The following is a 123,484-nucleotide window of genomic DNA, read 5'->3' as shown; positions in this document are numbered from 1 at the left end:
AACTGATTCAAGTTCAAACAGAAACTGTTAACAGGAAATGCACCTATGTTACTACATGTTACTCTCTCTCTCTCTCTCTCTCTCTCTCTCTCTCTATATATATATATGAATATATAATTTTACATTATAGAATAAACTGAGCAATAGCACCCTCTACATATGATTCAAGAGCAGTGGCGTGCACAGGGGGGGGGCCGGGGGGGCTCAAGCCCCTGCCCCTTTTGTCTCAAAATGTATTGTGCCCCTCTCTGATAAATGTAAATAATAATAATTATTAAAATACATATTATAATAAATAACAATACACTTATACACCATTGCCACGAACAATAATAATACAAACAAATATCAAATATTATGTTTTTGGCGGAAGCATTTGGCGGAGGTGAAGTGGCAGTAGGCGGAGTTCTTTTTTTCAGCGCTATGTACGCAGCAGTTCGCCGCGAGTCTTCAAACTGCACGGCAGCAGGTAACATTAAGCTAATACGGAAAAGTTACATTTATCCTACCATGCTACTGTAAAAGTTGCGGCAGCATGTGAGTTATGCTTAACAATCATAAAAGTATAACTCAATTTCAGCCGCATTCTGAGTCTGACAATGTCATTCGTTTTTGTCCAGGCCATAGCAAGTGTAATTAGCTTGGGGAAATACATCTAGTGAAAGGAAATTTCATGTCCAAGGAAAAGTCCATGTCCAGCTCTAAATTGTAAGGAATTTATATCTTTGATTTCATAGTACACTTTACAATAAGGTTCATTTGTTTATTATTCATATTAACTAACATTAACTAATCATGCAAAACAACTAAAAACATTACAGATCATGTACAAAGTAAAAAATCATCAATTGCCAGAAAGTATCCAAGGGTTGTTCACAGAAAGAGAATGCCAACTTGTACAATTCAAAAAGAACCAAGTAAGGACCAATGCAAAATACCATTGCATTTCAGTTAAAGGTGTAAATCTATGGAATAGCTGTCATGAGGAACTAAAAATATGTGGGGCACTTAATAAGTTAAAGAAACTATTTAAAAAATAATGCACTGAAACTATATGAAACCATTTAAAGAATGATAAATGAACAAGCTGCTTTTGTTGTATTTGGATTGTGCAATGGTATTGCATAGGAAATACTAATGTTTTTGTATTCTGTTTATATTTGTTTGTCAACATTATAATGATGTAAGACAATAATTATTTTTATTTTTTATTAAAGATGAGATGTTTTAAAAAAGGTAGGCATTATAAGCAAGAGCTTCAGCCTACACCTGTTTCAGACTGTGCTGTTGTTTGTTAGCTCAACTGTGTCTGAAACTAAACTAAACATTTGTTAGGCTACTGTAGGCCTATTTGTTAATCTTAGTTAATAATAATACAACTTTTAATTGTTTGTTCATGTTATGTCACAGTCAGTGCATTAACTAATGTTAACAAATACAACTTTTGATTTTAATAATGTTTTAGTAAATGCTGAAATTAATATTAACTAAGATTAATAGATTGTGTAGAAGTGTAGTTCATTATTAGTTCATGTTAATAAATTTAACTAATGAAACCTTATTGTAAAGTGTTACTGATTTCATGATAGCTAACACTTTATTGAATACATAGGCCTACAATTTATAACATCAACATAACTAAACATGAATTCCTCATAATTACCGACTTGATTCTCTTTTGTTTGGTAATGTAAATAATATTTAGTTATATTATCATCATTTCCGAGAGAGGCTCTCTGACCTACTGCTGCTCTCCATCGAGTGAGATATTCCAAATAATTGTGAGGAAGTCATTAAAATATATAAAACACAACAGACAGACGGATACTGCTTTAAATACAGGTGATTTATTTTAAAAATAAATGTTTTTTAAAAAAAGTGCCCTTTTTGGTCCTTCCGCCCCTGCCCCGGAGGAGGTCTGTGCACGCCACTGTTCAAGAGTGATGCCTGAAAATGTGAATGAAAGCCACATCTTGTTCAAACATTAAGCTTGAAAAGCCATTTGAATTTATTATACACTTTAGCTGAAAAGCACAATCCTGACACAGGTTTAGCCAACTGTTTTGTTGAGCAAGTGGTGTGTTCGCACCATAGCGCAGCATATTGAAAGACTGTTCCTCTGGTGAACAGAAGGGGGAGGCAGAGCTGAGCCGGTCAGCTCAGAGAGTTTTCATGCCAGTGTTTGGGTGTTTTTAAAGCTCTGATTAAAGTAAATATTCTTTTTTTTTTAAGAACAATGAGACATAAACAAATATATTTAATGTATGTGTTTTTACTAAATGCAGTACTTAACGTAAATTCAGTAGTCACTTGTTCATTTAATCTTGTCAAATACAACTCATGTATTAAATGGACGCTTACCTCAGTTACACCACCTTTATTACTATTGTTTTATTTATTAACAATATATTATCATTAAGCCTAGTCCAGATTGGATTTAGAGATATATATATAATATAAATGAGCCACGATTTGATCAAGCAATCACCTACTCTTTGGAGACGAGTTCTTATCACTGACAGTCTGAGCTGTTCTGTCAAAGTCCTCTGGCTCACTGCATAGCATGGACTTAATTCATAATGTAAACAATAAGAATCATGTAAACTTTATATTATTTCTTATGCAGTCTCAGTTGTCATTGCTAACTAGCGTTATCGCTAGCTATTAGTCTGAATTTGGTGGCCAACATAGCTGTCAACATAATGTTATAATAACCAAATACAAACAACTGTAATTCCCTGAGATCTAGTTTGGATTATACAAAGGTTTGTAAAACATCTAAATAGTCAGGGATCTTTTCTTTAGTCCACAGCAAGTTGCCTGGACCAATATGGCGGCGCCATTGACATACGATTCATCGGCCAATAAATCGTCTATGGCTGCATCTGAAATCGCATACTTCCCTACTATTTAGTAGGCGGGAAACAGTATGTGACAAAAGAAGTATGTCCGAATTCACAGTAGGCTACTTATAAAAGAGTAGGCAAGAGTAGGAAAGGAAGCGAGGGTGCACAAATAAGAAATGAGTAGTCAAGGGAGAGCAGGGCACAAGCTAACACTTTTTTACTTTCTCAGTTTGTGTAAATCCACTTGGGGTGCAGAGAATTAATTTTATTCCCACATTAATTTCCCACATGTCTAGTACAGTTATGTGGTTTTGTTTCATTTATATAGTGTAGGTTAAACGTACCTATTAAGCTCAAGTTACTATTAAGCACACTACCACCTTGGAGCTCAGATTATAAAAAGAAACAGCAATGTATTATCCTATTTGATTTATTAACTAATTGATGTGTTTGTTACTACATACCTCCTGTAATTTTAAACCAATCAGACCATTGCACACTGAGATATGTGTATCCATGTGTTCACACTGTCTGGTGGCCATTTTGAAAGCTGTCTGAAAACTTTCACCCAGAAGAGGAGCCCTTCAAATGTGCATTTTTTGTATGTTTAAGGCTTTATTTTGGCTAAGTACATCTACTTATTACAAAATTAAGAGATTAATGTTTAGACTTTTGCATATTATAATCTGGAACCTGGATGTGGGAAATAATTACAGTTAGATCTAAAAGATAGTTTTAGCAACATAGCCCAGATGCTACGAACATAGCCAACTTACTAGCTGTATAAGATTGTGTGCTACACTAATATATTACTTCACAGGCATTAATGGCTTGTACTTTTAAATCCATAATATTATACTTTTACATTTTATTGATAGTCTGTGGTTTTAAACTGCTGTAATTTTTAAAGAATTCATATTATTGTTAGGTGAGCTTAAAGGGTGCACTACTGACAATCGCAGCTTTGCTGTGACATCAATTAGAAAAAGCATTTCATAGATATTGTCAATAATAGTTGTTCAGATTAAAATTGGTATAAACTTAATACATTACCTAGATTATTAATTTAGCTAAATATTTTCCTTTAAATTTCATTTAATATTTATTAATTAAAAATTGTTTTTGCTCCAATTAAGCACAGTGTGCTCCCTTTAAGCTCATCCACATTGAACGTCTATGTAAATACTTCATAATCAGACTTTAAATATTAACTGATGGTTACCACTATGTTAATCTTCAAAAAAAATGATTACAGTTTTTTACAATCAATTTGTTACTATTTTCAGAACCTTGATGTCATTTTTCACAACTCTAGACACAAAACTCACAACCAATGATCAAAATGCACATTTTTCAAAACTCTAACCCTTTTCTCAATTGCTTGGATACAATACACATAAAACTTAGATCATTTGTTCATTCAACAAAAATCACCTGTTCAATATGACACAACTTAACATCAAAGTACTACTATTTCAAAAGATAATTCACACATTACATTTCAAATGAGTGTCTATTCATTTCCTTACAATGATCTAACTATCAATTGATACAACTGCTCAAAATGATAAGAAACTGTTGCATTACTCTTAATGCATAGTTGTATGGAAACAGACAAACAATCTTCCATGTTTACTGTAAATCATGAAAGTTTCAAGATAACGAGATTCATTGTCACCAATTAGCGTGGAGCATGAACCAATTAGACTACAATATCCATGGATGTAGCCTAATATTTGATCATAATGCTTCATCAGACACTGTGTCTACACTCTCAGAAAATAAAGTACATAATTGTACATTTAGGGGTACAATGGCTTGTCACTGGGGCTGTACCCTCAAGGGTACAATATTGTACCTTAACCTTTAAAAGAAACGGTACATATATGTACCTTTTAATGCTTTTTGACACTCAAAAAGCTACATATATGTACCTTGAGGTCCAATAAATAAGCCCTATAGGGTACGTTAGTGTAGATTGTACCTTGGGGAACAGAAATGGACTCCTACTGTACCCCTATTTCTGACAGTGTATGGTCCCAAATACTGTACCACCTTTTCAGACTATTTACAGTATTGACAGTACTGCACTGTATAGATAATCACTCCTGTTTTGTTTCTTACAGTACAAGCAAACAAGTTGAGGAACACTGCATTTGATGTTTTACAGTACTGTCTTTTCTTTTCTATTTCATAGCTAATTATTTTTGCTTTGATTCAAATAAACCTATGTTGTGATTGTACTGTAGTGTTTTGCATCAATATATTACAAACATTGTTCAATGATTCCACTGTAGTATTCTCTCTACTACTGCAGTGCTTTTACAGAGATGTACAGTAGTACTATAATGAAACCTGTATCACTTATTTTGTTCTACAATATTTAATGATTGTACGAACAATGACACAGTGAAACTATCGGTTGGTTGTGTGTGGGTGATCTATAGTTATGTTTCAATGGTATTTCACAGTAAATTTGTTTTTTGAACCAATGATTGTGCAAGTGCAAGATTTCTTTAAAGATGTGAATGCACAATGCAATGTTTTGAACATTAGATAGCCTGTGTTACAAGTGATAACCGTTTTGAGTTTTGTGTCTAGAGTTTTGAAAAATGACATCAAGGTTCTGAAAATAGTAGCAAAGTGATTGTAAAAAACTGTAATAAACTTATTTTCACAGTCTTAAGATGACAAAAGCTAGACGAAATGTTGCAATGAGTTTGAATGACACGTCTCTATGAATAGGATAGGCTACCTGATCAAATTGAATGCCTTGTTGCTTGATTTTAGTGTTCTGTTTTTTTGTGATTGACTCTGTACCTTCAAATAAAACTTTTTTCAATTATTCCTTAAAAAGGTTGTTTAAAATAAACAAGAATTTTTAATAAAACTTCTTGTGAGCTTATTGGGAACAGGGGTGTGCTTAAAGGGTACAAAACGTACCCATTAAGCACAGCCAGACTTTTTATATTTAATGATGTACATCTTAATTGAAATACTTTTGTCATTTAAAATAAAATGAAATATTATAGTGTGAGAGATTAATATTTTATTTTAAAATAACTTCTTGTACTAAAACCAATATCTTGTGCACTAAAAATGTCTCAATGTAGATTTTGGTGAGCTTAATAGGTACGTTTACCCTATACTTTTTTGAGTAGCTTACTTGATATACCCCGAAAGAATGGAAGTAATGTGACAACATGCCCCTACATGTAAGGGGCACATTGTGACCATATGATATGACCAATTAAAATGTTATCTGATCTAATCAAAAAAATATACAAGACAAACTAAAATATTTTGTCAATAAAATACAATTATTAACTTTTTCATATAAAATAATGGCATTTTTTAATAATTAAAAAAATAGGCTATATATTTTGAGTTTGACAACAAATTTACACCGCAAAACACAGCTATACAGCATAGTTAAAAACATAATAATTAATCATTTCTGAACATTGACTCTCAGTCTTTATTCACCTTTTTCTAGAATAGAATTACCTGTTTGCAAGTTTTTTAAAGCTGATAGCGAGTCTGTATGGCTATTTTTCCTGTATCTGGCTGCTTAGACCCATCTGTGAAAATTTGAATATATCCATAATAGCTATCCACATACATCATAGCTAATTGCCCACTAGCTCCCTTGTTACTTTTAATTTTTCACAGAGTGTATATCTATCTCTGGGGCTGGTAACATCCAAGGAGGATGAGGTGGATAGACCACTGATGGACTCTCCATGTTTGCAGTTTGCTATACCAATTTTCCCTGCTTTTTCTTGCACATTCCCACCAAAACAATCTCTTTTACTTTTTGCCTGTTCCCTTCTTTTTGCTGGGTGTCACTTTTTTTTAAATCCCTAATGGAAAAAATACTTCCGGAACCAACACCGCTAAAAAAAGTGGGCAGGAGCTGTTGCACTCCATAGAAGAGGACACAGTAAGCTAGGCTGATTTTAGGCTGAGTTGACTTTTTTCCCGATGAGGGAAGAGGGTGAATGGACCAAGGTTCACTGATGAATATGATAATGAATGTTTGAATATTTGTTGAAAATACGTTTTAAAATTGAAGTTAATCACACCATGTCAAATGTCAGACCACTTACCAAGACTAAAGTCAAACTCCAAGAAACTGAAACAGTTGATCACAGTGAAAACCAATTTTTACATTCAAGCACTTACTGTAGAACAGTTTTCAAGAGGAATGAAAAATGTTTAACATGCATTTATGACAGTGATTGAAATACAATTGGGTGAAGATTACAATTGCTGATGTTGTTTAGTTTTTGAATTCTCAGAAATATTATCTGTCCCTATAAATTGCACACAGCCTACACCTTATTTTGTGCATATGGCTCATTTAAAAACTTGGTGACTTAAACGGCAACATGTGCACAGATTAACATGCCTGAGACACATATCTGTACTAACTAAAATAAAAGTATAATTCCTGGTCATTAGAAAATGAAAGTGAAAGCAAAGTGACGTAAAGCCAAAGTATGGAAACCCATACTTAGGAATATGTCCTCTGCATTTAACCCATCCAAGTTAGTGAACATGTAAGCATGCATGACATCAGATCTAATATTATAAACTTCAAAATTCATTGCAACAACCAATCATTTTATGCAATTTATGTGCTGTCTTTCTATCACATTTACAAAAACTAAACATCATCAGAACAATTGTAAGTGTAGTGAAGAAATACAGGCAAACAGATGCACAATTGAGAACCTCATAGCATGAGCCAACAGAACCGTTCCAGGAAAATTCATATTAAACTCATCTATCGTCTCTTCTCTCTTTACTTCTCCCTCTAAATCTCAGCTTTTCTCTTTTACAACATTTGGTATCACCTCAATTGCCCATAAAAGAGATTTATTGATGTTCCACCCATGGATATGACATTACACAGATACAGAACAGTAAACATTTATAATGTTTCACAAAACCTGAAAATATATAACACTAGAACAAGACACAGTCACATTCAATTCAATCATTAAAATCTGTCTAGAGAAGTTTGAGCAGTTACAATCTTGCTGCTGAATGCATTCAAATATGAGTCCTGCTTGGTGAACGTGATTTCACCTAATAAAACATCCTCGTTGATCCTGGAACAACGTTCCAATCAACCAATCAGATTTAAGGGATAGGTTTACAGTTAATGTAGCCTCAATCAAGTTTAGGCTTACAACCAGGGTTAGGTGCTTCTACATCAGTGTTATTCATCATTTCCCTCTGATTTTAGGATAAGTATGGGTAGGGATAGGGTTAGACCTATGTTTTTGGACAGGATCAAAAAATGTTGATCCAGGAACATGTCTTACTTGGCAAAATCACTGCGACCGAGCATGCTTACACATGGTTATATATTTTAGATTTTATAATGGAATTCTGTCAATCAGAACAGTATGGTACATAAAGTATGGGGGTATAAGGGAATAAGGGATCTGTTGTGTTTGATTCCCACTATTACAGATAAGGCAAACCTTTTCCCAGGGACTGACAAAGATGTTCTGCCTGGCAAGGATACAAGCACTCAGTCCTAGATGATTACACTATAACCTCATTACTAAATCATGAAATGGGTGTAATCTTGAAATGTGGATGCTTTTTCTATTGGGAATGCACTTTAAAATTAATTGATGTATTGTACCAGAGCCCCTTTATCATACAAAATTATTAATCTCATCAATCATGTCTTTATGTGACAGACAGATGAGTTATCGGGCCTGACACCGGATCAACAATCTGAACAGATATTCATTTAGTGTATTTCACAAGCACACATATGAAGGTGACATTTATGTCTCTTTCGCAATTTTATTTAATGCTCTTTTTGAGTTTAAACATTGTATAATATTAATAGTTTCTGAAAACGACATATTTGATAGAACATTTCAGACAATGTATATTTCTGCTGGTTGTGTGTGTGTGTGTGTGTGCACTCGTTTGAAAGGATGAGTCACAAAAATAAGCCCCAGAAAAATTAAAAACTCCTGCACAGTTTTGTTTGTCCAGTGGATATTACCGGTTTTCCCCTTTTAGGCTGCAGCCTGACAATATAAGCTGACAGGTATATTCAGATTTATTGTGGGTTTTAGCTTGTATCATGCTAGACATTAGGGCTAGCATTAGGGCTTAGCTAGCTGCAATTTCCAGGCATTTGTACACTGGCAGTACCTCCAATCTTAGCTCTGTGCCTCAAGGAAGAAGAGATAATGTTTTAAATGCAAGTGTTGCCTTCGCCTAATTCATTCCTTATAGCTTTCATTGTGTTTGAGTGAAAAAAAGCTACATAGCTCACAAACCTTCTGCTGCCTTTTCCTTATATAGTCAACCAGGTTTAGCAGAGTTTTGCAAATTTAAAACATAATCAGTGTGCATAACATACCTCAATGTTACAACAAGGATTAGAAGGATTCAGTCCGGATAAATCAAATGGGTTAGTCACAACTTCCTTCCTTGGACCAATCAGAATCCACACCATTCAATCGTAGAACAAGTTAACATAAATACATTTTCAATACATTTATGTACTTTTATTTCCACATTTCCACCATATATATATCATCTGTCACTGGAGTGGAAGTCAACGTTGATCTAAGCTAAACACTGGTTTTGATGTCCAGATTAATTAAGCAATAAGTCCAATTACACAGAATTGTTTCTGAGCCTAAAAGATGTCCGTGACACATCAGTGTTCATGGTGGACATTGGAAAGTGTTCATAGCTGTCTTCGATTGGCTGAAAATGACAGTGTAGCACCACGGAGGACACATCCTTGCGGAAGTTGCTGTTGAGGAAGCCATAGATGATGGGGTTGATGCAGGTGGAACTCATGGCCAGCAGATGACAGAGTGAAAACAGCAGATTGTGGTAACACACAGGCAGCGCCTCCTGGTGCCAGTCCGCCACCACATTAAAGGCATTTAATGGCAGCCAGCACACAGCAAATGCAACCACCAAAGTGGCAAGCATAACATTTATGCGTTTGCTGTGCATCACACGCCTGTTTTCGTCTTCTCGATTGCGGCTGCACTGGCGCTCCAGCATGCGTTGTCTGCGTCGCAGCCGCAGGAAAATGCGAAGGTAGCAGAGAAGCATGAGGAGCACCGGGAAGCAGTACTGGAATAGTAACAGGCTGGTGGTGTAGACTAGTTTGTGCTGCTGAGAAGGCCAGACTTCCAGACACGCCTGTAGCTGGCTAAGCGGCGCTGGAAGCAGACTGTATGGCTCGCTGCTGAGCATGTGGAATGCCAGGAAAGGTAATGATGTTACGCAGGCCAACAGCCACACAATCAAGACGGCTATGTACGCCTGTGGGACGCTCGGCTTCCAGCCAGATGGATGCAGTATGAGCTGGTGCCTTTCAAGTGCAATCAAAACCAGAGACAGAACTGAAACTGTCACCGACACACACTGCACAAATGGCATTAGGCGACATAGCAGCCCACCGAAGATCCAGTGATCCATAAGAGTGTAAACCACAGTGAAGGGAAGGCAGAACACACTCACCAGGATGTCAGAAACCGAAAGGTTGGCAATGAGGATGCTAGTGACGTTAGGAGGGTCCCGCTGGTGCATAATAATGCAAATGAGGAGGATGTTACCAAGCAAGCCCAAAATAAGCACCAGGCAGTAGCATAACACGAGTGTAAGTGTCATGGCACTTGATTGCCAGCAGGGGACGTCAAGCAGGAACAAACTACTGTTGCTTTGATTGAGGGTGAGGGTGGAGTTTAAGAGCGCCTGCCACCACGGCATGTCAAAGAGAGCCGACGGCATTGGCCACCTCAGGATAGCGCCATCTTGGGAGTCTGAAAATAACAAAAAGGAGCATCTAAATTAGATGTGCACTCCCCTAGGGCACTCCACATGCATTTCAGCTGCTGTGATACTATAGAGACTATAGTGGTTATTTTAGAAATAATGAGGACATAAAGTGAAAGAATGTTAAAGGTGATTTTAAGACAAGAGTTTTACTTAATCCCAAACAGTGACTCTTACAGAGCGCTATTATCAGTTCTTCTGAGACCTTTATATCTATGGGTTAAGAGAGAGAGCTGGGTTGACACCTTAGATAAAAAAAAAGGACAAACTCTTTGTTATTTGACTTTTTCTGTAGTTGGACATAATGGGAAAGAGATAAAGGAGAAGTGTGTGGGAGGAGTGATACTGTGACCCTGCTGAGGGATTTGCAGTGCATCCAATTATAGATGTTCCTTTGGGGGTGGCCATTGATCCGGGACCTGCAATTGCTCATAATATAAGAACACAATCAGACCATTTCAGCAAAGTATCCACAGAGTGTCTTGGAGACTGTAGTGTTTTATTTGTGTGTTTCTTGGGTTGCCAGGCTTGCAGACGGGTCTCATAGTGTCATAGTGTTCTATGGAGAATCTATAGATGCTCTGAATACACACACACTAACACACATTTATCTCACTGAAGCCACTGTTCTTGATTTACTCTTAGCAGTGTCTGAAAAGCGCCTCACATTCCATCGATCAACAATCTAAATTCTTAAAGGGATAGTTCACCTAAAAATGAAAAATCTATCATTAACTCACTTCAGTGGAATCAGTTTGTCGCGCCAACTTAGTGCTTTGCTGTCAGAGAGAAAAGGAATCACAGGGGACAGAAGGTTTGCTCTTGCCTATTTCTATGGGAAATCTTATATAAATTATATAGAATATATTTAGTCAATATTAAATCCAGCAGATATTGAATAAAATGTAGTGTCCCATTCGTTGGCAACTGTATAAACATTGCCCACATGGCACAAAGTGCTGACGATTCCGGAATTTTGGTCAAATAAATGATATTTTTGCTGTGTAAATACAATATCCATCAAATGGTTATATATATATATATATGTAAATATACATGACTGTAACGGCAAGAGAAAGCAATAATAATAATAATTACATTTATATAGCGCTTTATGGAAGGGGGAATCTCCTCAACCACCACCAATGTGCAGCATCCATCCGATGATGCGACGGCAGCCATATTGCGCCAGAATGAACACCACACACACGCTTATTGGTGGAGTGGACGGAGACAGCCAATCATTATATATTAGGAGGCCATGAAGATGGACAGAGACCAATGGCCAATGGGCAAATTTGGCATTAAATCCCTAATTTTTTTCCTCAAAAGACATCCTGGTATTTTTAATGACCACAGAGAGTCAGCTGAAAGACGGTGCTTTTTGACAGTATAGTGTCCACATCACTATACTGGGGCGTAAGGACACACACAGACCACTGGGTGAGTGAGCACCCCCTGCTGGCCTCACTAACACCTCTTCCAGCAGTAACCTAGTTTTCCCCAGGAGGTCTCCCATCCAGATACTAACCAGGCTCAACCCTGCTTAGATTCAGTGGGCAACCAATCTTGGGCTACAGGGTGATATGGCTGCTGGCTTGTTGTGGGAAAAACAGTTAAAACATATCGATCACTGTAATGGTAAAGTTACGGCCAATCCCAACTTGGAAAATCATCTATCAAAGCGATCTTTTTTATGATAATTCATAATTACGGTAATTTCAGCAGCATGTTGAGGCAGCATTAGGCAGGATGTTTACACTGCTCTTTTCCATACAATAAAAAGGAATGATAACCATGTCAAGCTCCAAATCAGGAAAAAATCACCATAATTTTTTTTTTTAATAAAACTAAAGAATGAAATTGAAGTCATTATTCATTATACTGAAAAGAGCAGCATCAGCATTCTTCTTTAGTATTCCACCACATATGGGTGAGTAACTGATGAAAGCAGTTGATCACTACAATTTGCGTGAAATCATTATGTGGAGAGACTGATTGTGTTGCCCTGTTGTAAATCATGTAAAAGAGCCATTAGCTTTGCTCACTATATGCCAGCTGAACTCAGAATAGGTTAGTCTAAGGTAGAGAGGCATTCTTAGCTTTTGACTATGAAACAATGAGCATAACCATCCTTTATTTGCGCAACAAATTACATTTTCATGCTTGGCTGTAGTTGTGGCTCTGTCTTTATCTCTCTTTGTTGGTCTCTCTCTATCTCGCTCTCTCAATCAGAGGATAGACATAATGAGATAATTTTGGACTTCCTGTTGTAATTGTGCTTCATTTAATTATATTATAATATTAGAATTCTCTCATCGTCAAACATATCTGCAACTTGGCAAACAAAGAAACAAGATGAGATGAAAATCAGTTTGTTATGGTTAAATGTGTGGTTGTTTCCAGACAAACAGTTAAATAATAATTTCACACTTTTAGCATAATTTGGTTAAATTACAGATTGGAAATAATGCTCTAAAAATATTATGCAATGTTGGTTGATAATCATTTCATGCAGTAAACAGTGAAGTGCTTTGATTATTGAGTGAATATTTCACTCTTTGGTTAGATTATCAGTTTTTGAAATGAAATATGTTATAATGGATTTTTAAAAAATAATTTTTTAATATTTTTTTTTCAAAAATAAACTACGAAGGCCTAAAACAGTTTTCAGGTCATTTTAATGTGTTTAAAAAAAAGTTGAAATCTGTTAATCTGATAAAAGTGCCTGTAACACGTGCACAAGTGGTCGCTACCCTGACTTACAGCTGATATCCTTTTCTTTTATATCATCAAATGTTATTATTCTTCACCTGTGATAGGACTCGGAGGGTGAGAAAGTCACATTATCCTCCAGCACTTTCTCTCTGTCAGTCTCATTATTTTCTCTCCCTTTCATAATCATCCCAATCTCACATCATCTCTATTCTTATCCTACAGGTGTGGATTTTCCCTTAGGCAGTTTTACATGTCACACTGACCAAACTGTAACATATTCACATCTGCACTCACACTCATATACTGACCATAATACAAAACCTGAGCTGTAGATTATGTAGATGATATTGAAGCCTGGTGCCTGATGTGGTTAGTTATTTACTTAAATACTTAGTACATGATTTTCATTTTCAAAACAATCACAGATGCTGTTGTGCTGACCTCTGAACTCCTTTTCAAGGACCTTTGGTCAAGGGCAATTGTAAATTTCCGTCAGAAAATCCTCTCACACGTAACACATAGCATTATGGTCATATATCCCATTTGTGTGAAGTGACTTATCAGAAGCAGAACATCCATATAAAGGTAAAACATTTGACCCTGAGATATAGCTTTTCAGTCTGAATCAGATATGATCCAAATAAAGCTTTTTTCGAATTCTGCCCGCCTGCACAAACATACTGATCTGAGGAGGTGTGTGTGCATTTATGTGTGCAAGGGAGAAAATTGCCTGTGTGTCCTCACTTCATGGCAACACCAAAGAGCTGCAGTCTATGTCAACATGTCCAATAGAGGACTGTGGGTTACTTCAAGCTTTTCACAACCTATTCCGAACAACTATGTTTGCATGTGCATGTATGGCTGATGTGGGCTGCAATATCAATGTCTCCAATATGGAAGTGAAACTGATCAGATATAATATACTAAATAGAACACAACCTTTCCAACTTAAAGAGACAAAAGAATCCACAGAGGCTTAAAATCATCGTGTCCTCTTCACAGACAATCAAACTTAAAACACACGAAGATGCTCTACAGATTAATTAAACTGTGAGCCTGATACATTCATAAATTCAGTCTGTTTCTCATCTTTGAAACAAGGATTTATAAAATAAACAGTTACACGTTTAAATTATTGTATTCAAATGATCATTTATTATTACTGAATAGCTATATAATGTAGAAACATGCATTTTTCTGTGTATATAGCAGAACTCACCTGTCTTCTACAGCAGATTGCTGTCAGGCAGTCGGGGGAATAAACACTCTGATTCAGTCAACTCCAGGTGTTCTACCTCAATGTTCATCTCTCTCTCTTTCTCTCTCTCTCTCTCTCTCTCTCTCTCTCTCTCTCTGGGCTTCTTCTGAGCCCACATCCTTGCAATGTGCCGTCTCTGTAGTAACTATTCTGCTGGGCTTCACACTGTAAGCATAACCCCATGCGAATGCACTGTGTTTACTGCCCACGTGTGACATGAACCATGTACTGCATCAGGTTCTTTTGGATACACTCTATAAAACACATTCAGGTCCCTTTAACACGTATTTTCCTCAAAAATACACTAGCACAAATGTATGCTCATTGGCCCACGGTACATTTAAAGGTAGGGAAGGCTATGTTTTTCAAAAACACTCTTGGTTATACTGGTTGAAACTCTCTTCACATCCTGATAGCAATCAATAATGAAATGTCGTAACCGTAATTAAGACAAGATGGCAACCCCGTTTTAGAACTATTCATGTCCTCAGACTCGAATTTATGCGTTTCAATGGCAACACTATCAACGCTGAAATGAATCCGCAGCAGTCATGTGTAACATGGAACATTATTATTGTAATGTTATGTGCTTTGAGGCATTTAACAGTCTCTCATGACGCTTTGCAGACCCTGCTCATGTGTTTTTGAGGAGGTGCTTTGGGGAGCGCTGTGAAGGGACGGTTGGATCTACCTTTAAGGTCCTGTTTACACTTGGTATTAAGACTGCAATCTTGCATTATTACCCCACCCTGTTTTGATGTAAAGTAAATGGAGTCGAGGAGTCAAGACAGTAAAGTTGGAGTCGGAATCGAATCGAACACCTCTAGGCTCGGGTATGCACTACGTCTACACTACGATTTGGTCGATTGGATCACAAGTGGACGACGCTAAAAACAAGTGTAAACGGGGTCTAAAACGTTTTGAGCTTGTCAACTTTCGACCACTTCCAGAGGTAGTCGAAAACACATTTGACTGGATTGCTTTCGTAGTGTAGATGCTCTGCATAATTTGTAAGTTGCGAATGTTCTGCATACCCGATAAGTTGGGAATAAGTTGGCGAATGCTCTGCATACCCGAGCCTAGAGGTGTTCGATTCCAGGTTTTTTGGAGTCGAATCCGACTCCCGACTCCAACCAAATTCACTCTCCTGTTCGAGTTTACTGTCTTGACTCCTCAACTCCATTTACTTTACATCAAAACAGGGTGGGTAATAATGCAAGTTTGCAGTTTTTATGACACATGTACTTGCATTTGTTTTCCGACATGAAGCTTTAAATTCCTCTTATTAAAACAACACACTTTTTGGCTGAACTTTCAAATTAGTCCAATTTAGCAATGACATTACCTTGAAATGATGAGTAGCTATCGATGTCATTACCTGTTGCCAATGCCTAATTTTAGAGAGGGAAAAGTCACGAGAAATAGCCGTGATCGAATATTATGCCAGAAATAAACGAGAAAGAAGGTATTCTTTAATCAATTAATCTAATTATAGCCTACTGGTCGGGTGTTGGCACTAAATGCACATGATCATTGTCTTACAATTTCCTGAGACTGGCAAGCGCAGCTTCCAAATCCTCAGTAGCCTACTCACCTTGCTGGATCTGTCTGCTGGTTGTTTACACCTGGCCACTTCATGCGTTTTCTGTGATTGGATAGCTCAGACCAGGTGTAAATACCCTCCAAAACGCATTTGAGACGGATTTAAATCCGATCGCTCAAACCACTTCAGGAGGTTGTCTGGGCTGCATTCCAGATGAAACTGTAAAGTGTAAATGCATCTACAATGCTAAAAAATAAATGTGTGAGAGCGTGTTATAGGCTACATGTCATGTTATAGCCAGATGTGACGGCGCTACTGCAGCACGCATCACCGCAGATGGGCATCTATTCGTCAAGTCAGCCAGCGCGTGCAAACTATCACAAATTAAAGTGAAAGTAAGTCGCAGACACTAAACACACAATCATCTTCATTAAAAGTAAAGAAACGAAATGATCTTACCAGTACTGTTGCCGTTCTCTCCTATTGCACTGATGATCAATAAAATGCAGCTCATATCTGTTGCTTTCGGTGACGTGAACTCCATTAAATCTGCATATAGTGCGGGAACTGAACATTGGATTTATATCCGTTTTGCAAAAACACATTTAAGTGACCAGGTGTAAATGGAATCGTTTTTATAAATCAGATAGCTATTTGATCAGTAAATATACATGAAGTGACCAGGTTTAAACAGGCCCTTCGACATAGTTAACCACCAGATTAACCAGTTAACCTCCTGTCCTGTCAATCCTCAAGACGAAGGGCATCTCAGGAACAGCACTCCAATGGTTCAAGTCTTACTTCTCAGGTAGATGTCATGGAGGGGTGAGGTGTCTAAGTGGGGTCCCTCAGGGCTCAGTGCTTTGACCACTTCTCTTCTCCATCTACATGTCAAGTCAAGTCAAGTCAAGTATATTTGTATAGCGCTTTTCACAATACAGATTGTATCAAAGCAGCTTCACAGTATTAAATTAAAATAATACAACAAGGTTTGTTTCTAGTGGAATTTATTGATTGATAAAATTTAATTAAATATCCCCAAAATATCCCCAACTGAGCAAGCCAAAGGCAACACTAGGATGTCATGTCATCACTAGGATCTGTCATTCAGAAACATGGTTTTTCCTATCACTGCTATGCTGATGACACACAACTCTAACTCTCCTTCCAACCAGGTAGATGCTCGCATCTCAGTAACAGAAATTTCTTGCTGGATGAAGGACCACCTCCTTCAACTAAACCTTGCGAAGACAGAATTGTTTGTGGTCTCGGCCAGCCCAACACTTCCTCACAACTTCTCCATTCAGCTATAGGTTCGTCAACTATAACTCCATCCAGGGCATCCAGAAACCTTGGAGTTGTGATTGATGATCATTTGAACTTCACAGACCACAATACTAGAACTGCCCGGTCCTGCAGATTTGCCTTATACAACATTAGGAAGATCAGGCCCTTCCTATCGGAGCATGCTACACAACTCCTTGTCCAGCCCGGTCTCACCCCAAAACGTCACATACTGACGCGTCTTGACCAAACGGCAATATACGACGAAAAGGGTACCCCTAAAACGTCCATATGAGACGAAGACATAAGCGCACCAGCAGCGCCTCTTAGCGGTACCCTAACGCATACCTAAACCTACCCATAACCCGAATAGTCACATACGGACGTTTTAGGGGTACCCTTTTCGTCGTATATTGCCGTTTGGTCAAGACGCGTCAGTATGTGACGTTTGGGGGTGAGACTGTGTTGCCTTGTCCAAGCTCTTGTTCTATCCAGACTGGACTATTGTAAGGCTCTCTTGGCAGGCCTTCCAGCATGGCCTTCTCTGCAACTTATCCAGAATGCTGCAGCAAGAGTGGTCTTTAAAGGGATAGTTCACCCAAAAATGAAAATTCTGTCAGTAATTACTTGTTCCAACCCCGTAAGACTTTCGTTCATCTTCGGAAGACAAATTAAGATATTTTTGATGAAATCTGAGAGCTGGATCACTCTTCCATAGGCTACTAAGGGATCGAAACTTGCCGGTCCAGAAAAGTTAGAAAAGACATTGTTAAAATAGTCCAAGTGACTACAGTGGTTCAACCTTAAGTTTATCAAGCGACGAGAATACTTTTTGTGTGCGAAAACAAAACAAAAATAAGACTTTTATTCAACTATTCATTTTCATTTGTGTGGGACAGCGTTTGTGTGTAACAGCGCAGCGCTTCTGTGTTGTACGTCACATGCATCACATACATGACCAGCGTCGGCCAATAGTGAGCCTACGTGGTGACGTACAACCCAGACACGCTGCGCTGTTACTCTATGTGAATTCATTCAGTAACACTGCGTTACAATCCTATGGTTACAATGTACCCTATTAGAAATATGCTATTATATTCTATACTTTTATTAATTTTATTGAGAAAACGTGAGAAAAAGGTGAATAAAGACTGAGAGTCAATGTTCAGAAATTACTAATTATTTATTTGTTTTGAATTATGTTGTATAGCTGCTGTGTTCGTAGTCAAAACTCAAAAATGAGTTTATATTTAATTTAAAAATTGCCATTATTTTATATGAAAGAGTTTTTTAATTGTATTTTATTTAGAAAATATTTTAGTTTGTCTTGTATATTTTTTTATTAGATCAGATAACATTTTAAGCTGTCATATGTCATGTTACAATGTGCCCCTCACATGTTACAATGTACCCCACCTATGGGGCATGTTGTCACATTTCACTTCCATTCTTTCGGGGTATATCCAGAAAAAAGTATATATGATGTTTTATTAACAAGGTTCGGGAGGAGCAGGTGCAAATAATTAACCCAATTAGCACAAGTGGAGATCAATCAGTAATCAACTCAGGACAATATAAATAACAGCAGAACCCACCTCTGTTCCTTGACAGTTTATTCAGCATCCCACCTCCACCCCATCTCCTCACTTTTAGTTCCATCTCTTCACTTCTAGTTCCATCTATACCAACGAGGGGAGTACTCTGGGTTCGGGCAGAAATTCCGAGCTCGGAGCCCTCCACCCGGACAGCACGCCAAATACGCATAACCTTTACCGTAATAATTATATGTAGATGTTAACTCGTGAAACTGTATTAATAAAACAAAACCACATAATTGTACTAGACATGTGGGAAATTAATGTGGGGAAAAATAAATACTCTGAACCATAAGTAGATTTACACAAACTGAGAAAGTCAAAAAGCGTTACTTTGTGCCCCGCTCTCCCCTATTTCAAGTTTCTGTAGGCTACGCGAATCAATGTTTCTGATTTACATGCAGTTCATTTTGCTTCATAAACAGTTTCAGTTTGAATGTCTTGCCGTTTCTGACCACTAAGTGGCGGTGTCGCATAATAATTTTGTTGCTCATTGATTCCTTTATTTTATTCTAAAATTTAACTTGAGAATTTCTTTACTTGAGAGATTTGTAGCTGTTTATGGAAATAATGTTTGTAATACCCAAGACACATTTGTTAATGTATATCGGTATTCCTTTCCCTTTATAGACCACACACATCTACACACACTTATAAAACCTCGTAAAGCCTGTGTACTGCTGTGTTGTGTGCAGCCAAAGATTGACAACAAATACACCTCCTTTGCATGGAACGGATCAAATCCAGTGTGTTCTGACGACACCCCATTGAGGAAGGCTATCTATAAACCATCAACTTATACAGTCCAACCTATTCAGTCCTACTATCGAACACTGCGGGGATTGAGAATCAAACCTGCGACCTCTCTGAACATTAGGCCACTACTTCTGTATCTTTGCAGTATACTGCTATACTGTTCTGGTCTAACACTGTTTTCATAAATGCTCAAACAACCACAAATGCATGCTCAGGTATGTTTATTTTATTAAGCCTCATTTATATATCACCTCATTCAACAGGTTAAAGCTTTGCATTAAATTTATTAAATACATTTAAGTATTTTTGCTGTTCAGGATGTTTGGATTATTCACTGTCGTCAGCTGACTCTTTAAAGTCATCCGAAATGACTTAAGTTGAGTCATAAATGACTTCAGGTGAGTCAGAAACGACTTCAGAGGAATGATGCTCACTGGGATGTCCATCACTGCTGAAACACACACATAGACCCGGTCATCTATAAGTTATATGTCTGCATATTGCCATTTCTCAAACCATTGCACAAAGCACTAGTGCTTCTTGAAAACGGCACATGCAATACACAGATGCATACATTTCATTGATTTTCAAAATGGCATAATAAGACTTTACTGCCGGATTTTGATTTTGATTTTGCAAGAGACATATTTTCTGTAAAGGTTGTTACATGGATGGTTCTTCTTCAGGCTCTCTGTGGTCATTCCAAGTGAATGCTCCAAAGTTATCATGATATATTTTAGCGATGGATTCAGTGGTGGTGGTGGAATCAGCAATGGATTCAGCGGTGATGAAATAAGACCTGCCCAGACAGCCCGGTCTCACCCCAAAACGTCATGTACTGACGGGTCTTGACCATACGGCAACATACGACGAAAAGGGTACCCCTAAAACGTCCATATGAGACGAAGACATAAGCGCACCAGCAGCGCCTCCTAGCGGTACCCTAACGCATACCTAAACCTACCCATAACCCGAATCGTCACATATGGACGTTTTAGGGGTACCCTTTTCGTCGTATGTTGCCGTATGGTCAAGACCCGTCAGTATGTGACGTTTTTGTGTTAGCCCAGACATTTGCACAAAAAAAGTATAAAGAAAGAATAGAGTGTCATAATTTTGGTCATATTCAGTAGAACAAATTTCCTGATTTCTGCGAGAAAGTTGGAAATACATTTTCTCTATAAATGTGAAAGTGATGTGGGCTATATTTAAATAATAATAATTTAATATAGTGCCTTTCGTGCACTAAAGCCATTTTATGCAAACAGAAAAAACAAATAAGAAAAAGATAATTGAAGAACACAGTCATGCATCACAGCAAAATTTCCACAACCATCACAATATAATTATTTTATAATAAACAAAAATTGAACAGGGAAATGAGATGTGTGCAAATGTACCGTTCACAACAGATGATTCCATAGTCCACACAGACACACATTTCAACTTCGTTCCCCCATTCAGAGTAAAATTCGTGGAGATTTCCATCAGAGTCAGTACAACCTGAATCAATTATAGAAATGCACCTCAAATATTACTTATCTATCCAGGATTATAAATACACACAAACACAGAAATACTATTTCATTTGATCTCATGAGAAAACTTGTACTTTCAGTGCATACATTTGTGGATTCATTTATACGGGCCTGCTGCTACTAAATCAGTGTCCAGATGAAATGTGCCAAAAACAAGTTTTTCAAACATTAGTGAACGTAATGCTTAAAGGGATAAAAAGCCACACAAATCTTCAAACCACTGGAATAGCCGTTGATGGGTCTCTGAACCCAATGGGCATTTAAGCCCTCCTACCACAGCAGCATCTCTCTGGCTTTAATAGGACGTGCTGACAATTTCTGAATCAATCAATCGATCGATAAATTAATCAATCAGTCAATCGTAGAGTTTGTCTCTGCAATCATATATTTAACGGTTTGCAAAAATGTGAGCATAGTTACATTTTTCCCAATAGACAAGGTAGTAACATCACCTGGGCTGTCAGTGGTATCTGTAGGGTTCACTGTTTCTAATCTGCAGGCATTACCGCAGACCACTGCTGTAAGCAACACAATCAGTCTCAACTGAAAGAGAGGACAAATAGAGATTAACATGGATTTATTTGACATGACATTTGATGTAAATATAGTATATGCTGCAAAGTATATACAAAAATCAACATAATAAAGGCAATCTAAAAATATATATTTGCATTTTAAATAACAAATGCATAACTGGAGACATATGAACTCTACCAAATACATCTACAACATACAGCACATAAGACCCATGAATGAAATACTGTTTCTCCCCCATATAGGTTCCTTGAAAATCACATTGTATCATATTAAAGAAGAAAACACAGAATATTCAGTACCAGAAGAGACCCCAAAACAGCATATTGTTAAAGCGACCCCATAAACCTGCTGTTTAGGATAAAAATTGTACAGTACCATTATGGCGAGATGTGGTGAGCAATACGAGAAGACTGGTCAATCAAACACCAACAGGCACTTTAGGAAAACTCTTGAAATGCTACAATAAATACTATCTCTAAATTCACGTACGTGACGTATAGTCTTTTCCTCCAACCAGTGAACAGCAGCTTTATGCTGGCATGAATGGGTAAACCCCACCCCCATTTTCTACTTCAATTGGTCTACTTAGTTACTTTGCACCTGCAATTGTTACAAAACAGCACTTATCCAAAACCAAATTATTTGCATTGGTGGGGTCAGTTTAGATATTATACAAATTGATCTTGGATAAATATTTCTAAGAACTGGTTGAGGGTGTGAATGCAAAGTGCTTGATTAAAATTTTTGGTGGCTTTACAAACAAATGACTTGATAAAAACCTAAAATATCCACTGCACGAATCAAACTTCCATCAACAAATTAGAAGAAAATTCATTGTAACTATACTGTAAAAATATTTTCATGATTTGTTATCACAATTTTTTTTATTTTGTCAAATCAGCTTAGATAATTCATTTGGTTCAGATAACATAATATTTTTAGATTCTGTTGATTAAACTAATCTCCATTGTATTAACTCAAATTTTTAATTTCACTGAACTCAAAATTTTAAGGCAACCTGGTTACTTACTTTTTTTTAAAGCTGCAGTCCGTAACTTTTTTGGGTTAAAAATTATTCAAAATAACATTTTGAGTAAGTATAACCAGCCAGTGTTCAAAACTATCTGCTTGCTTTAGCTCGATTCAAAACGGTAAGCTTGTAATAATGTTTTTAATTCCAGTGGTACTGGTGGATTTCCGCGGGAAATTCGAGCATGTCTTTGAGTCATTACGTCACATCTGTACATGTGTCTCGGCTAGTATAGGCTATATTGCGTGTGAGGATGTTGGAGGTGGAGATTTATAGCCTTTTCTCACAGCACTTGATATAATTATAATTTAACTTATCAGTTTGATGGTGTATTCAGAAAGGTTCAAACGACAATCAGCAGTGACAACTGGAGATTCACCCGTCGTAAAATGCAAAAACATGCAAAAAAAGAGACTGCAACCGGGCCCATGTGAAAACAAGGAAAAATATCGGAAGGGCATTATATGTAGTCACGCAATGCTGATGTTGTTAACATTAACAATTTGAGAACAAAGTATAATTTGCACAGTTTGATGTGATATGATAAGCGATCATTCGATTTAATCAGTGTTATTACTGCAATGCTTTTTTTCCCTTAGTTGGTCAGAGCAAAAGTGGATGTTACTTGTAAGTTGTACAGATGACATTTTCCAGTGAAAATTCTTATTTTGGTCATACTTCCAAAAAGTAGAATCTGTGATTCTGAATGACAGTATCCACACCGGCGCGGAGACTGACAGCCGCACATTCTCCTCAAAACATTGGATTCATGAGCCGAGGCACAACCCACGTAAAGTTGATTATTCCGTGAACAACTGCAATTGCAGATTTTGAACAAAGATGGCTACAAAGAGGAAAAACTACGGACTGCAGCTTTTTAGTTTAATCAACAATCATTTTTTACAGTGTAGAATTATTTTGCTTTGTACAGGTCAAAACCTCTGTCTGAACTCAAATCTTCTTCACGCTTCTGTACAGTATGTTCAGCCCAGTTTCTTCTTTGAATGGTGTAGAGTTGAGGTGGCCTGGGCACACAAGACCTCACCCATGCACTGCTTGCACACAAATGGCTATAGGCTAAGGTTTATATAAAAAAAAGTTGTTTAATTTAACAGAAATAAAAGCAATAATGATTAGCAATTAGAATTTAGCCATTAGCATCATTGTTGGAGTTTTACATTTCCATTCATTTCATTCAAAGGTAAAATTATCCAGTTCTCTGCAATGAAACAATTAGGCCTAAATTCGATTCAGTGAAAAACCAACACACACTTCTCTTAAGGACTATATGCGCTGACTTCAAAAGTCTTTTCTCTGCAGTCTTTTCCTGCAATAATTGAACAGCAATTTATATTGTATGGTGGAATAAACAGGTGAAACCATTGTGTATTGATTCTAGCTTTCAAATCTCATTCACACTAATTAATATTCAACAATATTATTGATTTGCCTGCATTGACACCAACTGAACTGAGCTGGACGATGACATCACTGTTTTCTCCAGAGCGGTTGTATAGATAAATTAACTAAATTAATAATATTTTTTACAACAGAAATGAACCATCACTGAACAAACTTAAGCTGGACCATGACACTATTTTCTTCTAGAGCTGCTGCGCCGAAACAAACTTTGCCCATTTCCCTGTTGAAAATGTGGGTTGAACATCCAATCACTTTACTGCTTTTTTTTTTTTTGGTGGTAAAATGGAGAAAAATTAATCTCCCCCTCTTCCCACCAAAGGTCTGTTGACATCCAATGTTTTTTTTTTTTTTGCATCAATGCTGGTGTGGGTGTGTTTGTCTGATTAAAGAGAACCACAAATAAATGTGCACAGTTCTGTGTTCATATCAGTTATAAAAAAGTATTTCTTCTGCAAACAGGTAACATATGACTATAGTCAAATGTTACCTGTTTGCAGAAGAAATACTTTTTTATAACTGATATGAATATTCAAATAAAGTAAACTGGAAGAACTGTGCAAATTTATTTGTGGTTCTCTTTAATCAGATTAGGGATTCTGAGAATGTAACTAACACATAATGAATCTAACACACGTTTCAGTCACATGGTAATTAAAACCATTAAATTGCTGAAGAAAGAATAAGAACTTTATACGCACGCACGCACGCACACGCACGCACGCACACACACACACACACACACACACAGACACATATATATAAATGACTTATAACAAAATCTATGAATACAGTTTTATCTAACACATTTATAAGGCCATCCAGATTTTTTGCATACGTAATGTTTTCAGTTGCTTTTTCATTATTTGTAAATTAAAATGTATTTATTTTTTTTGTATGAAAGGTACTGATGAATCATGATTTGTTCATGAAAGCATTTTATGTATTTTTTACACATAAATTTGAGACGGACAAACTTAAATCCAAATACATCATTTTATTGTATAATCATTTCATTCAGTTTTTCAACAAGACAGTGCTAACAGGTATAAAGCAGACAGTCTACTAATACCCTAAAACTCTAATGAGAGTTAGTTGACATGTAGGTGCAGCGTTAGTCAACATAATGTCTAAAGGAGACCAGAAAAATAATGTTAACAAACTTAATAAAAACCATACAGATATATTTTAAAAATAAGACAAAAAATTAAAAAAAAATTAAAAATAATAATAAAAATGAAAAAACACACACACTCAAAAAAATGATTCTTGCCACTAATTGAATTTAAGCAAACAATTTAAATGAAATATATTTAAAAATGTATAAAATAACTATTATTGTTGCGAATTACTCTTACACAACATGAATGTAATGGATTCAAGTCAAAACTGATCAAATTACATAAACTATACTTGATTTGTTGCCATAAGGGGCAAATGTAGATGTGGCGCATGCGCACTAGAGTAAAAAAAAAAAAAAAAACTCTGAACTTGGCGCAGGCGGCAACAGTCGTTGGAGGTGCGATACAAGACTCAGCGTCAGCAGATGTGGAATATTCGACAAGGTAAGATATTTTCTATATTTTAAATGATTTCGACTTAATCTATTATTTTTTTTATAAATGTAACAGTTAATCGATCTAATTTAATTAATATCTTAGTTTCGCCGTGACTGCACTTCAGACGAATGAACTTTTTCGGCCTTTCCAGTTAACCTATAACGTTAAAGAGTAAATTAATGTTAATTGATATTTTTGAAGATTTATTGTCGACTGACTAACTTATGTGCATCATGTTTGCATTTAGGCAGATTACTCGTATGATTTTTGACTTGCATTTTACTTTGTATTATGCCAAAACATTGCACTAACACAGTCAATCGAACGTAGGCCTAACGTACGTTATATGAAGGTTTATACAATTGTATAGGATTTCTCATTAAAACAAATATCTTAAAAATATTTGTAACTTTGATCATAAAGCCTACGGTCGACGTCGACTGACTAACGTGTATGTGCGTCATTTTTAATAACAACTTGTCATCTCGACGTGAGTTAGGCCTACATTTTACTTTGCTTGAAAAATCATTTGAATATGCCAAAACGTTGCACAAACATACTTAATCTAACGTTACCGTTTATGAAAGTTATATGCAAAGGTTTATAGGATTCCATTAAGTGGAGCATGCTTTCTTTTTTTTCATGCTGAGTTTTAATTTCATTACAAACAAATAAAACTATTTGTCTTTGCTATTTTAGAGTTCTCATCGCTGTGACACTATTCCAACATTTCTGGCTCCGGTTTGGCACAATCACTCAATTACGGTAGGCCTATGTGTATTTTTTTGCTTTGTAATAAAATTAAACTTGACCTATTTAATTTCTTTACAAAGGTGTGATGTCTGTTGTTTTCTCTCTCTTTTTGAATTTCAGATGTGAGTTTTGGGAATGTGGCAATGTAAAGTTTGAATTATCCAGTAGGTATGAGTTATTGAAACATTCTAAGCTTAAACATGGATATTTTGGGCTGAGTTTCAGGCATCGTTGTGTATACAGTAATTGTCCTTGCACTTTTAGGACAATTGGTGTCTGATTTACCTACCAGGTGGCCTGCACTGTTCACAGTAAATGAAGTAAGTGTTATTGATATTTACACAGCAATAAATTGTAAATTACAATGAATTCCTCCACAGTAGGCCTATATTTCATGCCCATCTTTTATTCCCCCCTTTTTTTTTTGCAGAATTCATAAACTGTGCCACTTCTGTCAAAGTTCTTGGCGCAGTTGGACAGATACACTGTTAATCTACACAAGCTTTGCAGCAACAAAGGTGGTGCTTCTGGACAGAAGATATCACGCATTATGGCAATTACAGACAAGGTGTGGTCAACTGCGTTTTATTTTTTATATATCGTTTATATCTAATTACAAATATTGTGTATATATATATATATATATATATATATATGTGTGTATATATATATATGTGTGTATATATATATGTGTGTATGTATATATATATATATATATATATATATATATATATATATATATATATATATATATATATTAGGGCTGTCAATCGATTAATTTTTTTAATCGCGATTAATCGCATATTGTCATGAGTTAACTCGCGATTAATCGCATTTAATCGCACATTTTTTTAATTGTTCTAAATGTACCTTAAATTAATACTTTTCAAGTTTGTAATACTCTAATCAACGTGGGCATGGATAAATATAGATGCTTTATGCAAATGTATGTTTATTATTGAAACCATAGTCAATATAGAGCATAAGGATGAGATGTTTCAAAGGTCACAGATGTTTTTCAAAGAACTTGTTCATGTCTATTAGACACGTAGAAAGAACAAAAAAATGGCAGGTTCCCATTACTTCTCTTTCTTTGCACTGAGCAATTTACTAATACAAACATGTTTAGATTTTTGCATGACAGGGCAGCTCTTCTGAAAATGCTAAATGTACATTTATTATTTATTAGCCTATTACATTGTAGTTTGTCTCTCTCTGTGCCCATTTTGATGAAGCTAAATTCTCAATAAAACTGTTTTCATTGGTATATTTTACTGTTTCTGTTGTCAAACAACGGAATGAATTTGAAATGGTGACTGAAACGCGACCCATTAAGACATAACCAGCTCTCCCTTCCAAGATGTTAAGTTAATCTGCACAAAAATTCTGATAATCGAGCCGTCGTCTGGTGAAATCAAATTCACATAAGATAAAGACAATATCTGTGCTCTGATTTCGGCTATAGCCTACTTGTAAAAATAGAGAAGCAACATAATATCTGTGCTTAACTGAGTTAAAGCGCTGCTCCTCCGCGCGAGACGCAGAGAGAGAGAGAGAGAGAGCGAGCGAGAGAGAGAGAGAGGTGCGCGCGCGCGCGTGCTGAGAGAGCAGTACCGGCGGTACCGGTAGATTCTCAGAAACTAAATAAGGTTTGGGCGCTTTGTTGAAGGGAAAAAATCGCTAAAGGGGTCTGCAATGTCGCTAAGTTAGCAACACTGTGTATCTCCATTTCTCCAACTAGGGGTTGGGCCACGGGTCAAACAGAAAATACGCGCTGCGTTAATCGCACGTTAAAAAAATTAGTGCCGTTAATATGATTTTGCGTTAACGCGTTATTAACGCGCTAACTTTGACAGCCCTAATATATATATATATATGTATGTGTATATATAAAAGAAATACTATAATAAGTGTTTTTTATATTGTCATAATTTTCAGTGTGATGACATACACATCAAACGAGACTGTGTCATAAAAAGTCTGTGTGTACTTCAATGAGGACATTACAACACTCGTCAAAGAAATTGAGGTTTGTATATGTACTTTTTGTAATGACCTAATCCTATTGCCAGCCTGTATGTTACCAATATTTCAGTGAAACTGAACAAGGTGTTAATTATTATTTGATTGTTTGTCTTTTGTTTTGGCTTAGGACTGCAATCCTGAAGAAGCTGAGAGAGGAATTTCTGAGACCACTCTGGGGCTTTTTGTGATCCGTAAAGAATGTGCTGGTGCTGAGGACAAGCCAGAGGATGTTGGAGTAGTGATATAGGGTCTGCAGCGGCTTCAGCCCTTAATGAGTGTTTCCTTTGGATTGGTAATGCTGTTCGGACTGATCTACGCTCTCAACTTAAGCTACCCTCAGAGTCTCAAATTCATGTTTGAATTCTTTCAAAAGGTACTGATGAATTTGGATGGCAGCAAACTTTCCCCAAAGGTTCAGGCACAATGCAGTGAATAGGACATTCACTTCTTGCCTAGATGTTTCCAACAACTGAAGGGAGATTAAGAACTTTAAAAACGTAAACTTTTAAGACAGGGATGCCCTGAAAGGAATTTTTCGACGGACTGATGACACTAACTCCAGCATGCAAGAAACTGCACCTAATGCACCATTTGTGCTATTGACTCAGTCCAGGAACTTATCTGATGACTTGTTTTGCAGCAGAGCCGAGACTGTTATAGTCAAGATAGAACAGTTCTTGGCTTCAGGTTTTTTTGTTCCTGTGTTCTGCTGAAATTCAGCTTCAGAGAGCTTACACAGAGTTCAGCAACAGTGTAATGATACTTAATCCAGCACCAAAACTTAAGATTGGACATTCTTGGTGGAGATCTTCTTTAGCTATGCAGCATACTCCACGGATAGCTTGATCAGGCAGTGAGTAGGACACTTAATTCTTGCCTAAATGTTGAAATGTGAAACATGTTAAATGTAAAAGATTGTTTTAGGAAGATGGGTACCAATTACATTCAAGTTTACATTTATTATTATTTTTTTATCCAAGTGTCCTGATTGTTTATTTGTTCTACAAATATTTAGGAAGATGGGTACCAATTGGATTCGTGTTTTAAAATCCTGATCAGAAGAAAGCACAAACTAATTACTATGCAGTGATATCAAAATGTTTACCTTGAAAATGTTAAAAAAGAATGTCTGATATTGAAATTTGGATCCCTGTTACTTGGTTTAAAACTAAAAAGTGTAACATGAGTAATAACCATAGAAAGTACAGTTTGGAGGGATGCATAAAACTGTTGCATTAATTTGTAAAGTGCTGTATTATGTCCTGCTTGGATTTTATTGTTTCTTTTGTCAGACTGGGTGTTTCTTTTGACATAGGGAGCAATTGCACACAATAAATCTTTGAAAATTGAACATGTTTTTGACCGTTTTTCAATAGAATTAAGGAAATGTAAGATAGTTATATAAAGCAAGTAACAACAATTTATTTAAAATGAGTAAAGTGTATTTAATACACAATCTTAAATCACAGTTCATCATTTTACATAACAATTATTTAATTCATTCACGTCAACTGAACATGATGTTGAAGCTTAAATAAAATTGTAACTTTTACGTTGGATTTATGTGATTAAATTGGATGGAAAATTGACATGTAATTGAAATACATAAGTTTTAACTTTTGGGGTTAAATATTTTTTTGAGTGCAACATACAAAAACTTAAACTAAAATTAAAATGAAAACAGAAAATATTATACATTTTTGAAATATTAACAAAAAATGTAATAATATATCAATGATGCTAATATATATATATTTTTTATATGTTACATGTTGTATATTGTTTTTTTATAGTTAGATTTAGGGTCGGATGAGTTTAAACATCAACATAATAATGTTTGTAACATGCTCTTCAAATTGAAAATCTTATTCGAGCATGCCATTATGACAGAATTATACCCCAACTCATTTCATGACGATAATTATACCCCAACTAATTTCATGACGATAAAATTCCCATTCCTTGTTTAGTTGTGTATTAAAGACTTAAATTCCTGTAAAAAAAAAAACTCTTTGAATGAACATAAAAAAATCATGGAAAGGATTTCCACATGATTAACTTGCTTTATTTCAGCATTATGCAATTCTGTTATTCCAATTTAATGTACTTACGTTGGGTCAACTTAATTTATTGAGGTTGATTCAACTTATTTACTATGGTTGGGCACAGCTTAATTTAATAGTGTCAGCCCAACTAATTTGTAATGTTTTGGACCAACTAATTTACTTAATTTGCATTCAACTTAATTAAATATAGTTGAATCCAACTTATTTTACAGTAGTACAATTACACTAGTTAATAAAGTTGATCCAATCTATGCAATTTAAGTTAGCCTAACAAAAGTGATTAATGCTGAAAGAGAGCCATTTAATCATGTAGAAATCCTTTCCATGATTTAATTACATTAATTCAAAGAATAGCTTGTGAGTGTTCAAAATAAATAAATAAATAAATAAATAAATTTTGTTCACTTAAATTAAAACCACTTTGCGAAGTTTAATGCATGTATAGTGTATACTGAGTGCCCACAGCCCTAATCTAAACACAGTTGCCACTCTTCTGCATAATGATAACCACAAAATTCAAAAACATTACAGAAAGTCCTCTAAGTTTCTATAACTGAATTTTAAACACTAACATTAACTAACAACATCTTTCCATTTACAGAAAAACACATAAAATAACACTTTAATCCCTAAATTTACCCTCTGCAGTCACTTGCAAAGCATGCTGGGAACTACAGATCCACTGCCCAGTTAGTTGTCAACAAAAATGATTCATGTAGTTTTCACACAAATTAATTAAGTAAACTTCAGTTTTAAATATATTAGGTTGATTGAACACAATTAAATTAAGTTGTGACAAAATATTAAACAATCGTGTTACTTTAGCTTATTTTAATTCATTAACGAACAAGAGGCAAACATTTTTTTTTGAGTGTTTTCATTTACATTAACTAAGTCAAATAAAAGTTTTAAAAAACAATTAAGTAAGGCTATAAATTATTGTGCTTAGCGTGCACATCATATGTTCTCTATGTCGTAAATACAGGTCTAAATATTTATGTAAAGCATGAAAAATACATTGTAGTGAATGGAGCACAAACAACCTAAAACCAGTGGAAAAAGTCAGTTATGTTACTGAACTCAAGCTAGAGACACTTCAGAACCAGCAGAGAAGATAATACTTGCAAATTTGCATGAAAAGACTATCGGTGAACAATACTGCACACAATTCAAATCCAGAGAAAGCCAGATAAATCATTTTATTTTATATCAGATTATACAGTTAAGCCTTTATTTTATTTGTAAGGCTTTTCATCCAATATGAGACCTATTCCATAGATGTGCAATTGCTTCCAGGTGTGTTAGGCAAGTTCGCATGGTTTGCTGTGGTCTGAAACAAGTACTAGGGTGAAAGAGCAGGTTGTTCTGTCAACAACCATCTCGCATTCATCAGGGTGTTCTATTGCTGTTGGGATCCTACACACACACACACACACACACACACACACACAATACCATGTATAAGCTTACTATTATTACTGAAAACAGAAGGGTTATGAAAGGACTAAATATCATGGCCATCTACTGTAAAACTTACTTGTTACAGCATCGAATGCCAAACTGTGTACAGAGACAGTTGTAACAGTCATTCTGCCACTCAGAGTCGAAGTCATGAGCTACTCCCTCTGAGTCGACACAACCTAAATAAACAAGCATGCACAAGACCATAGAAAAGCTATATGCAAATGTTGTTATTTGATTGACAACCATTATTTAAAACAGGACACATTAGATGGAGAGATTACAAACATTAGGCTACCCTCTTTAACAGCTGTGGCTTATCCTTATAAGATGGCACTATATGCTCCTTTGGTATAAATTAATTATAAATACATTTATATTTTTATACAATAAAATATGAATCAAGTCAAATATTGTTTAAATGTTAAACATAGAAAGTAATTATATATTTAATATAACTTATAGCAGAAACATGTCAGAAAGGAAAGGCTTTGAACCAGGGGCACGGGAAGTGTTTTCACAGGATTGTAAATGCAACGCGATTTATTGTTCATTTACATTTATTCGTTTTAAGCATTTAGTAATTTATTTGTAATAAACACTTTAAGTGGGCAATTTAAAAAGTGTTAGGAAGAGGAAAAGTGTGTGTGCAAGAATAAAAAATAAAAAAAAACGTCGGCAGCCGCTCTATACTCCTGAAGGCAAGCCCAGTGTACTACTCAGTGTGTAGTGTGTACTAGGCTACTCAGTGTGTAGCCTGTCGCTGTGCTAGATCTTTTATTGTATGACAGTGGCAACAGCCCAATAACCCTTTTATTTAAATGCTTAATTTATCCGTTTCTTTACGATTGAAAGCAGTTGGCCTATCAATAATGTCAAAAAAGTGATGTGCAGTCAAGTTCAGGTGTTTGTATGCTGTTTTCGAGTGTTCTCATCGATACGCTTGTTGTGATTCGCGGAGTTTTATAGACTTGATATTGTTTCTTATTCAAAAGTGGTGAAAATAAAATAAAAAGACCAGCACCCCGAAACATCTTCCCGCGCCCTGCTTTGAACACTTTAGTCACCTTGCAGATGGTTTATTATGTCTTCGGGGGATAACAAATCAACTTGAGGTTTCTGAATGTAGCACTCGGCACTACAGTAGACCACCATGAAGAGGAGAACGCACACTCTCAACAAACACACCTGAGAAGATGAGGAGAAGTTGCAAAGACATGATGCAAATAAAAAAGAGAGATGAAAAAAGAATATTAAAATTAATGTTCCACCAATGAAATGCCAATGTTCATTTTTGAGTAATTATGAATTACAGACACTCCCCGATTGTAAAATAAGACAGAGATACTAAAAGTAGTATTTGGTTGTAGTAAAGATTTCTAAAAGGCTGTATCATACTGTACCATGTTGTAAATGTTTGCAATATCCAGCCAAAGCAGGTGCTGATGAGGGATCAGTTAGTGGCCGAATAGAAACCCTCACAACTTTTTATATCGTACCATTGCTGTGATAAATCAAAAAATGACAAGTTTGTCATACATTGATAAATAGGAACTGGTTTTCCCTCATGATGGGAAGGAAAGGTCATTTCTCTAGAGCAATTAATTAATACTTTGAGCCTATGTTTGATCATGTCACTTCATTTTGTATGTGTTGACATTAATCACAACTGAAAAAAGAATAAAGAGCCTTATGTTCCCTCTACTGAATCAATATACAGGGTTCAGCCAATAGGCTACACTTAAAAATATTTAGTTCTTTTTTAAAAGAAGTTACATTTTGATTGTACAAATTTCAGATCCGACTGAACTGAGTTAAACAAGGCAACATTGTTATGATCTTTAAGTAATTATCATATTAAATATTAAAATATAAGCAAGTGAAAAAACAGAAGAAAAACCTTTCATATAAAACATATTTAAAATGTACATGAATAACTATAAATTAACATTTGTAATATCATATATCATTCATATTCATTAATATGTGATTTTTCTTGGTTTATTTACCATCAACATCTACAATTATGCCAACGTTGTCTCGTTGCTCACAGGTTCATTGTTTTCTCTATAGCCTCTAACACTTCCTTGTGATCGAAATCTTGATGGTGAGTGGTGACATTACTTGTTAAACAAAATGGTTTATTTCATGCATGATTCCTGGCACCAAAATATTTAAATTAAATTGCATTCTCTTCTAGTTCACTTTAATTAAAAAGACAGTGGTGGTGATGGCGCAGTGGATAAGACACATGCCTTTGGTGTGAGAGACCCGGGTTCGAATCCACTGTGAGACACCAATGTGTCCCTGAGCAAGACACTTAACCCCTAGTTGCTCCAGAGGCGTGCGACCTCTGACATGTATAGCAATTGTAAGTCGCTTTGGATAAAAGCGTCAGCTAAATGAATAAAATGTAAATATATAATTTGTAGTATACTAGATTCAATTTACTTGTTGGTGTGAGTCTTGTCTGATTGAAAAAATTGTAATCTAGATCACACATGTTGGACAGTTAAATCATTTCATCTCTAGTCAAACAGTGCTGTATATTCTAAGCTACTTTATATATCACACCTAACTGTATAAATAGAAACTGTCATACTAAGCTAATATACAACACACTGGACATTTGTCATGCTGCTAGTTTGGTGTATTAAGAACGCATATATAAAAGTGTTTAGTGAGTCTGTAAACTTTTATTATTCCAGTAAGCATCCTCTGGGTACCTCAAATGATAAGACAGAAGTCAAGTTACATTTAAATAAAACAACAAAAAAGAAACAGTACTATATTTCAAAAACACTGTATGCACAAACATACAAATACAAATCATACCCTCCCTTTTTTTATTTTTACAATGTACTTCCCTTTAAGTCCATATAAAAGTGCTGAATGTGTCTTTGATGCTGATATTGGCAAAACATTTCCTAGAATCACATAAAAATTTTAAACTATCTATACAATGGTCACATTTTAATAACAGTGTCAAAAAGTATACGAATTATATCTCTGTGGCTGTAAGACTTAAATTTGCCCCATGATGACGTAACATAGGCAGCACAAGGCACGATTATTTAATAAAGACAATGTATATTAGCACTTTTCCTCGGTTAAACATACTGTTCGTGTTCAGGAGTTGAAATACTATGTGTCCAACGGTTAGAGAAACATAAATCTGCAATTATAAGAACTCAAACCTGCTTCACCAGATAATGGAAAATATGATTCTGCATAATGAGGTATCAAAGAAAAAAGCATTTCGAGATGTGCTTTTTAGTTTGGTATACAGGCAGAAATTATAATAAGTTAAAGTCACCAAAACGGTGTTCTGATTTAGAGAGAATAAAGAATTATAAATAGCGGTTTCAAGAAAGTAAACAAATCAAATAAAAAAATAAATAATTCCCCCAAAACTCAAAATTTGAAGACTGTGGAGTCTGAGCTAGACATAAACACAGGTGTCCTATTCTAGAAATATCCTCATGAAGGAGGGTTTGTAGAAAGGCCAGCTATACTCGTTTGGAACCGGTCCGGTCACGTTGCACTCAAAGAAAGAGAAGAGAGGGAACCAGATACGTGCTCGGCGGCTGTGCTGGTAGGCCTGTGTGTTTGCTAGCGTGTGGTAGTACAGGAACAGTCTGGTGGTGATGTAGAACGCGATGAAGACGTCGATGGAGTAATGTTCATGAGCCGCTAAGATGAAGAAGATTCCAAACAAGTTTAGGACCCAAGACATGGTGTGGATGAAGTTCCAGTTACGTGGCGTGTCTAAAAAAAAAAAAAAAAAAAAAATATTATTCACAAAAAGACGTTGACCACACCACTGAGATACTGCTGATAAATGCACGATACATGTAAGTGCTATCTATTTAAAATGAGTAAAACTCTCTACACTGTTTGTGTACACTCACATTCGGTGACAAAAAAGTTGAGCATGGTGAGAACAACAGTGTGTCCGCTGAACATGTAATCGCCACATGTATGAACCCCAGTTAAAGACATGCCGAGCCCGCTCCAGATGTCCAGTGCACGTTGCACTTTTGTCCATGCATCACCATACATCTGCAAAACACACATATGCAGGATAATGGCCACACACACTGCACAGATGGATGATGGTCAGCTGAAGTGTGTAAGAGAGATATAAATAGTGAAATAAAAAGATAGAGGGAGAAAGAGAAAGTAATTTTTGTTTTTACTTATATAAAAACAAATTAAAATAATAAATATCATAATTATAAAATTAATATATAATATATATATATAGTTATTTTTGTTAAGTAAAACTAAAACTATTACAAACATTTCTGTTAATTGAAATAAAGCTTAAATAAAGTAAAATTTAAATAATAGCTGAAAAACTTCTAAACAAAATCTAAACAAAAATTAGAAATTTTGCCTTTGCAATAAGCTGAAATAAGTTTAAGTTGAAGCATTATAATTATTAACTGGAAAAAAAAGAAACAAAATACTAAAATACACAACGAAATGACTAAAAATTATACTAAAATAAAAAACAAACAAAAAACAAGCTAATTCAAAATATTAATGAAACTAAAATAAAAAATAAAATAGCACCGGATCAAGGAAGATGGTGCAATCAAGAAAGATTGTTTGTACATACAGTATTGATATTATGCTCAAGTAACAACAAAAAGACTTTGTCTTTGTACTCTTCAAATCAATAGTACATTGTTTGATTTGTGAAGACTCTTGTAAAGAGATATGTAGAAGAAAGTAAATATGACCAGTACATGAAAGACAACTGATATATACAAATACTTCCAAAAACGTTAATTGTTTGATTTGTGAAGACTCTTGTAAAGAGATATGTAGAAGTAAATATGACCAGTACATGAAATACAATTGATACAAATACTTCCAAAAACGTTAAAGAATCTTACCATATATGATTTATAGGTAACTCTTTACAATAAGGTCTCATTTGTTAACATTAGTTATTGTATTAACTAATATGATCTAACAGTAAAAAAATAGTTTTATTTACAACATTTAACATTATTAACATTCATTAATAGAGTTTTTCATGTTGGTTCACAGTGCATTAACTAATGTTAATAAAATGTATTTAAACATTTTTAAAATGTATTAGTAATTAAATGTTGTCATTAATATTAAGATTAATAAATGCTGTACAAGAATTGTTAATTCTTAGTTCATGTTACCTAATATAGTTAACTAATGTTAACTTTATTGTAAAGTCTTATCGTTTTATATTTATATGGTCTATCCTTAAGTTTTATTACATATAATATGACACATTTCAACTCTAATTCTGTCCAAAGAGAGAAACAAGATTAACAATGTGTGGCATTTGTCTTGTTTTCAATGCATTTTGCGGGGACTACCTACAGTAAAATGTCTTACTTCATTGCCCATCCCAAATGCACCTTCAAAAATAAATCCTACATATGCATGTTTCTCACCTTGCCTGAACACTGTAGGTGATGACCAGGTACAGACAGTGAAGTAACAAACATGGTGACACAGCGGAGCAAAAATACAGTGCCCGTCAAATTACACAGTCTGCGAAACAGAATGGACCTATCACACAAACACACAATAACAGAAGTTACAGTAAGATAGAAATTGATACAGTAAGATGCAAAATAACAATAATATAAAATTCACTGTTTTACCACAATGAAACTATTTAATAACTCTTAAATGTTACTGTAAACGCATCAACCAAACATTTTAGTCTACATAATCAAATTACATCTAGAAAAAGCCTCTCTGTCTAATGACTACCTCTATCAAACATGAAAATAACATTTAGCCTACATGAGATTGTCATAGTAATGAAGTATTTTCATAAGTACCAAAAGAACAGTGTTGTCTCTGAGAAGATTATAATTACACAATGTGCAACAGTTGTGCGACCACAGTAAACTTTATAAAGTGTCTCTAAGTGCTGGTTTGTATTTTCTGTGTGTTTACCTGTGTTTGTGCATCAACAGGACCAGCACTAATATGGAGCCCAGCACCACTGCACATGCTTCAGCCATGGCGAAGGCCCAGGGAATTCTGGGAACACTGACACATAAATAAAGGGTCATAATTCTTGATGTTAACACTCAAACCATTCGAAAAACAAGATACTGAGCATAAATTCAGAATTTTTTTTCTTGATCAGAGGAATCATCATTTTGACCACTGTTGCTAAGCACATTCAAAATAAAATAGATGTAAAATAAAATAAAAATCTAGTAGACATGATTCCAGACGTTTTTTTTTCCCTACGAAATGAATATTTTATTTTTTTATTTTTTTTATACAGTACTTTACTAAGTTCTATACAGTTATATCATTGCATAGTAACAGTTATATTACATATACTGTATTTACATATGTAAATATCATTTCATATGTTCATTTTTAAACATATTATTTTACTAAAACATTTAAAAAAAAAATTGATTCACTGCCATGAACTGACTAATAGAAATGAATTTTTGCAGATGAGGTTTAAACAAATGCAATTAAAATATATCTGTCTTAACACTGGTGAAGCAATATAACACACTAATCCCAAAAATACATCCAGATATAACTCACCTGTCTAGAAATATGTCTGGAAGTGGCGGGTACGTCCTCATGTCAGGAACCCTCTCATGCACTAGCACCATGACAAACGATGTCACTCCGCACACCAGCATGGCATAGAGTGCGCTGAGGGTGGTCTTCCAGTACTCTGGGTCAAACCGACCACAATACTGCTTACGCTTCCCGTTTGAGTAACTGTGTTCACCACCAACTGTAGTGACCGCCCCATTATAGTGTTGGTGGTCTCCTGACCCTCGCTCTGTGAAGCTATTAGAGACGACACGGTCTGTTCCGCCAGTGTGTATGGGAGACAACACACTGACCTCTGACCCTGAATGCACGAGGACAGTGTGTTGTCTCTGCAGCCTCCGCACAGCCAGCATCAATCTCTTGATATCACCCAGCACCTTAAGCTCCAGTGGAGGAGACCGCAGGTCAGTCTCAGTAAGACACAGCAGGCTGGCACCATCCAAACGGTGCTTAGAGCACAAGAGATCCACATATTCACGAAACCCCTGTTCTCTAAGCCAGCCAGCTACCTGCTTACTGCTCCAACTCTCCACACCGACGTACCTGGAGCCCGGCATACCTGCAGAGACAGACATGATGTTCTTAGTTTTGCATGGAAATTAAAGGTAGGGTGGGCAATTTTTCGGAGAGGCTAGCAATAGCGAGCTAGCTTTGAAAGCATAAGATCCCTCCCTTCCTTCAGAGCGCCTCCAAAGCCACGCCTCCTTCAAAACACATGAACGCGAAGAGCAGGGAGCAAACACAAGCATCACGAGAGATGGCGTTAAACTACCTCATGTCTCAAAGCACATAACATTACAATAATAATGAACATAAACAGGGCCGGAGTGGGGCCACTTTTTCCATGGTGGAATTCCAAATTAGCACTTTTTCTAAATTGGATAAATGAAGCTACAGTTCAGCTCGTACTGTTGTGTAGTTTGTATTAATACCATGGGTTAACAAATAATGTAGCCTAAAGGTTAAATAATAATTCACTTAGACTTTAAGCAATTGCGACTTTATTTCACACAATTCTGACTTTATATTTCGCAATTCTGAGTTTATAACACGCAATTGCGACTTTATATCACACAATTCTGACTCTATATCTTGCAGTTCTGACTTTATAAGCAATTGCGACTTTATTTCACACAGTTCTGACTTTATATCTTGCAATTCTGACTTTATAAGAAGCAATTGCGACTTTATTTCACACAATTCTGACTTTATATCTCGCAATTCTGACTTTATAACACACAATTGCGACTTTATATCACGCAATTCTGACTCTATATCTCGCAATTCTGACTTTATATCTCGCAATTCTGACTTAATAACACGCAATTGCGACTTTATTTCATGCAATTCTGACTTTACATCTCGCAATTCTGAGAAATAAAGTCAGAATTGCGAGATGTAAATTCGCAATTGTGAGATAAAAAGTCGCAATTATCTTTTAAAATGTTTTAATTTGTGGCGGAAACAAAGCTTCCATACCTCCTGGCCTCTTCCTCCCATCCATCCTCCCTGACGCGTACCGTTACTGTAGGGCCGGCCCAGCTATCGGTAGGCACCGGCGGTGCCGCGGTAGCCTACCTGAGAAAACGTTTTGGAAAAGACGGGCTATGGACCCAACCAACTCTATAGGAGGGGAGGGGAGAACTCCCTCACATGGTACAACCCATGCAGAGGCTGCGCTGTCAGAATGCTGAACGTGTGTAGCCTAATGTAGCCTAACTAACGTGACATTGAAATGTGAAAAAAAAATTTTTTTTCCTCGACCGGCCCACAAGTAAAGCGGCCCACCGGGAATTCTCCTGATTCTCCCGATTACCCACTCCGGGCCTGCACATAAACAACTTAAAGAGCACTGACCTGTACCACCTGACTGCTGCAGGTTCATTTCGGCGTTGATAGTGTTGCCACTGAAATGCATAAATTCGAGTCACCGCTCTGAGTATAATGTCACAGGTTTCCATCTCTTTCGAATTACAGTAGTTATGGCGTGAACGCAGCATAAGCTCGATGTTTTGGTTCAGGAGGAACTGTAAAAGGTGGCTGCTGTTTCGGTTGCGGTGCTCGGTGACTGTATCTGTCTAACTCTGCATAGCATGAAACGTGCTGATGACGTGTGATGTCTATGCAAACAGGGTGCAGGCCGGTAGGACATCGTGTCGGACTGAATGCAATAGACGAACATTTTATGGTCCTACGCCTTCCACAGACGATCTATATACATATAAATAAATTTAGACCACTTAACTTAGTGATTGCTATCAGGATGTGAAGAGACTTTCAACCAGCATAATCATTTTTTTTTTGGAACAAATAACCTACCCTACCTTTAAGCTAGTTCCACTTTTTATTTTGAAGTGTCTTATGTTCCCTGCTTTCTTTTCAATTCTGTTGCAATCCGTCTATCTGTAAACGCCAAGAACGAACCTAACTACACTGGATAGATCACTGAAAAATGAAACCTCTGTCATTATTTTCTTACCGTCATCAGAAGAAAGTCAGTCATGCAGGTTTTAAACAACATGCAGGAGAGTAAATGATGACATATTTTTTGGGTGACTAAGCAGACAGTCACCTTTTACACCCCTGGTCTCATTGAGTCACTCTCTACAGCTCAACATCTTTAACTTCTCTCTCTGAATCCAAAGGTCTGTGTACAATCAGAACTACTTGTATCCGAGTACATTCATGCAATCTTCAGTGCAAAATTCTGCTGATTATTATGGAGCTTGAGTGCTAAAGTGCAGAGTTTCTAACAAACACACAAGGGACACTTTCTTATCAGGGACTGTGTGTAACCTATGTAATCAGTTCAATAAATGTCTGAAATTTGATCAGTGTGCTAGGCTGAATTAAATCTGAATTAATTATCAGACCTTATGACCTGTGCTCGCTGACTTAAATAACTTCGTGAACTAGTCACATCACTTGTATGATCTCAGTAAATACTCATTTAGACAAGTACAGGGAACTTAAGATCTTGAGCTTATGGAGATGATGTCTTAATTCAAATGAGTTCAAATGTTTACACCTGTCATCAGGCCAAAGGACTTGCAATATGTACAGTACACAGATAGACAGGATCTGATAATACCGATGTTTCTTAAACATGCTGAATTACATTACACACACAGATCCTTATTAGTGCTTTTTGTTAGACCTACTGGCTCAACAGGATGAGCTAAAAATAAGCTAACATTTCTAGCCATGCTATAGATGATGATGAAAGAATTTGCATTTTTGGGTGAACTATCCCTTTAGCATGTTCAGCATGTAATGCGTTTGACAGGTATGTGCTGTTTGTACATGTTTATTTTCTACTATCTACATTACTGATCTGTTGAACCTTAATGACAGACTGTAACATGTGACAGTCCTGGAACTAGAATGATGTAAAAACATCACAACATTCAGTGGAGCGACTTAAATAAATAATACTCAACTAAAATAGCCCCAGTCCATTTAAAATTAACAACAAAATGATTACAATCATATGACACACACACACACACACACACACACACACACACACACACACACACACACACACACACACACACACACACACACACACACACACACACACACACACACACAAGAATACCGCCACTCGGTACCAAGAGCAATTATTGATTCAGGGAAGCTTCATCCTCTTGCACAACACTGCATGAACAAACAACTTCTTGTTACCAAATCCAGAGGCATTTGGATGAGTTTAATCTGATATACGTCCACAGATGCACATCAGCAATTTTGGTTTAGTAAAATAAAATATTATTCTAAGTGGATTAGAACATACAAAATTCTGGAACTGACAGCAGCAGAATGAAGTTAATGAATTAAATGTCAAAAGTTTATTTCGAGCACCTAACTACAAACTTAAAAAAATAAGTTAAATGATTTCTGGACAACCTATTTAATATTCATGACATACGCCTTTTCAGATTAGTTTTGCAGAACAATATAAATTAGGCCAACAAAAATTAAAAAGTACAAAAAAAAACAAAAAAACAAAAAAAACAAAACCTTTTTAATGAGTCATTTGAGTTAGATAGCGAAGGAAAGGCAGCCAACAAGTGGGTAGCATTCATGGAGACTACTTTAATACAGTTTAAAATGCAAACAGAAACTTTGTTTTATCATTCCCCCCCCCCCCAAAAAATCTTGAAAGTTGTTGCACTATAACTACGGACGCTAGAGGCGCCAAAAGACAAACAGGATTGCGCCTCAGAGACCACGAACCTCATGAGTGGCGTCATTTAAGTCACTTAGCCTATAGACATTTAATATCTTCAAAATTGAAAAGCCAATTAAACTTGATCAAAGTAGCGTTTGGAGCGTGGCCACTGGCCACCCAGTGATTCCAGTTTCCGAGCTGTGGCTCGGTGTCCGGTGTACCGGGGGCGCGTGAGTCTATCTTGACTTTGACAGTAATCACAGATCCTATGAAACTAAACCTGTGCTGTCCCAGAGGCACGACCAAGGACCATAACCTTTAAAAATAAATAACATTAAATTGTTCTAAAATGGACACTTCACCAAACAATGAATGAACACAAAAGGAGATGTCAGACAAAATGACAGTCTTCTGAGTCACCATTCAATTGTATGGAAAAAGCTACGAAACTGAATGGTGACTGCGGCTGTCGGTTCCTCTTAACATCTCCTTTGCGTTTCACGCGAGAAAGAACATCATACAACAAGTTTCAAACAACATTAAGGTGAGTAAATGATATCCATGTGGAAACAGAAAGGAATAGCAAATAATCCCATTGATAGAGTAAAGCATTGACGCTCAAACGATTCTACAAATGAGGGAAAAAAGCACTGACAAATCTGACTTTGGTTCTCTGTCACAGTGGAAGAGTGTGGTGTATGGATGGGAATTGCTTGTCATATGAGCTATGCGTCTGTCTTACCCTGTTTATCCTTGTGATTATTTAAATTATCCAGTTGTTAAAAAATCCTCACCTTGCAATACGGAGCCACATCAGCCTTCTGTTTCTGAGTCACCATGCTGCCAGTGACGCCCAAAAGCATGTAAACAGGAATCGTCGTCACACATGACACGCCCCTTGGGGGTGGCTACGGAACTCCAAATATGGAATTGTTCTAGGCTAGAACTTGTTCAACTTCTGTGAGTATCGATACCGGCAGCACCCTCATTCCTATGGACCTTTCTTATCATTAATTATCTTGTTTTACACGCTGTACCTGAATGTAATGTACTGGAAATGCGCTAAGTACTGATATTTAGGTTTAAGGAAATGCGTAAGCTATACATTTTTTTTGTTGCGTTTTCTGGAAGTTTGTAGGCAACTATGATGGGTATATTGAGTGCTTAGTCATAAATATAGATGCCCATAGCCTACTAAAAAAATATATATATATATATATATATTTTTTTTTTTAATTCAACGATTAAGAGTTGTATCTCACAACCAACAATAAAAACAAACAAACAAATACATATTTATTATTTAGTATTAGACCAGAATAATATATTAAGTTTAAACATTATTCTAATGTTTCATGCCAGGTTACATAAGTATTTACCAGTTAGGCGGTCCATATTTCCTACTGTACATTATAGTACATTAATGTTGAATTCATATGGAACACTGCATATTTCCAAACTGTACTCAACAGATGCAACTCAGCAGTATAATTCTCATCACGTATTTAGTTCTGGTGGCTTTAGTCGTGGAGTGTGAAGCGCTGTGCTGTGGTCACCACAACAACAGTTACTCACTGGTCAGGAATCCTCTGGAACAGCAAGTGTGTGATTTGATTAAGTGGTGAGACTTCACATTGTGACCTCAATTTGGGAAGGTGAATAATATTATTACATTACACGTTTGAACCACTTTTGTTAATGACAGCTCAGTTCTACTGTGCACAGCCTTTGTCAATAAAGCATACACAACTTTCTGGAAATATTAAAATATCTTTGTTGTTCAGTGCTACAAGATCTAGAAAGTTTAAATGCCAATATGATCTCAATGATGATAATTTCCTAAACTACTCTGTAATTTCTGTACAGTTTTCTTATTGTTCTGGTAATGGCTAATCTGATTATAATTTACCTTCCATGGCATGTACTAAACAGATTTAGAAATAACAGAAAAATATAAATTATTCTACACTCATAAGAATAAAAGGTTTCAAAGGTTTTTTTTTTCTCTCGCAGTGATGCCTTAAAAAACCTTTTGTGCAATGGAAGGTTCCATTGATGTTTTTCATGGAACCATATAGAATATTTTTTTATTTTTAAGAGTGTAAAGCAATCTACATATTGTTTTACCTTCGTCTTTTTATACACATGAGTTTGAACCTGAGTTGAGAGTATACAGAGTTGGTCTTTGTACACTAGGTTGTGCTGTTGTACTTAGATTTTGCAGTTGACTTAGGGTTAGTAAGGCTATATTCAGTGGTATATTTAGTCAAATTAAAGGTGAATGGTCTGAAACACTTCTGTGCATGTTGGTTTGAGGGCAGTTAACCTACATTCAACATTAGCAGCTTTCTTGTGTGTTTGCAGTAGTTGTTAGATTGTCTGATAATGATTTCTATCTGTTTTTAGCTTAGTTTAATTGTCCTGAACCTTACTGGTTATTGTTACACACCTACCATTATTCTGAAAGATGACCCAGCAGTAGTTGTCCTGCATGTCTAATGAAAAGTGTTTTTTCAGGATAAGCTGCTTTACCATTACATTATGGGGAGCACATCTTTTCATCAGCTGGAATCAATTTGCACAGAAATATCCTTGCTAAGATCCCCTGGACTGCTGATGTCAAAGGGATGCAGGTTACATCTGCAAGATAATACAATTACACAGTGAAATAGCATTATTGATGCAGTTATTACCTCAAATTAAGGCCTGGGGATATTATACATGCCTTTAATTCCCAATATTATTGTGCTTGTTCATCAGAAAGAGAGATAATCTGTTGACTATTCCACAGTTACATGTAACATTATGAACACAGAGTAAGACATAATAATGTGTGTGTGGATGTGATATGTAGGCCAGTGCAAATTCCTGCTCGGGGTGATTGGAAAGAATGAGAACAAATATGAGCTCTGTTGTTTTTAGTGTGTGTTATATAAATTGTTTGGTGCAGATCATTGCAAGTTTCAAGTTATCCACAATTGTTTTATATGTTAATTTAGGGCTGCCAATCAGTTAAAAGTATAATCAAATTTATCACTGAGAAAAGCCTCAGAATGAAGATAATTACAAGACACTTTGGATTAGTTTAGATATATTGTTTGTTGTACTTCCATATAACTGAACATAAGACTTTCGCAGTACACATCAATTCATTTTGCAAAGTTCAGTCATGCTTGTGCATTCAGTCTAAAATATTAATTGTTGAGTCAGACTGACGTCATTGGTCATAGCATGACGTTTGTTTTTCAGCGTTTGGCGCTATGTGAACTGCATTTTAAGTGTGTCAAGTGTTCAGGTTTAAAAATACATCTGGAGACCCCTGTTTTCTCTTCTAGAATGATTCTAGCAAGACATTGTCAATGATGTTGTCCCCAAAAGTATTCATCTGTTGGTCAGAAACGCACATACGCACAGTGTGCATACCCTACTGAGAGTGCACAAATGACTAACTTTTTCCTGAGTTTCCTTAATCACACATTCCATTTTTCATATCAAACCCAGCAGACCCATATTTATGTAATTGATTAAGTGTAATTTAGTGTGTGCAGTATTAAATTAGCAGTATTATTTATAATGTAAGAAAGTGCATTGTGCTTGTTTGTTCATGAGGTCAGCCGAATTCCTGTAGAAATAAGCAACAAAGACATGTAGTCCATGTAAAATATGATACTGGGGTCAGAAAGAGAGTGAGAGAGAGAGTAATGAAGACAAAAGAGATAGTCAGAGAGAGAGATAGGGATTCTGTGATTTTTCAGAAAAGCAGTTCAGAGGGAGGCCGTTGACGTGGCAGAGAGGAAGTGGTTTCAGTCCGAGGGGGGAATGTGGAGTGAGGAGAGGGGGAGCCATAAGAGGGAAGGAAAGAGAAAAATTTAAGAGCAAAACAGAGAGAAAGCGGGACTGTAAAAAAAGGGAATAAAATGTCTGAAGACTAAAAGTTTATCAAACTCCTCGTCTGTGCAGCTTTGAGGAAAGGGTTGGAAAATTAGGGCTAAAATACAAATTTTAAGAAATTATCACTGAATAACAGCATCAGCAGAAAGGCTCCAAATCTGAATCTGTTCATAAAAGTTTTAACTATACAGTCATATAAGCAATATCACATCAAAGGGTGCTGTTGTTTTGAATATCACCATGACTGTGAGTTGGCCGTAAAAAATGAAAATCAGTGTTAAAATTACAAGTATGTGTGCACTACAGTAGTGGGTACTATTGGGTACTATTGCACTGGAACAAACACTAAAAACACTGGGTAACACTTTATTTTACAGTGTCCTTGTTACATATGTTACATGTACTTACCATAGTAATAACAGTAAATTATGCATAATTACATGCAACTAACCCTCAACTAAATCCTAATCCTACCCTATACATGCTGTTAATTAATATTACTCAGTACTTAAATATATAATTACACTGAAACAATGACACCTTAAAATAAAGTGTAACCAAACACTGTTTTAAAATATAGCCACAATTTCAGCATCATTACTTCAGTGTCACGATGCTTCAGAAACATGCTGATTTGCTGCTCAAGAAACATTTCTTATTATTGTCAATGTTGGCGACTTTATTTTAACACTGCTTAACACTGTTTTTGTTGAAATCGAAATGCATTTCTTTTAGCATTCTTTGATGAATAGAAAGTTCAAAGGAACAGCATTTATTTGAAATATATATATTTCTGTATATATTTTTAATACATATATATACATAAATACAAACTTTCACCTCCTGTCATGACCATGTACTGTAAAGTAAACCCGTGGGTCATGGTTTGGCGGATTAGCATTAGGCAGTTTGTTGGCCCTGCTGGTAGATCTTACTGTAACTACACTATTATATTTTTTCATCAAAAGTGTATTCTAATGAACTACTTTTTTCCCCTCGCAATAGCATACATTCCAGAAATGTCATTAACAAAATTTGTAGATAGATGAGAGACCACTAATAAATTCTAATCATGTTAATGCTTATAACAACCATAAATAGGCCTATAGTTTTTTTCATTCTAAAAATAGAGAAGCATAGTTGTGAGTGCTCTTTTTGTGTCAGAGAGCACTGGCAGTAGGATGTGTTTCAGAGAATCTGAACAAAGTTGGAGAGAATGTGAGTATGTGCTGACTGTGTGAGTATGCTCTATTTTCATAGGCCATATGTTTCTGTTTAAACTCTTTTAAAGGGGTGGAGCATCATTTGATTGGCATCTGTTTCCCCTTTCTCTATTGTCCCGCCCCTTGAGCCTTTAGCTCTCGGTTTATTTTCCTCTTCTCATCTTTCACTCCTTTCGTCAGCTACCCCTTTTCCTTTTCTCTCTGTCTTTCTTTTCCCCCTTTGCTCCATTTCTTTATTCAGTCAGGCCTGTGTCCTGCTGCAGAAGGGATCTGAACCTCTTAGAGGAGATGCCAGAGCCCATATGAGTCTTGTCGTTGGTTGGACCCCTGGGCCCAGGGCCGGTAGGATGTGCTTCAGGTTGAACTGTGCTTGCTCAAAAGCTTTTACCTTGGAACTTTAAGGCGGGATGAAACTGGATGATTAGTAGGATTTGTTGTACCTGAGCCTTTTGAATGTTGAGACATTAACTCCACATATCTGAGCCTCTTTGGGCCTGTGTTCTTGTTGATTCTTGGATGACCCTTGATCTGTTACCACGTGCTGATTGGCTGGGGCTGTGTTGGTGTTGGTGAATGGCGCGGCGCAGTTCAGGTGGACACGGGCGGGGAGGCAGCTGGCTCACGGCCTGTTTTTTTCCATCATCCTCAGGGAAAGAGCGTGGAGAAGCCTTGGGTGCAGAGGAGTGTATGTGTGTGTATGTGGTGACGGCAGACTATCAGCGTCAAGAGAATACAGAAATCAGCCTGAAAGCAGGAGAGAGAGTGGAGGTGATTGAAAAGAGTGAGAGCGGTGAGTGACACATTTATAACACACATACATAACATATTGTCATATGTACAACGGGGTCCAAAAGTCCAATGCATTTCCATGCGTGTATTTTGCATTTTATAATGTAATGCAACATTTTTAATTACTTATAACTTATATTAATGACATTTTGAGTGAAAAGTTCAATTGAAAATAGACCATGAATTTCAGAATGTCTTCGTATTTGATTATTCTCTCTTTTGCTTTAATGACAGCAGCACTCAAGCTGCGTGAACTCCACAAGTTTGTCTAAAATCAGATAATCTTGTTCTGCAGCATGATTTGAGATTAGTCTTTCATGGCAGTTGTGCTTATTTTTTAAATTATTATTCCTTTTTGGAAGCTAAATGAGAGAACAAGAATATATGACTACCATAAAATGACCAATTTAATTCAAAAGACATGCAAAGAGTCATGCTGCTGTGAGCATATAAGACATGCTGCTGCTGCACATATAACATACATGAAATAACCCCTGTAGCAGATCTATACAGGTGGAACTGGGTTTGAAAGCGCACTGCAGACTGCTAACAGCATACAATGCCAAGCATTTGAATGTTGAGCCGCAGCTCATTTGGCTGCTGATGCTACAGCGACCAATCAACTGCGCTATGAAGATAACGTTGTGATCGCTGACAAATTGAGTTAAGGACCAATCAGCCTGCGCCATCTAGAGTCTCATGACAGAACTTTGTATTTTGACACTATGACTATTTGGATGTTTTTGTCAAGATTTCTAAGTAAACATTGCTTGGTTTACTAGAGTTTAAATGAACAATTGTTTGGTTTACTATAGAATTGGAAAGTTTTCAGCCTACAGTGTGTGTTTGAAACAAATTGCATGTCTGGAGAGAATTCAGAATGACCTTTTTACTGAAATACTGCGTTGAAATTTGCAAATAAACGTACACATGCAAAGAGAATTAAGCAACCAGTTGTGAGGAAATCAATGATATTGAGTCATTTTGGAGCAGTAGAAGAGTTGTGTGTGTGTGTGTGTCCTGAAAAATCCCACCACAGCCAGCGCGTTGTTCTTGAGTGAAGGTCTTTAGACCGTCTTAATGGATCCTCCAGAATATTTCCTCTGCAGAAAAAGTGTACGCTCATATGCGTATGTGCACTTGTTTGTGTAGATGTTTTTGTGTGAGTGTGTGTCGCTGAACTCTTTATGTTTAAGTCATTATGAGCTTAAAACACTACTCTCTCTCTTCCACTGACTGTAATTTCTCGTCCTCATTAGTGACTTCTAATATCTGTTAACATGTCTCTCTATCTTCCATTTGTTTGGAATATTCTGATTCTGTCCTTTAACACACACACACACGCACACACACACACACACACACACACACGCACACACACACACACACACACTCACACAGATGCAGAAGTAGGCTACTCTGTAGAAGTAATCTGGAGTACTGAACTTATATGAGCCATTTATATGTTTATGTGTCTCATATTTCCTCAGTATATTATGCTTTTGCAGAGTGATGCATGCTGGGTAAAGGGCCTTAAGATATTTTTTTTACACAGCATAATAAACTGTGGATCTGGCAACCTAGTTTTGTTTGCTCTAATGAATGTTTCACACTGTGAGCACTAACTCAAGGCAGGTGTGTGCAACTATAGTGACAATGTTCTTGTGATAAGCATAAACATTTTTGTGGTTTTATTTTTTTGGGAGTATTTTCTAAACATTTGTGAAGTATAGCTACAAAGGTTAAAAATATGCATTGTAAAATATAATGTAAAATGTATTGTAAAAATGATGTAAAATACACTACCGTTTAAAAAAAAGAATTTAATACTTTTATTCTGTAAGTATGCATTAAATATCTATCTCAAATAAATGCTGTTCTTTTGAACTTTTTTGTATTCGTCAAAGAATCCTGAAAAAAATGTAGCACAGTTAAGCTGTAATGATGCTGAAAATTCAGCTTTGCCATCAAAGGTATAAATTACATTTGAAAATACATTAAAATTAAAAGTTTTAAATTGTAATGATATTTCCTAATATTTATTTTTACTGTATTTTTAATCAAATAATGCAGCCGTGATGATGAGCGTAGTAGACTTCTTTCAAAAATAAAAAAGTCTTATCAACTCCAAACTTTTGAACGGTATAGCGTAAGGCGTAAGCATTAAAAATATTTGATATTTTTAATATCTGAAGTTAAAATTAAGAACATTAATTACAGATGCATTTTTGCCAAATCCTTTGTCCTTAAAAATAATGTTTAATGATCTGAATTTTTTTTGTTTATGTCGATGTGCTCAGGACTATTAAGACAGAGGGTATGTGACCCAATTCAAAAGAACAGCTGGAATCAGTTACATCAGTGGTATGTGCTCACTGAATCTCTCTTTTTCTCTCTCTCTCTTTCTCTTTAGGGTGGTGGTTTGTAAGAACAGCTGAAGAACAAGGTTGGGTTCCTGCAACATACCTTGTCTCTCTCACAGGACGCCGAGACAGCCACAGAGCAACGAATGGAGAGAGTAAGGCAAAGATACACTGCTAAACTACATATTTATTCACCCACGCTGCTGCTAAACTGATTTAAGAACCGTTGAAGAAACAAAGCACATCTTTTACAGCAGATATCAGAGCTGCTGGCTTTTGTAAAACAAGCAGCTGCCAAATGTCCTGTTTTTCTTTGTCTTGCGCAACCCTTAACTCTTAACAGTTTCCATCCATTGGCTTCACGAGATTTATGGGTGAAAACTGTTGGTTAAGTCTGTTATGGATGCAAGTTCATGCCATGTCAGCACATAGAGTCTTGCTTGGATGAAAACCATTCAGTCATCAGATCGTAGTCTAGGGACCCCCTCACACACGCACACACACACACACACACACACACACACACACACACACACACACACACACACACACACACACACACACACTTTTCTTGGAGCATTTAACAGCCTGGGAGTGGAAATTCCAGCAAAGATGTCAGATTTTCCATCTCTTGGTCCAGAAGGCTTTTGCTGTACAACTGGGTCCAACACACGCTGACCCATATTACAGAGAGAGAATATAACTAGAGGTGGAGACTAGTTTCTGCAGTGTCTGCATGTTTTGATTGGTTTTTCCACTGCAAAATGAAAATAGCAAGCAAACTAAATGCACAAGCATTACATAAAGTAGTCCACATGATTTTTTTTCACTTTAGGTTTGCTTAAAGGTATAGCGGAGGATTTTCTTTTTCCGGGTGGATCATCAAGACTATTGGTCCTCCTAAGTGTCAATCATTCTGGTGATATGTTTACGTACGTGCTCGTCCCTAGGTAGTTTTCGCTTTCTGCGCATGCGCACTTTCAGGTGTATATGTGTGGTGAGCTACGGTTTCAGCCATTCCTTTGAAAATGGCGGAGGGTCGCAAGAGAAAAAAAGTCTACGAGGTGTATGATAAGAAGAGAAAGGAGAAAGGCCGCAGAAGATAGAAACAAGACCAGAGTGTTTTTGGGAGAATATTTCACACGATGGTGTGCGCTCAAAACACAGGTTGGGCTTCCCACTGATGCCTCAGTCGCGAAGTATCTACTCGACATTGTAAAGTTTGGCATGCTATTTGGAGAAATCCATTTAAAATCACTGTTAGTAAAAGTTAATGTAAGCTATGATTAGCGATGCTAGCCCTGGCTCAAGTCACGCACCGCGTAGACACGGTAAACATCTCAATTTGCTCTCTCGTGCACACGTTTAATAGGCGTTCCCTCTCGGGAGCAGGTAGAGTGTTGCGCATGTGCATTTTTTCAAAAAGTGGAGAGGGCGGTTCTTTTCTAAAATTTGGGAAAATCCTCCGCTATACCTTTAAATTATTTATGAATGTTATTACATTAGACAACAAAATAACAAACCATATATATTTTAAATAAATATACCACAAACAAACCTTTATCCAAAACATTTCACAAAGTTTGTTCAGTTTGATATGATAAAACAGTAGACACACTTTTCGAAATTAAGGCAAAAGGGATTTCTTGATGTCTTTATTCAGACGTCAGTGAAGTTCACACAGGTGAAGTTCATCACATTAACTATGAACATGTTCATAGTTAATGTGATGAACTTCACCTGTGTGAACTGACTTCATAAATCCACTGACTTTAGAACCAGTTGGTTAAGTAATTGCAAAAAAACACAGCACTTTTAAAAACCTTGACACTCAGAAAACTTACTTCAGGAGGAAAAGTGTAACAAATAATAAGGTTTGATATTTGCATATAAAATTCAATAAGGGATTTCCACACTGTGCTTAACCCTGGGTTATCATCATTCATGAGTTAACACGGCAGTGCGCAAGTGCTGCGAAACAGACAACCAATCACATGCCTGAAATTCACGTGCTTTGGACAGTCATGGAAACACAGCGTGTACTGGCGTTTGAGGGAAAGAATGCCAAATGTTGATGGGAGTCTCGTCAGCTGAAGTGAAGAAGAGGCTACCTTTATAGTCTGAAAAATCCATTATATTGCAGTCGGCAATGTATAATATGATGATGCGCAATATTAGAGCCTTTATGTAAACAGGTTGAGTGTATCCAATCAATGAAACTGCACTGCAAATATGCAGATAAGAACATTAACCCAGGGTTTAGGGATGTATAATGTGAAACATCGTTTTATGAATATCCAGGATTAATTGTAACCCCGGGTAAATTATGAGCAGTGTGAAACGCGAAGCAAGATATCCTAGGATTCCGTTTATCTGGGTTTTAGAGTCCTGATGAAATGTTTAAATGTGACTGTAAGTGTCAAATCATTTTGAGGGTACTGTATGTGTAACATGTGGCTATAGTAGTTAGCACTTGATGAAGAGGGAAATCCAAAATAATAGTCTTTAATGACAAATCTCAGGAAAAACACAACCACATAACTCAAATACAATACAGAACCAAGAACTGAGAAAACTAAGGTGTTAAATACACAGGGAGTAATGAGGTAACGCAAGGAACAACAGATGAAGGTAATCAGTAACTATAGAAAAAAAAACAAGGATCAAGAACACAGGCAAACGGGCACAGGGAGAACCAAACTAAAACACACTGAGACTAAACAGAACCAAAGCATACACCTGAGAGTATGAGTACACGTGCAAGACACCGACACAGATTTAAAATGTATTTATTCTACGCTTTTTTCTCCCCTGTAAGTCTAAGCATTGCATTCGGTTGTCTATGTATGTATCCAGTTGCAGGACAGTATACAATGCGCTCTCTTTCCTCTTTTGTTCGTAGCGGAGTGGTATATTACAGTTCAGTCCTTCAGCAGTTCGAGTCAGGATGAGCTGGGCTTTGAGAGTGGCGTCATTGTTGAGGTCATCCAGAGGAATCTGGAGGGCTGGTGGTTCATACGGTAAACTCTTCTTCCACATGTTTATTCTTCTCTTTGAGCTACTTTAATATGCCTTGCTTTCCTTTGCTGGAATTTACTCTGTATTTGTTGGGTTTTTGCAGAAACAGTAAATGTGATTATAAAATTTGCTAGTTGAGCAGTCAGCGATGTAAACAACTGTTTTTCTCATGACAGTGAACAGCACAAACCACATGGAATCTGATCTTTTCAATTCCGATTTGTGCCACTTCCATATGTAGTACTAAATCCGATTCAGGTCAGATGTTTTGCAGCGCGACCTCAATCTGAACAGTCATACTGGAATTCATGCGACTTTTACGTCACTCTCTAGAGAGCATCATTCATCACAATTCGGCCTCATGGAGTCACTTTTTACACTCCCGAAGTTATCAAGACAGTTGGGAAAGGTATCAGAACTCAAAACTCTTTTTTCGCATCCTCATCTTTGTTTTTAATATTGCCTGCACATAAATTCGCTGGCTTCCACGATAGATCACACTATAAATAAATGCGTAATCACTTACTTTAATGTCCTCCATGTTTACTTCTGTATAACAGCATGCTGCGTGACATCTTTTTATCGTTTTTTTGCGGATGTGGGACAGTCCAGGATCATGATCTGTTCACACTGGAATCTGATATTGGCCACATTTAAAAAAATCGGATCTGAGCACTAAGGCTTGTAGAGTGAACGTAGCCTAATATGCTGATTTGGTGCTCAAGAAATATTTCTTATTATTATCTGTGTTGAAAACAGTTGTGCTGCCTAATATTTTTGTGGAAACCGTGAGGCATTTTTTTTCAGGACTCATTCTTGAATAGAAAGTTCTATAGAACAGCATTTTTATCTATTTGAAATATAATTTTTTTGTTACATTATAAATGTCTTTACTGTCACTTTTGAACCATTTAATATTTGCTAAATAGAAGGAATAAATTAAAAATAGTTAAAAAAACTTTACTTCTGACCCCAAACTTTTGAACTGTTCTTGTTTTTTTGGGGCATGTGCATTATCTCTCTCTTTCTATGGTTTCCCCTCTCAGTTATGGTGGTAAGGAGGGATGGGCCCCAGCTGCTTACCTGAGGAAAATGCAAGATGGTGCCATGGCTGGTAACCAGGCAAATAAACCAGCTGTGTATGGTCAGGTGGAAATCATCGGAAACCTAATGGAGATCAGCAACCTCCTGAACAAGAAACCCGTTAACGAACGGCACTCGCATACACAACCTGACACCAATGCACACCTTAACAGCAACACACTAATACATTCAGCAAACACATACATGCACTCGCAGACTGACACATATACACAGTACAACGGCGATGCAGAGGAGACTGATGCTTACAGTAACAATACACACACTGACAGAAACAGCAGCATTAGCACAGCTGCTAACATGGGCAGCAGTAGCTCAGAGAGAGACTCGGATGATCAGGTCAACCAGCACACAGACTCGAGTGCGCATCTGTCTGTCTCAGATAGCAGTGTGTCTGTGTCAGTGCCAGATGCTTGTGTACCTGCGTCTGCTTCTGAAGCAAATGTGTCTTCAACACCATCCGCACTAAAGACCAAAACTGTCCCTCCATCTCCAGCCATTGCTCGAGTCGCACCTCAGAGATTCCACAGCGTTGAGCCCAGTGAGATTCTTTCTTAAATTCATTTTTTGTCATTTCCTTTCTCTTTATATTTCTCCTGCTCTTTTCCTTCTAATTGTTTGTAATGTTGTTCTTTCGTGTAATGTGTTAAAGATACACATTTTGTGTTTTGATTTGTTTTCCCTTTCTAATCCAGGATCCCCATCAAACAATCAAAAACCACCTCCCCGTCGAGAAAACAGCCTGGTCAGTATGTCTCTCTCATTTTCCCTTTCTCTCCATTGCACACAACACACACAAATAGGTCATTTTGTGGTTTATATTATGCTGAACAGCATATTCTTCTCTTCATGTTCAGGGATTTCAGTTACCGCAGCCCCCAGATCCCCCTACTGTTGAAGCCGAGTATTACACCATCGCTGAGTTCCGGTCCTGCTTGACAGATGGGATCAGTTTCAACGGAGGACAGAAAGCTGACGTACGACACTGTTCAGTAATCTACAGGGTGGGCCATTTATATGGATACACCGTAATAACATGGGAATGGTTGGTGATATTAAAGTCCTGTTTGTGGACTTCTAAATGGCCACCATGGTCACCACCCATCTTGAGGAGTTTGCCCCCTCACATATACTAATGTGCCACAAACAGGACTTTAATATCACCAACCATTCCCATGTTTTTACGGTGTATCCATATAAATGGCCCACCCTGTACATGGAATTATTTGTCATTTACAGTGTAGAGGTTTTGGAGAATAATACACTACCATTCAAAGATCTGAGGTCATGAATACTTCATTTCATTACTTCAAATTCATCAAAAGTGACAGTTAAGACATTTATATTGTCACAAAGGATTTTGATTTCAAATACTGTAAATGCTGTTCTTTTTTAGTTCTAAAGAATCCTAAAATAAATATACCAGTTTCCATAAAGATATTAAGCAGCAACAACAACATTGATAATAATAAGAAATGTTTCTTGAGCACCAAATCAGCATATTAGAATGATTTCTGAAGGATCACGTGACACTGAAGATTGGAGTAATGATGCTGAAAATGTAATTGTTGACATTGACATCACATTAAAATATATTAAAACAGTTCATTTAAATCATAAAAATATTGCTAAATATCACAAAATAAATGCAGCCTTGGTGAGCATAATAAAAGTTCTTTCAAAAACAAAAACCTTTACAAAAATATTTAAAATAAAATCTTACAGACACCAAACTGTTAAACAGTAGTGATTTTTTAAAAATGGCTTTTTTTTTTTTTTTTTTTTTTTTTTTTAATTCTATATCAGTGTAAAAAAAAAAGCTACAATATTCACTAGAGTCAAAAGTGTGACAACTGAGCCCAATGTTCCCTATTAGCTTCAAATTACACTACATATAAGTATCTCTGTGGAAGACCTAAAGGCTGTGTATGTTTACAGGTCATTGAGAAGAACTCTGGAGGCTGGTGGTATGTCCAGATTGGAGAGAAGGAGGGTTGGGCCCCTTGTTCTTACATTGACAAACGCAAGAAGCCCACCTTGAACCGCCAAACCAGTACATTGACCCGGCCCAAGGTCCCACCTCCTGCTCCGCCAATCAAAAAGCAGAACTCGCTTCCATGTGTTGAGTCTGAGGTTGTGAGCCTAGCAAGTCCACGAGTGTATGAGGAACCTGAATATGATGTTCCAGCAGTGGGCCTTGAATTTGACCCCGAGCTGGAGTTTCTCAGAGGAGACGCACCAACTAAAGCCCCTCCTCCTCTGTGTCAGCGCATCGTTTCCTTCACATTGGGCGAGGGGGATGAAGAGGATGATGAGGGTGTATATGCGAATGATGGGTTTAGATCTGTGCCACAGCGTAAGGACAGTTACTCTGACATATACTCGCCCTCTGCGGCCCATCGGGCATCTATGTGGGATCCACCGGAATATGACGCCCCTACAATCGAGCCCAGCATTGACACCAATACGACACTCTACGCACACTCAAAGCAACCTTACCTCAAACAGCAGGCTGATGAGTCTAAATGCAAACCATCCGTGCGTCCGAAACCCGCAAACCAAGACTGTAGTTCCCTCAGAAGCCCCCGAAACCATGAGCAACCAGGCCGGATGCAGTTCAGGACCTCCTGCACATCTGAGGAGTCAGAAAATGGCTCATGGGATGATTTCCAGATGAGATTCTCTGATCCGTCTTCCCTCCTGTACCGCACTACTGCAGCGTACCAACGAGAAGAGCCGTGCGAGCTCAGCTTTCCTGCGGGAGTGCCGGTGGAGGTGCTGGAGAAGCAGGAGAGCGGCTGGTGGTTCGTCCGCTGGGGGAACGAAGAGGGATGGGCACCCACTTACTATCTACAGCCAATCAAAAGCTCAGAAACAAGTGGTATAGAAGCCAAAACCACCGAGAAGGTTAATTCTGAGACGTCTTGGTGTGCAGCTCCTGAGTTGGAGATTTCGGTGCAGGTAGATGTTGGAAAGATGGGTAAATGTGTAAGTTTGGAGAAGAACGAGCAGCGTGTTAACCAAAGCCTGAAGGGCGGACACAGATCTAACCAGCAGAACTGCAGGGTTGGCGTGAAGCAGCTCGCCGTCAGACCTCAGAACGTCCTTAAGGACAACACTAATACGCACACAACTCCCACAGGATGGAGGAACGACATGGTGACTAATCATGCCGCACTACATAGCTACAACGACCAAACGTCCTCTTCCTGTGTAGGTAATACCGAGAGCATGAGGCGTAAGGTACCGGTGTCAATGGTGAAGCCTAAACCTCATTTGATCCACAACAACCTGCGCGAGGAGTACGTTTCTATTGCCGATTACTACGGTGATGCAGAGACCATGAGCTTCCCTGCAGGTACGAGGCTGGAGGTCCTGGAGAGAAACCCTAATGGATGGTGGTTCTGCCGTGTGCTCGACACGGCTAAAACACGTAAGGGATGGGTGCCCTCCAACTTCCTGGAGAGGAGGAGCTAGTGTTCTTTGATTCTGCCATCAGAAACAAAAAAGGATACCAGAATAAATGATTTCCCATTACCAAACAGCATTCATTTTAAACACTCTATCTTGACCGTGACCCCAATCAAAACGTGTTTTCTTTTTATTTCATATGAGACATGACCTTCACTGTTCACAAAATCAAAGGAAACACAAACAAAGCAAGTCCCAACTGTTGATTGACACCTTGTTTATATGCTGTATACTCCCGCTTCTGCTGGATGATGTGATGTTGTTGTCACTGAACAGGCTTTTAGTTATTGTTATTTTAGTTTAGTTAGCTGGTCTTGATGTGCTGCAGAATGCTTCTTTTAAAATTTCTCTTTGTTTTTTTTGGTTTTACTAAATAAATATATCAAGGTCTGTTTACAGACTATATGCACTTTCAGAATGTCTGTCGGTCTGTATGTCTGTCTGTCTATATCTATCTGTAAATGTCTCTTTGCTTGTGTAATTAAACATGGTGCTATTCCTATTAAATCACTTCATTTTCAAACTGAGTCTTATAATAAATGTCCAAGTGCTGTTTTCCATCTTAATCACAATAGCTTGATTGTCTCTGTGTGTTTGTGTCTGCGCATTAATATATAAATCAGTTAGTAAGTCGTCAATCATGGCATTTTTCACAAAAAACTAGGTAAACAAGCGTGTATACAGATTACAAATGCTTAAAATAAAAACACAATTGCACGTAATAAAAACCTTTAAAAAAATAAATAAATCTATAATTATATTTATATATTCACAGTAACAACAAATAACAACCAGCTCTGTTGTTGGATATCATTAAAGTAATAGTTTTATTTCACAATGAACATAGATAAAGGTTATTGGCACTTGCAATATTGTGAATGTCTACTTTTTTCAATTTGTTTTGCAGAAAAAAAAAATAGCAACAGATCAAATCCACAATGCGACAGATTCAGACTCTGGATTGATTTAAAGTATACAAGTCAAATAAATATTTATTTCCTGATAAATGTGAATAGTTGGTGGGGGGGAACAAACATTGAAAAAAACATGTGAAAAGTTTTGTAAGTTACTAGGACATTATCAAACTGAAAATCAGAATCAGTCTCATTATACCTTCACTTTCCATTGTGCACATCTAGCCATAAGATTTATGATTTATAGAATCTGAGATTATATTAATGTCATGTATTAATGTTGTGCCATTCGCATTTGCACAGTCACTTCTGGGTTTTCTCTGCATTTTTGGTTAGTCGTTTTAAGCAGCCATTTATTGCCTCTTCCTTGCAGAGCTCAAACAAGCAGCACAGGACATGTGGGAAATCCTTTTGGAAAAGGACAATGACCTGTTCAGGGCCTCTTCAGAACCATCCATGTTCTGGGATCCTGTTTGTTGCCAGGTTAAATGCTGCGGTAAATTTTGATGATGTCTCTGATTGGGCTGCGACACATGGGGCAACACGGGTTTGACATCTCCGTCAGCTTGCCACCACACACTGAGCACACACACATGTGTCCGCACGCGTACAGCACTGAGTCCACTGCTCTCTCACAGCAAATTAAACACTCCTCACCAGTAATCGCACAGCATGATGGGGTATTTGGAGATTCTGAGGACAGTGAACTGAATGTTGTCCCTGGTGACCACAACAACCACATAGAAAACAGCAATGAGAAAAACATTAAAGAATTTGGTAAATCAACAAAAGAATAACAATGAGAGACAGGAACACACCTGCAGAACTGCTGAGGCTCTGTGGGCGGAGCTGAAAGATGTCAGTAAAGCCCATGACTGCTGTTCTGTGTCTCTGATTGGCTGAGGTGTGACTGGCATCACTAAAGATGGACCTCTGTGTTTCTGAACTGGATGCAGTGTAACCAAAGGACGTGCCTAGAAAAAACAAAACAAAAATTATTAATAAAAAATATTTGTATAAAATGAAAAAAAAACAAAACAAGCATCTTCACATTATGTCTGAGAATTTTTTTTTTTTTTTTTTTACCCAGTATGCTGATTTGCTTGATGTGAGTGTGTAAATCGAAGATCATCCACAGAGGAGTGGAATTATCTACACACATCTCTCTACAGGCTCTCCCTCCATTATGACTCACAAGCACCTCCCCTTCTGCAGTTGCCCGGAAACCGATGATATCCCCGCCCACAAGTGGTGAAGTCAGGCAGCTAAAAGCCCAAAATTCTTTGCGGTCCAGCAGGTCGTCTGGATTGACTGGCAGGTGCTTTGGGTTAATATGGGCCGGGTTACAGGAAGTGAATCCGTAAGACAAAAATCCATTCAGGGCAGATGATCTCAACGAGATCTTTAGGAACACACACTCTCCACAGCGCAATGGTCGATGCGTGAACACCAGAGCACAATCCTCACGTCTGTTATAATAACGCACCGCTATGTGTTCAGTCAGCAGACGCAGACCGTTGCCATGGACACAGTGAAAATGCAAGTCATCGTTCAGATGACGTGACAGCACTGAGTTGAGGGCGTTTGGAGAGCTTGAGAAAGATGGCAGACCGTCCTGGAGGTCAAGCTCAGAGCAGTTGCTTGACAGATGCCAGTCATCCATCCCTTCATGAGTCAAAGCAGGGCAGAGATATTCAGCTGGCACAATCTTGCTGTCTGTAAAACAAACACACACTGCATTTAAAATCAGAATCATGCCATTATTCTAAGTGATTGCACTTACAAGGGACCCTGTGCCATTAAGCAACTACCTAGCAACCAACCAGAAAACCCTAGCAACCACAATTCCACTCTCATTTCCCCTATTGTTACATACACTACCGTTAAAATTTTTAACGCCAGTTCTGCCGTGACAACTTTCGGAGGTATTGGCATGGTAATGGTAATGGCAATGTTAATGTATTTGGTCTTTGCGAAATATACGGAGACTTGCTACTGCCAATACATTCATAGACATGCTGCTTTGAGCATATAAGACATGCTGCTGCTGTCATGCCAGAACTTGCTATTAAGATTTTTTTTTTTTTTTTTACAAAAGAAATCGATACTTTTATTTAGCAAGAATGCATTAAATTGATCAAAAGCGACTTTTACATTGCTACAAAAATTCCTTTTCAGGTAAACTGTTGTCTGGAAAAGAAGGTATCATGGTTTCCACCAAAATATTGAGCAGCACAACTATTTTCAACATTGAAAATAATAATAATGACCATCCAAGACAACACCCTAGCACTGTGGCAGTAAGTTTTGCATGGGTAAGCATATTTCCTTCATATATTGTAAAACTCTATTGCTCATGTAGCCTGTAATCAGCAACATCAGTATAATTGCACTGGGTGGTTTTTCATTTTGACCTCAGTCAGTAAGAACTTTGCCATTGGCCATCCACGGTGAACAGCCGCTGATGAGAACACCAGAGCTTCAGTGATGGAAATTACTGGTCTGCTATAACTTTCACAGCAGTCGCATCAGCAGAAACGTCCCCAGACGCAGTAGATATTCCTCTCTGGTTTGCTTTTAGTTTCCGGGCTTGACGTCGCTGCCATCCACTGAAGTGCCTTCAGCTGACGCAGACTAGTCTGAACAGGAATTATTAAGACATGGAAGCTTCAGTGACACTGGGGTCATGAAACGGAAGATCAAAAGGAAGGAGGCACGTGGATTGGTTCTTTAATATTTTAAATGATTTCTGTCATGCTGATATTTAACAATTAAAATACTCTATCCCTACACAGGAGGAAATTTAGGTAATATGTGATGAACTGCAGTACAAGGGACCTTCCATCTAGAATTAAAACACTTTAACAAAATGCCAGATGTGGTGTGATCTGCATTAGTAAAAACAGGAGGTGATTTTAGTCACAGCATCTGGCCATCTGACAATAAACACATTTTGGAAGCGGCAGAGGTAATGTGAGAGAGCACAGTGCGTGGTTCATCTATAAACCAACTATGTCTGTCTATTTATACAGAGGCAAAGTGCAACTGAAAATACGTTTGAATACACATAGAGGATGTTGCTAGCTGGATAACAGAAGCAAAATATGGCTTGATGTTTGTGTTTTTGCATGTGTCTAGTACATTTCTAAATCTGAGATCAGGTTATATAATGAAGGTTAAAATAGTCTAGCTGTCCCAAAGGTTAACTGATGTTACACCAATACTGACCCCTGATATCAATACACACACACACACACACACACACACACACACACACACACACACACACACACACACACACACACACCGTCTATGCTTGTGAACACACCCACTTCCTACTGCTAAGACATACTGCTATCTGACTCTGTGGAAACATTGACTATTTTTACTCAAACGTAAGAGAGAGAGAGAGAGAGAGAGAGAGAGAGAGAGAGAGAGAGAGAGAGAGAGAGAGAGAGAGAGAGAGAGAGAGAAGACTGTTTGACAGGTGAGGTTGAGACAGAGATGCACTTTCTCCTACAATGTGAAGCGTTCAAAAACACAAGGAACCTTTACTTTAACAAATTTAACCATATAATCCCAAACTTCAAAGACCTGAATGAAATTTCTAAATTAAACTTTCTCCTGGGAGAAGGAGACAGAACTTATCTTGCTGCCCAATATGTACAAACATGCCACAACCTGAGGGGCAGTGAGTGACCGACACACAAATATATCCAAACATTGTGTTAAGTTTCATAACTTATATATAGTAAAGTCATTACTATATAAGAACATTGCTATATGTTTTTTTTTTTTTTTTTTTTTTGTTTTGTTCATATAACTGTTTTATTATGTTTTTATATATTACGTATATATTTTATTTGTATATTTTGTATATGCTTTGGCAACATTGTTTCAAAAACTTTCATGCCAATAAAGCCCCTTTGAATTTGAATTTGAATTTGAATTTGAATTTGAATTTGAATTTGAGAAGACCGTTTCAAAATAGTGCGATAAAAAAAGTACTTAAATTGTCAAAAACAGTGCAGGGGAGTGACTAACTAAAAGTAAAATTGCTGCTAAATTAAGTAATTTTTTGTATTGTGACAGTAGCTCAGCTCTTTTCAAAACAATACAGAAATAGAAAACAGTTTATTTTACATTGTAATAATATTTCACAGCATTACTGTTACTAATCAAATACATGCAGCCTTGGTGAGCAAATAAATAAATAAATAAATAAATATAAAAACCTTACTGACTCTAAAATTTTAAACGGTATATCAACCTCTTTTTTTTATGTCGTCTTTTGGTAGCGATACACAAAATAATGTCAGATTTAATGAAGCAAGATAATAATTAGTGTAAATTTTGTGCATTAGTGGTATTCTATTACAACTAAAGGAAAAGTCATTTTGCAAAATGGTAGTTTAACAGTAGTTTAACTACTTTAACATATCATAAAGTCACTTTCCAAACACTGTTAACAGCTGCCAATCAGTTTTTTTAGGTGAAGAAAACTTCTGATTAATAATACCAAACAACAAAAACAACTGTATTCGGAATCTGCATGCATTTACAAATTCATTAACAAATAAAAAAAGTTTCAGGCATAATTCTTCTCATTGTCTCACTGAATGCTTAATCGGCTTAATTAAACCTGACTTTGTTTCCACAGAATCTCAATAAAACAGAATTATGAATGGAGTGGAGTTTCATTGATTTTGTTCAACACAAATAGTTTTTTCTCACTCTGCCAGCATTCTGGAATTCCCCAGCATACGTTTTTCATTTTTGAAGCGAAAGTGTTGCTAGGCAACATTCCAATCTCTCCAATCTTTTTTCCATTGGGCAGTTTTTGTAATTAGGATAAGAGTGTATAAATCTAGGATTCTATTTTTAAATGTTGTGAATTTAAATTGTTTAAATGTGCTCGGCCCAGCGAAAAAACAAACTGGCCTCTGTGAACTTTACAACTCATCAAGCGATCAGCACGAGCTCAGTGAAGCGCAGCTCAGATACTGGCCCACATTACACGCCGACCTGGAGCTCAGCAATTCCACTTGGAGCAAACTCTGAATGGCACATCATCTGATCTGCGTAGAGAGTTATTTCACAGAGATGTCAGACAAACCAGCTTCAGGCAGTTTGATGACTTCTTGGTTTAGAACTTGACGGGACATTATAAATTCTTGAAACTTGATAGTTCATATAAGAGAAATGTGAACTCACCAAGTAGCTGCACTCCACGTGTCAGCCCGTAAACGTCAATGACCGCCCATACCGGCTCTCCGACAGGAACACCGCTGAAGAAGAAGATGGGACAGCCGCCGTTAACCCGGTAAAACACTCGTCCTGTGTTATCCAACCAGAAGGAAAGAATGGTTCCTTCTTCACATTGTTCCTCAGGAAGTGCTCGGGCCCAAAATCCCCTCTCGCTGACCAGATCCGGGCAGGCGAACCGCGGCAGCCACGTCGAACACAAGTCTGACGGGTCCACCGTACTGAAACCCACTCGCAGGGCACCACTCCAACATCCCTGTCTCTTTGTGATCTAAAAGAAGAGGCCAAAATGACACATTTTTAAAACAATATTTACAAAAAAACTCTGATAAAAGTTATTGCGTGATGCTATAAAAAGAGACCAGCAGAAGCATTTATCAGAAACGGATTCTTGTTTTTTCATTCCCAAACAACCTCATTCACCAGAACAAGATAACGGCACAACCTCACATGTTAGCATTTCTAGCATTCTCTTTCTGTTTTCCCTTCGTCGGGAAAGTTTGAGATGGAGTGATATGAAGGAGGGATATGTGAGGGCTATTTTGGGACCACACAGGTCGGAATGTGGAAACGGGTGAGAGTTAGGTTACCATACCTTTAGCCTGACCTGTTCGTAGATTCTGATTGGCCGGTTGGTGAAGGTGATGGCATTGCAGAAGCTGGCAATTCGGCGCACGCTGCGCTGTGTCTTGTCCATCACGATCTGAGAGCCTTTAGTGTTGGCATGGAAAGAGAGCGGCAGGAGGGCTGGCATCTGTGGGTATATGCTCGCCTTTAAGGGGTGGCAGTGAAGTGTTTCGCCATCTGAGAGATGGACAAAAAAAAAAAAAAGAAAGTTAAATTGCTTCCAAATATACATGTATTGCCTATATAGGCACTCACAACAGTGTAAATTCTGACGAGCTACTGTTATTACTTAAGAGCTTTGTGCTGTGTTTAGAGATCACAGTGGCTATCTCTGAATGAAAATCTTTATCAAGAACAGAGACAACAAAAGAGACACAGAGATAGAGAGAGAGAAAGAACGCAGGCTTCTGCCATTCAGGCTGCCAAATATGAGGTTATGTCTCCACACACACAAATACTTACACATTGGAAAGACATCTCAACTCAACATCAGACTACTTCATTCTTTGATCATACATTTGATTTTATGCCTTGCAAGCTTTGGTTTACTGAACATTGCTGTCATGAACTCTCATTATTTAAACATTTTACCAGGGCAAAGTTATAGCTGGCTAATCTGAGGTTTTGTCACAATTGTAATGTTTGAGAATGAAAGCAGTTTAAATGTGTCACCAGTAAAGAATGTCATCGTTTTCAACTAAAAGTGTATATCAGTATATAGTTGTCTACTGAGTTACATTATAACGGTATAATTACCAGCTATTGCTGCTATATATATATATATATATATATATATATATATAACTTTTAGTGAAATATGTAAATATATAAATATATAATTTTTTGTCATTGCTAAAGTATTATTTTTTCTGTAGTCCGGTACAACCCATAATTTAATAAAAAACAACAAAACAAACAAACAAATACATAAATTAACTAATAAATACAGGATTGCTATTTTAAATAACTGAAATAATTTGCTGTGATTTAGAATGGTAATACGATCAGTTTTAGAACTAATCCATACCGTGTAGTTATTGAAAAATAAATAAATAAACAGCTTAGAATGTTAGTCAGCCAATCAGAATAATGCATTCTAAAGTGCTGTGCATGGTATAAAGGCACAATGTAGTGTCTGGTATTGTAGTTGAGTGATAAAATGCAGTGATAAACAATTCTGGGATAGTAGATGGTCTTACGCAATTCCATGATGATGAATGAGACAATAAATAAGTAAAAGCATAAACAGCCCTTAAAAGTAGCAAATGCGATGCACATTGATTCTCACAGACGAAACTGGCTTGTGATCAAACACTTGCTCCTCAACTCCCTTTCATATTTTCCCAGGCCCCTCCGGAGCATTAAGTCAAGGACACAGTCTTGTTACGGAGATATTTTTCTCTTTAATTAACTGCTGTTGACATTTCACTAGGTGTGGGTCTTTAGCTTTTAGTTGAGACAGATTCTCCATGCTTCTACTTCCACACATAAGCTCTGTGTGGGCAAATGAGGATATGTAGTTGCAGGTGTATGTGAGTGTATTTGTGTATGTGTTAATAAGATAATCATGAGACACACACACACACACAGCCAAGTGGGACATAAATAGAAATAATATTCTGAGTCTGAGCTCTATGTCATGACAAATACACATAAACCAATATTTGTTTTCATGGTGTGGATTTTTAAACTACATTCTGTTTTACTGATTTAACGATATTTTATATCCCGTAAGACTAAAAGTCCCCATATTTTGTGGGGCGGTTGGTTGGTTGGTCCTTACAAAAACTGCCCCACACAGCCAACAAGCTACCCAGATAACAGGGAACGTTCTCAGAACTAACGCTGTGGTTCTCTCAAAGTTATGAACAAATCATCCAGTAACGTTAATTAAACATTTGTTCAAAGTTATGTGGTCTCTATAATGTTAGCACAAAAATATTATTTATACATTGTTCATGGAACGTTTTATTTTTTTACCTGAAACATTTAGTTGGATGTTCGTCTAAAGTCTTTTAAATGTTAGTTTCAGAATGTTCAGAGAACATTCAAAAGTAACATTCCCATGTTTGCAAAATGATGAAATGGAATGTTCCATTAACATTTGCATAACCAAGAAAAAACATTTTTGAAACATTTTAATAACTAGACGTTTGAACATCCAGGAACATTCAGAAACACAATTTTTTATAACTTAATAGGAACGTTAGCAAAACATTATTTGAACAAATTTTTGATAGCTGGGTAATCACTAATCACAGATTCCAATATCCCTAATTTTTCCTCTTGGTTCGAAGAGATGTTAGGGATTTTCTCTTGATAATAATGTCAAATCCTATTATATGTGTGGACTCTTTCTCTCAGTGCTGTAGGCAATAGCTGGCCTAAGTGTCAGGTTGACTCAGTGTCAGCTTCGTTTACTAAGTGGGTATAAACTTGAAATGGTTTATTATGCATACTTTTCTTGTTTACAGCAAGAAAGAGCAAAACATACAACAGACATATCTAAAACTATGAATATGTGTGTGAAGAATATAGGAACAAAATAGTCCATTTGGAGACATACATAGTATAAATTGCTCAAAACTCTGTGAATAATGTTTTTAATTATTATTAAAAATATCAAAACGTATTCTTTTAAGGTTTGGATTAGAGTTAATCTGTATAACCATCTGAAATATGTTGGAGAAACGGAAGAGAATAAAGTCATTTGTTTGATAAGAAGAATTTGAGCAACAAGTATTCTGTTTAGAGCACGTTTTTAAGTAGACTAACAATAAGGTAAGGAAGATAACAAATTTTCATTCAGATAATTGGGGAAAATGCAGCCATATTTCTTTAAATAATATTCTGAAAAATAATTAAGATGCTCTATATATCAGTTCACAAAGGTTCCTCGAAATCATTATGGAATTATGAATTACACGCATAATTCATTGTTAGGCTACTCACCTAAAGCGGTACGGGTAACCTGCCCACCCATTTCAGCGATGTTCACACTATGAAATCCTGAAAAACGTCTTTGCATTTAAAAATAAAGTAACTCGCACTATGTGTCAGATCTATACTCCGCGGGTGTGTGTTATTGTACAGCGTCTGTACACATGCAAACGCGCTCCCATTCAGCAAGACCCTTCAGAGGATTCTCATTAGCATAGGAGGCGGAGCTTGGGAGGTCTACTGGTCAAGGATTGGATTATGAAAATGAATGAGCTTACGTGACTAGACGCTCTCCGAAAGTTACTAAGCAACGTCTGAATGACCCGATTAATAGTAAGAGTCGTACTAGTATGGCTATGTTTATACATATCCAGTTTTTATATGATTCGCTCTTCTGACGGATCCGTACATTTTGCCTCTCTGCGATGCCTATAAAATGACAGTTGACACAAAATTTACCAGATAAGAGTAGCCTACTTTCACTCGCAGTATCCATAACTATCTCCGTTGTTTCAGTAGGCTGAAAATACGAGGTAACGTTAAGTGGAGATTGACGATCCCTTTGGCATAGGCTGCTGTTGCCTATTTGGATATTGTAACATTATATTTTATCTTCCATTACAGAGTGGACATGACCACAAGCATATCTTGCATTCTAGCATCACAAAATAAAGGTAACGTTAGGCTAAACATGTTTAGATAACAGTGGGAATCTGTTGTTGAGTGGGAGTCATGGTATGGTCTGATATGTGTCTTGATCTAATCAGATTCACTTCAAATGATAGTGATTATCTAATTGAATTCAGTAGACACGTATTATTCTGTGAGTGGGTGTGTGTATACCTGCTGACATTTTCTGTGTATATAAAGTAGCTGATAGGCTATGACATCTTATGAAAGGTCAAAAAGAACAGAACACATTAATCATCACTCAATTTCTTGTCTAAGCTCATCATGATTGCATGAACAAACAAGCGAAGCACACAAACCCACAAAGTGTTTGAATTCAGTTTTGGCAGCAGGAGAGATTAGTTCACCCTTCTGCACTGGCCATATTCCTTCTGTAGAAAAACAAACTGTATGACACAGTGTGACACGTTGCAATATGGACAGTCATTAATGATACTGACGTCATGCTTATTCTACAAAACTTCCTCACTGACACATATAGAGTTAGCCTCGTAATACCAGACTCTGCTACTTTAAAATCATTGGTTACCCGTAAGCCAATCACATAACGTTTGGTTATGGCGTGTGTTATGCGCATGCTCAGCCGCATCTAACTTCCACTGTAAACACATGTATGATGCAAAAACTAAACCATTGAGCGAAATACCGGAGTGAACATGGCTGTGAACGACTTTTGCAGATTATGTGAAGTAAATATACGCAAGTACGCATCCACCACGGTACAATCAGCGTCTACGTCACGGCTCTCAGCCCGCCCTCTGTTCGTTGATTGGCCCGGCTGTTTTCAGGCCGGTGGAAAACTGAAAGATACGCTGCTATCTCAGACTGACTACAGGAGCGAAATTAAATTAGCGGAAGTAGGAAGTCTGACGTAGTCAGGCTAACCTAGAGTGCCCCCACCCCCAATAACCTCTAAGAATAAATAAAATAAAATGTGTTTCATGTAAAAAAATTCCAATTAGAGAGCTCTCTTATTCAATTATTACTAGTAAAAATTACAATTACAAAGCTCTCTAATTCAGTTCTTATTAGTAACAATTCCAATTAGAGAGCTCTACAAATTCTTACTAGAATTTAATTAGAGAGCTCTCTAATTGTAATTGTTACTAGTAATAATTGAACTGTAGAGCTCTCTAATTGGAATTGTTACTAATAATAATTGAATTAGAGAGCTCTCTAATGGTAATTCTTACTAGTAACAATTCAATTGTAGAGCTCCGTAATTAAAAATGAATGGAAGTCAATGGAGACATATGACTAGTTAAAATTCATTTGTAGAGCTCTCTAATTGGAATTGTTACTAATAAGAACTGAATTAGAGAGCTTTGTAATTGTAATTCTTACTAGTAATAATTGAATTAGAGAGCTCTCTAATTGTAATCTTTACTAGTAATAACCCAGATAGCATGTAACCATTGAAACAATGTTGAGTCAGTGTTGATGTGTCAACGCTGATTACATTGAAATGACGTTAGAAAGTGATGTTGCTTTAGCATCACTCTTGCACCCTCGGTTAATATTGAAATAATGTTCAGATTTCAATCACAAATCAATAGTGTTAATATTGCTTCAACATTACAAAGTGATGTTGTTTTTGCATCACTCTTGCACCCTCAGTTAATGGTGAAGCAATGTTGAGATTTCAACCAAAAATCAACGGTAATAGTATTGACTCAACATTACAAAGTGATATTTTATCAACATCACTTTTGCACCCTCAGTTAATGTTGAAACTGTTGAACAAAAAATCAATAGTAATGCTACTGAATCAACATTACACTATGATTGATTCTACATCACCGATGCTGAATCAATACTGAAATTAACAAAAATAATCAATGGTAATATTGTTGAATCAACGTTACACTATGATGTTGAATCTACATCACTGCTGTTGAATTAACACTGAAATTAACTAAAATAATCTTTGGTAATATGGTTTGATCAATGTTACAATGTGATGTTGATTCTAAATACATTTTGTTGAAACACTGAAAATACAAATGAAAAGGAATGTCAAACAATGTTGCCATCTGATGTACTAAGTTAATGTTGAAACAATATTAATATTTCAACTACACTTCAATGATGCGTCAACAAATTCCTGACCATTTAAAAATTTGGCAAAAAACTTTTAAAATATAAATTACACCTTTCAGCAGTTGAGTCAATTTATTTTATTCAATCAATCAATGACAAAAATATATTAAAAGATCATTCTTTAAAAAAGAAAGGGGGAGAAATAGGACAAAAGCATTTCAACCTTTAAAAACAGAATTGGCTTCAGAAGTCTGATGTCATAACTACAGGTGGTCCAACAGTTCAGGTTTTTAAAAATCTGTCTTACATCAGACTACTGCCTCTTTTCCTTTGGGTTCTCTGAAATCTGAAAAATAAAGCATGATGTTTCTCAAGAACAAGTCAATTCAGTTGCCACATTCAAGAATGTTAATATACTAAACACAATATGATTCACTTTTAAAAAAAGTTGCTGAACACAAAATATTCTAACTACGATTAAAGTAAAAGAAAGTACTATGGCAGGGGTGTCCGATTTTATCTCCAGCCCTAATTAAACACACCTGAGGCAGCTAATCAAGGTCATTAGGATCAATGAAAACTTCCAGGCAGGTGTTGGAGCTAAACTCTTCATGAAGAGGAACAAACAGTTCCAGTTCTCAGTTCATTTTCTGTGAAACTACATAGCATTCAAGTAACAAGTTTATCTTGTAGAATAAAAGAGCTTAGGTTTTTTCAATGAAAATTTCTTTAAAGGGATGGTTCAGCCCGAAATGAAAATTCGGTCATCATTCAAGTTATTCCAAACCTGTATGAGTTTCTTTCTTCTGTTGAACACAAAAGAAAATATTTTAAAGAATGTTGGTAAGGTAACCAGAAAGGTGACGGTGTCCATTGATTTCCATAGTAGAAAATAAATTCCATGGAAGTCAATGGCTACCATCAACTGTCTGGATGCCAAAATTCTTCACTCTATCTTCTTTTGTGTGCAGCAGAAGAAAGAAATTCAGGTTACACTTTATTTTAAGGTGTCATTGTTACAGTATAATTATGTATTTAAGTACTGAGTAATAATAATTAACAACATGTACTTACTATAGGGTTAGGGTAGGATTAGGATTTGGTTTAGGGTTAATTGCATGTAATTATGCATAATTTACTGTTATTACTATGGTAAGTACATGTAACATATACTGTAACAAGGACACTGTAAAATAAAGTGTTACCGAAATTCATATAGGTTTGGAACAACTTGAGGGTGAATAAATGATGACAGAATTTTCATTTCGGGCTGAACCATCCCTTTGAAGCTGCAGATTCACCTTATGTAGACCTTAATCTCTTTAAATATCACAAAATAGCCATGTCAGTCACTTTCTTCATAAATACAAGATGTTTATTGTTATTGTGGTTCAGTGGAAACAAGCTAAACTGAGTGGAAATCAGTTACATTTCTCAAATTTAATACAGATTCAGGAATATGAATGATTACCTGATTAAGCAGTGATAAGGCACAGGATATCATCAAGTCCCAGGTCAGGTGATTATGCTGTCGACAACAACTCAGTGTATAATCAATGTCAGCATTATCAGGAGGGTGCTTCTTTTTTTTTTTAATTGTCCATCTTCGTCGGCCTTCATACTTTCGGAGCAATATCTGCATGCAAGCACTGACGGATGCAAGACATGGGCTATGTTTGCAGTGTAACTTTCTTGCACATGTTCATGTCTCCTGCACTTCAAGAAATGTGTTAAATGACGTTAGAACTTTATTCAGGAAACTCTTAATAAACTTTACTAAAACAATGTGCATTTTTTAAGAATGTAGATGCACCATTGTTTGAAACTGTGCTAGAGAAGTCATGTAAGTATGTCAGGTGCTTCAACAAACAAGACTTCTGTATAGGATGCACCTATGTTTTCTCTCTAATGAGGAAGCATAGACTACTGAGAAATGCGCATACAAAACCAAAATGGGCGTTTACCATTCAGTGGCCAATTTCAAACTACAATAAATGTTTTTCAACCATTTTTCAACAGACTTGCTAAACCACCCCACCCCTAAACCAAGCCCCCAGTGGATTAGAGCAAATCAGGTAAAGCGGTTGAAAATGCCCATTGTGGTTTGAAAACGCCCCACTGATAGAGAAACACCCACTAGTGTTCTGCAGAGATACATGCCTGAATGATCTTGTGCTCATAAACTACAAATCACTGTTAGTTCAATGTCACTGTCTCCACCCATGTGTGCTGTTGGCTTTCATCAAAATTTCAATGCTGATCCAACACACTTTAAACACTGAAATGTCAATCTCAACCAAAATTATGGTTTGGATCAAAACTCAACATTGTATCAATGTTCCCATGCTATCTGTGCAATTTATTTCAACACTTTACTTACTTTGAAAATTAATGTATGTTAGTAGATTTAATAACAATAATTAAAATGCAAGTAAAAAGCATGCTAAAAACAGAAATACATATGCACCATTGTTTGAAACTCAGAGAGTGCATGCATGTCAAACTAGACTTCCGTATAGGACGCACCTTGTGTTTTCTCTCTAATAAGGAAGCATCAATTAACTACTGAGAAGCCCACATGCAAAACCAAAATGGGCGTATACCAATTAGTGCCAATTTTCAAACTACAATTGGTGTTTTTCAACCATTTTTCAAAAGACTTGCTAAAATCATGAGGGCCCACCCCTAAACCAAACCCCCAGTGTATTAGAGCAAATGAGGTAACACCATCATGAACTGAAACGCCCCACTGATTGGGAAACACCCAGTAGAGTTTTGCACAGATACATGCCTGCAAGATCTTGTGCTCATAACTGTTAGTTCAATGTCACTGTCTTCACCCATGTGTGCTGTTCCCTTTCATCAAAATTTCAATGCTGATCCAACACACTTTAAACATTCAAATTTTGATGTCAACCAAAATGATGGTTTGGATCAAAACTCAGCATTGAATCAATGTTACCATGCTGTCTGAGAATTGAATTAGAGAGCTCTCTAATTGTAATTGCTACTAGTAAGAATTGAATTGTAGAGCTCTCAAATTTAATTCTTATTAGTAAAAATGCAATTACGACGAGTAACGCTGGGTATAATTTAAGCTAAAACGGCTTGCCATACACATTGGTATATGTGTTTAATTCACTCAAAAGCACCGGCTCATAAGAGTCATTTGTTCATGAAATGAGCTACATTGATCGGCCTGGTTTGATTCACTCATAACTAAGGACCAAATAGTTATTTAATTGTGTGATCAGACAGTGACAGACAGGCCTGTTGAATTCGGAACAGCACACATACATCTATTACTATTTCTGCCATCAAAATATTTTGTAAAATAGAGTAATATTAGAATGTGGTTCCGAACGCAGCACGTTTTTCCACTGACAAAAAAAGAACCGCGTCATAAGAGTAATTTAGTGATTCAGATTTCATTGGTCGCGCTGGATGTTTCTGATTCAGTAAAAAGAATCGGCTCATAAGACTCATTCGAATAATTCTGCAGTGGTTTAAGCGGTGCACCAACAAACTAAAATGTATTTTGCTACACAGCCATGACAATTAAACGAATTAAGTTCAGTCATGTTTACTTGTTTTACCTCAACTGTCATTTATTTGCAACAAAGAACCACAGGACTTGTTTCTTATCCGACACGGCAGTTTCTCTTTCGTCCACTGAAGGGTGCCCTATTATCACTAAACATCTGGTCGTTCACATTTCAATTCTACCTGTTCTTACTATTATTATGCATCAATATTCTACACATTTTATGCATCAATATCGTCAACAACATTGGTTGATTCTACCAAGAGCAAACTTTGGCAAAATATCAGAATTTTATTCATGTAGCTGACTAGCTGTTATCTGATACTTCATTATGTGTGCATATGTGTGTGTCCTCTGTTGATGTTCTGCTCCTGCTTCCCCCCAGCACCCTCTCAGACACAGTCTAATTCTGTGTCCAGATAGTTTGAACAATTTCCTCTGCAGGGAAACAAAAGACATGTGATATATATATACATGTGTGTGTGTGTGTGTGTGTGTGTGTGTGTGTGAGAGAGAGAGAGAGAGAGAGAGAGAGAGAGAGAGAGTGAGTGAGTGAGAGAGTGAGTGAGTGAGTGAGGGAATGAGTGTGTGTGTGTGTGTGTGTGTGTGTGTGTGTGTGTGTGTGTGTAAACTAATATGTCCACAGCTGGAGGCTCTGGTGAAGGCCGTTCTGACACTGATTAAGCCTCTCGAGGCCTTGACAGATACAGAAGCTTAAGAGTAAGAGATAGAGGAAGAGGAAATAAGTAAAAGGGATGAAAGTTAGACAGAGAGAAAGAGAGGGAGACTGAGAGAAAGACAGCAGTGAAAAGTTGCAGTATCAGGAGATGGGATTGGAGACTACAGTCCAGACACTGAGTCTTGTGACTCTTAATTTCTTTGTGTAAACTTTTTAAATTAAGGAAAAATTACTATACTAAAGTCATACTTAATATAAATAATATATTTTTTATTTATTTAGAACACTTACAGTCAAACCAAATTTAATTTAGATACCCTGCATGCTATATAAATGATATAAGATAGAAAAATACATAATTTTGGATTTGACTGTATATACTTTTATTATGATTATATTATTATTATCTATATCCATACAATATAATTTTCTTAAAACATTATTATTAAAACTAATAATAATAATAATAATTTAAAGTACTATTCATTTCTTTATGTGTAAATGAAGGGAAAATGACAATACTAAACTCATGTTAAATTTCTTAAATATTTATTTGATTTTATTTATATTTAATTAATTAATTATTTAATTATTATGATTATTATAATGATTAATATGTATACAGTTAAACAAATTCTATGGTACGGACAATTCATGAATATGGTTAAAGCAGTGTTAAGTCCTACAAGCAGTAATTGTTTTCTCAGAATGTGAAGTTGAATATGAAGTAGGCCTATACATTTTGCAGATGAATAACTGTTCTTCTCCAGTAGCACTTGTTTTTGATCTTTTCAGACAATTTAGGAACATCTCTCTCTCACTGTCTCTCTCTCAGCAAATAACGGTTTAACTAGCCTATCTGACAGCAAGCGAAGTGAAAAGAGCATGGGTCAAAAACTCATGTTAAAAAGCCAGAGTTTGATTTTTACAAGCCTAAATGTCACCACCAACCAGCTCCATGAGACTCTCACTGTAACGTGACTTTGAGCAGAACACCAAGATACTCATCATATAAAAAATGTTTTGAGTTGCATTGTGTCTATCATGAATTTGCACTTGTACACATACCCTCTGAATCTTTTAAAATGTAACAATTGTCCAGGCGGGGAAGACTAACATTTGATTTGAATACTGAATAGCGTAGTAGCTATATGTGCTGTTTAGCTGGCAAAGGTGAATTATCTTGTTTTTCTTAGAAATAACTAAATGGTTCTGTATATATTGTTATTGTATAAGGCTGTGGATAAGTGTGTGTGTGTGTGTGTGTGGTTGGATCTGGGGAAATGTTTTGGTCCCCATGAGGAAAACAGCTTATTATAAACCATACTAAGTGATGTTTCTTGAAAATGTAAAAATGCAGAATGTTTTCTGTGATTGGTAGGTTTAGGGGATAGGATATACAGTTTGTACAGTATAAAAATCACTATGTATATGAAAAGTCCCCATAAAGCATGAAAACCCAACATTGAAAGAGAGCAATCGGCACTCTGCATGAGTGCTGTGTGTGTGTGTGTGTGTGTGTGTGTGTGTGTGTGTGTGTATGCTTGTGTGGCCAGTATGACCTTATTAACAGAGATGTGTGTACTAAGTCTTAGAAGACCACCAACAGCGAACCCATCAGAGCCCAGCAATCAATATAGACACACACACACAGCACTCATGCAGAGTGCCGATTTCTCTCTTTCATCAGCCTACGTCATAAATATCAAAGCAGTCAGTCTCAACCGGTTATGACAGCATCGCATGCCGGTACCCACACTGGCACTTTAACAGGGAGAGTGAGGCCATGCCCTTCCAATGAAGATTAATGCTTTTTAATAGATTTACTATCTTTTAAAAACTATAATTGGCATTTTTTAAGCCAGTGGTTCACAAACAGCAGGTCCAATCCCTAAATCTGGATCCTGAAGCAACACCAGTTGAGAAACGCTCTCCTAAGCGTTGATATAAATGCAAAGTGACTGGAAAATATCTGTGTGCTTACAGTATTTTTCAACTGGATACAGGCTATGACTGAAGCCATACACCGAGGCATTGCTCATGCTAATGTCCTGGGAACAAATACAATTTCTGCAAAACTGTTTACACATTCTTGTTCCCTTCACACAATTTGCAGTTCTGGTGCATTGTTCAAAACTCGATGCACAACTTTGTGCTCATTTCTCATTGAGAATCCTTAAAAACCAATGAGATTATGCAGAATAAGACGTCTGTCACGCTCCGGCTGTGACACACGACAAAGATGAAGATCCAAGACAGTCTTTAGTATCCACAGGTAGAGGCAGGCAAGCAAACACAACCATAACACTGACGAGACCCGTCACCACTGAACTGAAACAAGGGAACTTGAATACACAGGTAAATGAGGATAATTAAAGACACACACCTGAACTGAATAACAAATCACATCAGTGTCCAAGACAACAGATTAGACAGTGCAAAACGGCTTTGGATTTAGCGAAGGGATAGTGAGAACAGGTAGACTGGAGGAGGCTTTGTTGGAGGGCAAAGATCCGGGAGGGGGATCGATAACAGGACAGTCCAGGGTGGTGAGGATGGTGGATGAATCTAGGGGATGGCCTTGAACAGGGGCGTGCAGATGGTGTGATGTTCGACGTCACCTTGGGGATGACTGGAGGTGAAAATGCCAACGGTAATAGAGGTGGAGCCCACAGCACAGACGGAGAGCCGATGAGGTGGAGAGTCACTGAAGACCTAGGCGGCCACGACGGTGCCGCAGCGACTACCCGGAGGGCAGCGATCAGGAGGGCAGAGGTGGAGCTGGAGTGACCGTGGGCGGAGGCGGAGCCTGAGGGAGGACAGAGCATGCCAGAGCCGATGGGGTGGAAAGCAGTGAATGGCCCCCAAGCCCGCAGTGGCGATGTCTGACACAGGTGGAGCCGACGTACCAAGGGAGCCTGGCGAGGCCGAATGGCCGATGGTCCACGCTGGAGTCAAGGGAGAAAGGAGTGTAGGCACAGGAGCCATGGCGACGGGTCCAGGTGGAGCGGAGCACTCAAAGGCTGGAGGCGGAGCCACGGACATTGCTACATCCAGGACGAGATGGCTCCTAGCAGGTTCGAGGGGTAGCCGTGCCACTGAGAGAAGGCTGAGGTGAAGCTAAGGGATTGATGGGAGGTAGCGATGACTGGGTGGTAGGAGTGGCTGAGGGCTAAAGAGGAGACTGGAGAATGACACAGAAACTAACTAAACAAAATCAATCAATAAGGGCAGTTTGGAGAGGTGGTGGGAGAGGGAGGTGGGTGGGGTGAACAGGACTGAAGACGATTCTGGTTCTGGCGAGATGAAGAGACACAGGAAATTCGTCTCTTCACAAACACACAAATTGTCCATAGGGTAAAGCCGATACTCACACTGGCAGGAGGGTGGGCGGGGCTCGCTTCCATTCCCTCGTACTCCACAGAAAAAAATTACATTTAGAAAAATAACTGCACCTGATTCTGAATAGGCCTATTGATTGATCTAAACAGTATAAATAAAGCAATATTCAGAAACAGATGTAACGAATAAAACGGAAAAAGAAATGCTTGAAACTTGTAATTAAATTAATTTATATACAATTTAATAATATATAGTTGGGTGTTCTTCAACTGAAGGCATGCCGGCTGATTTTTTTTTAATGCAAAGTGCTGTAGTTTTGCTATAGCCTACCCTATACTAAAAATATGAAAAGTAAAATACAAAAAATAACATTTTTAGTTAGCCTACTTCTGTTTATGAACAAATAAAGCAGTAATTGATGTCATAAATACACAAGTCTGATTTTTGTTTTAATTATCAGAATCTATCGTACATGACAAATAAATAAAAAATCACAAACATGATGCTTGGGCTACCTAATATATTAGACTATAATTAAATGAATAAATAATTGTATATATGCAGTTTATTACTATTTTGCTAAGAACAAACCAAAATGAAAACAATTAGTTTTTAATCCGTATATTTGACACACCCATCCACTCGCATAGGTTACTTCTAAGTGGGAAATCTTCCCAGGGCAGTAGCCTGCCTTGCTCATGGTGCCCACTCTGGGGCTGAGTCGGGTGGACGAACAAAGGGGAGGGGGCACAGTGGCCGAGGTGGCAGGGGCCGGTCCCCCTGGGGCCCCCTGCTGGCGCCGACACTGCTGCTGCCGTCTGTGTCATTGATGTTAATCAAATACCAAAAGAGAGAAAATCTCTCACTTTAATTTAAACAGTGAAGACTACAGTGTTTTTATTCATTTGATTACTATTTCTTATTTCTGGTGCTTGACGTTTTTCAGGTAGGTCTATTTAATTTGTGTCTTTGTTTATTGTAGTTTATTTTCCTATATGCTTGTAATTGGTTTTGTTCTTATTTTATCACTGCTTTCTTGTTCAGTAGGCTAGTATTCTTTTTTGTAATATTGAAAATTGTGACAAGAATTTTTATATCAATATCTTATTTGAAGCAAAAAATATCTATAACGTTATATATATCGTTATTTTGAAATCAAATTACTCATATCGTGATAAAGATTTTGATCATATCACCCACCCCTAGCCTGCACCATATCCATCTGCTTTAGTGCACATGCTGTTCATAAACCTCATACATAAACAACATCAGTCGTGACTTGTGACGGACCACGAGGCACATTTGTGTTGTGGGCTGGATGAATTTCTTAACATCAGAGAAGTGATGCTTCCAAATGCACACAAGGAAAAGTGTCACATTGTCTGGTCTCATAATGTTACGTTGCATTTTTTAATGTTAAGTGCTGTGGTGTGGAAGTGTTTACTCTCAAGGGTAGATCTTTCACTCTCAGGGCCTGCAGTACATAGCCTGGAAATCCAGACCTATCTGAAAGATTAATGGTCTGGCGTTGACTAATGAAAATCGGCCAGCTCGAGGGGCGGCACCAAGCATGCATTTGCACGCAATTGGATAACACTACGGCCAATCACAACAAGCTCCATACGCTTAGCTACCAGTGGAGCTAACAGGTAGATTAGACTCTTGCCATATCCGGTCGGCAAAACAACAAAAATGCCCTTTGAGCGCCGTCTTCTGTTCCGCTTTTAGATAAAAAGCCAAGTCTAACTCGTTAATTGTAGCGGCCAAAGCCATTTCAAACAACTGTGTTCATCCATACCCTTACGTAAAAGAATTTTATTCAAGTGTGCTATTAGTATACTTCTTTTAAACTAAATTTTTTTTATGTACTTCTCAGAAATATACTTTATGTACTTCTCAGAAATATACTTCAAATTCCACTTAAGTATACTTGACTTATACTGACAGAAAAGTCTAAGTATATTTGGCCTATACTTGTTAATCGAGATATACTTAAAAGTATAATTAAGTATTCTTGAACTTGTGTTTACTATTTTGATTGAGTAGCTTATTAAATACTTTTTTTTAAACATAATATTACACACTGTCTTATAAACTAACATGTTCAAGTTTATATAGTAACAAGCTTTTTGGTGGAATAGCTTAGAGAGTAAATAAAATAAGCATGGAACTGAACCTGATCTTGTAGCGATAATAATTCCCTTACGAAAAATAAGTTTATTCAAGTGTTCTATTAGTATACTTCTTTTCAACTAAAAAGAAGAAAGCATACTTTCAGTCTACATTTTATATACTTCTCAAAAATATACTTTATGTACTTCTCAGAAATATACTTAATTACACTTAAGTGTACTTGACATATACTGAGAGAAAAGTCCAAGAATATTTGGCCTATACTTGTACTCAATCTTTTGATCGAGATATACTTAAAAGTATAATTAAGTATTCAAAAGTATTCAAAGTATACTTGGCTTGTAGTTGTTACAGTACTGTGAAAAGTACTGGCACTTGTGTTAAAAAGCTGTAAAGTGAGAATGCTTTCAAAAATAAAATCACAAATTGAATTTATTTATGATTTAACTTCTATTAACTAATTCAAATCAATATATGGTGTAACGACCCTTTGCGTTTAAAACAGCTTTTGTCCAGGTACACTTGCGCATAGTTTTTCAGGTAGCTTTGCAGGAAGGTTTCTTCAAGTGTCTTGGAGACGTTCCCGCAGTTCTTCTGGATTTAGTCTGTCTCAGTTTTTTCTGTTTCTTCACGTAATCACAGACGGACGCGATGATGGTGAGATCAGATCATACCGGCTGTTGTCAGACTCCTTGTGCATACACAAATCTCACTGGGTTATTACAATTAATGGCAAAAAGAATAGGAAATGTGACCCTGGATCACAAAACCAGTCACAAGTTGCACGGGTATATTTGTGGCAAAAGCCAACAATGCATTGTATGGGTCAAAATTATTGATTTTTCTTTTATGCCAAAAATCATAAGGATATTAAGTAAAGATCATGTTCCATGAAGATATTTAGTAAATTTCCAACCGTAAATATATAAAAGATTTCTTTTTGTGAGTGAATGCAGCACAATCGCGAACATAACTGCACAACTTTAAAGGCGATTTTCTCAATGTTGCGATTTTTTGCACCCTCAGATTCCAGATTTACAAATAATTGTATCTTAGCCAAATATTGCCCTATCCTAACAAACCATACATCAATTGAAAGCTTATTTATTCAGATTTCAGATGATGTATACATATCAATTTCAGAAAATTTACTCATGTGACTGGTTTTGTTGTCCAGGGTCACAAATGTAAACTGACATTTCCTACTGACACACTACAGCAAAAGATATAAAACTGACTTAAAACCATATATATGTAAAAAAAAAAAAAAGTTTTATTAGTAAATGTTGTATAGAACAGCTTGGGATTTGAGCGAGACAGAGACAACAGAACTGAGAGTGTTGATGCTTAATTCCTGTCCTGTCTTTAATAAACTGCAGACGTGGTCCCCTGAAGAGCCTGGTGTCAGTGGTTCATTTGTGGTGCTGGGTGAAATCCGCTACACTACAATATTATTATTTGCAGTATGCAAATGTATAGAATGACATTTGTCCAAATGTGCAGTACATAACCAGAGCATATAATCAAAATGCTCAACTTCACCCATTGAATTAAACATGTACGTATATGTAATAGGTCATGTTGCATAGCATACTACTGTTTAATGCAAGCTGTTTCATATATAATTTACTGTCAGCGTTGGTTGCAGCAGAGATGAAACAGGATCTAAGTGCAGCAGTCTTTATTTCGAAAGAAACGCCAATATTCACAAAACAGAATAGGAACAAGGATCAGGAACAGAATAACCAACATAAAACGACGTAGAACTGAACACTGACTGAACCAAACAGGGTTTAAATACACAGGGACTACTCAAAGAAACGAGACACAGTCGACATGACTAAAGAGATAATAGATGAACAGGTGACAGGAATACAGACACAGGGAAACATGAACTGAACAAAGTGAAAACTAATGAAAAGAACAGATCAAAAAACAAACTCAAAATGTGACATTTACAGTGTTTATAGCAACTGAGTGCTAAATATCCAATTAAATACCCCATAAAGAGATGATCATATCTTGATATTCATACTTTATAGACATTTTATGCACACTGTCACAGCATACACAATGGCAGTAAGCAGACTGCAGTATGAAAAGACAAAAAATGATTAATAACTGATTTGCATAAAATGTATTTGGTTAAATATTATTTTCACCAGTGCTGAAATGACAGACAGAACTGTTTTACAGGGATCTACAAATGAAAACCATATACACAGTCACACACAAAAACCCAGACAGGCTTTAGCAGGCACGATACTGATCGTATGAGTGATGGCAGGTAAAGGGCATCTGTGTCTCAGAATCACAGGAAATGCATTTGAGACTTTATTAACATTACAGTATGTATGTTAGTTGTAAGTATGTTAACTAATTTACAAGTCCTTCAAACAAATTTGGCTAATATAATTAAAATCCTTCAAACAACTGGTTCATTGACTAAAATGATATTAAAGGGGTCATATGTATACACTATCGTTTTTTTGGGTAATATTTTTAAGAATGTTTTTTTTGTCCATATATGAAACTGAATGGGGTCCAAAACAACATTGGGCTCCTTTGACTTTCATTGTAATTCATAGATAAAAAAAAAAAAAAAAAAAAAAAAAAAAATATATATATATATATATATATATATATATATATATATATATATATATATATATATATATATATATATATATATATATATATGTGTGTGTGTGTGTGTGTGTTTCACAGAAGAATTTGGTTGAGGGTTAGTAGCCTAAATTATGGGTGAACTATCCATTTTTGGGTGAACTATCCCTTTGGACACAAATGATCACAGACCAGAAATCTGTACAGAAAATACAAAATGAAAAATCTCATTCAATGACCTCTTTACAGCAGTATTGTGTGTGTTCTCTTATTAGCATTTGTTGAAGGCAACTTAGAATGTCATGTCTCATTTGTGTTTCAGCGGTGTGGTGTCATTACTTGAACTGTTTCTGGCAGGTGACGTTCACCTTAGGGATACCTCCTGAAGAGCATGTTTGATGTTGTGGTGTATGAAATGTTGGCATTTTACCTGTAAGCCTTTTCTCACCCTGTCTTTAAAGTTTCAAGGTAAAGGAACCATAAGTAGAAAAGACAGAAAGACTAAGAGAGAGAGCTGTCAGAAAGATAAGAGATAAACTATAATCAATCACAACCACTAACCATCTTGTCCGTACAGCCAAGGTTGGCTCATAAAATACAGGTTTCATAGCCTCAGATAGACTGTGATTCCTTTACATTTTGTTCTCCATAAAATGGAAGTTTTACTGGTGCATTTATGCATTAGGACATCAGTCTTTTATTTACACACTTCACTTCAAGGCATCGTCAAAAAAAAACTGGCAGGAAATTTGGGTCAATATAAAGCAATGCAACTTTAAAGGCCTTAACTGTTGGGTACTCACACACACACACACACACACACACACACACACACACACACACACACACACACACACACACACACACACACACACACACACACACACACACACACACACACACACACACACACACGCGCGCATCTTCAGCTTATCTGAAAATACAGAGCAGAGAAATGTCCCATTAGCAAAAATAAACATGTCAGATTTGTACATGAGTCAACACGTGAAATAATGAAATAATATATTTTTTTTAAATTCCCAGAGTTGTCAAGGCTGTTGGAAAGAATGTGTGTGTGTGTGTGTGTGTGTGTGTGTGTGTGTGTGTAAGATTATCCCTGTCAGTTATTTTATCTCAAAGCCCACAATGCTTCTCTAAACTGAGTTTACAGATCAGACAGGTCTGATCAGAGTGAAGGCATGATGACAGGAAATTCTGCAAACTCTTTTAATGTGGGATAAATCTCTCATTTTACATGACATAAAACCTTCTTGTCATCTTTTTCTCTTCCATTATTTTGTACTCTCTCTCTCTCTCTCTCTCTCTCTCATAAGCGAAGGGGGGTGGGTGTGAATTTAGATTTTCTTGTTAAGATCGGCTTGTTTGCGGCTCAGTGATTTCACTGGTGGAGGAAATGAGAATGAGCTTGACTGAGAGATGACAGGACATACATGGGCATAAACACAGACACCGAAGAAGGAAAAACAAGAAAGCGAGAAACAATTACGCACGGTGAGCGATCCGCCAGGGAGACTTCAGGATGGACATATGGACAGACAAGCAGGCAGGTGAAATGCACATGCAGTTTAAAAAAGGGCAGAAGTACGAGGGCCTGTCCTGACAGGAGAGAGTAATTGTCTTGGAAAAAGAGAGTAAAAAGCTGGGGGAACCGTGTGAAGGTGGGATAGAATGGAAGGAGAAAGCGTTTCTGTAATTCAGAGATGAGATCAGACCCCTGGACCTTAAGCACACACATGGACACATGCATGGACAGACACACACACACACCTTGAAACCTCACTCAACCCGACGGAGAGTTTTAAGCTCACAGCTCTGAGACTGGACACACGCCAAGCTCATTACAAACAGAGCCCCCTCCACCAGCTCCCATCTCTCTCCCTCTCTTGTCTCTCTCTATCTGCTTTTAACAGGTTACACCCCCTCTCTGCAGGAGGAACCTTTGGCCTCCACCACAATGAGTTCTGTAATGGATAAAGCTGGGTTTACACACACACACACACACACACACACACACACACACACACACATCTTGGTTCCAATGAAACCAAGAGGAATCATGGTCCTATAATACTGCTGGATGTACCCATGTCCCTGAAGCCCTGATGGACGTATAGAGTGTAAGCACTGCAGAGACATAGGTGGGTAGGTGGGTAGGTAGGTAGGTAGGTAGGTAGGTAGGTAGGTAGGTAGGTAGGTAGGTAGGTAGGTAGATAGATAGATAGATAGATAGATAGATAGATAGATAGATAGATAGATAGATAGATAGATAGATAGATAGATAGATAGATAGATAGATAGATAGATAGATAGATAGATAGATAGATAGATAGATAGATAGATAGATTTAGTTGGTAGTATACATCATAAATTACACAGTAAGCAGAACACTGATATTCCTCTCTGAACAGCTTAAATGTTATAAAATGCAGGCTTGTTGAACTCTATCATAATATAAACTGTATGTCTTGTGTTTCTGCTGTTAGCGAATGAAAGTGAAGGATTTTTTCTTCTGTTTATACTCTCAAAGAGTGATAATCTCTATCCCCTGCTGTCTTTTCCACACAAACTTGTGTGTGTACAGACACTTAGTGTTGCTTGTTCATGATGTGCTGTGAGAGTGCACCATTTCATCTGCTTTCTCTTTTGACATCCATTTAAACATCACTTGCCAAATGGAAAACACATAGACTCAAAAATATAAACTCACAAAAAAGCATCTTTTTATTCATAGCACCATTTCAGACAACACAGCAGAACAACAGTGTATTGTATCTGAGTCCACAAGAAGCCTCCTGGATTAGAGGCAATATTTGAAGAACAAAACACTCTGTCTCTCTGTCCATTAAAGGCAGCATAAAGAGGAGAGGAGGAAGCCAGAGAGAGGGGGTTAGAGAATAACTCTGTTTCAAATATACAAACCAACAGCCCAACTGCAATATTGTTTTTAAAAAGCAGTTCAATAAAAAAAGCAGTTAAAACCAAGTAACCTAACTCTACCATTCAAAAGTTTGTGGTTGGTAAGATTTTAAAAAGTTTTTTTTCTTCAAAGAAGTCTGCTCACCAAGACTGCATTTATTTGACAAAAAAAAAAAAAAAAAAAAAAAAAAAAAAAATACAACAGTAATACTGTGAAAAACGATTGCAATTTAAAATGTCAATTATCCCTGTGAAATCAAAGCTGAATTTTCAGCATTACTCCATGTCACGGAACACACACAGGAAACGGTAAGATCCATTAGCAGTATATTTATTGTTAGGGCAATCCAATTCGTAGTCATCCATGCAGGAGTCAAAATCCATAATAGCAGTCCAATAACAAATAAACAAGAAACAAAACAAGAAACAAAACAAGAACTGGCTAGGAAACACAGACCAGAATTGTAGTGACGAATAACAACGACTCCGTGACAAACACTAAACAGGCAGTATATATACACACACAGAAACTAACAATGATAATGGGGAACAGCTGGGTGCAATGATAAGTGATGGGTACAGACAAGGATTGTGAGGAATGCAGTTCATAATGTGGATGACACCGTGGGGAAGAGGACCTCTAGTGGACACCCAGGGAACACAAACCAGACACTGTGACACTCCAGTCTTCAGTGTCACATGATCCTTCAGAAATCAGTCTAATATGCTGATTTGTTGCTCACGAAACATTTCTTATTATTATCAAAGTTAAAAAAAGATGTGCTGCTTATTATTTTTGTGGAAACCATGATAAATACGTTGATGAATAGAAAGTTCAAAAGAACAGCATTTATTTGAAATAGAAATCTTTTGGAAGATTATAAATATCTTTACATGCATTAATGAAGTATGAATTAAATGACTAATTTCTAAAAAGAAAGAAAGAAAGAAAGAAAAACCTCACTGACCCCAAACTTTTGAACAGTATTGTACTACAGTATTGTACAACATAATGTTGCGACTGTCTATTATTGCTCCACTAAAGATAATAATTCTAAACACAATCAAAAATGCATCTCCAAGCAAAAAAGTATTTTTTCCCCTGAATAAATCATTGTTTTTGTTGTCATTAAAAACTGTGCAGTTCATCCAGAATGTAATGTGCCGGAGAAAGCAGGCGGAAGCAAGGATCTAAGCGCAAGTTTAATGAAATAAACATAGAACAAATAATAAAGAACTTCAGGGAAAAAGAAACAAAACCACGAGCATGACAAGACTAGAAGCAACCCTTACATGTACAACAACTGACAAAGTAACAAGTGAAACACAAGGGCTATAAATACACAGGGACCAACAAGCTAAACAAGATAACAAGGGGGTGTGGCTAATTAGAAACACCTGGGGATACTAATAAACTAGAAAAACTATAAAGGACTACAAAACATGACACAGAACAGGAAATAACTAAAGTCCACACAAGACGAGGGAAACACAAGACAGGAATCATGACAGAGCCCCCCCTTTAAGGAGCGGATTCCAGACGCTCCACACAAAATAAATAAAGGTCAAGGAGGGTGGTGGAGCAGAGGTGGAACGGGGGAGGGATGGAGGGCCAGGTCCGTGGAATTGAAGAGGACCTAGAGACTGTGGCAAAACGGGAGACCAGGGCGGAGCAGGCAGTGCAGGCGGCCAGGGCGTAGCAGGCAGTGCAGGCGGCCAGGGCGTAGCAGGCAGTGCAGGCGGCCAGGGCGTAGCAGGCGGCCAGGGCGGAGCAGGCGGCCAGGGCGGAGCAGGTAGTGCAGGCGGCCAGGGCGGAGCAGGTGGCCAGGGCGGAGACGAACCTCCAGGCGGCCAGGGAGGAGACGAACCTTCGGGCGGCCAGGGCGGAGACGAACCTTCGGGCGGCCACGGCGGAGAAGATCCTTCGGGCGGCCACGGCGGTGAAGACCCTTCGGGCGGCCACGGCGGTGAAGACCCTTCGGGCGGCCACGGCGGTGAAGACCCTTCGGGCGGCCACGGCGGTGAAGACCCTTCGGGCGGCCACGGCGGTGAAGACCCTTCGGGCGGCCACGGCGGTGAAGACCCCTTGGGCGGCCACGGCGGTGAAGACCCTTCGGGCGGCCACGGCGGTAAGACCCTTCGGGCGGCCACGGCGGTGAAGACCCTTCGGGCGGCCACGGAGGTGAAGACCCTTCGGGCGGCCACGGCGGTGAAGATCCTTCGGGCGGCCACGGCGGTGAAGACCCTTCGGGCGGCCACGGCGGTGAAGACCCTTCGGGCGACCACGGCGGTGAAGACCCCTCGGGCGGCCAGGGCGGAGACGACCCTTCGGGCGGCCAGGGCGGAACAGGAGACCACCCCTCTGGCGGTCCTGGTGGATCGGGCTGGTCCGGAGGTGTATTGCCCCCCCCCCCCAAAATTTTCTTGGGGAGGCTCCCCGGTAAAGAGTCCTGGACCAGCGATGAAGAGGGCTTTGAGCTGGGCAGGACCAGCGGCGAAGAGGGCTCTGAGCTGGGCAGGACCAGCGGCGAAGAGGGCTCTGAGCTGGGCAGGACCAGCGGCGAAGAGGGCTCTGAGCTGGGCAGGACCAGCGGCGAAGAGGGCTCTGAGCTGGGCAGGACCAGCGGCGAAGAGGGCTCTGAGCTGGGCAGGACCAGCGGCGAAGAGGGCTCTGAGCTGGGCCGGACCAGCGGCGAAGAGGGCTCTGAGCTGGGCCGGATCAGCGGCGAAGAGGGCTTTGAACTGGGCAGGACCAGCGGCGAAGAGAGCTCTGAGCTGGGCAAGACCAGCGGCGAAGAGGGCTTTGAGCTGGGCAGGACCAGCGGCGAAGAGGGCTCTGAGCTGGGCAAGACCAGCGGCGAAGAGGGCTCTGAGCTGGGCCGGACCAGCGGCGAAGAGGGCTCTGAGCTGGGCAGGACCAGCGGTGAAGGCTTTGAGCTGGGCAGGACCAGCGGTGAAGGCTTTGAGCTGGGCAGGACCAGCGGTGAAGGCTTTGAGCTGGGCAGGACCAGCGGTGAAGGCTTTGAGCTGGGCAGGACCAGCGGTGAAGGCTTTGAGCTGGGCAGGACCAGCGGTGAAGGCTTTGAGCTGGGCAGGACCAGCGGTGAAGGCTTTGAGCTGGGCAGGACCAGCGGTGAAGGCTTTGAGCTGGGCAGGACCAGCGGTGAAGGCTTTGAGCTGGGCAGGACCAGCGGTGAAGGCCTTGTGCTGGGCAGGACCAGCGGTGAAGGCTTTGAGCTGGGCAGGACCAGCGGTGAAGGCTTTGTGCTGGGCAGGACCAGCGGTGAAGGCTTTGTGCTGGGCAGGACCAGCGGTGAAGGCTTTGTGCTGGGCAGGACCAGCGGTGAAGGCTTTGTGCTGGGCAGGACCAGCGGTGAAGGAGACTCTGGGATGGCGTGAAGCTCTGGATCGGCAGAAGTGACGTGAACAGTCTCTGGATCGGCAGAAGTGACGTGAACAGTCTCTGGATCAGCAGAAGCGACGTGAACAGTCTCTGGATCAGCAGAAGCGACGTGAACAGTCTCTGGATCAGCAGAAGCGACGTGAACAGTCTCTGGATCAGCAGAAGTGACCTGACTCTTCTCCACCTCCCCTACAGTGAAGGGGGAACCACAAAACTGCAGGACAAAGTCAATGTACTGTACCAGGGTCCAGCTGGGGTCTTCCTCTGGTAAATTTAAGCTAATGTCCTGTTCTAGTCCACTCCAGAAACAGTCCTTCAGCCTAGCCTCGTTCCCAGGAACGAGATGACTATAAAAAAGGAACTCCTCCACATAACTTTCGATGCTGCGATCATCTTGAAAAATAGAACAAATTTTGCTCAGTGGGTCCCAGCTAGTACTTGCTAGATCCATAGTCGGTCAGTTGTTCTGTAATGTGCCGGAGAAAGCAGGCGGAAGCAAGGATCTAAGCGCAAGTTTTTAATGAAATAAACATAGAACAAATAATAAAGAACTTCAGGGAAAAAGAAACAAAACCACGAGCATGACAAGACTAGAAGCAACCCTTACATGTACAACAACTGACAAAGTAACAAGTGAAACACAAGGGCTATAAATACACAGGGACCAACAAGCTAAACAAGATAACAAGGGGGTGTGGCTAATTAGAAACACCTGGGGATACTAATAAACTAGAAAAACTATAAAGGACTACAAAACATGACACAGAACAGGAAATAACTAAAGTCCACACAAGACGAGGGAAACACAAGACAGGAATCATGACACAGAAACCATCACAGACTCACTTGACATTAACTTCTGAATAATTTGATCGATTCAGCAACTTGAGAGTTGATTGATCCAGTGGCTCAAAAATCATAAAGATCTTTGTTTTTGAATGAACCATTTGAATGAATGATCTAATGACTCAATGACAGTTACTTGTTTTGTTCCTGAAATAATCAGTCCAGTGAATGATTCATGACGCACTCATTAAGACACTTGTTGCCATGGGAAATTATGAGTAACACATTTCAATAAGGTTTCAGTTATTAACATGGACTAAGAATGAACAATACCTCTATAGCATTTATTAATCTTAGTTAATGTTAATTTCAGCATTTACTAATACAGTATTAAAATCAAAAGTTACATTTGTTAACATTAGATAATGCACAATGAACAAACAATGAACGGCTGTATTTTTATTAACTAATGTTAACAAAGATTAATAAATACTGTAACAAATCTGTAGCTCATTGTTAGGTAATGTTAGTTAATACATTAGTAACCTGCAGAAAGAGTTACTGCATATCCCTCCTTGATAACACACAGCTTCTACAGTCTGTCTGTCAAGTGGAGTGATACAGTGAAAAGTCCCAGTGCTGCAAATCAGCCAATCAAATTCGAGGACTGTTGTTCAATTATTTCTTTTTAAATAAGCATTTATCTCATTAAAAATGAATGAATGTGCCTTTGACAATGCAAATCACTGTTAGTGTGAACGCCCTTTTCGAATTTGGCCAAATGAGGTATCTTCAGGAGAAGCATAATTAAATTGCCTTCCCTTTGGAACAGTCTTCACGACGGGAACACACCTATGAAGTCAGAGGCAGCTCACTGCGTATGAGAGAAAGACATGGAGAGATCAATAAGAAATGACAGCGTTAACGTCTTCAAACGTTTACGGCAGGGTAGCTGGATGAAACATAAGTTTAAAAAAAAAGTCAAATGATTCAATTAAAGAAAATGAAACACAATTCTACTGACAGTGTCCACACTTCTGAAAAGACTGGGTCTGCATTTAAATGATGCACAAAAGCATCTGAGAGCCAGATGTTGTGAACATCATTGTGCATCATAATTGACACAATTAACCAAATGAAATGCTATTTGGTGTCACTATACCGGTGCTATGTGTAAGCATAAACCCATTTCATATTCATGCTTTTTAGCTGCTGTCACCGGTTTTTGATATTATGCTTTTGGTTCACTGCTCTCAGGGTGAGAATTCGCCACATAAATATATTTGTATATTGTTATTTTTCCCTTTCCAGAGATGAATGATGTGTGAGATGAATTCTAAGAATGAGGTGATGAAACGATTCAAGGATGAGAGAACAGAGTGATACAGAGAGAGTGAGAGGGGATGGAGAGGTGTGAGGAATTTCTGTCCCAGAAATCAGACTTTTGTGTGCTTATTTACAGTCATCGTGATTAGAATTCTAATAGCAGAAACCTCAAATATCAAGGCTCAAGAATTGATTAGCAAAAGTCTTTTGGGGTTTCTTACATCAATAACACACACAAGTACACTCACAGGTGCACAGACCAACTGACACACAGGTACAAAGATTCACATTCGTGGGTAAACTATCAGGCTCCCAATTATTTAAAACACGTGTTTACGGGATGTGAGCTAATTGATTTTTGTTTTTGAATGCGTATATAAGAGATATTACGATTCACCATATGTAAGCCATCTTATCAGTCTCACCACAGGTTGGCCCGAGGCGATCGGCTGCCTCTACTTTATGCTTCAGTCATATTGCAGATCCATCAGTATACAATCGTTGCAAAGCCAGCCGACCGGAGAAAGTCGAAATTCCTAGGATAAATTAAACCTGTGATCATGGAGTCCTAGAAAATCAAAGGCTCCGGTAATGCTGACCAAGGGTCTAATGTGAAAATGAGTCTCACATACGCACACATTTATAGATGTAAGTCTGGAGGATTTAATTGGCTCAGTTGAATTAATTACATATTTGAGTGCTGCTGAAGAACATCAGTCAGAATTAGCCACGGCGTGAGAGGTTTAAACATACAGTGAGAACCCACCGAGCGACGCATGCGTGGATGCGCGTTCGAGGTGCATAAAAATAACAAGGGAAAAACATATAAACATTAGCTGCCTTTATTGCCCTCAAACTCACCTGAACCAGACGATTATAGGGAGCTGAGAAATTGTAACACTGAGCTAAGGTAATTTGATGGAGTCATTATGGAGATAAAACTACGGAAGCATTTCAAACAACACCCGGGAGACGGAGCTTAATATTCAGTAGACATTTAGAGAAAAACTCCCCTTTGCATTCACAAACCCATTGCTAGTCTTCCACGCTGGTCATTTTTCTGCTTGGTTTGGAGTTTGTTAATTAGGTGTAATCCTGGGGCAGGTTTACCTTAACGAGCTCCCACAAGAGCTCTAAACGAGACCTTAACGAGAACCCTTGATTAAAGTTCCCTCATTAGCATATGAAGAGCCCTTCAAAGACACTATGAGCCTCCTAAAGCTACAAAATACCTCCAGCTTTAAGGAACCGTAGCTTTCTGAGCCTCTCGTTGATCACAGGAGTGTTTTACACATCTATACACACACACACACATTCAAAGAAAGAAAGAAATAGTTCTTTCCAAATGACTCAGAGCAGTTCCAGACATTACCCTATATTAATATCTAATACATATTTCATCCGTAACTTCATTTGTTAAATTATCATGAAATTAGTTAAGTAATCCTAATGACTGGCGATACTCTGCAGATGGGTGTTTAATGAGTGGGTAAGCTTCTCCATCCCCTCAGGCTCTGACAGATCAAGACTTTAATGTTTATATCAAAGAGAGAAGAACTGTGATTTACGCATAAACCCGTGGAATTCATTCTTGACGGCAAAATAGAAGAATCCGAAAATTACGGGGCTACACACGTCTGTGTCTTGACAGTGTGTGGATAAGATTGAATGATTTCTTTCTTTTTTTGGCCGGCCTGAAGGATAGGTCATAATAATATCATTCCCTCTCATTCACACCATGAAAGATCAATGGAACCCACTTGCTTTCATTTCTTTCTGGATCTTTCAGTGCAGACCTCAACTAAACGACAGACCTCAATTTGTTTTGTGCCCGTTTTGAACATGTGACATTTTCAGAAATGAAAGCTAGGAGTGTTAGCTATAGTGAGCTAAAGGCCAGGCTTCTCGCTCATTATATGGCGTTCACAGGAGAGATGTGCCTTGGATTTATTAACGGCGGTGTTTCAGAAATCATTAACTATATCATTTTAAAGGGATGGTAAATTATGTCATTTTTTACTCATACTGGTTTACTTTTATATGTAATTAAAATTAATGGAGACTAAAGCTTACAAGCTTCGAAAAAGAATGCAAAAGCAAAAAAATGGTCCATGCATTTGAAGGGGTATGCCACCACTGGCAAAATAGGCTTTCGATAAAATGTGGCTGCCTATACAGTAGAAAGGTGAAACAATTAAAAACAGTGCTACCTGTCTGAGAGAAAACAAAGAAAAAAGGCTGTTGTCTTCTCTTTTGCCAAATAGGCACTGGGCATGCACTGCATGTTGCTGGCCAAGGCTGCTTCCACTAGTCTGCTATGGATATGCGTTATGTGGACTACATTTATGATACTTTCATGTTTGGTTTTCATTTTTAAAGCTTCAGTCCATGCTCATTGTAATTGCATGAAAAAGGACACGGAAACCATCGTCCAAATTTCCTCTTTCTGAAAGAAAAAGAAGTACGATTTGAAATGACAGTAAAAAAATGACACAATATCTATTCATTATTAATATTCAGCAAACACTCATAATATTCAGCAAAGCACCACATTCTGAATAATCTAAGAAATGTTCTAAAAATGTTTCCGTGGAATTTTTGTAAAATTGGCACCATAATGAGTCTGTTATTGATCCGACCAACAGACATCTCACAGTCCTTGATCAGAGCGTCTCTCTCACTACCCTCACAGACATATAAAGAGATTCATTTTCACCAGCGTTTGATCTCCCAGATCCACTCAGAGACTGAACGACAGGAGCCGACCAACACACTCCCGCTCACACGCACGCACGCACACACACTCATTTTCTCTGTCTCTCACAGGCACACACAACCTCTCCGTACTTTCATTCTCTCCTCCAGGGCTGTGAAGTTCCATCAGAGCTACTTCCTCTCTGATTTTCGGTGTTTCCTGTTCCATAGTGTCTGATTTTTCTCATGTCCAGCGGCACACCGCACGTTGAAATTGTTGTCAAAAGTCGCACAAGAAAGAGAAGAGATAAGGAGAAGAAAGAACATCAAAGTCTGCTCTTTATTTTACTGCCTTCGGACTGGATTGGCAGCTTATCAGGCTTGCAATGTATGTGTAGAATATGAGAGATTTTTTAAAGGTTTAAAAAATATATTTTTAATAGTCATTGAAACTTGAGTGAGATGTCACACAGACAACAGGTGACAGGAATGATAGAGACTGAGAAAGAGCGGATACAAAATACACATCCACCTCACTGAATCTGATAACATGTTAAAGGTCTAAAACCAATCATGCTGCCTTATTGTCAACTTAGACAGTATCCTAACAGAGGTGCAGAGGTGGACAAAGTACACAACTTCCTTACTTGAGTTAAAGTACAGATACTTCTGGTCAAATATTACTCCATTACAAGTAAAAGACTGTTTTTTTACTTAAGTAAAAGTATAGAAGTACTCATTTTTAAAAGTATACTTAAGTATCAAAAGTAAGTAAATGTCAATGCATTGTTTTATTATTGTTGCATTGTTGTATGTAATACCAACGCATTCTCATCCTAGGGCAACATATACTGACGCTTTTGACATTTCGTCTACATCCAACGCACATGGCACCCTTTAGCGTCAATATGAGACGCAGATATCTTTGTTCAGTTATGGGTAGGTTTAGGTCTGGGGTAGGGTTAGGGTTAGACCGCTAGGAGGCGCCTTCTGGCCCATCTGCGTCTCATATTGACGCTAAAGGGTGCCATGTGCGTTGGATGTAGACGAAATGTCAAAAGCGTCAGTATATTTATTTCTAGAACACAGTTCCAGTAGTGGGATTGAATGTGAGATTGAATAAGTGCACTCAATAACGTCCACAATGGTTTCAGACACCCAAATGGCTGTTCCCTCAAATAGAGCCCTATTTAAAGTTTTTTGGTTTTTAGTATGAACATGTTAGCCTTACTGTTATCTATAAGCTAGTGTTCTCTAAAACAATGACAAAATTCGCATTTAGAAGACCAAACCCAACGTTGAAAATGAAAATCAGGTAGATGTCAGAATGATTGACGTTAATCTCCAACATTGGACAGACGTTGTATTGTGGTTGAATATGAAAATCGGGTAAATCAAACTGACATCGGGTTATGACTTCTATCCGACGTCGGGTTCTGACGTCAGTCTCTAAGGCAGTTTGAAGACAACAGTATCGCCTTCAAACACATCGCCTCAATCAGTCGGTTCTGAGGCCAATTAAACAAACCTTTAGAGAAATATAGTTGAATAAAGTTCTTTCTGAAGAGTTCAACTATTTAGAACAGACAGAAAGATTAAAAGAGATTGATAAATACTGCAAATTCACATACATACATACGCACACACATTAGTTTTTCCTTCATGGTGAGGACTTTTCAATTGGTTATTGCTTTTATACAAGGTTATGATATTTTCTATCCTCTGGGTTTTCAGCCTTACAGACCTACTCAAGATTTCAGCCAACCCAAAGAACCCTCAGTACAAAAACTCGATTTTCTCAGTAACTCGGTAGAATTTGTATTACTATCATTAAACAAACATTAAAGTTACTGCGTAATACCTAAAATATCTCTTAAAAATCTAGAAATTAAGTAGTAGTTAAAAATGTCTTTTAAAACTCTACATGATTTCTATAACCTTCTGCATTTGACCCTCAGAGTACTTTCAGGGCCTTGTTGGGACCGCTGGCTGGCTCAGTCTCGAGTCGCTTTTCCACCGTCGGGCCGAATGCTTCTAAGAACGGTAAGAAACAGTTACAGTTATATTTCCACTTGAGCATAGTCCGGCATGATTACAAATTCTCACTCGGAATTCTCACAAAAAAAGGTGCTGGTAGAATGCATGAAGTGACTTCGCCAATCAGGATTGGTCACTTGTCTGTTGCATGGCTGCCAGTTTCTCTGTAGCTGGCCAAGAGTGCTATTTGAGAAAGGTAAACGCAAGTTAATAATAAAATTAAAAGAGATATGTGATCATCCTCCATAACGCAGTCACTATTTACATCTCATACTGTCTGTAAACTCTTGCATTACCAAGACAATTACAGACACATTTGTATTAGTCGTCGTCGGTTAGGAAACTGGGTGTGCTCTTTGATACCAATCTTTCATTTGAAAGTCACGTGTCTAGTATCTGTAAAACGGCATTTTTCCATCTTAAAAATATATCTAAATTACGCCATATGCTCTCATTGACAAATGCGGAACAATTAGTTAATGCGTTCATGACCTCAAGGCTAGATAATTGTAATGCTCTACTGGGTGGTTGCCCTGCACGCTTAATAAACAAACTACAGTCCAAAACGCAGCAGCTCGAGTTCTTACCAGAACCAGGAAGTATGACCATATTAGCCCTGTTCTGTCAACACTGCATTGGTTCCCTATTAAACATCGTATATATTTTAAAATATTGCTGATTACTTACAAAGCACTAAATGGTTTAGCTCTGCAGTACTTGAGCGAGCTCTTAACGCATTATAGTCCTTCACGTCTATTGCAATCTAAAAATTCCGGCCAGTTGATAATACCTAGAATATCAAAATCAACTGCTGGCGGTAGATCCTTCTCCTATTTAGCACCAAAACTTTGGAACAGTCTTCCTACCATTGTCCGGGAAGCAGACACACTCTGTCAGTTCAAAGTAGACTAAAAACACATCTCTTTGACCTAGCATACACATAACACGTTATAGACTTCTATAATTCAATGTTAGGCTGCATAGATCAGGTCAGCCGGAACTGGGAACACTTCCTATAAATCCTGATGTACTCGTTACATCATAAGAAGAATGGCATCTACGCTAATTTTAGTGTTTTTGTTCATCCCGAGGTTTTCCCGCAGCCTGCCGGATCCAGGCTGCATCCAAATCTGATGAAGGACTTGCGCCTGGACCCGATGTCATAGTGGGGTGCTAAAGTGCCAACTAGTTTCTCCTTAGAGACTATCTGTACTGTACTGTATTTTATTTTTTATTTTTCTAAACTGTTTTAATTATTCTTATTTCTTTTTATTTTAATTTCTTCTATGTAAAGCACTTTGAATTGCCATTGTGTATGAAATGTGCTATATAAATAAACTTGCCTTGCCTTGCCTTATGGAGGATCCCTTTACCACTCTACAGATAAAGCGTTGTCGGGAAAATTCGGTTTGCGTATCAACAATTCTGTATCAAAATGTTAAGGCCAGACAAGTAGTTTAAGGTTTGGTTTGTAGGGAATTACAAACCTGCGCACATATATTCAAACGCGCATACCAATAGACTGAAGTCGTAATACGCATGTGCATGCCATCAGCGTTCTCACAGGTTTCGCATTTAAAGTCTGTGTAGAGTTTCCTGTTAAAACGGTGTTGTGTTAGCGCCCCACCCCCTAAGTTAATAACTAATGATTGCATGTGACTGAAGTGAATCAATCAAATTAACTTTAGCTGGAATATAACTTTATTCAAGAACTGCTATAAAGCCAAAACAATCTCTGTTACTTTAAACTATCCTTGTAAAGCTGCTTTGGAACAATCTACATTGTTAAAATTTTCTTCAATAACTATACCACATTAAAAAGGTGGTTACACTTTATTTTAAGGTGTCTGTGTTGCAGTGTAATTATACATTTAAATACTGAGTAATATTAATTAACTACATGTACTTACTAGAGTTAGGGTTTTGTATTAGTATTAGGATTTGGTTTAGGGTTAGTTGCACAATAATTTAATGTTTTTACTATAGTAACATGTAACACGTGTAACAAAGACAATGTAAAAAATTGAGTTACACTTAAGGTGTCATTGTTTCTGTCAGGCTTCTGGGTGGATGAAGTAGGAGACGAACACGAAGATGATGAATTCCAAGATTTTAATTCTAAATATAAACAAATACAAACAAAAAGGGAGCGTGCGCTCAGAACAAGGATAAACCTAACATTAAACAAACCTAACATAAACATTGACCGACAAGTGAAGAGTGAAAACCAGGAACTTAAATACACACAGATGAACACAAGACAGGTGATGCAGATAATGATGATGACGAACAGGCGGGTAATGAAGGGAGTGAGTTCAGGTGTGGAAACAAGGAGGATTCTGGGAACTGTAGTGCAGACAGGACGATGACAGACGGTGAATGTGACATTACTCCCCCCTCCCGGTAGGCGCGTCCTCGCGCCGTAGAAAGACCAAAGGGGTGGGAGGGTGGGCGCCCTGGAGGCTGACGGGGAAGACAAGGCAAGGGAGACAAGGCAGGAAGCCTCCAGGGTGGAGCAGACTGTGGGTGTGGTCACGGTGGAGCAGGCTGTGGGCGTGGCCAGGACGGAGACGACCCCTCGGGCGGCCACGGCGGTGAGGACCCTTCGGGTGGCCACGGCGGAGAGGACCCTTCGGGTGGCCAGGGCGGTGATGTCCCCTCAGGCGACCACGGCAGTGAGGACCCTTCGGGTGGCCATGGCGGTCCGGACCCTTCGGGTGGCCAAGGCGGAGAAGACCCTTCAGGTGGCCATGGCGGAGAAGACCCTTCAGGTGGCCATGGCGGAGAAGACCCTTCAGGTGGCCATGGCGGAGAAGACCCTTCGGGTGGCCACGGCGGAGAAGACCCTTCGGGTGGCCACGGCGGTGAAGACCCTTCAGGTGGCCATGGCGGAGAAGACCCTTCAGGTGGCCATGGCGGAGAAGACCCTTCAGGTGGCCACGGCGGTGAAGACCCTTCAGGTGGCCATGGCGGAGAAGACCCCTCAGGTGGCCATGGCCCCTCGAGTGGCCAGGACGGAGCCCTATGGGCAGCGATGAGGGCTCGGTGCTGGGCAGATCCAGCGATGAGGGCTCGGTGCTGGGCAGATCCAGCGATGAGGGCTCGGTGCTGGGCAGATCCAGCGATGAGGGCTCGGTGCTGGGCAGATCCAGCGATGAGGGCTTTGTGCTGGGCAGATCCAGTGATGAGGGCTTTGTGCTGGGCAGATCCAGTGATGAGGGCTTTGTGCTGGGCAGATCCAGCGATGAGGGCTCTGAGCTGGGCAGGACCAGCGGCGAAGAAGGCTCTGAGCTGGGCAGGACCAGCGGCGAAGAAGGCTCTGAGCTGGGCAGGACCAGCGGCGAAGAAGGCTCTGAGCTGGGCAGGACCAGCGGCGAAGAAGGCTCTGAGCTGGGCAGGACCAGCGGCGAAGAGGGCTCTGGGCTGGACGGGACCAGCGGCGAAGAGGGCTCTGAGCTGGGCGGAACCAGCGGCGAAGAGGGCTCTGGGCTGGGCGGAACCAGCGGCGAAGAGGGCTCTGGGCTGGGCGGAACCAGCGGCGAAGGGAGCTTCAAGCTCGGCGGAATAAAAGAAAACAAAATCTCTGCGGGCATGACGCTGTCAGTCCTTAGCTCGGCGGGCATGACGCTCACTGTCTCAGGCGCGGCGGGCACGACGCATACTGCCTTGGTCTCGGCAGCTCTGACGTGAAGTGCGGGCTCGGCTGGACTGGCGTGAAGTGCAGGCTCGGCTGGACTGGCGTGAAGTGCAGGCTCGACTGGACCAGCGTGAAGTGCAGACTCGGCTGGACCGCCATGAAGTGCAGGCTCGACTGGACCGGCGTATTCAATGGCTTTTCTGACTGACATGAAGGCTGGGTCGAACATCTTCAAAGCCAGGTCTGCACTGTTCGACACCAGCTTACGAGCTCTGGGGATGAAGAACCCCGCAATAAATCTCCCCATCTTCTTTCTTCTTTTTGGTCGGTCAATCTGTCAGGCTTCTGGGTGGATGAAGTAGGAGACGAACACGAAGATGATGAATTCCAAGATTTTAATTCTAAATATAAACAAATACAAACAAAAAGGGAGCGTGCGCTCAGAACAAGGATAAACCTAACATTAAACAAACCTAACATAAACATTGACCGACAAGTGAAGAGTGAAAACCAGGAACTTAAATACACACACAGATGAACACAAGACAGGTGATGCAGATAATGATGATGACGAACAGGCGGGTAATGAAGGGAGTGAGTTCAGGTGTGGAAACAAGGAGGATTCTGGGAACTGTAGTGCAGACAGGACGATGACAGACGGTGAATGTGACAGTTACAGTGTAATTAAGTACTGTGTAATATTAAGAAACTATATGTACTTACTATAGGGTTAGGGTAGGATTAGGATTTGATTGAGGGTTAGTTGCATGTAATTATGCATAATGTACTGTTATTACTAAGTACATGTAACATATGTAACAAGGACACTGTAAAATAAAGTGTTACCAAAAAGTGTTACCAAAAGGTTTTTGTTCTAATTAAAATTCATGATTCATCCGTGAATCTTTAACTGCTTTAATACTTTGCATGTTGATATCAGTGTTGTTATTGTTAACCACAGCTAAAAGTAAAATTATTCAAATCGTTTTTGTTAATTGAAATAAAACTTAAATAAAATGAGATATAAATATAACATAAAAACTTAAACTTAAAAAAATCAATGAAATTTAGTAATACTGCTTTGGCAACTTACTGAAATAAAATAAGTTTAATAAGTACTATACTAAAACTGAAATAAAAATTAAAGCTAATTAAAGCTAAATAATTATTCTTTTATCAGCTAAAAAACAAACAAAAATGACAAAGCACATGACACAATTACTAGAACAATTCAAAATCTTAATTAATACTTTACATACATAATACTAACACAACTTGATATTAAATTTTGAATTAAGACAAATCATGGCTTTTCTCATGCACGGATCTGTGGTGTTTTAATGAACATACATTGCTAAATGTCCTGACTCGTGTACAAAGAGTTCAGATAAGGCAAAAGTACTTTGAAATCCCTTGAGAGTCCCAAGTAAGTGCGTGTGTGTGGCCGCATGTCAAGTCAGATGAGTGTCAGGCTGTACTTGAACATTTGGTCATTTAAATGAGGCTAATTATATTATAAGAGCAAGTGCATCTGTATAAGGACTATATGTTCTTTTACAGTATGTGTGTGTGTATGTGTGAATGTGTGACTGCATGTAATTATGTATGATGAGACTCATCTGCCGCCTAAAAGAATCTGCACATCAATAATTTCTCTATGTGTCCCAAGACACAGTCATTCACGATCACATTCACACATATTCATTTACACCATACTATCTCTCTACAAAGTATAGAGTCTGTTATCTCAGGCATATTAAATCCTGACTCGCCAATAGCCCTGCAGAACATGGCACGGGGTCACAGTAAACATTACAATAACATCATCTAAAAAAAAAAAAAATCCACAGTGAAATATTGTGAGATTTTAAATGAACAGATCTTGACCCACATATAATATAGCCAGTGCAAAATAAATTTTCTCCCCCACAACACAGGAGACACTCTCGTATTCTATTGTTATCATTCACAGGAGTGGGAGAAAGAGACATAAAGTCAGTGGATGAAAATGAAAGAGAATTATTTCTGCACAAGACATTCTCTCATATAGCTCTTGTAATATTTCAGACATCCTCGAGCAGCAACATGTCAATCCCCTTTACGCGGATTGAAAGGAAGACTGAAGGGGGAAAAACAGAGGGAGGTGGGAAGAGAGGGAGGGAGAGTGTAGTATAAGGTGTTTTGGGAATTTAGACGAGAGAACATAACAGCACTCTGCTCCATCTGTTATTCATGTTACTGTCTAATGTTGTCTGTCTACGGCTGCTATTACACATGCCCTGAACTAACGCTGCATCTTGTCAGCAGTCGCCTTATATAATGGCATACGTCCACAGCGGAGAAGTTAAGAAGAACTGTCTGGACGAATAGACTGGGACGTGCCATCTGCAGGATGGCACTTTTTGTTGGATCTAATATGGCACCTGCAGCACTGCACAGAGCGACTTACAAGATACTTACAAGAGTTTCAATACGGAAAGATTGATTACACTGGTCAGAAGACAGAAAGATGCTAAATTTGATGTCCCTCCCTCAGGCATTATATTAGAAACACTCACGTGGCTGTGATTACCAGTTTTCTCTAATTTAATGCCAAGGTAAAAAAGCATAGTGTAAAAAAAAAAAAAAAAAAAAAGCATGTGTTTTTGTGCGAGTTTGTTGTGTTCAAAACGACTTGAAAATATGTTAGTGTGTGAACCTACAGAAAGTTATGTAATTTATGTTAAATACAAAGTCGGCAAAGTGTATGATGCTTGGTATTTTAAAAGCTGTTCAGATTTTAAAATGTTAAGTAGTGTATTCCACCCTTTAGCTTCTCGACTGAATTTATAAATTAAAATAAAATTGTATAATGTCATATTTTAGCTAAATCTGCTGAAATTATTTTTAATTAATTGTAATAACATATATATATTTTAATGTAACTGTCACAACCACCAGCTGGAGCGCCCATGATCTCCACCAGAGGACATTCCTTCCATCTGCTTTATCTCAACATGAACTACATTTCCCATAATCCATTGCCTGGACTAATCATGCTCTGATTACTTCCACCTGTGTGTTATCTCATTTACACTTGCCTATTTAAGCCTTGTGTATTCACTCTTATTTTTCAAAGTCTTGTATGTTGTTACATTGCATTTCTGAGCGTTATCCTGGTTTACCGTGTGTTTTTTGATTCTCTACCCGTTTTCTGGATTACTACCCCCCCCCCCCCCATAAAACCTGACACCCAGTAAGGAACATTATTTTTTAGACCCTTTCTCTGGCATAATGAGTAACATCACATGTTAATTTAAGCTAAATCAAAACCTTCTTACCCACTCATATGCTCTTTAACAGCATCTACTCATCAATAATCACTCTAAAGCACCCTACACACCGGGACGAATATCGGCGCGCGTTATTCGCCAGCGTTTTTCAATGCGTTTTTTGTGTTCACACCCAAGCGATTTTCGCTGATGATGAGCCGAGTGAACATGCAAATTCATTCCCTGACATTAGATGGCGCTTAATGTAAAACAGAAATACCCCGGTACACAAGGTGCAATACCACTCCATAACAGTTCTCTTTTATCAAGATTTTTGTAGTCGCTGTCGTGTTTGTCATATAGTTCTTTATGTTCCGACACCAACGAGACCAGCAGCTCTATACTCATATTGCCTTGCATCTTCCTCGTCTTATTTCTTCCCAGCAGTGTAGACGCTACTTGGCGCATATCTTCTTCGCCGTTACGTATGTGTGCTCGGCAAGACCGTTTTGTGTTTGAGCACCCCCAAGTTGTGTTTTACTGTAACTTCAGAAGCTCCAGACACGTGAGCAAAAGCGCCAATCTCATTGGTCGGATAGTTTTTGATGCGGCGCGTCAAACCAAAAAAACGAACCCGAGGCGTTTATTAAAAAATTACGCTTTTACGCGTGGCGTTTTTCGCGTCGGTGTGCACACTCACATTGGCGCCCTTTGTTTAGTCACGAGGCGTTAAACGTCAGTGAATATCGCGCGCGAAATTCGTCCCGGTGTGAACAGGCCTTAAGGGCCCTACACACCGGGACGAATATCGGCGCGCGTTATTCGCCAGCGTTTTTCAACGCGTTTTTTGTGTTCACACCCAAGCGATTTTCGCAGACGATGAGCCGAGTGAACATGCAAATTCATTCTCTGACATTAGATGGCGCTTAATGTAAAACAGAAATAACTGTTTTTGTAGTCGCTGTCGCGTTTGTCATATAGTTCTTTATGTTCCGACACCAACGAGACCAGCAGCTCTACATTCATCTTGCTTTGCATCTTCCTCGTCTTATTTCTTCCCTGCAGTGTAGACGCTACTTGGCGTATATCTTCTTCGCCGTTACGTATGTGTGCTCGGCAAGACCGTTTTGTGTTTGAGCGCCCCCAAGTTGTGTTTTACTGTAACTTCAGAAGCTCCAGACACGTGAACAAAAGCGGCAATCTCATTGGTCGGAGAGTTTTTAACGCGGCGCGTCAAACCAAAAAAACGAACCCGAGGCGTTTTTTAAAAAATGACGCTTTTACGCGTGGTGTTTTTCGTGGCGGTGTGCACACTCACATTGGCACCCTTTGTTTAGTCACGAGGCGTTAAACGTCGGCGAATATCGCGCGTGAAATTCGTCCCGGTGTGAACAGGCCTTTAAGGGGGACAAAAACACAAACATTCACTCAACATTCATGCACAATGTAAGTGTAGTGTCTGTTATCTCAGGCATATGAAATCAGACTGAGCAACAGCCCTGCAGAGCATGGCACGGGGTCACAGTAAACATTACAATAACAACATCAGCAAAGATAAAAACCCCACAGTGAAATATTAAGAGATTTTAAATCAACAGATCTTGACCCACATGTAATATGGTCTTTGCAAAATAAATGTTCTCCCCCACAGCACACACATACATCATTCTCATATTCACAGGAGTGAGAGAAGTTGAAAAGGAAAATGAAAGAGAATTATTTCTGCACAAGACAGTCTCTCATATAGCTGTTGTAAGACCTTAGACATCCTCGAGCAGATCTCAAATTTCCTTAGACAGAAGCCCTGTTACCCATTCTGGAGTATTTTTTGTATATAAATATATACTTCAGGTTTTAACTGTAAAACCGGCAACCTCTAAAATAAAAAGAAAAATGAAACTGCTCATATAATATTGTGCCATCAGTGTGACAATCAACATTATCCGAAGGCAACATACTTCTGTTCACTGACCATTTGTTGAACACAATTTGACTTTTCGTTTTTAAGAGTTAATTTCTTAAGAGTATTTGTGGAAATTAATTATAAAAGAATTCAAGGAATTCCTATTAGTTGTACAGTACATGGAGCAGTCTGTACATTATCACAAGCTTTCTAATGGACCAGAGGACATTTCAAAATTAATTATTGTTAATATTTGCACAGAATTTTGCATGCTTTTAAGTTTGATAGCTCACTTGGCATCTCTTTTAGGCTAGCAATTTTTGAAAATCTAGCAATAAAGTAAATTCATAATGCAAGATAAAAAATACAAGCACCATGGCTCTGAAATCTATTCCTCATTTTAGCATTTTCTCTATTAACCTTAGACAAACTAAAAAGTACAGTGTAAACTAATGAACCTCTATGTAGCAAATTATGTCAAAATAAATATTAATAATCAATCATAACTTGTAATAATTAATTATGAATATTTGGAACAGTTAATAGAATTAATTTAATGTAGTAAAATTAAAATTACAATCAATCAACCTGTTCGTCCAGTGAACACTCAGTGTTAATTGTTTATTAATTCTAAGAAATATTCAATTCCGGGGCAGGGAAATGTCTTTCTTACTGTACAGTACTACTAAGAACCTGTAGTCACAATCTAAATCGTAAAATAAACTTTGTTGCAAGCAGAGAATCAGAACCAAATACGTATTGTGCACAAGTTTTATTAACTAAATCACAAACATAACTAATCTAAACACACATACATACATGCATAGGTAAAATGGCAAGTGACAGAATGAAACCAGAAGGAGAAAATGGAACTATGGAAAATATCCATTTAACTATGAAAAGAATATCCATTTAACTACCATCATCTTATTATTTTCAGAGCACCTCATTAAATGTATACTTGCATGGCCTTTGCGGTGAAAGCATTTCGTGAAGTTTCTGAAGAAGGATTTTGATGGTCCCCTGAGTCTCAATTGATTTCTTCTGTGTTGAAAAAAAGAGAAGAGGTGATGAACTTGCATGGTTTGTTTGACTCCGTTCTGGTTGGAAGTTCTCTCTCTCTTCATGAGTACATGGCTGGAGCACAGATGGTGGCTTGCCGGCCCTGGGCCGGAGAGGCCACACAGAGCAACCAGGAGAGGGGAGGAAGTCGAGTTGTGATGGACTTCTTATGCATCGAATGAAGAAGTTGTGACAAACTCCTGATGTTGTCCTTGATTCTGTTGTGGTTGAGAGAGTTCTCTCTCTCCTGAATGAGCACATGGCTGGTTGTGAGTCAAGGCCTGCTGCGGCCCCGCAGGACAGCAACCCGAACGTACAAGAGAAGGCCAAGAGAGCAGAGGGCTTGTGTAGAGGCCATTTAAACACTGAGAAAGGTTCCACCTTTCAGGGTTGGCTCAACCAATAAGAAAGGGGGAATTTTCAAGTGGGAAATTCTCTGTTGGGAGGATTTATGACTCTGTCTCAAGTGTGGGCCTTGCCATTTGTGTCCATTTATACTCAGATAGATATCACAAACACACACTGCATTCTATGAGAAGGCGATGTACAGTAAAGTGTGAGTCATTAAATGAGGATTAATTAGATAGGAGACACGATATAGGTGGGGTTACATTAACTAGTAGTTCCCTTTCGAGGGAACACGAACTGTGTTGATACAAAAATTTGGGGAACGCCCTTAGCGTAACACATCTAAAGTATGAGTGAAACTAATCCAATCCTGATTGGTGCTGCATCATGACGTAACATGTGATGGCATACACGGAAGCTACAAAGGGACGCCCTTTGGAACCCTGGGGAGCCCTCAGGAAATCGATGTCTGTATTCTGCCATCAAATGCGCTTCGGGACACATCGGTTTCCAGCAAACGCACGCTGCTCTGTCTGCCCCACAGGCTTGCGGCCAGGCAGTGCTCGCATCCGCACATCGAGAATTGTTTCGACCAAACCCTGCCGGAGAGCCGCTTCAGTGGATCGAGAACGAATCTCGAATAATACCCGAAATCAGTCTTGAGAGGCTGGTTCCCTTAGTCGAATATTTCAAAGCATGGCAAGACCTGCCAAATATTTCCCCATGGGTCCTGCACACAATAGAGAAGGGTTACAGGCTGCAGTTTGATTCCGCCCACCGAAATTCAGCAGGGTGGTGTAGACTGCAGTCCACCCAGAGCAGGGTCAGGTATTGGAACAGGAAGTAAACTCCCTGCTGGTAAAGGAGGCCATAGAGCGTGTTCCTCATCCAGACAGGGAGTCCAGGTTCTACAGCCGCTACTTCATAGTTCCCAAGAAGGATGGGGGTTTGCGCCAATTTTAGATCTAAGGCACTTGAATTGGTCTCTGAGGAGATTCAGGTTGAAGATGCTCACTATTCCCATCATCGTGAGTCAGATCAAATCTGAGGATTGGTTTGTCACGATAGATCTAAGGGATGTATACTTCCACATATCCATCCTTCCATCTCACAGGAAGTTCCTGAGGTTCGCTTTCTAAATTCCAATATTGTGTTCTTCCGTTCGGCCTTGCTCTCTCCCCACGCACATTTACCAAATGCATGGATGCAGCTCTAGCTCCATCCATGAGGCTTCAGGGTATCAGGGTGCTAAATTATATTGACGATTGGCTTATTATGGCCCAGTTACAAGAGCTGGCAGTTCGCCATCGAGATGTTGTCCTTGCCCACATCCAGAGCCTGGGGTTGAGACTCAACACGAAAAAAAGCGTGTTGGCAGCAGCCCAGAGAACCACATTCCTGGGAGTGGTGTGGAACTCGGTCACGATGCAGGCACAATTGTCTCCTGCACGGATCGAGTCCATCCTGGCCACGATGACCAGGATAAAGCTAGGCCAGCCAAGCCATCACTTAAATGAAGCTAAAATTAAGTAAAACATTTTCAGAGAGTGTTAGGGCTCATGGCAGCAGTGTCCAACATCATTCCATTCGGCCTGCTGCACATGAGGGCCCAGCAGTGGTGGTTGAAAACCAAGGGGTTTTCCCAGAGGGGGAACCCATTCCGCATGATCAGGTTTACGCGCAAATGCCTTCGTTCCCTATCTATATGGAAAAAAGCTTGGTTTCTGTCCCAAGGCCCCATGCTGGGAGTGTCATTTTGGTGGAAAGCCATTTCGACAGACGCCTCCCTCACGGGCTGGGGCGCGGTCATGGATGACAGGGCTCTGAGGAGCTTCCTCCCAGACCTCAGGGGCCACCACGCAGAAATTGTGTCGGTGGTCTCCTACTTGATTTATCAGGGGGTTCTGAGATCGCGCCCTCTATCCAGATTGGTTATCAGATCCTCCTGTGACCCCAGGAGAAACTGTTATCTCTCCGAGCAATGCACGTCCCAGGGGACCAGTATCCTGACATCCTGTCGAGGCAGGGGCTGAGGCCCGGGGAATGGAGACTTCACACCGAGGTGGTGAAGACGATATGTGAGAGGTTCGGCCCAGTGGAGGTGGATTTGTTCGCGTCTCGAGGGACATCCCACTGTCAACTGTGGTTTCCTCTCACCCATCCAGCCCTCTCCCCTCACACCTTCTACAAGCCATCTCTCCCACACTTCTTCTAGCACTCACACACATCATCAACTCATCCCTCCATACTGGCACTTTCCCCACAACATTCAAGCAGGCTCGGGTTACTCCACTGCTTAAAAAACCAACGCTAAACACATCACTTGTAGAGAATTACAGACCTATCTCTCTCCTACCATTCATTGCAAAGACACTTGAAAGAGCTGTTTTCAACCAAGTAACATCCTTCTTGTCTCTAAACAACCAGCTAGATGTCAACCAATCTGGCTTCAAGAAAGGGCATTCAACTGAGACTGCATTACTGTCGGTCACAGAAGCCCTACGGATCGCAAAAGCTGCTTCCAAATCTTCAGTCCTCATTCTCCTGGATCTGTCTGCTGCCTTCGACACTGTGAATCATCAGATCCTTATGTCCAGCCTCTCAGCACTGGGCATCACAGGAACTCCTCTCCACTGGTTTGAGTCCTATCTCACAGGTAGGTCCTTCAAGGTCGCATGGAGAGGCGAGGTATCCAGAGCACATCAACTGACCACAGGGGTTCCCCAGGGTTCAGTTCTTGGTCCCCTCCTCTTCTCCATCTACACCACATCACTGGGACACATCATCCAGGCACATGGCTTCTCCTACCACTGCTATGCTGATGACACACAGCTCTTCCTCTCGTTTCAAGATGATCCCACAGTAGCTGCACGGGTCTCAAGCTGTCTGGCGGACATCTCCACATGGATGAAAGAACATCACCTACAGCTCAACCTGGCAAAGACTGAGCTTCTCGTCCTCCCTGCCAATCCGTCACTACAGCACGACTTCACCATCCAGCTAGATTCATCATCAATCACCCCGGTCAGAAACCTTGGAGTAACGTTTGATGACCAGCTGACCTTCACTGATCACATTTCAAAGACAGCTCGATCATGCAGGTTTGCACTGCACAACATCAGGAAGATCAGGCCTTTCCTAACTGAGCATGCAACACAACTCCTCGTCCAGGCCCTGGTCATTTCTAGGCTTGACTACTGTAATGCTCTTCTGGCCGGACTTCCAGCATGTGCAACCAAACCTCTACAGATGATCCAGAATGCTGCAGCTCGCCTTGTCTTCAACGAGCCCAAGAGGGCACACGTCACTCCACTGTTCATCTCTCTGCACTGGCTACCTCTCGCTGCTCGCATCAAGTTCAAGGCATTGACGCTTGCTTACAGATCTGTCACAGGCTCAGCTCCCTCCTACTTTCACTCACTACTACGAGTCTACATCCCTACCAGAAGCCTACGATCGGTCAACGAGCGACGCCTCGTGGTTCCATCACACTAAGCCACAAAATCACTTTCCAGAACATTCTCATTCACAGTTCCATGCTGGTGGAACGCTCTCCCCACCCTCATCCGGAACGCAGAATCCCTGACAACATTCAAAAGACAGCTGAAAACCAATCTATTTCGTGAACACTTAACCTCTTAATAAAAAAAAATAAAAAAAAATAAAATAAAAAAAAATCCTTTCCCTTTGAAACCTCACTTATCTGGCTTATGCTACTCTGAATAATGCCTGAACTTCGTATTTTGAGCACTCCTTGCGTTGTTGTTGTTTTTGCCTCTTCATGATGACTCGCTTAATTTAGTCCTAATTTGTAAGTCGCTTTGGATAAAAGCGTCTGCTAAATGACTAAATGTAAATGTAAATGTAAATCCAGCCCCATTGGGGTTGGATGCCATGGTACAGACATGGCCGAGGCTACGCCTGCACGCCTTTCCCCCGATCGCTCTGCTCCCGGGAGTTCTGGAGAGGGTCCGTCGAGACAGGATCAGCCTACTTCTAGTAGTCCCCGTACTGGCCGGCCCGGGTATGGTTTTCAAACATCATAGCACTCCTGGCAGGCCAGCCTTGGCAGATCTGAGGAGGGATCTGCTTCCACAGGCCGAGGGCTCAATATTCACCCTCGACCAGACCTGTGGAAACTTTGGGCCTGGCCCCTGAGGGGGCTCAGTACCTAGAGGCTGGCCTGTCGGCTGGAGTGGTTGAGACCATACTCAGTTCCAGAGCTCCATCCACGAGTAGATTGTATGGCCTAAAGTGGAATGTATTTCCACTTGGTGTAGAGAGCGTGAGGTGGGCCCAGTTAACTGCCTGGTGGCTTCAGTGCTGGAGTTCCTCCAAGATCGCTTCTCAGCTAGTCTTACCCTGTCCACACTCAAGGTGTACGTGGCTGCCATTGCGGCTTTCCACACTCCTCTGGGTGATAGGCCTCTGGGGAGACATCAGCTGGTCGTACGTTTCCTCCGTGGGGCTTGGAGGATGAGACCTGCGGCTCGTACCAGGGTTCCCACATGGGACCTGGCAGTGGTTCTCGAAGGGCTGTTCGAGGCCCCCTTTGAACCTCTGGAGTCGGCTGAGGCCAAGAACCTTTCCCTCAAGGTAGCTTTTTTTACTAGCCATTACTTCTCTGATGAGAGTAGGAGACCTTCAGGCGCTGAAGTGCATCCATTACATCAGTCGTTACATCTATGAGAAAGGTTTCTGTTTAGTGCATGACAAAATAATCCAGTCTTCCGTGCAACTTGGAAGTCTTTGCTACATCTGCTCTAAAAACAGTTTTTTTCCCCCCGTCTCAACCTCAAGTCTTAAAACTGGATTAAACCGATTTCAAGACTGGATTAAACTGATTAAAGACTGACGCAACAGATGGGTCTGTCTTTTTAACACCCTGTTGTTTAAATAATCATTATGTTTTTTTTTATCAGCCTCTTTATCGGCCCTGTGAACTTAAAATGACTCTCTGCTATTCATTTCCTGATATCTAGAGAGTGGAAAAGAGGGACTAAAAGACTGACATTTGCACTGTCCTATCTCTCTCTCCATGTACTGGTTTAAACTGATCTGGACTCTAGGGCCTGAATCCATCGATTTTTTTTTAATTTTTTTTTTTTTATCAGGACAGGTAGAAGGAGGACTTTTACCAGGACACATTACATGGCCAGGAGCTGTTCCAAAAGATCTTGTGCAGTGCTTTGCTTTGTGTCTTGTGCTAAAATAACATTTTCACTAAAGCTTTGTGATATAATACAAATTTTTAAATGTTTTTGCATAGATTGATCATTCAGATTTAAAGGGATAGTTCAAACAAAAATAAAAATTCAATCATCATTTACTCATCCTCATGTCATTCCAAACCAATATGTGTTTCTTCTGTGAAAAAATTAAAGTCAATCAGGTCCAATGTTGTTTGGACCTTAAACAATCTTCAAAATATCCTCTTTTGTGTTCTGCAAAAGAAAGTAAGTCAGGTTTGGAACAACATGAGGGTGTGTAAATAATGACATAATTTACATTTTTGGGTGAAATATCTCTTTAAAGTTTCATAATATTCCAAGAGTTTTACATATTTGCCCTCAGTGACTATCAGTGTTGGTCAATAGCATCACTACAATTAGTTTAACTACATTTCTGAGTAGGGAGCTTTACTTTATTGATAAAGCAGTAGGGTACTGCTGACAAAGACTATACAACATTACATTTTCCCTTCAGCAATGAAGTTGCTTGTCTGCAGGGCAGGATTTATGCATAGGCATTCTAGGCATGTGCCTGTATGTGAGTTCTCAGAGTTCTCCTCTGGCCAATGAACGAACTGTGTATGATTATGATTCAAGCAGCATTATAGGTCAGAAGTCAGATTGGTTTGGAACAATTAGAATATTATCCAGTTCCATCTGGTTTAAGATCAGAGTCATCACACCGGGATGGAGACAGGTTTATTGAGGATCAGTGGTGATGGCTGTCGTGTCCATGAGGCCTTTGATGAGAGTCTAGTTGACACAATCTCTGCTGACACTTCAGGGATGCGTTCCCAGGTGAAAAAGACAGTATTAAATATATTACAAATATACTTGAAATTCAAGTAGTGTGTTTACAATACATTTCTATTCCCAACATGCTTATTTGAAGTGCATTAAAAATATATGGAATTGCATTTTAATATATTTAAAGCTACACTGTGTAATTTTTTAAGTTGATTCTTAACAAAAAACACTTTGTTCTTTCAAAATTGTATGTGCTCATTAATGTGTAATTACTTCTACCAACTAATCAAGTATTCTCGTAAGCGTAGAATCTGCCATTTAGAATACATACGAGCGAAAATATGAAAACATCTTGAAAATACATGTGCCAAAAAGGGACATACCTGGAAATTCAAGCTTCGCCTTTCGCGTTTTTACACTCAGTGGCACCGTGACGAATGCGAGGGGGAGATTACTTGCGACTACCGGCAGATTTGAAATAATACGGCCACCGTACAGTAGGAGTTAAAACGCCCTCAGAATGGGAGGGGCTAGAAAGTAATTTTCAGTTGGTAGTCATAAACAATTTAACCGCTAGATGGGAGAAAATCCTACACAGTGTAGCTTTAAGTATACTACAAGTACATTGGTAATAAAATATGCTTAGTTACACTTTTAAGAAATATGCTAAACACAAGCATACTTTTAGTATATTTCTAAAAAGTGTACTATAAGTACTTTGGGAATAAATATATGCTAAGTTACACTTTTAAGGAATATGCTAAACACATACTTTTAGTGAAGTTTTAGTGTATTTACAGAAAACATACTTATGTTACTCTTACTTAATGTATATTTTATGTGTACTCTGTGTAAGAACATAGCAAAATGATTAAGCTTTTAGTGGGTTTAAAAATATATGTACTTTATAAACGCTTAGGCCTACTGCAATATATTTTAAATATTTAGGCCTATGTATTTATCATTTTAATGTTTTGAAAAACATTTTTTACATTTACAATGTACCAACTTATAATGTATTATAAACATTTGTCAACTAATATTAAGCATTGCAATAAGCATAGCCTATTAATATATTGTTCACTTTTACTTTATACTTGTAAGGCTACCTAAAAGGCTCTTGTCTATTATACGTTTGTACTACTGAAATTCCCACAAGAATTTGAACATCATATTATTTAAAATGCATCATAAATAAATTTGAGTTGAATGGCTCTGTTTATCAGATATGTTGTGCATGCATAATCTCTGCGTATGTTACTTGAATGTGATTAGAGAAGTATACATTTAAACTGTTAAATTGTATAGAGCGATCGTGTTTCTTTAGAGGACTTGGAGGAATCCACGCGATTCATATGGATTAGGTGATGTTTTTTTGCGATGAACTTTTTGAAACGTAAACAGTTTTGGTGAATCGTTCATCGCGTGTTATAAATCTCTCAGGTTTCATTAAAATATATCAGTTTTTCTTTCGAAGATGAACGAAAGTTTTAAATGGTTTGGAACTACTGAAGGGTAAGTGATGACAGAATTTAGAGTTTTTTGGGGAACTAATTAATAGAAAAACGTAGTGTTATGTTTGTTTTTTTTTGTTTTTTTTACCCAGCTTCTTCAAGTTTCCATGCCGTGTGACATTCGGAACCTCATTATTTTGTGATGCTAGGTAAGAATTGTTTAAAAATTAGCGTTATTTGTCTGTGCCAGTCGTATTTTTCACACAAAGTGTAACAGCACGTCTTTTTCAGTGCAGCTACATTTGACCCCCTTCCCTTGGTTGAACATTATTAAAGTTAGGGCTTATTTAGAGAAATCAGCCGGATGGCTTAGTGCAGGCGCTAATGGATCCTAGGCTGTAAATTACCCCACTAATAATGAATGGTACCAAACTTATAAAGTAGTACAAATAGGTACTGTACTCATAAAACGAGGCATTGGAAAGTATGTGAGTATACATCAGAAATGTATTTAAATAACACTTAAATGTTATTTAAGTGTTTAAGTGTTATTTAAATGAGCCTGGCGGCTCATGCTACTGCTAACCCGGACGTCGACGTCACTTCAGTGGTTTGGGAAAAGCACATAAATGTCCTGTCAGAAAGCGATGCATAAGGATGTAGTGTAACGACGAATTACTGTTTTTTCCGAAGTGTTAACAACTTAGTGTTAACTAATAATTGTTGCAAACTGGTACTACTAACAAAATATTAGTGCATTCCTGGAACTGGGCGTCGTTACATCCTTATGCATCGCTTTCTGACAGGACTTTTACGTGCTTTTCTCAAACCACTGAAGTGGTTTGAAACCATGCTAATGCAATTCCACTAATGCCAACATAATTTTCGAGTCTATTTGAAAGAATGTTGTGGTCAATGGTATCAAATACAGCACTAAGATCAAGTAACACTAATAGAGAGATACAACCACGATTGGATGTAAAGAGCAAATAATTTAGTAACTCTGAGAGCTGTCTCAGTACTATGGTACGGTCTAAATCCTGACTGAAAATCCTCGCAGATACCATTTCTTTCTATAAAGGAACATAGTGAGGATGCGGCTTTTTCTAATATCTTTGACAAAAAGGGTAAATTTGAGATCGGCCTGTAATTGACTAATTCTGTAGGATCAAGTTGCGTTTTTTTTATTTTTTTTTTTAAATAAGAGGTTATTAAGAGGACCAATTAAGATGGTCTTCATTAGGTTCAACTAACACAGTCGTATGTGCTGCTCATGAAGAACAACAGTTCAAGTAAAACATTTTCCAATTAATCAAAAACACAAAAGCACTTAAAGTAACAAAAATAACTATTTCATCACCATGTGCCATCAAAAAACCATGGTACATTAATATGAATATGATTTTGCATCTGGTACTGTATAAGCATCTGATGGATATGGTACTGCCACAATAAGCTGCTTTTTGAAAGCCAATTTTGAGAAACTTCTGCTGAGTCATATGAATAGTTTTTTAGATGTAGTTTGTATTTGACAGTATGCGGCTGGCATCTGGTTCATTTTTTACCACTGACTTTCTCTCTTCATTAACACAACTGCCAACATATATTTTTTAATTAGTTTTTTTTGTAATAAATATTACTCCAAATTACAGCAATTTATTTTTAATATTTTATATAAAAAAAATATGAAGCTACTTTTGCCATGTAGTGTAAAAGGTTACTTTCTCTAAACAATAGCTTCCAGCTTAGTTTAGCTAATATTCTGCAGTTTAGTTGGTAGCTTAGTAAGCAAAATTTTGAGTAGCTTTCCCAACATTGTTGAATATATAACCTGGGGGTACACTGCATCTTATAAACCCTTTTTTGTCCATTGTCATTATTTGAATGTATGGTTATTATGCAAATATATAGAGTTATGGTTCTTACAAATATTGTTCTGGTCTTTCAATAACAGAGAGGTAGACATCACTCTCTATTTCTCTCTCTCTCTCTTTTAATCCATTGCACATCTCATAGGCTCTTCTTTTGATTTATGTCTATTAAGGGACTCATATAGAAAACAACTTATTTATTGATTTGTTTTCCCAAAGAGCCAAAGTCAATCTGATAGTATTGATTCATGCTGTGCCTTGGAAAAACATTAGACGGCACAAACTAATTCACTTTATTCTATGTATCTGAAGAATAGTATTCTTTTCTGCCCCAAATGACACACTTATGAACCTCTGTCTGTCTGGAGCCAGCGCACGCGGAAGACTCAAAGAGAGTGAATGAAACTAAGTGGGTCAGAGAGTTTGTTCATTAACAGATGGTGTTTGCTTTCCAGTGGCAATAAACAAATGCACTCAGCAGAGCCATAAAGACCTGTGAATATTTGTGTGTGTGCAAGTGTTTGTATTGGTAATATGCATGGATGCCCGAATATAAATGAATAGGCTGCTCTCTGATTAAGATTTTGTGTGGCGAAGCTGCAGCTGTAATTGCAGAGCAAAGAAAAGAAGTGAGAGAGAGAAAGAGAGTAAACATTAAAACACAGAGAAAATGATTCCAAAACCCCATTAAAGACAAACCACATTGTGTGTGTAGTGGTCTTCATTATTCATTAACAGTTAATTTTCCAGCGTAATTGTAAATGATGGTCTCAGACTGATTGTGTTTATTGCCCTCAAGATGTGTCACTGTTTTCATATTTAGTGAATTTAACATAAGATTTATTGTAAGAGGTACCAATGAGTTACTCTTATTCCTAATCACGTTGACTTGTTATATAATAAAATAAGACATTTCACTAATTGCCATGACAATGGGTCAATACGTTTGGTGCAATTAAAAGTAAGTGTAAATGGTGCATCTTTAGCTTTTCAAATGACCTGACCTCTAACAATTAGGGAAACATCAGAATGAAATGGATCAGATTGTCTGAGCAATTTGTTCATTTCAGAATGTCTTCATCATTTACACTTCAAATGGAACACTTGATCGTAAATCTGTTGAGCACTTGATGTATTTCCAGTGGTTTTAGAATAGCACAAATATACTGTATATAAAACCTTTAACCTCACTAATTGACTGGCTCTCATTGAACACTAATAGTTTCTCTACGTGCAAGTCAAGCACTTTAAAGGGTTAGTTCACCCAAAAATGTTATTTATCCCAATATATGACTTTCTTCTTTCAGCCGAACACAAGTTATATTAAAAATGTCAGGACACTCCAAGCTTTTCCAAGCTCTTTCAAGGTTTATAATGGGAGTGAATAGTAACTGAGATTTTGAAGCCCAAAAAGCGCATCCATCCATCATAAAAGTGCTGCACACGGCTCCAGGGGGTTATTAAAGGCCTTCTGAAGCAAAGCGATGCGTTTTTGTATGAAAAATATCCATATTTATAACTTTATAAACTAGAATCACTGGCTTCTGTACGCAAGTCTAGTTTCTGCAAAAGAGTGACCTCTGACCCGACATATGACTTATTGACAAAATTGGAAGTGCAGAGGATAGAGAAAACAAAACACTGGTCACGAATTAGAAGTCTAAAATGAGATTTTTTAAAGAGAAATGTCGAAGGATCTCATCTCAAGTTTGTTGCCCACCCCTTGAGCCCTATTTGCTTCAACCGCGAGAGGCGTCTACTCTCACATAAGCTCACGCTACTCCTACATCCTACGCCAGGACTCAACTCTCTCGTGAACGCACGGACGGACGTTACCGGAAGCTAGTGATTACAGTTTATAAAGTTATAAGACAGCCTTTATTAACCCCCCCGGAGCCGTATGGATTACTTTTATGATGGATAGATGAGCTTTTTAGGGCTTTAAAATATTCACTCCCATTATAAAGCTTGGAAGAGCCAGGATACTTTTTAATATAACTCCGTTTGTTTTTGTCTCAAAGAAGAAAGTCATACAGTAAATACCTGGATTGAGGGTGAGTAAATTATGGGATAATTTTCATTTTTGGGTGAACTACTAACACTTTAAAGGGATAGTTTGGCAAAAATGGAAATTGTGTCTTCATTTACTCACCCTTGTGTCATTCCAAATCAGTTTGAGTGAATTTGACAGTTCTTCTGTGGAATAGAAAAAAGCAAGATGTCAGGGAGCATGTTCAAGCTGACTCATCAATGCCTTTTTGATTAATTATTTAAATAATTCACAGAAAAATCTCTCAGCATATTAAACCTTGATACATCACAACTGGTTACAAGACATGTGAGCATTATTGACATCAAACTGACATGTAAACTCCATTTCTAAAACATCAGGGTGGAAGATTTCCAGCAAATAATGCAGTAAATTTATGTCTGTTCATCAAATATCATATGGCTTCTGAAGAACTGTAATATAGCACACAAGCTTGACAGCATCCATCTCCATTCATTTGTATTATATGAAAAAAAAAAAAAAAATGCATAAACCTGTGTCAAAACTCCTTTTGTGTACCACAGAAAAAAAAAGTCATACAGCTGGAGTGACATGAGAGTGAGTAAATAATGACAGGTGGGTGAACTAACACTTTAAGCTTCAGACTTTCACTTGAGAAAAAATGCTCTTAAGCTCAGTCTATAATGTTGCCTCTGACATGCTATTTTCCGTTCTGCAACAACAAAGGCTTTTGTTGATCACGGTAGACCTTTTCTGACCTTGTTGGAGACTCTTGCCCATGTGTTTACCAACAAAATCCAGGCTCTGCATTTTAAAAATTCATCACGTCAACAGTTTGAGACTCTTTGAATTGTCTTTGAAATCCGGAGATTTGTTCTGACTGTGAACATTACACAGATAAAGAGGAGAGCCATAATGAAGAGAAAAAAACACTGCACAGATAATGAGATGCAATGAACAAAAAGTATATTGTCTTTGTAAAAACAATTAATCTAATATGGATGATTCAGTTTAAGGACAGTCAGGAATTTCATTGCTCTTCTCTCCCTTTCCTTTCCTTTTCCTTTTAAAAAAAAAAAAAAATTATAAATATATCCAACCAGTGTAAGTGTAGCTGCTTCATTATGTCAGTTTCTGGTCTCTCTGTCTTTGTTGTCTGTGCAACTGAGAAGCCCATCCACTAGGACCAATGGAAGTGCTTGTGTGTGTGTGTGTGTGTGTGTGTGTGTGTGTGTGTGTGTGTGTGTGTGTGTGTTTTCCGCTACACACAATGGCAACTGCAGTGATAAAAGCTCTGCAGCACTCTCTTTCCAGGTGAAAAGGAAATATATTTAAATTGTGCTTTTTTAGACATACTTAATTTAAATTGTACTATACTAAGTGCATATTAAATGTGTTATTTTGAAACAGTTTCAAGTATATGTATTTCAAGATATGCTTAAGATCAATTTTAAGCTATTTGCACTATATTTTAATATATTACATTGTGCTAAAATGGAACCATTTCAAGTACATTTAGTGCATTTAAGTGTATTCCTGCAGTTCATTTAAAATATACTTTCATATTTCTTAAATTACAGATATAATACATTTAATGTACTTCAAGAACACTTAAATAGCATTTCAGCTCATTAAAAATGTATTAGCATTACACTAATAGTTTCTAATAAAGCTGTTTTATTCAGTATTCAGAATGATATATTAAAGGTGCAAAAATAATTAAATAAATGTTAAGACATACAAAGAGTTTGAAATCAAGAAATTCTGTTCCTGTTCCTGAGCCGGTGTCTGTTCCTGTGCCCTGGCCTCCTGAAGGGTCGTCTCCTCCCTGGCCGCCCGAGGGAGAGTCTCCGTCCTGGCCGCCCGAGGCAGGGCCGTTTGAAGGAATTTGGGGGCCCCAAGCAAAATGGACATGGAGGCCCCCCCAATAAAAAAACATATTATAATATGTAACCATATTCCATCCGTTCGAAAAAAAAGTTGCACTAACTGTTCGTTACAAGCAGCATTTGCCGTCAGGCAGGTAGCTAACATAAACATATTTTTTCTAGCCTACCTGCTGCAAAATTACACTATTTGTACAAGACAAGTGGAGCTATTTTATCCAGTGTAATTTATCACTTACCACTAGGGGTGTAACAAAATTCACGGTTCGGTTCAATACGATACACTTGTGTTACGGTTTGGTACGTTTTCGATACAGCAAAAAGAAAGAAATGCCAGAGAAATTTCATTGATTTATTTATTTTTCTTCTTTTTTTTAATTAAAACTAACATTATAAAATATGATTTTTTTTTTTTACTTTGAGCAATACTGGAGCTATAATTGACTCTTCTTAGGAGCATATAAAACAAAACAGCTCCTTGGAAAAAATGAAATGTAATATTGTAGTAGTTATAAACAAATGTTTATTTTAGTTCAGATTAACATTTGAGGGCATTGCATTCATAATGTCAAAATAAAACCGACGTAATGTTACTTGAAGGCATTATAGCCTACTAGTCCTGCCAAACTATGTGAATGTTTCTCACTAGATCTCGCAGCGATGTTATTACTTCTGTGGCTAAATTCAAATGCTTTCTTTACTGGATCTCTTATTAGCGCTGTGTAGTAACAGTGTCGCATGATCACGATCGGCTCGCGCTGCATTGGTCCAAACTGATAAACGGTCCTTCAACCACACAATAACGAGCAGTTTCGTTCCGCTTGCATTACGTTTGCCATTTGATGTTGGGCAATGTTGTGGTCGCGCCGGCGTCTCTACATTATGAGCGCGCTTGCCACGCGCAACGCGCCTACATTTGAAATAACGAAATTTTGGTCGGCAGGAAAAATGGTCCAACGAACCGTTCGGTTTGAAAATGCGTGCCGAAAACCGAACCGAAAGCCTCGTACCGAACGGTTCAATACGAATACGTGTATCGTTACACCCCTACTTACCACTATCTTGTTTTTTCTTTCCTCCTCTTCCTTTCTCTTCATTCTTTTCTGGCTTCCTAAAGCATAATTCCGCTTCATGATGACTGCCGAGGAGGTTTTGTATTTTGCCGGCAGCAGAGATCACGGGGTTGGCTGGCTGTTGTCAGCGACTACTGAGAGGGGCCCCCTTGAGGGGGATCCCGATAACAGTGTCATTGCACTTTACTGCATTGACTATCAAAGGGGCGCTCACACAGTTTGTCGTTGCATTTTATTCTTAACCAGTCGTTGTCTTGGGGGTCCAAGGCCAGCTCGGGGACCCAAGCAATTGCTTGGTTTGCTTGCCTTGTCGCGACGGGCCTGGCCCGAGGGAGAGTCTCCGCCCTGGCCGCCCGAGGGAGAGTCTCCGCCCTGGCCGCCTGCACAGCCTCATCCGCCCTGGCCGCCCGATGGATTGTCGTCTTCGCCCTGGCCGCCCGAGGGGAGGTCTCCGCCTTGGCCGCCCGATGGACTGTCTGTTTTGCCCTGGCTGCCAGCTAAGCTGTTCCCCCCTGTTCCTGTTCCCCTCCATGGACCTGGCCCCCCATCCCGCCCCCTGATCCTCCACCATTCCACCCCCCGCCTGGACTCTTGTTTTGTTTGTTTATGTGTCGTGGAGCGTCTGGTAGCCGCTCCGTAGAGGGGGGGTTATGTCACAGTGTCTGGTTTGTGTTTCCCCGGGTGTCCATTAGAGGTCTCTCTCCCTTCCTGTCACCATTCATTCTGTAACTGCATTCCCCACAATCCTTGTCTGCACTCATCACTGTTCATTGCACTCAGCTGTTCCCCATCATGATTGTTAGTTTCTGTATATAAATACCCTGCCTGTTTAGTGTTTGTTACGGAGTCCTTGTATATTGTCCACACTTCTGAGGTCTGTGTTCTAGCCTGTTTCTTGTTTTGTTTATTTGTGTTTGGATTGATTATATGGACTTTGACCTCTGCCTGAATGACTACGATATTGGATTACACTTTAAATAAAACCTACTGCTATTGGATCTCCTGTTTTCCTGTGTGTGTCCGTGACAACATATAATAACAATGAGGTTCCAAATGTCACACGCCATGCAAACTTGAAGCTGGGTAAAAATAAAAACAACACTACGTTTTCTACCCCCCCCCCCCCCCACTACCCCCCCCCCCCCCAAGTAGTTCCAAACCATTTAAGACTTTCGTTCATCTTCGAAAGAAAAATTGAAATATTTTAATGTAACCCGAGAGATTCATATCCCTCCGATGAACTATTCACCAAATCTGTTCACGTTTCAAAAAGTTGCTTGCAAAAAATATCACCTAATCCATATGAATCAGAGATACTAAAACTTCAATAAAATTATGCTTGTGTTTAGCATATTTCTTAAAAATGTAACTTAGGATATATTTATTACCAAAGTACTTGTAGTGTACTTTTTAGAAATATATTAAAAGTATGCTTGTGTTTAGCATATTTCTTAAAAGTGTAACTAAGCATATATTTATTACAAGTAATATACACTCACCTAAAGGATTATTAGGAACACCTGTTCAATTTCTCATTAATGCAATTATCTAATCAACCAATCACATGGCAGTTGCTTCAATGCATTTAGGGGTGTGGTCCTGGTCAAGACAATCTCCTGAACTCCAAACTGAATGTCAGAATGGGAAAGAAAGGTGATTTAAAGGAACACTTCGACTTTTGGGGACTTTAGCTTATTCACCGTATCCCCCATAGTTAGGTAAGTCCATACATACCTTTTTCATCTCCGTGCGTGCTTTAAATCTGTTTGACGCACCCACCGCTAGCCTAGCTTAGCACAAAGACTGGATGTAAATGGCTACAGCTAGCATACTAATCCCAATAAGTGACAAAATAACGCCAACATTTTCCTATTTACATGTTGTGATTTGTATAGTCACAGTGTGTACAAATAACAAGGTCATATGAGACACAGACATTTTTTAAACGTTTAAATACTGGGAACTATTTTCTCAGAAGGCGAAGCACTGCTATTTGGGCGGAGTGATGAGCGCAGCACCCGAGAAGCGCCGTTCCGTCAACAAAACCAACGTGACTAACTAGCTAGTAGCGAACGTGATTCGTGGTCATGCCTGACTTTGATGAATTGTCAGAGGATTTTTATTTGGTATCAAACCAAGATCCAGAACCATATCGTTTTGAGCCAGAATACACA

General features: G+C 38.4%; 5 protein-coding genes and 3 long non-coding RNA genes across 14 annotated transcripts; 2 read left to right on the top strand and 6 right to left on the bottom strand.

The window, feature by feature from the left end:
• Window positions 1-9,386: 9,386 nt before the first annotated feature.
• On the bottom strand, window positions 9,387-16,723 carry npy4r (neuropeptide Y receptor Y4). 3 transcript variants are annotated; one of them, XM_079854041.1, is made up of 3 exons: window positions 16,664-16,723; window positions 14,623-14,826; window positions 9,387-10,672 (listed from the first exon to the last, which is right to left on the bottom strand). In XM_079854041.1, the coding sequence occupies exon 3, from the start codon at window positions 10,638-10,640 to the stop codon at window positions 9,507-9,509; it is 1,134 nt and encodes a 377-aa protein (XP_079710167.1). In that variant the 5' UTR covers window positions 10,641-10,672; window positions 14,623-14,826; window positions 16,664-16,723; the 3' UTR covers window positions 9,387-9,506. The 3 variants fall into 3 exon arrangements, with proteins under 3 accessions (XP_079710167.1, XP_079710166.1, XP_079710168.1); XM_079854040.1 differs by lacking the exon at window positions 16,664-16,723 and adding an exon at window positions 16,204-16,270; XM_079854042.1 differs by lacking the exon at window positions 16,664-16,723 and adding an exon at window positions 15,410-15,462.
• Window positions 16,724-20,166: 3,443 nt separating this feature from the next.
• Window positions 20,167-20,592, bottom strand: LOC307148472. Its single transcript, XR_013819456.1, has 2 exons — window positions 20,507-20,592; window positions 20,167-20,290 (listed from the first exon to the last, which is right to left on the bottom strand). It is a non-coding gene; the product is annotated as an uncharacterized lncRNA (long non-coding RNA).
• Window positions 20,591-22,379, bottom strand: LOC307148471. Its single transcript, XR_013819455.1, has 4 exons — window positions 22,290-22,379; window positions 21,830-21,920; window positions 21,240-21,342; window positions 20,591-20,638 (listed from the first exon to the last, which is right to left on the bottom strand). It is a non-coding gene; the product is annotated as an uncharacterized lncRNA (long non-coding RNA).
• A 3,442-nt stretch (window positions 22,380-25,821) lies between these two features.
• LOC307148473 lies at window positions 25,822-30,049 on the top strand. Its single transcript, XR_013819457.1, has 7 exons — window positions 25,822-25,928; window positions 26,622-26,687; window positions 26,796-26,843; window positions 26,940-26,995; window positions 27,106-27,243; window positions 28,614-28,704; window positions 28,828-30,049. It is a non-coding gene; the product is annotated as an uncharacterized lncRNA (long non-coding RNA).
• A 2,018-nt stretch (window positions 30,050-32,067) lies between these two features.
• On the bottom strand, window positions 32,068-34,245 carry msmb (microseminoprotein beta; the record flags this gene model as incomplete). The annotated part of the gene is made up of 4 exons (XM_079854127.1): window positions 32,068-32,182; window positions 32,304-32,406; window positions 33,295-33,415; window positions 34,237-34,245. 4 exons carry the CDS (start codon window positions 34,243-34,245, stop codon window positions 32,068-32,070), a joined length of 348 nt encoding a protein of 115 aa, XP_079710253.1.
• Window positions 34,246-34,906: 661 nt separating this feature from the next.
• On the bottom strand, window positions 34,907-43,878 carry LOC307147718 (sterile alpha motif domain containing 8). 3 transcript variants are annotated; one of them, XM_079852644.1, is made up of 6 exons: window positions 43,793-43,878; window positions 38,807-39,383; window positions 38,189-38,284; window positions 37,675-37,792; window positions 36,139-36,289; window positions 34,907-35,995 (listed from the first exon to the last, which is right to left on the bottom strand). In XM_079852644.1, exons 2-6 carry the CDS (start codon window positions 39,379-39,381, stop codon window positions 35,691-35,693), a joined length of 1,245 nt encoding a protein of 414 aa, XP_079708770.1. In that variant the 5' UTR covers window positions 39,382-39,383; window positions 43,793-43,878; the 3' UTR covers window positions 34,907-35,690. The 3 variants fall into 3 exon arrangements, with proteins under 3 accessions (XP_079708770.1, XP_079708772.1, XP_079708771.1); XM_079852646.1 differs by having other exon boundaries at window positions 37,675-37,774; XM_079852645.1 differs by having other exon boundaries at window positions 43,741-43,822.
• Window positions 43,879-48,268: 4,390 nt separating this feature from the next.
• On the top strand, window positions 48,269-59,022 carry sh3pxd2ab (SH3 and PX domains 2Ab). 2 transcript variants are annotated; one of them, XM_079852641.1, is made up of 8 exons: window positions 48,269-48,454; window positions 48,762-48,902; window positions 51,315-51,419; window positions 54,167-54,284; window positions 55,329-55,924; window positions 56,079-56,128; window positions 56,241-56,360; window positions 57,322-59,022. In XM_079852641.1, exons 1-8 carry the CDS (start codon window positions 48,415-48,417, stop codon window positions 58,858-58,860), a joined length of 2,709 nt encoding a protein of 902 aa, XP_079708767.1. In that variant the 5' UTR covers window positions 48,269-48,414; the 3' UTR covers window positions 58,861-59,022. The 2 variants fall into 2 exon arrangements, with proteins under 2 accessions (XP_079708767.1, XP_079708766.1); XM_079852640.1 differs by having other exon boundaries at window positions 48,269-48,902.
• Window positions 59,023-59,658: 636 nt separating this feature from the next.
• neurl1ab (neuralized E3 ubiquitin protein ligase 1Ab) lies at window positions 59,659-68,804 on the bottom strand. Of its 2 annotated transcripts, none has more exons than XM_079853081.1 (6): window positions 68,613-68,804; window positions 65,629-65,837; window positions 64,983-65,304; window positions 60,855-61,484; window positions 60,587-60,742; window positions 59,659-60,488 (listed from the first exon to the last, which is right to left on the bottom strand). In XM_079853081.1, exons 1-6 carry the CDS (start codon window positions 68,686-68,688, stop codon window positions 60,253-60,255), a joined length of 1,629 nt encoding a protein of 542 aa, XP_079709207.1. In that variant the 5' UTR covers window positions 68,689-68,804; the 3' UTR covers window positions 59,659-60,252. The 2 variants fall into 2 exon arrangements, with proteins under 2 accessions (XP_079709207.1, XP_079709206.1); XM_079853080.1 differs by having other exon boundaries at window positions 65,641-65,837; window positions 68,613-68,790.
• Window positions 68,805-123,484: the final 54,680 nt, after the last annotated feature.

The sequence above is a fragment of the Squalius cephalus genome (assembly GCF_949319135.1).
Source record: "Squalius cephalus genome assembly, chromosome: 20".
In the NCBI taxonomy this organism is placed as follows: Eukaryota; Metazoa; Chordata; class Actinopteri; order Cypriniformes; family Leuciscidae; genus Squalius; species Squalius cephalus.
This window is presented reverse-complemented; position numbering and strand designations above follow the sequence as displayed.

What these genes read in the sequence shown, in the direction of transcription:
- neurl1ab (XM_079853081.1), bottom strand. Translation starts at nt 68,688, where the DNA reads ATGCAAAGACGTTTTTCAGGATTTCATAGTGTGAACATCGCTGAAATG. An exon ending in GGTTACCCGTACCGCTTTAG is followed by an intron (nt 65,838 to 68,612) that starts GTGAGTAGCCTA and finishes TCCATCTCTCAG; the next exon opens with ATGGCGAAACACTTCACTGC. An exon ending in ACGAACAGGTCAGGCTAAAG is followed by an intron (nt 65,305 to 65,628) that starts GTATGGTAACCT and finishes CTCTTCTTTTAG; the next exon opens with ATCACAAAGAGACAGGGATG.
- LOC307147718 (XM_079852644.1), bottom strand. Translation starts at nt 39,381, where the DNA reads ATGCCGGGCTCCAGGTACGTCGGTGTGGAGAGTTGGAGCAGTAAGCAG. An exon ending in CCAGACATATTTCTAGACAG is followed by an intron (nt 38,285 to 38,806) that starts GTGAGTTATATC and finishes TTTATGTGTCAG; the next exon opens with TGTTCCCAGAATTCCCTGGG. An exon ending in CAACTTTTTTGTCACCGAAT is followed by an intron (nt 35,996 to 36,138) that starts GTGAGTGTACAC and finishes TTTTTTTTTTAG; the next exon opens with ACACGCCACGTAACTGGAAC.
- npy4r (XM_079854041.1), bottom strand. Translation starts at nt 10,640, where the DNA reads ATGCCGTCGGCTCTCTTTGACATGCCGTGGTGGCAGGCGCTCTTAAAC.
- sh3pxd2ab (XM_079852640.1), top strand. Translation starts at nt 48,686, where the DNA reads ATGGCGCGGCGCAGTTCAGGTGGACACGGGCGGGGAGGCAGCTGGCTC. An exon ending in GATTGAAAAGAGTGAGAGCG is followed by an intron (nt 48,903 to 51,314) that starts GTGAGTGACACA and finishes CTTTCTCTTTAG; the next exon opens with GGTGGTGGTTTGTAAGAACA. An exon ending in ACGGAGGACAGAAAGCTGAC is followed by an intron (nt 56,361 to 57,321) that starts GTACGACACTGT and finishes GTATGTTTACAG; the next exon opens with GTCATTGAGAAGAACTCTGG.